Source organism: Pituophis catenifer, unplaced genomic scaffold (assembly GCF_029215685.1).
Source record: "Pituophis catenifer annectens isolate HBS135680 unplaced genomic scaffold, rPitCat1.0.hap2 SCAF_2, whole genome shotgun sequence".
NCBI lineage: Eukaryota > Metazoa > Chordata > Lepidosauria > Squamata > Colubridae > Pituophis > Pituophis catenifer.
In genome coordinates this window covers 150316475-150438370 of record NW_027256882.1, presented here as the reverse complement: position 1 = coordinate 150438370, position 121896 = coordinate 150316475, and the positions used below count along the sequence as shown (strand labels likewise).

Here is a 121896-nt window from a genome sequence, read left to right as displayed (position 1 = left end):
GTCAGAAGTGAAGAACCTTCAGCCAGAACTGAAGAGGCTTCTTTGGATGAGAAGCGAAACAGTCTTCAAAGAAAAACAAGAAAGTCCAGTTGCCTCTTGAAAAAGTGCCTTTGGGTTTCCTTGAAGACATTTCGCTTCTCATCCAGGAAGGTTCTTCTGTTCTGAACTCAAAACTGAAGAGGCTTCTTGGATGAGAAGTGAAACTGTCTTCAAAGAAAAACAAGAAAGTCAAGTTGCTTCTTGAAAAAGCAACTTTGGGACACCTTGAGTTACTTATAAAAATAAAGGAATAAAAATAAAACAGATAGAAAAGGAGCTGCTTCAGTCTCTTAAGGTAGTACGAAAATCTTATTCATAAAAATGTGTCACTTGAGGTTAGGCTTTTCTCCTGGGTTTCGATATAGTCATTAAGAGTTGGAGGTTTCAAAATAAAGCAATGACTTGCTTCTTTCAGTTTTATTGTGGAAGTGAGAGGACTCTGGGAAAAGAGGTCAAAAATTGTCAGTGGAAAAATCAACTTTAATTGGCAGTGTTTTCTATTAGAATGATACTCCTTAATGATGTGTGTCTTATTGCAGTTACAAAGGAGACTTAATATTAAAGAGAAGGGGGAATACCTATGAATAAGAGCAGTGCAATAAATTGCAAAGGAAGGGAATGGACATCCTTTCAGGGGAATCAGAAAAGTCAAGATGGTGAGCACCCTGCAGTCAAAGCCTTGCCCTTTTACATGCATCACAACTTTGATCATATGATTGGGGCCTACATTATGACACACCAGATAGATTTGTTCAAGAGCATGGTGAACAGCCATATTTCGGGATACTTTCATTTGGATTTCTATCCTTGGCCATATTGGCAACATTTTGCTTTAATTTTCTCATATTATGAAAGGAGATATTATATTTCCTGGCATATTCCTTTGCTTCTGTATTGGGCATGGAGGCCTAGATTTGCAATGTTTATAATATATGTTTTTGTAAAGAAGGAATCTCCCAACCAGCATTTATGGCCTTAAGGGGTAGAGTGATCTCCAGAATTGGCCATTTTCAAAGCCCTACTACTGTGCCGTCTTCATTAGGCCAATTCAGAACAGAAAAGAATAACAGACTTGGAAGGGACTTTGGAGGTCTTTTAGTCCAATCGCCTGCTCAAGCAGGAGACTCTATACCAGGGGTGAAATGCTCCCGGTTTGGACTGGATCGCCCGATCCGGTAGCGATGGCGGTGGGTGGTTCAGAGAACTGGTAGCAAAAATTCCTGTCCCCCCCCCCCACACATGCCCAGCTGAGCCGTGCAATCATCAGAGGCTTTTTTTAAAAAAAAATTTAAAAGCATTTTTTCTACAACCTCTTCGGCCGAAAAAATGCTTTTAAAAGTAAAAAAAAAAAAAAAAAAGCCTCTGATGATCGTGCGGCTCAGCTGGGATTGTCAGAGGCTTTTAAAAGCATTTTTTTAAACAACCTCTTTGGCCGAAGAAGTAGAAAAAATGGTTTTAAAAGTGGAAAAAAAAAAAAAGTTGGCCACGCCCATCCAGTCACATTACCTCTCACCAAGCTACGCCCACAGAACTGGTAGTAACAAATTTTACATTTCACCACTGCTCTATACCCGTGATGGCAAACCTATGGCACACATGCCAGAGGTGGCATGTAGTGCCCTCAATGGGCGCACAAGCCGTTGCTCCAGCTCAGCTCTGCCGTGTATGCGTTCATGCATCCCGCTGGCCAGCTAGTCTTCAGGTCTCTACTGTGCATGCGGTGGGGCGGGGCGCATGTAGGGTGTGCACGCACATTGCATTTTGGTGGTTCACACACACTCTTTGGGCACTCCGTCTGGAAAAGGTTAGCCATCATTGCTTTATACCATTCCAGACAAGTGGCTGTCCAAATCTTTTTGTCTGGAATGGTACAGAGTCAAGTTCACAAAATCCTACGCAAACTTTGGAGCTCCCCAGAGATTTTCCTCAGGCAAAATAGTAAACAAGACAAACACAGTGGAACTGTCACTCACAGACTTCAGGTTACATTTGAGATAGGGGACAATTAGAAAATCCATAACCTGCAAGTCAGCTGGGGACTTTGTAATCTGGAGATGTCTCTGGATGTGTGTGTGTGTGTAAAATTTCAGTTCTTGTGTTCTGTTTTCTTTGAAGGGAGGGGTTAAATGTGGACATGGAGGAAGAGACTCACATAGTCCTTAAGAAGTCCCTCAAATGCTCAAAGATTGCCATTGAAAGTTTCTCATTATGCCACTGAATTGGTGTGATGGATTATAAAAGAGGTCTCTTGGGGTTCATCTTAATATAATAGAAAAGAGGGGAGTAGAGGTTAGAATGATGCAGAAGGGTGATACCCCACCCCAGGTTAGTAACCTGTTTTTTTTAATCAACTGAAGACTCTTTTATTCTGATATAGTAAAGGCCAGTGGTGAAATCCAATTTTTTTTATTACTGGTTCTGTGGGCGTGGCTTGGTGGGCATGGTATAGCTTGGTGGGCATGGCAGGGGAAGGATACTGCAATATCTCCATTCCCACCCCACTCCTGGGGGAAGGATACTGCAAAATCCCCATTCCCACCCCACTCTAGGGCCAGCCAGAGGTGGTATTTGCTGGTTCTCTGAACTACTCAAAATTTCCACTACCGGTTCTCCAGAACCAGTCAGAACCTGCTGGATTTCACCCCTGGTAAAGACTGAATAATGGGGGAAAGGCCAAAGAGATAGTGGGGTGCCCTGGTCCCTGTGCTCTGCAGCCCAACCTTGTTCTGAGCGGGTGACTCAGCAGACCGAGATCAATCTACAAACACTGGCAAGGCAGAGAATCTGGAAAGCAGACTACAACTTGCCTGTGGTTTCCAATCCAGTGATCTGGGCCATCCCCCTTCCTCTTCTTTGCCCCATCACCGATTAATAAAGAGCAGTCTTGTCTGCCCAGTAGCAACCAAACTGCAGCCCTCACAATGAAGCAAAAGGAGAAGATATAAAAAGCCCTGGGATTATGATTTAAACTGCTCAAGGGCTTAAAAGTGTTTCAGAAACAGAAATTCACTCTTTTTAAAACAAATGTGTTACTTTTTTATTCAATCTCAAGAAAGCTCAGGCTCTTCCCCCCCACCCCCAAAATACTATTTATATAACCGCTCTGTTAAATTTGATTGAGAAACTGTTGGGATGTTATAACATACAGAAGTGTAGAGTCATGCAAATACATGCTTATGGCTACTTCTTTGTTAAAATATAGATGACAGCAGAATCTGTAAGCATGACTTATTACTGTTCCTTGTTGAATTAATTTTTTTATACTGAATTCCCACATGAACAGCACATGGCAGTACAGGGAAAAAAAGTTGAAAGAAGAAAAATGTTTAAATATAATCAACAAAAATATAGTTGTGATCATATTCATTATTTTAGTTATATTTATAAATAAGCATGTACAGTACAGTATGCATCTATCTAAATGACGAAGGGAGAAAAAATCTTAGCATTTATTCATAGAAGTCTGAGTGAAATGATAGGCCTTCAGTGGAGCCCAGAAAAGCATCCCCAAATATGAGCAAGGGATGCGGAGTGGGCTGGCTGAGACTGCTGAAGGCTCTGGGCCTCTACTTTAGTGGTTAGTGATGCCACTGCCACAGAGGAGTGCCACTGTGCAGCGTGGCCAAACTGTCAGAAATTGGGAGGGGAGTTCAAGAGGAGGCAGTTCCTTGTCTTATCAAGGATTGAGGCTGGGAGGGACAAGGCAGGAATGACTTGGATCTGGGAGGATCTTCATCCAAACACTGTTGGGATTCAGTTAACAATAGCAACAAGGACTGCTGTGATTGCCATTGCTAAGCAATGTGGTCATATGTTGCTGTGGTTTACAAACACATCATGTAGTGACAGAAATTTTTGTCATTTTAAAGATTAATCATAAGTGAAAAGCTTTATATACCTGTTGCATAGAAACATGCTTGAGCAGAAATTCTATTTCCACTTATCCAGAGGACTTTCTTCAAGGTAAATTGCCTTTGGGCTAAGCTCAGGTCTTAATGGACAGTAGAAGCTGCCAAGGCAGTTGGGAACCTGTGATTCTTGATGTTGTAGCCCAGTTTCTACTGGCTGGAACTTCTGGGAATTCAAATTAGGAGGGGGACAAATTCCCTTCTCTTGTATACCTCTGTGGGGTATAGTTTGAATAGAAGTTACATGATAACTTATATTAATAGAAGTTATCATATATCATATATTACATGATAACTTCTATTAATGCGGTAAGATCCCACAGAGTTGGCCTTCTCCAGGTCCCATCAGCTAAACAATGTCACCTGGCAGGTCCGCGGGGGAGGACCTTCTCTGTGGCTGCCCCGATTCTCTGGAATCAGCTACCTCCTGAGGCCAGGACCGCTCCCACCCTACTGGCCTTCCGGAAAATGGTGAAAACCTGGCTTTTCCAGCAGGCTTGGGGCCGTTGATCTCACCACTACGATCTTGCGAGATCCGGCCATGAGCGGTGTATATGGGTTTTTAACATCTCTTATTGTATATTGTTTATACTGTCTTTCTACCTCCCAGAGTCCTCGGAGAGTTGGGCGGCATAGAAATACGAAAAATGAATGAATGAATGAATGAATGAATGAATGAATGAATGAATGAATGAATGAATGATGTGGCCCAAACCTTTAGTGGAAAAATATCCACTTAGTCAAATGTATTAAGCATTTTCTAGCTGCCATGTCTATCTTCATTATACAAATGTGGAAAAACATTGGCTTGTGTGAAAGAAGAGTTAAAGGGATAAAAAATAAAGAACCTGATTCCTAGTGATGATGCCCATATAGGGGTTTGGGACTGTTAATATTTTCTTCAGAGCCATTGCTGAAGTGATCCTTATTTTCTTCTTCCAGGATTTTATAAAAATTTCCAGTCTAGCCAACAGCTGGATGGTACTCAAAGTATAACCCAGGATTGTAACTATTTCTTTTCCAAGATCAGCCACAGTTGGCCACAGCCTTGGAAGTACATATAATACAGTAACTTAAAACAAACAAACAAAAAAATTGGGAAGGATGAAATTGGTAATTCTTCCAAGTCTAGAAAAGCTGTTTTATTTACCCCAATTGCTCAGATAAGGGTTTTTGTGGGTTTACAATGGCTATATTCAATCAACTTTCATAAAGAAATATTGTGAGGGACATTACCCTGTTAATCTTCCATATGTATTGTTGTTTCTAAACCTGCCTCCTTGTGGCGAAATCAAGATACAACCCTGGAAAAACTCACAAGCTTTGCAAACACAAGTAATCTTGGAAAAATGACCAGGATAGGAGAAATCACTTGAGGGACATTTTTTTACGTTGGCCGACGTGTCAAAGAGGCTTCTACTTGAGCAGCTTGGAAGCAGGGACTTTCTCCTCCTGCTAGAAGGGTAAAGAAGTCTTTCTTTGTATGCCTGTTACAGAAACACAAATGGAAGGATAGAGAAAAGATCTTTCTATGGTGACAGAGAGAAGGGACATTTTGTATACATTTCTATCACCTTGCAGGTGGCTACGTTTACATGGATAGTGCCAGAAAAAAAAAATAAGTCGGCAATCTTCCTTTCAGTTTGAGGTTTATTTAGTAATATTTTATTGAGTGTCTGCATATATAAAACTGGTACCATTAAAATGGATGGTTGGGAATAAATTAATAATATAGTTAAAGAAGCAAAGAAAAAGAAGTGAAGCTTGTCTCCAGCCTTCCATTTTAGGGCAAGATTGTTGAAAAGGTGGTCAGACTGCAGTTTCAGAGGGCCTGGAAAAAATGGATTATTTGGATCAATTTCATTTGAGTTTCAAGCCAGGGCATAGTACCAAAAGGGCATTGATTGCGCTTGTGGATGACTTCTGGTGGGGCCAGGATGGGGCTGGTATAACTGCTCTTGTTTTTCTTGATTTCTCAGTGACCTTTGATACTATTGACCATAACCAGCTACAGAGCTTGGAACGAGAGGCCCAGCATTGTGGTGGTTCTCTTTTCATTACGGCCGATTCCAGTCAATGTTGACAGTAGAGAGCTGCTGGAGTCTGCGATCCCTAACCTGCAGGGTGCCACAAGGCTCAACTCTCCTGATTTATTGATTTATTTTTTTTAAAAAAATAATTTTTATTGAATGTATCTTTTTCCAAAGTTAAAAGATAAACATGAAAAATATAGAAGTAAGAAATACAAAGTGTTGAGAAAAAGAGAAATAAGCTACTTCCAATCTTCTCTACAGCAGCTATCTACCTAATACTGTACCACTCTTTCAATTCATCCCATACACAACCCTTTTTAATTAATACAGATAAGTATAGAAATCACTTTTTAAATAAAATCATTTTTATCAATTTTCAGCAAAAAAAAGTCCATAGTACTTTAAAAAAAAGTTGTTGCTCCCACTCCAATCAATTTAGCCATTTCTGCAAATTCCACCATCTTCACAGTCTATTCTGTTGTGGCTATTTTTGTATTCTTCCATTTTTGTGCCTATAATAATCTCACTGTCAATACATATATAAAATCAACTGTTCATGAGTTTTTTTCTAATTGACTATCCGTAAATCCTAGGAATACAAATTATAATAATTTTGACTTTCTTGTTTAACACTCATATGAAACCTCTGAGCAAGATCATCCATTGGGGCCAGGTTTGGTCAGTATGATAATGATATTCAGCTGTATTTCTCAGCCCTTGGTGTTGCAGTCAAGACCTTTTCCTAGTGATTGGAAACTGTTGGGTCTGAAGCAGGGGGAGAGGGTAGGAACCTTGACAAAGCTTTTGCACAGATTATGTTACATATAAATGGAACCCTTTCCGGGAATGACAGCTTCTCATAGTTACTTATGTCACGGTCACCTTGTGCATAGAATATTGCAATGGGCTCTACATGTGGGTCTGCTCTCAAAAACCACTTGGAAGCTGTGGCCAGTCCAGAATGCAGTGGGGTGAGCAATTATGAGCCCATCACAGTGTGCCCGTGTATTGCTTCTGATATTTGAAGTATTCTGAATGCAGTTCAAGGTGCTGGTTACCACCTATAAAACCCTTCATGGCACAGGACCTGGATATTTGGCAAGAAAGGTATGTTGTGGGCCTTGTCAGCCACAGAATTCAGATTGCCAGGTATAGAGCCTTCTCTACCGTTGCCTCCACTTTGTGGAACATTCATTGCCTGGAGTGAGGGTGGCCTTCAGGAAAGGCATTAAAATATGACTCTGCCATCTTGCTTGGGGTGCAGAGAAGCATGTGTCTGTAGGGTTGATTAGCACCTGAAAGCCTTCCACCTTTAATTTTAACATTGTTTGCATCTTTTTAAATTCTATATGCAGTTTTTATATTTTTAATATTTTGTTTGTACACCACCCAGAGTCCCTCTGTGAGGAAGATGGGCAGTTTTAAAAATTTGATAAATAAATAAAAATATTTGTAGGACTTCTCTCCCATCATTTCTCCTTGTCGCATAAGTTTCAACAGAGCAGGCATGCTTTGTGTTCTGTGCATTAAATAGTGTTACCTGATGTGTAGTGTTCCTAGTGACATGTCTGGCATTACACATTCCAGTACTTGTTTGTTAGTTACCTTTGCGGTCGAAGGAATAGACCCTAGGGTGCCACTGCAGATTAAAGATTTTAATAAGATTTGTTAGCTACTTTCAGTGCTATTTGTAGAAAGGCAGGATAGAAATATTTTGAATAATTAAGGAAGTACTGAACACCAAATTGAAGTTGCAGTCTTAATTTCTAGACCATTCTGTATCACTCTGGGATTAGGAAAGAAAACAAATGCCCTTTGTAGTCAAGATGTCATATTCTTGATGAAACTGCAAATCAGAATGATAGTGGGAAGAGTACAAATAGGCTTGCCTTTTTTACTTGGTGAGGAGCTGGGTTTTACCACTAGACCATGGTGGCGCAGTGGTTAGAATGCAGTATTGCAAGCTAATTCTGCCGACTGCCAGCAGTTCGATCCTGACTAGGTCAAGGTTGACTCAGCCTTCCATCCTTCCTAGGTCGGTAAAATGAGGACCCAGGTTGTTGGGGGCAATATGCTGACTCTGTAAACTGTTTGGAGAGGGCGGTAAAGCACTGTGAAGCAATATACATGTCTTTTTGCTATTGCTATTTGGCTATCTCAAATCTACCAAATTCCTAACAACCAAAGCAAATGCTGGAGAGGGTAAAATAAGCCCTCTACTCTTGCACAAGATTTCTTGGACTTTTGCAAGAACTCCTGGAATTTGATCTCATTGGTTTTGTTCAAGATTGGATAAGAAGCACCTTCTCTATGGTAATGCTATATGGTACCGGTTGACTCAAACAGGGCAACAGCTGGTGCTCTACTGGTAGTATCAAAACTTTTAATTTCAAGGATATCCTTAGGGTTTTCTCCTTTGCCTATTACTCTGCTATCTCTCAAAGGGAATCCTATTCCCAATTCTGCTAATACATATAAATCTGCATCTACAAGAAAAGAGTGGACAGTCTCTTACAGCCGAGTCCCATAGCAGTGGTGAAATCTGCGTGTGCGACCAATTTGAGTGCTGCGTGTGCATGCATGTGCGCCAAACACGTGCATGTGCAGTGCGCACCAAACATGCGCGCACATGCATGTGCAGTACATGCCAAAAGGAGGCTTGGGAAGGTAAGTAGGGGGGCGGATCAGCTGTGCCGCACGATTTAGATTCACTAGAAAGCAGGATTTCCTGCTTTCTAGCGATTTTAAATTGCACAGCACAGCTGATTGTCGGAAATACAGGTTTGGAGGACCAGGTAGCTTTTTTTTACTACTGGTTTGCCTGAACTGGTAGTTTTTATCACTACTGTCCCATAGTATAGATCAACTGCATACTTTCTTGTTTGATCTTGTGGCCAAACCTGGAGTGAGAACTGAGTTTCATTTATTTTATTTTTATCCCACTCTTATTATTGTTTATAAATAACTCAAAGCTGTGAACATATCTAATCCTCCTTCCTCTTCCTATTTTCCCCACAACCACCACCCTGTGAGATGGGTTTGGCTGAGAGAATCACTGGCCCAAAATCCCCCAGCCAGTTTTTCATGCTTAAGGCCAGGACTAGAACTCATGGTCTCCTAGTTTCTAGCCTGATGCCTTAACCATTAGACCAAATTGTGCCATTGTTGAATATGAAGAAAATGAACAGAGTTACTTTTTTAAAATTCAGCTGAATGGGAAGAAATTTAAAGACACACTATACCTCTTGGGCGGAATCCAGCCTGCCAAATTTCAGTGAAATTGATGAAGGACGTTTCCAGTTACTCTTCCTTAAAACCTGGCTTTTTGTGTGTGAGGGGGATGTGCCTATAGCTCTGTTATTTGGGGATATAATTTGTTTTTAAAATGTAGCAAATGCAGTCTTTCCTGTGGGGAACCACTGCCAAATTTCAGACAGATGGATTTTGGTGCAAATGGAAATGATTATATCAATGTTTATTAATGACTCATCACTTGTGTAATAGAAGGACTTGTACTGAAAGATGTTCTCTTTCATTACATCCTTATCCATCCCTGCAAGCAACAGATAACCAGAGGGGCTGGACTTTTACTGCCACAGATTTTCAATCTTGTAGTCAGGTTAGAAGTAAAAAATCTTATGCCTGGATACCATGAAAAGGAAAATACAGTCTGAATTATTTGAATGTTTATTCCAATCCACATGAAGCTGTAAGGTAAAACTCTTCCTGGGAGATTAAACACCAACATAAACACGATGGCGATGGTTTTCACAGAAATATATAAGACAACACAGAAAAGGGATTGTATGGATGAAATTATCAATAAATCTAAACAATTAAGTCAAAAGGAGGGTTGCCAATAGTAGCAAAACAAGAAGTTGGCTAAGGAAGGCTGAAATGTCCAATATAAGTAGGTCTTCCATGAAAAAAGAATCAAGTGAATTAGGGGAGATTTTCTGGAGAAAGTAGCAATCAATTCGATAACATTTAAAAAGCCACTGAACTCTGAGCCAAAAGAGGCCATAACCTGAACAAACTGCAGAAGGAAGGAACCACTGCAGCCCATATCATGCAAGTTCCCAGTGGCCCTGCAAGGAATACTGAAATGCTTCCAGCCCCTGAAATCTGATCAATTACTCCTGTCTCCTTCTGTACCATCAGTTTTGAGAAAGCAATTTTTCTTATTTTTTTTTTCTTAAGTTTACAAAAATAGAGGAAAGGACCAGATTGTCAAGGAATGTCCAAATCTGGATTGAAGCTGAATCGACTGGGCCCACTTCCTCCAAGGTTTCCAAAAGATCTTACCAAAGTACCCCGTTCTTCTGACTCCTATGCACAACACTTGTGGGTCTCCAAGCAGATTCTTGGATGTTAAACTTTAACAGATCAGATCTGATTACATGAGGAAGGAATAAAATAACAGCCTATCCTCCATGGAGGGGAAGCCAGTTTACAATGTTTTAAAACATTTATTTGTCATATAAATACACAAAACAGAAAGTTGTAGAATATTGCAATGATAAATATTGAGGACTCCTAATTTCCAAGTGAAGCCAGTCTCACAAGGGCAAATACTTAACAAAAAAATGCTCGAAGTGTTTCTCTGCTACCTTCCTCCAGGAAGCCTTCCACCAGCATCAGAATGGATTGGCAAGGACAGGTGAGGGATCAGAGTAGGCTCAAATTGCTGTCACTCTTAGACTGCAAGAGTCAAGTTTGGGTAAAGGCTTTAAATGTGCTTCATAATCAGGCCTGCAAATTGTAATTGATTTAAGAAGGACAACTATTCATTTAAAAGTCTCATTAACAATTTAAAAAAAAACTCCAGTTAATCAGTAAGGCTAACCACAAGCCAAGAATGGGCACTTTGGAAAGGTCAGCCTTTTTATTTTTCAGTTTTAATTATTATGACTTTAAAATGTTTATATAGTTCTTGAATAAATGTTATATAAAAAAGAAAAATTAGGTCAGACACATTTCTGTGTCTTGGGGAAACTGATGGTTTTTGAGATAACTTGGTTCCAGGCTGGGGCACTAGAGCAGACAGATGCAACCAAAATTTTGCTGGGTCAAAAACAGCCACTCGGTTGTAACTTTTAATGTGACTGAAGGGGAATATTATGAAATACATGTGGAGTAATCATTGCTTTCATTCCATTTTATTAAAGCTTGAATGAAACGAATGCTAGTTTTAAACCTCTTCCTTTTTTATTCTAGCTTCACCCACTTTTACAATCTCTCTCTCTCTCAAACACACACACAAACTCTTCACACACCATGCAGATACTTGGCTGGCCCTGCAGCTCTATATGATAGGGACCCTGGGGTTTTCCCAATTCCAATTAAGCTTGGAGAGAAATGAGGGAAATTGCTTTCCTCGAAGTTCTGCTTCAGCTCAGCAGCTGTGGGAGATGAAGTTGTTTGGAACCTTCATCTCATCCAAGCTCTCTACCCATCTCAAAAATTAATCCCACTGAAATTAAGGAACCCAGTCCCACAATGATGTGAGATTTGCAGCCTGAAAATAATATGGATGGGGATAGACTGGTTTGGAGTAATTTAAGGGAAATCTGAAATCAAAATTCTTTGATCGTATCCTGTTCCTATTAGGGTGCTTATTCTGATTTTAACTCTGACCTCAATGTACATTTCAATTGGAAATTAAAAGATCTGCATGAGTTTTTTTTATCCTCATCCACCAGTTTAACTTGGATAAATCACTAACATGTTAAAAGTCTCCCCCAGAAATATAGACATGAAAGGGAAGCTTTTACACAGTTGTATAAATACTTAATGCCACTAGTCTTTTGTAGATGTCAACCAAGATGTGTTATGCTGACTTTTGGGGAAATGCATTCCAATTTTCACTACTTTTGTGTCTGAATACTTAAAAGAAACAACGTCATAGAACCAAATCCCCAGCAGAGAAAATCTCAGTGTGAATACCTCTTCATGTTATGTTGCTTTCCAGGATGTTGGGATTATTATAGGATAATGGCCTTCCCCTGTAACAGGTGTTCTTGTCTGTGCATATTATTTATATATGCAAGTTGTTAATCCTGTTGTAATATTTCAAAAGCACTTGGTCACTGTGCCAATTGTAATTACATCTGAAGCTACAAGGTGATCCCTATAAGCAATTTGCCATTAATAGCCATAACCTGCAATAAACGTTTCACAACAGGGCAACATCATGTGATTGTGTACTTCTGTTGCTCTTTGCTCTCTGGTAGTGTTAAAAACAAGGGGAGGTCAGCTTTAGTCCATTTGGTCAGTTCTCCTTCAGATACAACTCTGTCTTTTGAGGGGGAAAACTGTTAGGTCCAGTTTGGGCCCTTCCTGATTCCTTTGACATCATCACAGGGAACCAAACACTTAGAATGAGCGGGGAGAGCTTGCTCTGCCCTGTTTTAGGAAGACAGTGAATCTTATCTATTGGACTCCAGCCCTGGCCCTACTTGCTACAACTCCATGACAGGGACCCTAACAGATATGTCCTAGGCCTAGGGAAACACAACCCTTCATAAAATACTGTCTGCCTACTTTGGATTTTAAATCTTAGAACTGGTTGGCAGACGAAAAACAATTTGGATAGAAGAAAGGAGGCTGCCTAATTAAGCAAATTCTACTTTGCAATTCAGGACAACCAGCCTTAGCCCCCAGTTATCCCACTGCCAGTCAGAACCCTCCTTCCAGGGCAGACCCCGATTCCTGGGGTGGGGCTGCCCAGGGCCGTGGATCACTGTCCAGAGTGGCACTCCCCACTACTGGGCAATCAGTCATCCCAATCTAGTCAACAATTTCTTCCCATCCTATTTCCTGCCTGCTATATCTGAAAAGCAGCAGGGGAGAATGGGATCAGGCATATGGCTAGAGTTGAACCCATTGAGACTGAGTAATTAGGGCTTTCCAAAAGCTTTTTTGACAAAGTCCCTCATTTTGACAATGGCATTCTTGAGTTCGCTGAGGAATTGTCAGTTTCAAAGACAAACTCTCTTGCCATCCATAGACAACTAGCTGAAGGATAGGAAAGATGGTAAGAATCAATGGGCAGTAAGCTATTACTTTGAGAAGTAAAAGGACTCTCATGGGTGACTGATTTTTAATGTTTTCTTTTTGTCACTGAAACAGGCAGTGCCTACAGCAGTTCTACAAATGCTGCATATCGCACAAAATAAGAAAAACAGCACTTCAAAAATAACTTTCTCCAATAAAAAAGATATCTCTCCTTCTAAAGAATTTGAAAACTCTGAAAAGTAATAGTTTAGGTTTTGTATCCAATATGTGTATTTTGGATTAAATCTTTAATTTTTTTTAGTTCAGATTCTGTCGATGTTCCATTTGGAAAACATTGATTTTACCTCAGTTTGCAAGAATCGACCTGCAATATTAATCTAGAGATGTGTGTACACTAGGTATATAACCTAGTGTTGCATGAGGTCTCTTAATTCCTTTAATACAGTGGTCCCCAACCCCCGGTCCGCGGACCGGTGCTGGGCCGTGGAGTACCTGGCACCGGGCCGCGCAGCGGCCGGGGGACATGAACGCTGCAGCGCAAAGGCTCCTGGGCCGTGCGCAAAAGCTCCTGGACCGTGCGCAAAAGCTCCTGGGCCGTGCGCAAAGGCTCCAGGGAAGAGAGCCCCGCGCAAGTACGCACGTGTGGCCCAAAGCCTCCACCCCTGCGCGCGCTCAGCGGGCCACGGTAAAATTATCAAAGGCTGATTGGTCCGCGGCGATAAAAAGGTTGGGGACCACTGCTTTAATACACTTGATGCTGTAATAATTAGCACAAACTGGACTCTGCATACCTCTTATCAATCCAAATGCTGCTTCTCACATCATTTGCAGCTTGACTATTTGGGTACCCATTGGTGATAATGCACGGAACATTGGGCCTCAAGACTAGCCTTAGCTGAAACACTTTTTTTTAAAAAAGATTTGTATAAAAGGAGTTGAAATTATGTCTAATAACAACACAATACATCAACTCTGAAAAGAATCGATTGTCCAGTTGCAACAGAACAGGTTTGTGCAGCTTGATCATCAAGTTAAAGGTCACCTTTTGCTGTCACTAAAAATAAGCTACAATGAAAGTTTCAGGGGAAGGGGTATTCTCACCACAGGGTGGTGTCACAACGAAGCCTATTTGGTTACAAGCTTCTTAAAATCTTAGCTCTGTCTTTTTAGATTGGATAGAGAGGGTCAACCTCATAGCAGAGCTTAACAACCCACCCCTTTTGTGTGAATTCTGGCTTTCTGAAAGTATCTTGAAGGAGTGAAACATATTTGCCCTGAAGATGTGGTTCTGTCAGCGGGCCTGGGAAAACAAGCGGGAGGGAGCCCATTAAATGGTTAGTATGAATGTGTGTTGTCACCAGGGTGGTGGAGGGTTATTTTATTATTTTTCTTTTTATTATTTTTTATTTCTTTTATATGGTGTTTTTATATCTTTGTAAGCTGCCTTGAATCGCCATGTGCGAGTAGGCGCAAAATAAGTTTTCTAAATATATTTGATTAAATGGCAGGGATTAGTTTATAGAGAAAGGATATAGATTGTAGTTATATATGGACTTCAAGTCTTTTTTCAGACTCTCAGAAGACAGGGCTGTTTTAAAGCGGTGCTGTGCTTGTAAATCATTACATTTTAAATCATCTCTTCCCAATCATTTTGAAAATATGCACAGCCCTAAAAGTTATCCCAGAAGTCCCCAAGTGAACAAATGTATATCCTTATCTACTCTTGACTTATTTTGTGAACCCAGAGGATAAAGCCTTCAATGTTACTTTCCTTCACACATACAGATCAAAGGAAGAAATGTAGTGAAGTTGTCACATCATGTCCTGGGATTTAGGTGCATTTCCCTCAAATTGTTATTTTCAGTAGCAGGTTAATGCATTGTTCCAGGTCCTTCAGTCTTAAACAAACCATACTTGCATAGCCTTCTGATTGCCAAACTAGTCTGAATAGAATCTTTTACATTTATTTTTAGAAATGTGACAGTAAGGATGTGCCACAACCTGCTGGGTATGTGATTACATCTGAATTGAATGTTGCAATTAATCCTTTCTATCTATTCTATCACCTCCTCCTCTACACTCCCCTCGTTCTAGCACACATGCACTGACATACAAGCCAAGAAGCCAGAGAGGAATATTCACATAGTCCCAAAGTATTAGCTTCCAGATGCTTGGAGAAGTTCCACATATCTCCATATCCATATACTTAGCTTAATCCTGAGTCTGGGCCACCACCTGGCATTTGGAAATCTCTAGTACAGGTCCTGTGTGGGGGTGAAAGGACAATATGCAACAGAAGGCTCCAGCCAGAGAAATGTCCTCTATCTTTCTATCCATTATGTTAACATTCATGGCTACTGTCTTTACCATATTGATTAATATTAAAATATGGTTGACTCACTTTTAAAGGATCTCAGTCTTTAGGGATTAGCAGACTGAGTACTAAGTCCTAGTCCTTTGGAGGTTGAAGGCCTTCAGTTCATTTCATATGCATCAGGTTTCCGAACCTTGGCAACTTTAAAATCTGTGGACTTCAATTCCCAGAATTCCAAGGTACTATGCTGGCTAGGGAATTCTGGAAGTTGAAATGCATACATCTTAAAGTTACCAAGGTTGGGAAACCTGATGTACTTGTTTACATGTTCTCTACATTCAAATGTTTATAACTTTGGCTCTCTACTTCAGATCCTGAGCTTGGAACTCTGCTTCTTTTAAGAACTGGATTTGTTTAAACAACAAACACATGCTAATTGAGCAAGTAACATTTCCTCCCTGTTTTTACTTTCTTCAAATGGCTGCTGCTTAAGCCCTGTTCCTGTACCACACCCTATTTCTAAACAATTTCACTTATCAGATTCCAAGGACCCCAGGCATTTAAATATACATAAAAGAAAGTCTCTCACATAGCTTTGAAATATGTATGAAAAAACCCTCAATAAAAAACCCTTCAATCATTGTCAGCCTCTCCCATATAATATGCACAATAACAGCAGCTTCAGTGATCATGTATACATGCATGTTAATGAGATATCACAGATCAAACTCCCACAGTAAATAGCAAGATTCATCTTCTTGTAAAGCTTAAATGGCAAGATTTTCTCCTCATGGTTAAGATTGCCAGGCAGAAAAAAGCATGCAATTTTGTTAAATTGGTCGCACACTGGTCAGCTTGGACATGTTGTGAAAGAACATGTGTGATCAGCACTCAAGAGTATTATTATGTGGCTGACATTCTATTTTGGATGAAAAAGTGTGATGCTGGTGTACAGAACCCATCTGTTCTAGGACAGAGGGTTTGCTTTAACTCAGATTGTCTACCTTTTTAGCTTGGATTGTCTAGTGATCAATAAAAACAAGCCAGCTCTCAAGCAGAAAACTTCCCTCCAGCAATCCAATTTTTCTAGCTGCAGATGCCAGAAACTGAATCTGCCCCTTCCGCCTGGAAAACTTGCTCAGAAGCACCTGTGATTTAATTTGTACATGACGTGCCCTTGGAACAAGTGCAGGGGATAAGCTTTCTTGCAAGTTGATTATTCATGTTCAGAATGACAGGCTAATTTCTATTCAGTTGCATTTCATTTTTACTCCTGGCTTTCCATTTTAAAAAAAATATATAAAGGATTGCAACTGGATCTCCGAATATCAAGACTGGGCAAGAACATTGCCAGAAAGAGATTAACTGGTATGACTCAAACACTCTGCAGGTATAACGGGCACAACAGGGTTGGGGGATTTGGGTGTGTAAACGTGCCCCACCCTAATTTTCCCATGCACAGTTTCTGTGCTGATCTTTGCACAGATCCTCACTCTGAGTCAGGAAAGCCTGCTTATCTGGTTCTCCAGTCATCAGTCAGGGCTGTAATTCAAGTATGTGTGATCGTATCTCCCAAATCTATTAAATACTAAATGTTTGCAGGTGGATGCTTTTAGGCACATTTTGATGAAAATTAGAAGAGCTCAAAATGTTTGCATGTTCAGTATTTAATAAATTGAGTACTTGGAAGGCTGGGGGCCTTCAGTACTAGAGCTGCAAGGAATGGCCTGTGCAAGTTGGCCACTAAAGTTCAAGCAGCATCACTCAAATGTGATCATATTAAGAGAAGGATCTGTATGGTAAACTTAGATAGAAAGATCAAGTGACATACAGTGACATCTTGTTGATGCTTGTTGATTTTTGGAGTGCATAGATGGGTTTACTTCTTCAGATACGTTGAGATTGTAGCTCCTCAATTCCCAATCAACATTCTGGCTGGAAAGTTAGAAACAGCTGTTCCAATGCATTTGCAGGATGCCAAGAGGGGAACGCTAATCTCCATAGTTCTAAAAGCCATCTGATACCAATAAGTCTTCAGTTTACAGATTCACTTTATGCTATACATTCAGGATACCTCCATTAGCCATCCTCAGTTAGAATCCAACTTATATTTAAGTGACATTTATGCACAATAAAAAAGCCAATCTTAACAGGTTAATCTCTTGGATCAAAACAGAAAAATAACCAAGACTAAATTAAAGGCAGATGTCTTGTCTGTAGGTTTTCACAGTCTGCTGTCTCAGGTGGGTGAAGTTTTGCCCTCTTTTGTCTAATCATACCTTGGATACAGAGAAACCAATTAGAGACATAAGATCAAATGCCCACAAAAAGCATGAGACATAGTTAATAATATTTCAGTGTAAAACTTAATTGAGTACAGAGGTAATTATGGCAGTGATGCTGACTGATGTCTATAGCAAGTGGTGGAAAAGACTGGTAGAGGTTGGATAGTATTTATGAGAGGAAACCACCAGAAATCTCAGGGCTTTAATTTTAACTAGGAAGTAAAAAGATATTCTGGAAAAATGTAATGCCACACCACTTTCGCATTGTTACCAAGAAAACTATATAGATGCAACTCCTTAATCCCCAGGAATCAAGGGCAGCTAAACAGACCCGTTACCTTCAATTGGTGACAAATTACATCTTAGTAAAATGCTAGGAAGGAAAAAAAATAAGAATAGACAAATTACATTTTAGTAATTTGTTCATTCTTATTTTTTTTCCTTCCTAGCATTTTGGCACAAGTTCAAGGTTTCCCCTTCTTCAACAACCTGGTGTTGATCTATCGATTGCGAAAGGAATTGCCTGACCGGCTTGTCACCAGAGCCTGAGGTCATGGGCTAGGAGAGAGTGACTGGCCTAGTCACCCAGCCAGCTTTTATGCCTGAAGTGGAACAGTCTCCTGGTTTCTAGACTACCGTCTTAAAAGCTCTCATTCCATAGACATTCTTATATGGGAGGAGAAATTATAGTCAAAGAATTGAATCAGATTTGATACTGGATTCTTACATAAAGGATTGCTCTTCTGAAATATCTATTTTGTACAGGTACTGCTCTGGTGAAACCTCTGAGATGGAAAGGAACATCCCTACTCCTTTTTGTTAGGTTAGGCAATCACACTGCAATCGGGGCATGCATATTCATGAGCATTGGCATTCCTTGACTGGTTCAAGCAGCAACTGATTTTATGTTTAGATAAAATTTAAAGTTTATGTGGAGATATCAATGTGGAGATATCCCCCTATCTAAGGGGGATGGTGGAAAAATGTATGGCAATGTACAATAAACTCAACACTTAAAATACTCAATCAGCAGCAATGAGAAAAGGCTAACAATAAAATGATCAAAATGTTATTTGCTAAAAAATGAAGAGAAAAAAGCAATGCAGTGAAGTAGAAGGAAATCTAGTTGCATAACTAGCAAATGTTTCTTGAGAACATGTATAGATATTTAGATGCCTTTACCTAGTTACAGGTAATTTACTTTAGATGTCTTGTGCTGGTTACAATAGAGTTAGCTTGAATGTAATATAAGCAATAATTCTGGTTACATGAGCATAAAGGACAGACCCATTGGCCTTCACATACAGATAGTCCTCAAATTACAATCATTTGTTTAGCAATTGTTCGAAGTTACAACAGCACTGAAAAAAATGACAATTAGTTCTTGCATTTATGACTATTGCATCCACCCCAAGGTTACATGATCAAAATTCAGGCACTTGACAACTGGCATGATTTATGATGGTTACAGCATCCTAAAGTCATGTGAACAACATTTGATACCTTCCCGACTGGCTTCCGACAAGCAAAGTCAGCGGGGGAAGCTTAATAGCACTTATATATCACTTCATAGTGCTTTCCAGCCCTGTCTAAGCGGTTTACAGAGTCAGCATATTGCCCCCAACAATCTGGCTCCTCATTTTACTGACCTTGGAAGGTTGGATGGCTGAGTCAACCTTGAGCTGTTCAGAGTGATTCGCTTAACAAGTATGATAAAAAAAAAAAACCTTTGTAAACTCAGGCACAACTCACTTAACAGCTGCCTTGTTTAGCAACAGAAATTCTCGTCGCAACTGTGGTCATAAATCAAGGACTATCTGTACCATATTGTAGAATGTATCAGCAACCATCCTCAGTCACGCGCAGGGCCATTGGGAGCGGGAATTCAGTGACTTCTGAAGAACGGCCAATTTTCCAGGTGAAAATCAGCTGCTGGAAAATGCAACACAATTCACTGTTCTTATTACTATTATTGTTACTACTCTTACTATTCATACTTACAGTCTTCCAACCGTTTATATCAGTATTTAAAACACTCTCTCAATTCCATGTTCCCCCTCCCCCAACAATCACCCTGTGAGAAAGGGCAAAGTGAGCTTCCCTGCCTTTCCCATTTTATTCCAACAGCTGAACCACCATATCATTTTATCGAGTTTTAGTAGGGAGTAAACATATTTAACAAATTGGCCTCCTAAGCAAAGGGGCATTTGCCAAACTGACCTCTATGGCTATGTTGTACTACAACTCCCAGCCGACTAGGAGATCTAATCCAAAGGCACCCAAAAGGTGCCCTAAAGAAGCTGAAGGCCAAAGAGCCGGCGGCATTACTTGTCTGGGCCTCACAGGGTGGATTATGGGAGCTGTTGTCTAGCTAATTTAGCTTGGGGGAGTGGGGGGGGGAGAGAACCATTGCTCATGCCCTGCATTTTGCGTGTGCTGACAAGGAAACGATCGGGCGAACTCCTGGGAGCCCGACCGCTGCGTCTTTGGGGTTTGCCTTCTGATCCAAGTCATTCTTGGCTCGGGCCTCTCTTTGGAAAAGCCGCGAAGCTGCCGGAAATTCGCTACCTGTCACGGTCCCCACGTTCGAAGCAGCGCGGGTCTGACTCAGCAGAAGGCAACCGCGAGGCTCCCTTGCAAGGCGCAGAAGGAACGGCGGGGAACCATCGGGACAATCGCCCAAGAGACGATCGCGCCCGGAGGGGAGACCCGACGGTAAACTTGCACGTCGCAGGTCGTCGCCACGCAGGCTTCTCTTTACAGCAACTGAGCATAAACGGCGCCCGCCGCGTTGCTGGGTTTTGCCGCGGGGAGAAGACCGAAGGAGGAGTGGGGGGGAGGCGGTGAGACATTGAATCGTCTGGCTCTTTATGGAAACCGGTTATAACCACTAGGGGTCCGTCTTCCTCCTCGCTTGCTCCTGCAAGGTAAGGAAGAAAGAAAACAGAGCCCTGATCTGAATGCTCAGCTGGTAGCGGAGGGAGAGGGGCGGAATATGGGCGGCGGGACGCGGGGTGGGGAGAGACCATCGGGAAACCCATCGGCCGTGTCAAGATCGGCCCGAAATTCCAAAGCGGAGGTTTGCGAGCGGCTCGAGCCTTTCCTTTCCTAGCTGGGATATGTATATATTTTGGGGCGGCGGGGGGGGGGGGAAGAGGCGGTCCATTATTTTGGATGGTGGCGCTCACCCTGTAAATCTGCCAAGCGAAATTGCACCATCGGAGCGGTCTAACTTTAGTGGGTGGGGACGAGGGTGCTTCCTTAAACAGCCCGGAGAAGGAGAAGAGCGGAGGGAACCGGGTAGGGGCGCGCTTCTTCTTCCTGGGCGGCGGCTGCTGCTGCTGGTGCTCGTGGTGTCGCCGTCGCCGCTACTCCTCTTGCCCAGCCCAGCCCAGCCCAGCCCAGCGCTTCTGGATCTATCGCCCTAACACGTGAGGGCCCCCCCCTTTTTTTTCTTTCTTCTTTTTTTTTTTTTTTTTGCGCGGCGGAAACTTTCGAGGGATACTTGCTGCCAACTTAAGACACACGCGCTCGGTGACAGCGGCGTGGGACTCTCGCCGTGGCTTTGCGGGTGGTGGAATCGCAGCTCCACGCGGATCCAGGCGCTCCTTTTCGGCCAGGGTGCGTGTGCCTCTCTGCCTTTTCCTGCGATTGGAATTCCGCCCCTTCGTTGCTGACTCTCCGGGGGGGGGGGGGCTCCGGCCGGTCGCCCCCCGCCGCCTCTCCCTTTTTTTCCTAAGCACTGAAAAAATGTGGCCGGCGAGCCTTTTCCACGAAGCCGCTCTAGTTTTCCCGAGGGGCGGGAGCCTGCCCCCCACCCCCCCCGGTACCTCCTCGTTTTTGTGCCTCCAGTGTAACTCAAGAAGATCTGGCCAGGACGAGGGAGGACGAGCAAGTTAAATCCACAGGAACGCGCCAGGGTTGCTGGCTGTCCCCCCTTGACAGAAGGTAAGCAGGGAAGGGAAAGGACCGACTGGCCGACTACGCACGCGTGTGTGCTCGGAGCTCCTTTGCCAGGGTTCGGCTCTTGTCAGTTTCATCGTGCTCACGGGCTGGCGTGAATCGGGGATCCTTTAAATCCCCGGGGTTTTTTTTGTGGGGTGGGGGAATCAATCTCGGGCGGGTTCGATCGAGCTCTCCACGCGGACATCTTTTCCCGGGGAGCCGTTCGATTGTCGTGTGATGGGCAGGGCGATCTGTTTTGCAAGCGGACGGGTGGCGTGCGGAGGTTCCCCGGGCAGACCCGAAGCTGCTTTTCCACACGTTCCTGCAGATCCTCCCCTCCCTTCCCCGTTGGGAGAACTACCCGGGTCAGCATAATTCTTATCTTTTCTCTCTCCCCCCCCCCAAGGCGTGTTTCCTAAAGGGCAAGAAGCTAGTTGGGAGTTTAAGGTGCACTTGGGCTTTTAAAACCCGCCGGCGAACCCAAAACGGGGCTAAAAATGGAACGACGTTCTTAAGGTGCTGCTGAAACGGATAGGTGGCTCCCCGATTGTATGGGTGTGTCTCCCCCTCCCCCTTACAACTCTCTTCCCCCGATCATTGTAAGAAGCAACGGTTTCTATTGAAGCCCCGGCGAGGCTTTCTCCGGACGAGCAGCTGGGAGTTTGGGGCTGGGTCTTTGCGGGCGAGATGAGAAGTTTCTGCCTTCAACTGGCCTACAAAGTCCCAGTTCTCGGCTCTTAACTTTGCGGTGCGGCTGGGCGCTACCCTGAGGGGAGAGGACAGACGCGGGCGATGCAGCAGCCGAAAATGAGTTTCTATTGTCAGGGTGCGGGGAAGGGTCACAAGGGTCTGGGGTCGGTGAAATAATTCCTCCTATCTCGGAATATAAGCTTTAAGGAAGGCTGTTCTCCTTCCACACGTCGCCCTTCCTCACCCGCGAACACACCCACTGCGATTGAGATTTTCCCCTACGAAATGAAGCACCAAGGCGGTATCGATCCCTCGATCCAGCCCAAATGGAGCCCTGGAAGGTCGCGTCCCTAATAGAGGAAGCACGTGCTTAACTTTTCCTGGCGAACAGTCCCGGGTTCCTAGCAGAAATTAATTTTTCTCCGGGTTGTTAAATTGCGATAGGCCTTCATAACCATTTCAAAGGTACAGAATGTTACTGACATTTTTTTTAAAAAAACAAAAAATAAACATGAATAAGTACGGATTCCAATATTGATTTTAAAATTTAGATAGATCTGTTGGCAATACATCAAATGCAACCGAATAATATTGGCGAATTACTGATTTGAATGCGCTTGAATTGAAGTTTTCCAGCCTTTCCTTTTCCCATGTTCACATGAAATGTGTTTTTATGTCTCCCAAATTTGCAAGTCATTGTAACCATGTCTGGTTTCGGGGGCCTTAAGTCAAAGAGTGCCAGTATTTATTTTCCCTTTTTTCTCCTTTATGTTCTTTACTTTAGAAAGAAAATGCAGTTTCTTTCTAAAGAAAAAAATGATAATCATAACTGGAAATAGTATGAGTATTAGTGATTGTCATATTGTTTGTAGGAATGCTTTTTTAAAAGCTATTTATCAAGCAAGGAGGCAGCTTTTGAAAATAAAGGGTCAGTATTCCTAACAGCTGTGATTGTTTGGTTTTATAGAAATGACACAGTTCTGGGGGGGGAACTAAATATATTATATTCAGAATAATAGAAGGTATTTGATTTTACATACATGTCACACTGCAGAAAGCCTTTAAATAAAAAAAGCTTTATAAGCAAAATTCTTAGTAAAGAAGGAAAAATAATGGCTGTATAATTTCAGCGTACACATATTCAGTAATAAATCTAGTGACTTTAGTGGAAATTATTTCTAAGTAATTGTGTGTAAGACTCTGGCTTTTAAAAGTTTATCCAAATGTTAATACCTGGGGGGGGGGGAGTTATAAATAAACACATTAATGATTCTTTCCATAAATAATGTGAGCCTTATGGTATAAATGTCCTATATCCCCATAAGAATTAAACCACATTATGGTATGTTCGCCAGTGTGTAAATCTTTCTGGTGATGGATTTTAAAACGGTCTGACAATTTTCAATTTTAAAATTTCTTTACAGAGAATGAAAAGCACAGCTTTGTACACTTCGTTCAGACTATATAACAATCACAATCTATTTGCCTATTGATACAGGCATATTCCATTTGCAGCCTACACCCCATTTCATTAATAAAACAAACTCTCTCTCCATCCACTAAAACATAAGCATTTATTTACCATGATCATACATATTGGTAAACATCAATTAAAACTATTATTAAAAGAGGGCCTAGTTCAACACAGGTTTAAAGAGGCATTTAGTATTAACTGGGAATACAAATATAATTAAAAATATATACAGTAATTAGTGCACAAAAACTTTGAAAGCCAGCTGGGAGGTGGGGAATATTTTACCTTTTATGGTCCAAAGATGTCAACCAAGATCTCATTTAAGACTGAGATGAAGAGGCAACTGTGCTTTCATTATATATGTCTATATCTTCTGAATGAACAAATCATTCATGTAGTTCTAAATATATGCGTTTGGGGAAAAATGCCATTGAACTCTCTAAACATTTTACATTTTGAAGTGATCGTTCAGTTAGTACCATGGTGCTAAATTTTAATCTATAGTTTGGAATTTAACATTTGGGGAATAGAAACATATCAAAAGTGTAAAGGCCAAATAAATATGAACAATTTTAATACCGTTTGTTATTTTTCAAAAGGCTTCAGTTTTGGTATTTTGCATTGCTAGTATTTTTCAAAATGATTTCTACAAAGGAACGGAACTATTGGTATTTCTATTGTAAAAATTTTCATGCACAAAAATTCAAATGGATTTTAGGCAGTGTTACTAGCTTACCTGCAACTGTGACTGTACATTCCAGCAAACTGAAAATCCAAGTGTATTCTGTGAGACTTGATCCATTTGCTAGTGAATGCATTAAGAATTTCTGGTGTCCATTTGGGCTTTGTTCTATTTTCTTAGGAATACTCTTAATAACTTTGTCAGATCAGCCTTTTCTGGAAAGAAGCATGCATGGTGCAATCCTATGTCGGTTTATTGGGGAATGAATTCCCCTCTACAAATTTAAGATCTAATTTAAATTTCACGGGCATAGGATCAGACTTTGTGGTGTAGTCCTGAGAAAGAAACTCTAATCCGATTCTACCCATGAGACTTACTGCTAGAATAAGTGTTCAGACTTAAGTCAATGTCACTCTTTTTTCAGTAAAAAAAAACCACCCACCTTTAGTGGGATTGCTTTGCTACCTTTTTTCTGTTCTAATATATTATATATATTTATAATATATATAATATATAATATATTATATATTATATATATTATAATATATTTAATATATTAAAAACATATATATTACTATTTTATTTATTGTTTAAAATTCCATATTAGCTTATTAATTGCCCATGGTAGCTAATAAACAGTAGTTATGTTTATTTAAATAAAAATCCTACTTTTCCAGGTCTATGTAAGCCAGATCAGCGCCAGAGCAAGAAATATGCTTTATATTTTTGTGTGTTTGTGTGTGTATTCAAATTCTATATAATCTCCCAAACCTTAATTATTTAATAATAATTAAAATTAAATAAATAAATAAATAAATAAAAAATAATTATTATTTATTTATTTTCCATAGTGGCAAACATACCTTATTTTCAAACCTAAATATTTTCCATCATACAGTAAATCTGAGGAAAGGAAAATCTGTTTGCCTTGAGAAACAAATCAAACATTTTTTTTTATGTGTTGCTGTTTATTATCCTCCCCTGTGACCTGCAACACAAGGATGCATCTCATTGTGTAGGAAACTCAATTTCCATCTCTGTTCTCCAGCCTTTGCATTTTATGTACTTAGTAAGAAAATTACATTTCCCATTACCTTTTTCTGGGTTAGTTTTGTCACTTAACCCTAACATGAAGTAGATGTGTGAGTTCACTGGCAAAAGAGAGGAAATGCCATCCTTTGGGGGCACTTATGTCCAGTTATCACTGAATTTTCTACTCTAAATTCTCTTAGGAGTAGCATTTCTTGAGTAAAGGCCCTTAGCACAGGAATGGAAGGAAGAGGATCTTGAAAGTCTTCCTCCTACCAGGCCAACGCCCGTCAAAAGTATGATGGCATGATCCAGCACACAGTGACGTGTCCTGGAGTATTTATTAAAATTAAATGTAAATTTGTACTGGATTGGATTCCAAACATTTTGTAAGGTGTTCCCTCATGCTGAAATTGATTTGTTTCGAGAAAGTGTGTGTGAGATCGATCGAAAGCGATGTGAATGCAAAGTCCTTGGTTAAGAACGCGTTCCTAAAATGTCTACACATGGGAAGGGTGGAAAGACTTTAGAAGGACTCATAGATAATTCTCTGGGCTAAGGTCCTATGACTGCAATCCTTTGTGTGCTTCTCTGAAGCCCATAGGCTGCATTTACACTGCAGCATTTCCATAAGAAATGGTGAATAGAGTTGCGCTGTAAATCCCCTGAATATTAATATTGATAAAACACTGTGATAGCCTCAAAGTAGTTTGGGGAAAAGGGCAAATGTTTTTCAACAATTGTATGAGCTCAATTCACATATTAGCTGGAACTCTGGAAGATTAATAATGATGTATAAAGTATTTCATTTGGATGCTTCAGTCTTTGGTTTATAATATTCCCTGATCTCAGACCTTTGGATTTTAATAGGAAAGTTTTAAAGTAAGCCTGCTTTTAGTTATCTTTCAATAGGCTTTTGTTATATTGCAGTTGCACTTGTATTCTTTTCTTTGAAGAAACTTCAGAGATACTGGCCACAGAGTAGTCCACTTCTTCCTTGCGCCATGTCACTTAAATTATTCTTTAACCTTTTTTTTTTCTCTACAATAAATGAAGCTGCTAGTAGCCCTGCAGCAAAAGGGAAGAAAACATAAAAGGGGCGGGAGACACCCGATTCATTTGGAGTGAGAAAACTTTGTGTATGTTCATGTGTTTCTCTTATTAGATCAGGAAATTGCATCCCATTAAAACCATGGAATCGCCTGCGCCCGATTAAAACCATGAAATGCTATTTTACAATTAATAAAGTCTCCTGGTGAATTTATTCATACATCTGTACTTTTTCTCGCAAGAACACGAACGATTCATAAAATCTCATTCCAGTGAATTCATTCAGGCATCGCATCTGTGTAGTTCTCTTAGCAAGAATATGGAAGGGATTTGCCACCACTTTTTTCTGGGAAGCTTTATGACGTAACAGTGTGGCCTATAGCCCAGGGATTTCCCTGTGGCCTCCCATCCAAACACAAAAGAGGTCCAAGCGTGTCTTGCCTCCAAGCCCAACTCAATAATGTAAAAAGTCAACACAGGATCGTCATGTTCTTTAGTTTAATGATTGCTTCTTAGTTGAAATCATGTTCCTTATTTTAGCAGCTTATCCATCATTTTCCAGCTTTTAGTCAATTAGAACAGTGGGGGCACCTATTATTTAAGGTCTTTTTTTTTTTTCAGCAAAAGGGGAGTTTAGCTCGGGGGGTTTCATGGGGTCTGTAAGAAAAAGGAACTCCGCCAAGAATCTGGTTTCTGCTCTGCTCTGCCTGTGCCTCCTGGAATTCTAGTCTTGCAATTCCCATTTTTTCCTTAAGGCTCTTCCCAGGTTCGGATGGGAGGGGGCGAGAGATTGCTTAAAGCAGACAAACACAATAACTTTAGGAGAGAAACACAGTTCTGTTTGGAAAGAGCAGGCATCTGCTTTTGAGTACAGATTTCATTGCTTGTCTCCTCCATTTTCAATGAATACTTCAGGGGGGTTTGCTGTCCTTTAAATAGACACGTCATTCTGTTTGAAGATTCACCCTGATATTTTGCCTTGTGCAGATTTCCTAGGAATGGTTTAAATATTTGTACTCGAAACGTAACATAATAATAATCTATCCTTTTCTTTGGTATATTGGGAAATTGCCCAATGGGAGTTCCAGTATTTGCACAGTTCTTCTGCAGGCACTTTCAAATTTTGACGCGTGCGAGGCTATCTGTTCCTGTTCTACAGTATGTATTCTTACCGGCAGTGTTTGAGTGTGCATCCTTCCTGTAAATGTTTGGGCAAAAACAGAAAGAAAGAAAAAAAAAAGATTGATGTGACTTCTCTTTTTTAGGCTAGCAAGCTGACATAGGAGGAACGTGCCAAAGCAAACTTTTCGACGTACTCCAGGCCCTGTTCCATGTTTTAGCTGACAGTCATGTTTGCTGTGGCTGAACAAGTGTTCAACCAGTGTTTTTCTGCAGGAATCCTACCAATGTGTGAATGGGAGAATTGTGCTTCCCCGTGTGGACACCAGGGCACACACGTTTGCAAACTGCTTGGGGACGTGAGAAGGATCCTTCCAGGAAGGTATTATGGGCTGGCCAGCCATTTGGCAGGGGCTTCTGGATTCATTCTCTGGCATCTGAACTCCATTCATTTTTATTAGAAGGCGTCTTGCAGACTGAACAAGAATGACTGAAGGAGTTTGGACTTTCTGTCCTAATACATTGCCCGGTAATTAAGAAAATGAAATTCTGTCTTTGAGCAAGAGGAATCTGTTCAGTTTGGGAACCCCCAAAGATTGGCCTTTGGGGTATCAAGACAGTGGCTTTTGGCAGTGCACAGAAGCAGAAGGGCCCCCCAGTTTATAAGGCCATAAAACGACCCATAAAACAATGGCAATGAAGTCATTGCTGCATAGAATCTCTCTGACCTCTGGGTCAGGCTGACTATCCTGGCCTAGCCCAGAAGGAGATTGCCCCAGGGCCTAGCTGCCTTGTTCACAAACATATTGTTGTTGTTCAACTTGTTAAATCAATGCTCAAGTTAAGCTCTTGTTTTCTCTATCACAAATTAAGGATCCTGTCTATCTTGGAACAACAAAGGATTCCTTCTTTGGGGGAGATAAGGCAGTATTGTTGCTCTAACCCCTCCCTCTCCCCCCCTCCCCCCAGTCCTTGGGATGGCATTGGAATGAAAATCTAGATAAATAAATAACCTTGTGATCCTTGTTATCTCCCTCACCGACCCCCAATTTTAGAGTCTTTGAGTAATTTGGTTGGAAGGCTTCTGCTTGGCTATGTCCATCAATTACTAGAGACTGACTAATGGAAGGCATAAGCTGAATTTCTTTGCAGAATTGCAAAACTTGTTTGCACTCAGGAAAAAAGTTCCACATTTTTACTTGGGAGTAATACGCAATGGAACTGTGGGGAGACTTTAGCCTTTAGGGTGTGACTTCTTACATGCCAGCAAAAGGTACTAATGAGTTAGACATTAAAAAGCCATTTTTTAAAAAATATAGCCTTTTTTGGAAGTATTGAAAGTATTCATTTATACAGATATAGGAGGGCTGTGCAGGGCTTGTCCAACTAATTTTCTTATCCTCGGAAGTAGCGCGAACCATCTTGGCTCACGCTACTTTCCCAGGATCCTGGAGAAGGTTTCTCCCTGGTTCTTGAACATTATTTGGGAAATCAAGGTTTAATCTAGGAAGACAAAAAAAAGTAGAGAGACATTTTCTTTTCTTTCTTACGGTCAGAATGACATTGTTAAGAAGCCCAGAATATTGCAGGTACAGGTAGTCCTCGAATTACAACCACTGTTGACTCCAAAATTTCTGTTGCTAAGTGAGACAGTTTTTAAGTGAGCATTGCCCCATTTTGCAATTTTTCTTGGCCACAGTTATTAAGTGAATCACTGCAGTTGTTAAACTAGTAACAGGTTTGTTAAATGAATCTGGCTTCTCCATTGACTTTGCTTGTCAGAAGGTCGCAAAATGATCCCGGGATATTGCAACCGTCATAAAAATAAGGCAATTGCCAAGCCTCCTGATTTTAATCACGTGACCATGGAAATGCTATAATGATTGTGAGTGTGAAAAATGGTCATAAGTTATTTTTTTCAGAGCCGTTGTAACCTTGAACTGTCACTAAATGAATGGTTGTAACTCGAGGACTACCTGTACAAATCATATTTCAATCAATTGATACAGGGATGTGTTAATTAAACAACCAAAGGTTCTTTCAATTTGGACTTGATTCCTGATGATTCTTCCAGAACGTTTTTTTTTAGTTCAGTTGCTTGCCTTTAGCATTTTTTAAGTGCCTCTTTGTGTGTGTGAGTGTGTTTGTGTGCATACAGATATGTTTTGTTTTCACCCAACATATTGAGATTGTTGTTATTCTGTGTTCTAGGAAAGCTTCTCTGTTTCAAATGAACCCTTGTACCACTTTTAATGTAGTGCTGGTCTTTCCACCCTGTGAGACATGCGTAATGGATGGTATCTGAATCGGAGCTCTATGGAAGGTTTTGAATCAGGGGCAGAGCAAGTTAAATATTTCTGTCCTCCTTGGAATGAATTAGAAACTGCCTTTAGCTGCCCCATTCCATTTGATTTTGAATTCAGAGTTTGCATTGAGTTGAAGCATAGCCTTCTCCCCCAAACATACGAGCGATTGTACATGTGCATGTAAAACTAAATTAGAGCATTTAAGTCCTAAAGGTGCTTTTTTTTCAGGAGGCAACTGGACTTTCTTGTTTTTTCTTTTGAAGACATTTCGCGTCTCATCCAAGAAGCTTTTTCAGTTCTGACTGGATGGTGGGAAGGATTTATACTCCTTGCAGACAGCTGGTCATTTGCATCCTTTTAGAGGGTCCTTGAAGCCCTTGGAGGTTTATCTGTGTCCTCAGGGTCTCCTGTAGTCTGCAGTTTTTTCCCCTGGAAATCCCAAATTGTATAGCTAAAAGTCTGTAGAGATTCTCAGTCATCCAATCATCCAGTTGCCTCCTGAAAAAAAGCACCTTTAGGACAACCATGACCTGGATGACTTGAGAATCTCTGCAGACTTTTAGAGCATTTACGGTATTTTAGGGCGGTTGCTAGTGTGGAAAAATAGAAATGAGTCTTATGTGAATCATGCATTTTAGTACATTAGGTGAATTTTTGTATTTATTTATTGGTGTCTTCGAATCCATGTTGATGCTTGGCAACTGCCTTGACATGTCCCTGCAATTTTTACAGCAAGATTTTTTGGAAGTGGTTTGCCCATGCCTGCTTTCTAAGACTGAGAGAAAGTGTCTGGCCTAGAATCACCCAGCTGGCCTTGTGCCTAAGGCAAGACTAGAACTCACACTCTCCCAGTTTCTAGACAAGGGCCTTAACTGGTTGTAACGAGGTGTAAAAAGTGGGATTACAGATCTGGGAAACTTTAAAAATGGTAAGAAAGGTTGCTTGTGAACTGTCCTCCTGTGGTGTTTTTTTTTTTTTTAATTTTGATTTATATGCCGCCCTTCTCCGGAGACTCAGGGCGGCTTACAATGGGTTAAGCAATAGCCTTCATACTTTTGTATATTTAAACAAAGTCAGCTTATTGCCCCCACAATCTGGGTCCTCATTTTACCTACCTTAGAAAGGATGGAAGGCTGAGTCAACCTTGAGCCTGGCGAGATTCGAACTTACAGTAATTGCAGACAGCTGGTGTTAATCACAATGCTATCAGTCTGCTGAGCTACCAGGCCCTTGTTTTAAGGCGCCTAACCCAGCACCCTCAGTATTAATGATTCATCAGAGCAATTGCTAAGTCTGTTCTTTCATGTTGGTGGAGAACTGCCCCCCCCCAAAAAAAAATTTACCTGCATGCATCACATTTTACTTTGTTATTTATTTAAAACATTTATTAAGCTTGCCGATCTTATAACCAAATCTGGGCGGCTCCCAATCAAAAGTTAAAAGAGCATCAAAGCCATATTAAAGCTATAAAAACTAAACACATTTTTTTAAAAAACTGGCGCTTAGTCAAATTTGTAATGTGCAATTATCCAATCTTATCCCAGGGCTTGGGGGAAGTGCCAGATCTTTAAAACTTTACGGAGGGCTAGAAGGGCAAACTTCAGGGGGAAGAGGATGCCAGGCTTGCCCTGGAAAAGGCCTGCTTCCTAGCTCCCATCAGAAGGCAATATTTAGGGGAGGGAACTAAGAGGGTGCCCATCCTATCTCACCAGGTAGGATGGGTAGATGTCCTTACGGAAAGATGGTCCTGCAGTTAGCCTGGCCCTCTGCCTTATAAGGCTTTAGAAGTGACAACCAGCACTTCGAATTGCACCTGAAAAGAAACTGGAAGCCAGTGCAGCTCGCACAACAGAAGTTTTACATGGGCAAACCTGGGGGCCTCTATTACAGGTAGTGCTGAACTTACAACTATAATCGAGCCTAGAAAATACAGTCGTAAGTCATGCTGCTTGTTAAACAGGTCATTAAGTGAATCACCACAGTTGTTAAATGAATTCATTGTCCACTGTGGGAGGGTTGTTGTTTTTTTTTTTTGCCAAAAACTGGAAATAAACACCAGTTTCCTGCACAAAGAACGTTAAAACACGGTCCCATGATTGAAGGACTCTGCACACGGCTGCAAATGTGAACTGGTTGCCGAGTCCCCAAATGCAGTCATGTGACCACAGGAGGGAGCGGCTGTCAGAATTTTGATTCTGTGTTGTAAGTAGCCTTGGGGAGGTCCGTCGTAACTTTGAACGGTTGCTAAGTGACTGTCGTAAGTGGAGGATTACCAATACTGTGTGTGCTGTTGCATTCTGGGCCAGATTGAAGTTTCCGGGTGGTCGTCAAGGGCAGCCCCATGCATTTTCTTGTGTTTGTGCCAAAATATAGTATCGTTATAGAAATGAGTCTCAAGAGCAGTATTTTTTTCTGGCAGTTGATGGGATGAAAGATGCCTTTGTGTTTAAGGGGGGGGTTCCTTGCTGATGCTCAGGGACTTCCTGGTTTTTTTTGCAAGATAACAGCGCTTTTCTCAACTGCGCTCACGGGTTATGGTATGAATTGCCATCCCTAATCCAGTGCTTCAAGATCAGTGTACAAAGTCTTAAATAAATCAATATTTCTCTTGTATGGTTGAAAATAGGCTTTGGGCATGACAGGGTTATGTCCTGTTTGTTTGTCCCAGCAGCGTGGTTACTTGAAATAAAAACTTCCTAAGGATGGCTCCCTAATTATAGAATTTCCCTCCATCATGGTTAAATTTTGGGCAACAACAACTCAGTTGTTTGGTATGTCGTGTAACCTTAGAATTATAATCCTCTTTAACTTAATATTTGCAATGTTAAAGCTACTGGTTTATGATGTTTCTGTTTTAGTTTAATTTTTTTTTAATATATTTTAATATTATACAGAATGCAGGACTATTTTTTTTTGTTGTGCAATGCTTGCGGCCCCTCAAGAAAGGATGGTGAATGAACAGTAATGATAATAAACGAAAGTTGGCATTCATTGATTATTGCTGTAAGTTATACAAATGGTCTAGTAAAGGAGTTAATTATTATAACACTTCTCTCAGCCTGTAATTTTTTCATCATTTATAGAATATTGGTGATGTGATATCTCTAGAGCCCAGTTTATTTTAGGAAGCTGGTTCCTGGGCAGGGTAATATATTTATTTTATTTATTCATTGAATTTATTTATCACCTCTCTGGTAACAAAATGATTCAATTGGGTGATATCCCAAAGGAGAAATTTATTATGAATTAGTCTGGTTTAAATTCCATTTTCGCTACATCTCTTTGATACAGGTATTCCTTGATTTATCATCATTCTTTTAGCAACGGTTCAAATTTACAATGATAAAAAGTGACTCATGACCGTTTTTCATGCTTATGACCGTTGCTTCATCCCCATGGTCATGTGATCAAAATTTGGGTGCTTGGGAACTCGCATGTATTTATGACAGTTACAGTGTCCTGGGGTGTGTGTGTGTGTCATGTGATCACCTGTGATAAAAGTCAGTGAGAAAGTGAGGTTCACATAACTGGTGATTCACTTAACGACTGTGGCAAAAAAAATCATAAAATGAGGCAAAAATCTGTCTTGCTTAACAACACAAATATTGGGCTCAATTGTGGTCATAACCTGTACTAGACGACACTTGGTTGCTGTCGATTGCTGTTTGATAGCATGTTGTTGTGGCTAAGTTTATGTTGGGTTGATAATGCCACCACACTTTTTTTTTACTTGCTTCCATGAGGATGGATCCATCTCTCTGGTCACCCACTTGGCCAAGCAGGTCAACAATGTTCACCATTGTTCCTTCTCACATCTAAGCAAATGTTTCATATCCAAGTATTTTGGCTGCCTAAAGATTGTCTTGAGATTTAAATTCACTCCCTTTCTCTATCCCTTGCACGCACATATGTTGATCTCATAGGGGCAAACCACAATATATTAATTAGGCTGCATTTGGCTTGACAATTCACAGCCAGCACAAGCTTGATTAAATGCTGCCTGGCAGGACCCCCTTTTCCCTTTCACTGTTCCTCCTGGTTTATCTTGAGGTAGTAGCATTGTAGTTGTTCCCAAAGTGACTGTCGCTTCAGAAGTTTTCGCGCCATTCATCAAGGGGGTTTTCTTTTACTTTGTCTTGTACATTTTATCCTATTTTTGTTACTCTTTATCGCCCACCCACCCCTCCAATAAAGAGCTGTGGTTGAGGGAAGTCAATAGCCAGGAAAGACAACTGATTCCCCCTCAAGAATTGGCCTTTTACAGGGTGGGCTAATTTGTTCCCTTTTCCTGTCCCGCTGCCTCCTGCCAATTAGTCTCTGAAATTTCATTGTGCGGTAAAGGTGACATTTTCAGCATTCTGCAAGAAGGGGTAAATATTTGGCCAGCCAACATAGCAGGCAGAATCTTTTTACCTGTGATAAGGCCTAAAACAAGTAAAGCCTTTCACTCGGTGGGGGAGAGGGCAAATGAATGACTCTCTCAACTTATCCTGGTTAAATAGGCAAAACTTTATATAAGCAGGTGCCACCACAAGGGGGCTATTTAGAAGGGAGGGTGGTGCCTTGAATATTCATGAAAGATTGTCACAGTCATTTCAAGTGGATCTTAAATTATTCCTGGATTGTTCTGTGACCCTTCCTCAGCAAATGTAGGCCTGTGATTTGTCGTTGCCTTCTTCTGGGATGTGGCTTTAACTTCCCCCAGCTGTGAGATATCCTGGTACTAACAAGGTCCCCGAGAAAGATCCTTTTGTCAGAACGACTAGTTAATGAAGTGTTTCATGCCACCCCGACTGGGCCTTTCTGGATGTTCCCTATATAATCCTATTTATCTTGGTTAGGTTTGATTTTCTGGCCTTGGGATGGGACTTTATTAAATTCGCATATACTTCTCAGGTTTTTTTTTCTTGGAGGCTGTCAGTGCTTGCCTGGGAATTCTGGGAGTTGAAATCCAGAAGTCTTAAAAGTTGCCAAGCTTGGACTCCCCTGCTCTGCAGAGTAGAAGTGCTGAAGCAGTATTTATTGGCACAAGCCTTTGCTTTAGAAATTTTAGATCTCTTCCTTACTTGTGTCTCACCGTGGCATGAACACACCCTGATAACCATCTCCTCCTTCCATATTCTCTTGACATTATCTTTGCCTTTTCCCTAGTCTGGCAAAGGGAGCTTCAAATGTTCCAGATTGAAAGTAGTATTTTCCCTGTTTTCCCAGCCCAATTTTGCCTGTGGTTACAGTCTGGTCTGCTTGTGGGTGGTACTTTCTTGCTGTGTTAGAAAGCTCCAAAGCAATTTGATATCTTTAATCCAAAGTTTTGGCAGTTTGTAATCTGGCTGGAGCCTACCAAAACTGAGTGGCATAAAAGCCCAAGGAAGGAAGGAAGAAGTCAAAGAATAAATTTGGTGGTTGATAGCAGGGCCCAACTCCTCTTGACTATTTTAATCTAGCGTGGAGTCACGTCCTCCCCTCTCGCCACTCACCACTGTCATCTGACGGCTTGGTCTTTGTATAATCTGTGGGTGAAGCCAAATGCAGGTTTGGCCCACTTTAAGAAAGAGCACTAGATCTGGGTTTAAACCTCAGACTCCTACTCCTACAGGTAGAGTGTTATATAAGTCTTGAAAGCGTCCTGTGCTCATTGCTCAGAATACCCATTTAAACTGGGAAAGAGACTTGCTGCCAGAATGCATGTTGCTAATTCTGTCACTCCGCAGAATAGTTCCTGGTCTCTGCTGCTTTAGCTGACAAAGGACGGGGAAGAGGAATTGGCATGTTTTTACAGGTAGTCCTCGACTTAGAACAATTTGTTTAATGATAGTTTGAAGTTACAATGGTATTGAAAAAGGTGATTTAGGACTATTTTTCACACTTAATGACCGTTGTAGTATCCCCATGGTCACGTGTTGTGGCCCATCAGCGGCCTGTGCAGCTAGTAGCTGATTCTGACAGCAAAGAGATTGGTGTGGTGCTGCGCCAGCAGCCTGTGCAGCTGGCACTGGAGTCGGACAATGAGGATGCTGGAGAAAATGTGGTGCCAGAAGCGGGGATTCAGCCAGGGCCTTCAGAACCTCCAGAAGCTTCCATGGGGGAAGAGGAAGAAGAGGAAGAGCCTCTTCTCAATGCATGGGTGCGCAGAGCTGCCAAAAGGCAGGAGTGGCTCCTCAGGAGGAGGCCTTGGGGCTAATTGGCCACTCCCTTAGCCTATTTAAGGATGACTGAGGCAATTTGCAGGGAACAACTTAGTTCACTCTTCTTCGCGTCTGGATCTTAGTTCTTTTATCAGTGTCCTGCAAATTGCTTCTGGGCTTTCTGCCAATCCTAGTAAGATTACAATTATTTATTCTTTGGATTCTTGTAGGCTGTTAAGAAAGTTAATTAACAGCCTTTGTTTGAAAAAGACTGATTTAATTTAGTAAACTAAGGTTTGTACAGACTTTGTGTGTGCTGCGTTCTTTGGGTCCGTAGCTGGGGCAGAACGTCACGTGATTTACATTTGGATGCTTGACAGCTGACTCATATTTATGAACTTTGCACTGTCCCGGGGTCACGTGATCCCCTTTTGCGACCTTCTAACAAGCAAAGCCAATGGGGAAGACAGATTCACTTAACAACCGTATTACTAATTTAACAACTGCAGTGATTCACTTAACAAATGTGGCATGAAAGGTTGCAAAATGGAGCAAAACTCACTTAACAAATTTCTCACTGAACAATCTAAATTTTGGGTTCAATTGTGGTTGCAACTTGAGGATTACCTGTACTTGTTCTGCTTTTTTTAAAAAAATTATTTTTATTAACTTTTGTGGATTTGCACAAAAGGGCTAACAACTATTGTACTGACCTGGGAATAGCATAGTAGCTGCACTTTAAATGGTTGTTTATACAGTGCACTGTAATTATTTATGATCCCTTTGACTAGGGGGAATTGGGATTTTGTCCACTTCATTTTGGCTTTGGCAGCACTAGGTGCCGTGGGGATGGCTGTTACTGAATGTAGGTTAGTCACAATTGCATCCATCGTCCTGTTCATTTTAACCCAGTGATGGCTAACCTTTTTGCCATCGTGTGCCAAAAGCAGGGGGAGTGCAGGGGGGTCACATGCGTGCGTGCCCACAGCCATAATTCTATGTGCGGGGGGGTGTCTGTCACAAATTGCTAAGTGACTGTCGTAACTTGAGCACCACCTGTATTAAAAAGAATGTTTTTTAACCGATAGGTATGGTTGGTGGGAGGGAAACCAAGTAAGGGGAATCCACCAGTCCTTTTCTTAGCTTCACCCCTTTACCCAAGGACAGCACCGTTCACCAGCATCTTTAATATGGTAGAATAAGGGAATTAGGGGCACCCAATTTTAAGGTGGCATATTTTTCCCCCACTAAATTGTGCACGGAGAGGTAGGATTTGAACTTAAAAGTGAGGAAGAGAAGACTGCTAGACAAGACATGTCCTCAGTCTTCTACTTGCTCAGGTATAATTCTTTCGTTAGGTCAGAAAGTACAAGTTTCCGATCACATTTTTAAACATAATACTTCAAATGATCCAAAGGAATCATTGAAACTCTAACTCATCATCCTCTCCGAGTGCGCTTGGATCATCTTAGAAGAATGTTGGCTTTTGCGGATTTGCGGCCACCTTCCTTTGTTTTTAAGTGCCTCCAGAGATGATTCCAGCCTTGCCAATTTTCTCCTAATGTCTGGAGGCTTACGGGAAATCTTGGAGGCAATGAAAAAATCTCCTATTGCTATGACTAAATGCTTCCAGAGCCAGATGATAAGATGCAGCCCTTGCATCCATCCCTGCACAGTTTATATTCTCCTGAAAATGAGGAGCGCCAAGGTTAGCTTAAGCTGCTCCAGTGCCTGTTTTCATAATTAGGAGAGTATGAGACCTAGAAGAGGATAGATTGGAAGGATCGTATCTGCTTCTGAAATCCAGCTCTCTACTATTTTTGGATTCTTATTGCTCTCTTTAAGATTGTTAGGTCACAGTGCTCCAGTGGCCATAAAAGCCGCTATTGCTACAATTATGCGGGATTGTTATGAACACAGCTGCGCTATATTTACCAAGCTTTGGCCTCCTGGTCTACATTTCCAAACTCTTTGAACTTTTGTTCTTTATCTGATTCATTCTCTACTCAGTGGGTCATTCTTTCCATCATTTACCATCTCTTCTGCACTCTAATCTCAAACTCTCTTTTCATTTATCTTTCTTTGATTGGGAAACCCGATTTGGGTTGCAACCATTCAAAATCTGCACAGCCCACTAGATGGCAGTATTGAGCTTTTTGTACCTCTTTGCTGTCCTCTAGTGGCTGGACAGATTTTGGCAGCCCAAATTGTGACTATTCTTTCTGTCTGTGTTCGGATCTAGCCACCTGATTACATTAATGTGCTGTCTGGCTGTCCTGTAGCCAATAGAAAAGTAAGCTGATTTGCTTCCCAATCACCAATCGTTATTCTGCCATACTAATGATGCCAGCAACTGGTGCTACTTTTTTATTAGGAATAAATTAAGGATTCCCCCAGCTTTGCTTCCCCTCTTGCCACCAATCACTCTCCTTAAGATGGCATGAGGCTGCTAGTTGGAATAGTGTTTAGTTGCCCAACTAGAGGTTGCTGGCATACCTGTGATATGCCAGTCACAATTTTTCTGAGCAGATATCTAGTGATCTTGTGCATTAAATCCATGCCCCAAAGTAATCCAACAGATGGATTACGGGGTTGGGGGGGGTGGAGAGGAAGGAAGGAAGCAAGCAAATGATAACCAGCCAACTCTATCCTCAGCATAGCTGGCTGAGTAATTCTTGGAGTTGACGTCCACAAGTCTTAAAGTTTTGAGGCCTCCTGCTGTAAGGGAATAGGGCTGTTAGTAGCAAATCCAGGCCTGACCTTATGGATCATAGCAGCCCATGGATCACCAAGAAGTTGTAATGAAGCAGGCCAGATACAGCTGGTACCCTCAACATAATCAAATAGGATTGAAGAGGGGAAACCTCTTGCTAACTGAAATAACATAATTTTCGCAGGTAAAAACTGATTCCAGTTTCTAGCTTAAATTGGCTTTCTGTGCTGCAAAGAACTACCTTTCTCTCAGGATCCATGTTCTGGAGATGCCAGCCCCATGTTTAAAAAGCAGATCTAGCATTGTTGCAAAAGAGCATTTCACTCTCAACAAGGCTCCACAAGAGTTCAGAAATCGCTAGGCAGACATTATGGGTCGCTGTCTCCTTCAGCCCCCCCCTCCCCCCGGTCAAAATGGAAAGCATTTCCCAGCAACAGGAAAGGCAGGCCTATGTCCGCAGCAGCTGGACAGACCCTGTTCCTGACCACATCAGCAGCCGCATCATCAATGAAGCATGCTAAATTGCACCCGCAGCCAAAATTGTGTTATAGGAGGAAAGAAAAAAAAATACTACTTTGGAAACGGAACAGCTTAAGACAGCCTTAAATTGCCTTGCTGGAGGCTGGGGTGAGAGGAAAGCAATGTGGAGAGGACGTGATATGAAAAGAAATAGTTATCAGGGCACGTTCGTTCTGCGGTTAGAGGTAGGCAAGGAAGGGCCCTGCTCTTGGCTCATTCTCTATCAGCTCTTCCTCCTCTTGGCTCCCTGCTCCTTTCCCTACGGCTTTGAAGCAGTCCTCGGCCTATCCATCAAATTGCACTATTCCCAAGCCTCGCGTGAGGCTTTCATCTCCACTAAATGAGCAACTTTCCTATCCTCTCAAAAACTCCCTCCCGCTTTCCGTAACATTATCGAGGCAGCTTTGGCGGCATGATTGGGAACTCGGCCCTCCAAGCCTCTTTCGAAGCTGTCTGCCTTCCTCTGCCCCTTTCTCCAACAACCCCAAAGTGAAGTCTGGAATTTTTGCAGAGGTTGATCAGGCCGGGGAAGTGAATTCTCCCTGCTTCCCTTCCTCCCCCCCCCCCCGTTTCCCCTCAAGTCATGTTCTTCTCATAATCAGATGGGCTCTGAAAGGAGGGTTGACTCAGATGGCAGATGAACAGTTTTGGGAAGGGGTTGCCATTTTCAGTGGGAGATCGATGAGCCGTGAAGGAAAGATGCTTTCTCCTTCCTGTAATGTGTCTTGTTCACCTGTTTTCCCCTTTGTGGGGAGAGACAGAAAGGACTGTCAGAATGCACAGAGGAAGAAAATTGAACTTTCGTTAGATTTGGGTTTATTAAATCTGAATACGCCTAATCTGCATGTAGCGTCTAATAGTTGGGGGAAGAGGGTTGCAGTATTTTGGAACTTTTAGAATCTTGAGAACTTCCTTCCTTCCTTCCTTCCTTCCTTCCTTCCTTCCTTCCTTCCCTCCCTCCCTCCCTTTGCATTTATTTCTCTTTTCCTCTTTTCCCCCTCCTCTTTTTCTTCTGTTTTTTTTTTAAAGCCTTTGGGCTACCCCTGAGTATTCCTGTGCAAAGTTCAGATTTTTAGAAAAATGAAAACAGTGCAGTTATTTGAAAGAAAAAAAAAGTCACAAGGCTCGAAATGGCTCCCTCGAGAGGGAGGGGAGTTTAGGCCTCCCTTGGAATCTTGACAATATGCGGAGATCTTAAACAAGTCACAGCTCCTGGCTCCAGAACTGCAATAAAAATGGCTTTTGCATGGAAAGAGCTTCAAAAATTATTATCTCGTTGGCTTTTACAATAGTTAGATTTGGCAGACATTTTAAAGAGAACGTCTTTATTCCAGGACTTCAGATCTCTGTTGGACATATGATAAAAGATGTTTCTTATTTCAGTGGAACCCAGTTCCATTGTGTCCGTTACTTTATGAAACTTTGCTTTGGCAACCTTAATGGTATAATTCTGTAACGAACTGGCTGCAAAATATACGCTTCTACTTAGAGAAAAATTGGGGCAAGGAAAGAATTGGCTTAGCTCATGAGAAGGCTAACGCTTACCTGTTTTTAAAACCAGACCTTTATATTGTAAGTTACATTGATTGGTTAACGAACAAGAAGAAGTATACATTGGATTTTAAAATACAGATTAAGGAGTATGTTCCAGCCAAAGGTAAGGTGCAATGAAATTAATAATAGGCTAAATTGTGTGTATTTTAGGTTCCTTCAACACTCCTCCTCCCCCTCCTCCCCTTTCATTAGATTTATAATAGCCACCCAGTTATTAGGAAAATTTATTTACTTGTCAAATTTATAAGGCATATAAACTCTGGGCCACTTACAATCTTAAAACAACCTGAAGCAATCTATAACACAAGAGGGGAGGGGGAGAGAGAGAGAGAGAAAAGAAAAGAGCAGTGTCTATCTTGAATAGATAAACTTTCAGATTAACATGTAAAATAATGAAAGAGTAATATCATCACCTACCCAAGATCAAGGATTGGGGGAAAACTTGATTATTAGAGTTTTGAAATATCCTACGGCTACACTATATCAAACCATATCATATCATGTATCATCATATCATATACTGGATCATATGGAATTCTAGGTGGATGCTTTTCCATAAATTCCCTTTTAAATTCCAAAGAATTTTAGAAAATTTACTCTTAGTGAGCTACATATCTTTCCTATTGAAGCCAGGTTTACTTAACAACCGTGTTACTAATGTGATTTGCTTAACAACTGTGGCAAGAAAGCAGTGGTGAAATCCAAATTTTTGTACTAGCGGTTCTGTGGGCGTGGCTTGGTGGGCAAGGCAGGGGAAGGATACTGCAAAATCTCCATTCCCATCCCACTCGGGGGCCAGCCAGAGGTGGTATTTGCCGGTTCTGCGAACTACTCAAAATTTCCGCTACCACTTCTCCAGAACCTGCTGGATTTCACCCCCCCCCTGCAAGAAAGGTTGTAAAATGGGACAAAAATCACTTAACAAATGTCTCAGCAATGGAGGTTGTAGGTAGAGGACTATGTTTAATCTAAAAAAAAAAAAATCCTTGAAACTGTAGCCCTTTACCCAAATGCTTGTTTTAGATAAGATTCTCCCTTGAAAGCTGCACTTTGAAATGAGAGGTTGAAACGCTGTCTTTCAGCCGACCTTTGGAATCACTAGAGCAGTGTTTCTCAACCTTAGCCACTTTTAAGAGGTCTGGACTTCAACTCCCAGAATTCCCCAGCCACCTCTAGACTTCAGCTCTAGGAAACTCAATATTAGAACCCAATCTGTGAAAAAGCTTTGTCCAGTCTTGTAGATGCAATGGGATTTAGCCTGGCCATATTAGCTAAGATTTGGGGGAGCTGAAATCCAACATAGCTGGAAGGCATGAAATTGGTAAAAACGAGCAACAGCCATAAATTTTAGCAATAAGTTTCATTCTCTTTATATAGCCATTATAACAAACACTATTTAAATTCAGAGTTATCAATTCTGTGTGCAAACAAAAATTGTCCTCATTAAATTTGCAGTTAACTATAGGGTTAAGTTCAAATATGCAAGCACAGTAATGAAAGGAACAAATTCCAGAAGCAGCTAAGGCTGTGGCATTGTTGCAGAACTGTGATGGGTTTGCCTTGTGCTAGGACATCTGGAATCATACTGAATTTCTACTAGAAGGAATTTTCTTCAAAAAGAAGGACGATGGGCTCACTAAGGGACAAGGCTTTGATATATTCTCCATTTAATCTAAATAGTTTGATTTAATCAGATTAAGGATGTCTGTGTGTAGACACATATATCCACCCAAAGTCTGGAAAAGAAGTGGGCAACTATGGCGACTTTATGACCTGTGGACTTCAACTCCCAGAATTCCTGAGCCAGCCATTGTTCATACACAGGTCATAAAGTTGCCGTAGTTGCCCACCTCTGCTCTGGCCCATCCCATCTGCATCAGTTTCAGCTTAGTGTACCATATTTTTTAGAGTATAAGACACTCCGGACTATAAGACACACTTAACCTTTTTGGGGGAGGAAAACAAGAAAAAAAAATCTGCCTCTGCCTCGTAGCAATTTGCCTCCTTGCAGCAAACAGCCTGTTTCTGCTTCAGCACAGCCTGATTAGCACAAGCAGCTGATTGTTGGTTGGATCAGCCTCCCAAAGATCAGCTCTTTCAGGCTGCAGGGATTGCCATAGCCTACTGCCACCTCTGTATTCCCCATTTTCTGGGGGCTGGCGGGTGGGCGGGGCTACATTCAGTGCAGGGTGGATTTGATTTAAATCGAGTTGATTTAAATCACTAGTAAAAAGGCTTGATTTAAATCAACTCGATTTAAATCATAATTTTTAAAGAGCAACTGTCATCTGCTACTCCTTTGACCCGCTGTTGACTCACCGATAGTCCCAGTGTTGCAGAATATACAGCCTCATGCTACATAACTAAGCTCCATTTCATGCTGAATAAACTAAATTATTTATGTATCTTAAATAGAAAGCTATCTTACAATAGATTTTTACCCCAAAAGTTTTTTATTAAAATAAATTCGATTTAAATCAAAAAAATCCGATTTAAATCAAAAAAATCCATTTTTTTTTATTTTTTTTAAAAAATCATTGATTTTTATCCACCCTGATTCAGTGTATAAGACACACCCAAATTTTCACCCTCTTTTATGGGGAGGGGGAAAGTGCGCCTTATACTGTGAAAAATATGGTATTTTAATCATCCTTTTGTATTAGCAAGCATGAAACTGAAATCGTGTGGGAAGAGTGGCTTTTCCCCACTTCGACTTTTCAGTGTGCAAGCGTGGTTTTCTTGTGACCATGTGTGTTGTGCAAAGCGTGATCATTCCAGATGATGGAGAGTAGAAGCATGGTGTGATGTCAGATGGCTTAGTGGTGCATGGTTTGTGTACAGAAGATTCGATTGTCAATCTGTGGCACCTCTTAAATTGGGCTGGAAAATCTGCCAAAGAATAGTATGGACTTGTGATCAGACTTTATACTCTGTAACTCACATCTGAATATACAGATGCATATCTACAAATGTATTGAATGAATTCTGAAATATGGCCAAAGGCCGGCTGCTTCAAATAGTCAACAAACACTAACAAAACAAAAAAAAGCAATGGGAAATCAAATCCAACAGCAGAGATTCATGGATTGCCAATAGTGCCGGTGATTGCCTTTTGTCTGTTGCCACGTTTGACATGCATTGTGCCAGATTTTGCTACCTTGCAAGCTGCCATACCCAAGTAAAAGGATCAGCAGGACTTCATCTGGGTGATACGGAAAGTTTTCTCGAGTTCTCTCTTTTTGCTCTTATAAGAGAGCAAAAAGAGAGCCTGATAGTGTTTTTTATTGAAGTTGTGAGATGATCTGGGCACTTGGGACATATTATGAGGCCTGACCCTCCCACGTGACAGGGTAACGTTGCAACCTGAAAATGTTTTGGTATATCATTTGCTACCAGTATATGCTGCTTGAGAAAGATTACAATTCCCGCTTGTCAAAATGAAAGTGAAATGAATTTATGTACAGCAACTCTAGGAACTGATTCTGAAGCTAATCCCAGAGGGTGTTCCTGTTTGTCACCCAAGAGGCAGAAAGTGCTGTGACTCTATAATGTCTGGGAAACAGGATTATTTGGTTCCAGAACCTCCAATGATCTCTTGAAAACCCAGCTGCAGGCAGGACAGAGGGGATTCCCAAGGATATCTACCATAAGGGAAATGTCCCCATTACTTTTTCAGGAGAGAAGGAACATCAAGTTGCACAGAGCTTGGTGGGTATATTAGAGTCTCTGCTGCATTGGGTTCAGAGCATTTGGCATTGACTTCCAAGGATGAATGAACCTGATGTGCATCAGGATTTGACCATTGGCTACTTCATCCATTACAACAGACCAGAAAAAGAAACTGTGGACTGTTCATAATCCACAAAGCTGAAACTTCCCTTAGCATGTAATTTCAGTATAAAGCAGTGGTGAAATCCAAATCGTTTTACTACTGGTTCTGTGGGCGTGGCTTGGTGGGCGTGGCAGGGGAAGGATACTGCAAAATCTCCATTCCCACCCCACTCCAGGGGAAGGATATTGTAAAATCTCCATTCCCACCCCACTCTGGGGCCAGCCAGAGGTGGTATTTGCCGGTTCTCCGAACTACTCAAAATTTCTGCTACCGGTTCTCCAGAACCTGTCAGAATCTGCTGGATTTCATCCCTGGTATAAAGGCGGTTTCAGGATGGCTAATTTTTACAGCGGCTCTACTACTCTTTCTGCCCCAACGCTTCCAGAGAGTTAGTGGTGTGGTCTTTAAGAAGAAGGAAGGGCACTGGGGAAACCCAGCTTCTAATCTAGTCCATCCTCTGCCCAGAAGTTCACTAGGGGATTTGGGGCCACTTGCTGTCTCCCAGCCCAACCAAATTCATAGAGGAGTTCTTTTGTATATTTACCTTTTGCATTTGAATGAAAGACAGGCTATAAATAAACAATCAATCAAACAAACAAACAATTGGGAGATCTTAGACTCAACACAAGGCTTCTTTTTGGAACCAGACAACAACAAAGCTAAAGGGAGTTTGTTGTCTTCTCCTTGCCTTGAATCCAAGAGTAGGGCTAGTGTAGTTTGGCTACTGTTGGTGCAACCAGCAGCCACATCCCATTTGGCATGTGCATAGTTCCACTTGTGGATCTGTGGATGGCAGGAGGCTCCGATGAGAGCTGGTACAAGAGCTGGACCAAGGTGTTACCTTACTTTATATTATTTAGGCATTCTTTTTGTATGTGTGAAATCCTTAATTAATTTTCCTATTATTGATGTGAAGCTTGAGACTACAAGTGAAAATCCAATCTTTTGTCTCAGGAGCCTTTGGTAACTGGCAGCATAACAATTTTAACAAATAAATTACATACTCACAGTGTATAATTGCACAGCCATGCCTTAAAGAAAAAGCCTAGCCTAGACTCTAATATGATAATTTTGAACACAAGACTTCTGATCGTTTGGTTGTAAGAGAAGTTCTTGTACACGTGCACAATTCTTCACTTATAATCGGTCATTGTTTAATAACTGTTCAAAGTTACAGTGGCCTTGGAAAGGATGCTTATTAGCCTGTAAAGCACTTCTAGATGTCGTAAAACGTTGAGCTGCCTGCCTGCAGATATATGACCACATTTCAGAGGCCTGGCAACCAGCTTGCATTTACGACCAACTGCCAAGCATTCTGTGACCATATGACTGCTATTTGCAATCTTCTCTGCCAGCTTCCCCAGAAAGTCAGTGGGGAAGCTGGCAGGGAAGGTTGCAAGCAAAGGGAGGCTGAAATCCTTCAGCTGGCTGCAAGAATGGAGGTAAAATCTTCAGGATTTCAGGTCAGTTCCTGCAGCCCCCAAAGGATTTCCTCTCTGTGCATGTGCACTCCATGAATAAATCCTTCAGCATGCTGTAGGGATGTTTGAGAGCAAAAACGGCTGCCTGCTAGGAAGATCTCAGTTTTACATTCCCAAAGATCTGCCATCCTCCACTTACTTTCAGACAGTACTCTTTTTTCTGTTGATAGCCCTGCAACATACCTCAGGCTGCTTTAAGTTGCACGAGGCCTTCGTTCTTGAACTAGTTTGCAAAAATGCTCTTCTGCGGCCTTTGCAGCCTCTGAAAATTGCAGAAAAGCACGTCCTGTTCTTACAAAATTTTCAGAGGTTCTAGAGGCCACGTGAAAGCACAGCCCTCTTGCACGACTTCCGAAGGCTGCACAAGAGACACACCATTCTTGCATGGCTTCAGTAGCCTCCAAAAATTGTGCCAGCATGGGGCATGCTTTCAAGGATAATTGTTGTTGGCATGACACTTTGACCCACATGTCATAGGTTCACTATCACTGGTCTAGGGCAATGAAATGACATTCAAACCTTTCTCAGGCAGTTGCCTTCCTAACTCACTGAACTGTAAGTAGAAGGAGAAGATACAGGATAATCAGACTTGCAAGATTATGTTATTATAGCTTATCTCAGTAACAGTAGTTTTAGTCTTCCTTTGGAGTTGATTTCTATCTAGTCTGGAATCTGGTCTACCTAGTGAGCTGAAAGGTACTTAGCATGGTAAATATTTCTGGCATTGAATAGAAATTAAAGCACTGAAATGCTAGAAACAAAGGATGCCAAGACAGTGACCTAGAGTGGGAGTTGAATAGAATCTGAAAGAGACGATCTGTATCCAGTGTCTGCATCCAGTATCTTCCAGTTGCTGATTAACAGTGCCTGAACCAAATCAGATCTATCCTGCATGTTCAGCTTTTACCCAGCTATGTGATGTTACCATTACAATCCTGTTGCCAGAGCAAATAACCACACTACTAGGGCATTGTTGTATAGCAAAAAGGAGTTGCTGAATTGGTGGCATAGGTGTGTGTGTGTGTGTGTGTGTGTGTGTGTGTGTGTGTGCGCGCGCGCGCCAGGAGCAGAGTGAGAAGGAGCTTTGCTAAGAGAGCCTGTAATCTTGAACCTGTCCTGGCCTTGCTTGATCTCAGAGGTTAATATGAAAGAGCCCTGTTCTCACAGCATTGTACAAACACAAGTGGACAAGATTAGGGAAAGGAGTGCCGTCTACATTGCCTTAAAAAAATCTAACAAAAAAGAAAATAAAGCCACACGTGATGAATTGGAAGCTAAATGAGGCATATTGCAACTGTCGCAATTGTTCATGCTTTTGTTGCCCTCGCATTTAATTGAGGCACTTTGGAAGGGGAGCTGAATCCTTTTCCCATTCATCTCCCCATGTTCAAAAGAGCTTTAGGCTTTACTTACTTTAATGAAATCTTTAATCAATTATATCAAGCTCAAAACAAATTCCAAAGTGGGGATTTTTTTTTCTCTCAACTCGGTTTCAAGTTATATGGACTGAAAGAAGAGGGAGAGCACAGATTCATGGATATAGGAAACTGATTTTACCTCATCTGTCTCCTGTTTACACACACACATGCACACTTGCATTGTCTGTGTGGTAATTCTGAAGGGGGATTACGCTCTGTAGTAAACAAATCACCGCACAATGAGATAGTAACCTCTAGCAGGAGATGTTTTAGAACCAGCAGGGGATGACAAGGAGATGTTGGGAAGATAGATCTGTGGGCACCACCCAACTGATCCTGAACCTCTTGAGGTTGTCCTCTCCTCACCAAGGTTGGGATAAGATTTTGGTTCAGGATGAAAGAGTTTTGCAGCAATGGTCATAATCCCAGAAGCAGGATTAGTAGCATCCTCTTCCAATGCAGCAGCTCCTAAGGAAACATTTTATTTTCATATGATCCCCCTGAACTTCTCAGGATTTGTCTGGAGGCATGGATGTTGTCCATTAACTACAACAGCAATCCAAACAATAGTTCTCTGTATTACGCTCTTAGCAAACCAAATGGTAAGACTGGGGCAACGGATTATATCCTAGCTTGTGCTGAAAGTATTCTATTCTGGCTGCTTGTTTTAAAACTACCGAATTGTCTGTTTCATACTGTGCAAGCAGCATACCCGTTCAGAAGGTCTGGGGGAAACTGTGACATGCCAAATATATAGGAGATCACGGGTATTGTACTGTTTCCACTGTACTGCATATAAAACCAAAGCGAAAAGTTTGCAGGAAAACAAAGGTGCCCGAAGAAGCCTGTTTGGCGCTACTTGGAATGGGCCTTGCAGAGTAATTTACTTCGGTATGTTCCCATTGACCACAAAGGGGGTGTGAGTGCCACGCAGATTAATTTCCTATTAATTGGTGAAATGAATATTTACAACATGTATATACTGTTCTTTGTAAGAAAGACATCTACCGTATTTTATTAAAAGAAGAAAGAAACACGAGAGGAGAGAGACTAAAATCCTATTTTCTAAAAGAGGAAGGTCTGAGTGAAAAAAATCTCACACGTTACTAATTTAGGTCTGTTCATATTTTTGCCTTAAAATATGCACTTTGCCTCCCCCTCCTTTGAGAATTCTCACAAGGACAGGTCAGGCAGCAAACAAAGCCAGATTAAAACATATCAGAGAGGAAATCTCAAGCCAAACAACCTAACTTGAATATAGCACTCCCAACCCCCCACCCACCCCCACCCCCGTTGCATTTTTAAAAAATAGTCCCAGTCAGATGTTCTAACTGCGGCAGGGAGATGGGGGAAAAGGAAACCTGGGAAGGAGCAAATTTGCAAGCTGCTATATAAATTGTTGATCTAAATTGGTCATTGCTCTCGATAGCCACGCCATCCAAATGAACAGGGAGATAAAGTGGTAAAGTGAAAGTCATCCAAATGCCTTCCCTTGCCTTGTAATTAGTTATTAATGTTGAATTTTAACTCTCCTTGCCTCTTTTTAAAATTTTTTAATTTAATACTCATTTTTTTATGTTTTAACGTTTTATATGTACATTTGCCCAGAGTCTCTCAGTGATGAAAGTGGGCAGTTTCTAAATGTGAGATAGATAGATGGATGGATAAAAGAAGAAAGAGAGAGAGAGAGAGAGAGAGAAAGAAAGAAAGAAAGAAAGAAAGAAAGAAAGAAAGAAAGAAAGAAAGAAAGAAAGAAAGAAAGATCATGACAATGATAGATAGGTAGGCAGACAGTTGATCTTAAGTGGATGAAAAGGGTCTAACTTTTTCAAAGGGAGGCATCAGAGTCAAATTGCAAGGGCGAAATCCCATATCTGAACTTCAGAACTATCCAACTAAGTAAAACAATTTGTCTTCTATTCAGTAGACCTTGCAGAGTCTAGTGAAAACTTGACAATTGCTTTGTTTGGATGTATGAGCAGGCAGGTATTTTAAATGCTGCGAGTACTTCAAAGACCAAATCATAAGTTAGAGCCGTGGTGGCGCAATGGTTAAAATGCAGTACTGCAGGGCTAACTCACTGCTCACTCCAGAACTTCGATTCTGAGAAGCTCAAGGTTGACTCAGCCTTCCATCCTTCCGAAGTCAGTAAAATGAGGACCCAGATTGTTGGGCGGCTGTATGCTGACTCTGTAAACTGCTTAAGAGGGGGCTGTAAAGCAATGTGAAGCGGTATATAAGTCTAAGTGCTATTGCTATTGCTAGAGACCAAAACTCAATATTTATTTGACATATGTGATATGATATCGCACACATTGAATGTGTTGGAACTGATAGTTATGTTTGGTCTCATCTGGAACAACTCTAAAGAAAATATTATGCTACAACTGTGAAAGGATGAGTCATCCTTTGTGGAATTCAAATAGACTCTTCAAAAATAGGAAAGTAATTAAATTCATTAAAATGTCTTTGCAAGGCCAGCTTTTAGACAGGAACAACTCCTGGATTATGCTAGAGTAAGTGGTGGGGGTGATATTGCATTGCTGGATGTGCCAAACTTTTCCTCCAAATGGAAAAACTGTGTGCAATCCTATATATTATATAATGCAGTATAAATAACATAGCATAGGAAAAATTGTGTTGTGTGGTTCTACTGAATGTATAGGTGGACCTTGCTAGGAAGAGAAGGTAAAGTTGCCAAATTTCAACCCTACCCCCAAATTTAGAGAAGTACCTGGTTGGTTACACATACGCCTCATGATTTGTGCTGTCAGTCTTGTGAGTCAAAGGAGCAGCATACTATTTCCTATCATTGTTTTGCTTCCCTGGGAATGTCATGCCCCTTTCCACTTCTTCAGGCGTTCCTGTGCCAGAATGAGGAGCTAAAATGTCCCACTGCCACAGGATCTCGTCACACATTCTGGCTGGTTGCTCATGCTGATGGAGACTTATGAAGATGCTCTTGGATTCAAATTTAGTGCATGGCCCCTTTATGATTTGTGGACTTCAACTCCCAGAATTCCTGAGCCAGCATAGAAGTCCAAAAGTCTTGAAAGGACCATACTTCCCCACCCCTGGAGTAGGGACTGGTGTCCACAGGAATCCAATGATAGCAAAATCCTGTAGGGAGCTTTGGAATAGAAGGAAATAATGGGATATCTTCCTAGAAAGAAACAATTCAAACAATATACGAATGCTAGCGAGTAAGAGAAAAGTCCTTCGTGACCCAAATTAGCATAATCCACTAATTAATTTGTTTGTTTGTTTGTTTGTTAGTCTGTTTGCTTGTCATCAAGTACAAAGAAATAACAGTATAGACATAGACATGGACACATGAAAAAAAATTGGCACAAATAAAAGGAAATAAATAAGCAAAACTTAGCCATAAACACATAAAATGAGTATATATAAATGGGAACAGTAGTATTTTATAACAATATATAAAAACAGTATTTTGAATGAGCAGGTTAGACTGCAAATAAACCTCACTGAAATGTTGACTGCAACCAAGCCCTAAATACGATCCACTAATTTCCATATATCAGCATTCATGAGAATGTAGTTTATGTTATATTAAAATATCTTAAAAAATCTGAGTTTATAATCTAAGCAACTGGCAGCTTCTGGCCTGATAGTTTCTGCTAGGAAACTCACAACCACAGACAGACAGACAGACAGTCACCTATTTATTGACTTTCCATCGGGTTGGTGGGACTATCTAGAAACTTAAACTGAAATGTTTTGGGTAAATGATAGTGTTCATTGTTTCCATCCTGTAAAACTGAAGTGCCCTGCCTGAAATATAATTGGGGAGGGGGTCGTAGGGAAAAGAATTTGGGGGAGCCATATGTTTGGATCGCAGTCACTCCTATTTGCACTGCTATTTGCAGATTGGTGATAGCAACTAAGAAAGTCGGGAGACCCCTTTGGAAGGAAGGTTTATTGTGTGCGTGACTGAGCAAGCTTTTTGTATCCAGTGCCCACTTGTCCTCACCCCTCTGAAAGGTTGGTATCATATGACTCCAGCAGGCACAGCAATGATATAGTTGTGTGATTAAAAGAGACAAGGTTAAAATTAATGGTTTTTGGAGGAGGGTGCAAAGACAAAAAAAAAAAAAGAGAGAGTTTTCAGCCTTTCAAAAAAGAAACAAAAAAAAAAAAAATGAACTGCCCCAAATCGATCATTTGCCAGCTGGTGTTCATGGTGCAACTTAGAGGGCTCTTGGAATTGAAAGGGGAAAAATGATGAAGGGTGGCTGCAGTTTGCCCAGCCCTGCTTCAAAGCAAGAGGGCAACCACATTTGCTAAGGAAAAGAGGAGCTGAGGCGCCTGCCATGAGATTGTCCTGCTTTATGAAAAAAATTATTGAATCAGTTGTGAAGACATGAGGGGGGAAAAATCCAGACTGCAGTATAATTCCCCCTTTTTTCTCTGCCTCCCCCGCCCCCCGCATGACTAAAATGTGCCCTTTCATAGATTTCTTGAAAAGAAAACATGTGATCGAAGAGGGAAGTGTATGTTTGAATACCAACCACAATTTAATTTCTTTTTTAATCTTTCAGAAGAGGCATTCTGGTTTTGTCAACCTTTACCCACATGATTAGGTCGGCCTTTATCTTCTATCCAACTCTACTATTCTATGTTCTATCTTCCCATCTTATACTTTTCCAGAGTTGGGCATTGAAAACGGAGTTTGATCCAGAGTAATTGAGATCTTATGGCATGGTGGGTCTGCAAGTGGTTTTTTTCCTCTTACAGTTCTTGCTTCAGCAAGCCACAACTTAGGTGTCATGTAGATTTCTTGAAGGTTCATTGTTTATTGACCATCTATTATTGGGGCTGAAGAAAGCTTTTGGAGATAATTTAAGGACTGCAGCATATTGTTAAAATCTTGTATCTGCACAGCTGTGAAAAACTATGGAATGTGGTTTCGGCTGATTTGCCATAACTGTAAAAGGAGCCTTGGTGGTGCAGCAGACTAAAGTGCTGTAAAGTTAGCACTTAGCTGCCAGCTGCCTGCAATTACTGCGAGTTCAAATCTCACCAGGCTCAAGGTTAACTCAGCCTTCCATCCTTCCGAGGTAGGTAAAATGAGGACCCGGATTGTGGGGGCAATAAGCTGACTTTGTATAAAAAAGAACACCGCTTAGGGCCCCCCAAAAGCCCTACAAAGCAGGTATATACAAAAGTATGAAGGCTATTGCTTAACGCATTGTAAACCGCCCTGAGTCCCTGGAGAAGGGTGGCATATAAATCGAACCAATAAATAAATTTAAACAATAATGTCAGGAGATAAGAAAAAATATCAACTTGTGCTCTATTTTTGTTACTTATACAATTGGTTGCCTTTGATCCACAATTGATGTCCAGGTTCTCTGAATATCCTGGTTTTCTACTTACCTTTTCACAAAGACTTCCATTCTACAAATGGGAGTTGCAGGTGTTCACTTTTGGATTGTTGGCTTGCTGTAATCGCAGGAGGCATAAGTTGTCAAAATGTATGTTAGAAAAATGTGTGGTTGTTTCCTTTTGGGTGTCCATAGGCTTTCTCCTTGCCCTCATTCATTCACTCAGGGTAAGGAAATCATTCATTGCTGAGAAGGTAGAAAGTGACAAGCCCATCCATAAATCCTAGTAGTTGAAATGTAACATGACACAAATAAGGACAACTGACCCATAATCTATTTATTACACTCTGTCACATGGTGGACTCCCTCTCCTAATAAGAACGCTTGGAATTTTTTTTTTCTTTTTTTCTTCCACCTTTTCATAGATGCCAGGTAACATACTTTCCAGCTGATTTTTCCTTCTTTATCTCTGAAGATTATGTGGCTCAGCTTTTAGACAAGGCACTTTAAAAATAAATAAAGGGGTCCTTGGTGCTGTCTGAGTTTGGTTGTTTTCTTGCAGTTGTTTCATCCAGTCCAGGGAACATCATCAGTGCTCTGATCAACACATCAGCACTGATGATGTTATCTAGTTGGGTAATGAAATGTCTGAAGAAAACACAAGCCCAAATCGCACCAAGCACCTGTCATTTCAATCTTGCACTACAAATATTCTCCTCTAAAAATAAATAAAATTGTATCTAAAAAACATTGACAAAGCAAAAAAGAAAGACAGGCCTCTTAAACTTGTTTCCAAAAGTATGTATTTGCATGATCTAAAATTCCAATGTCTCACAATAAAAAAAGATTAATAGCTTTTTCTGGGATATGAATGCTTGCATCCATATATGTCTTTTCCTTACTTTAAATCTTTACACTGGAGTAAACCTATCTCCATTTCACCCCTCCCCTTCGATACACTCCAAACTTTCACAAGAATGCAGCCCAGAACTTTCTCCAATGTATTTAATTACAGTGGAAATCTGAATGCATTTTTTCCCCAGCTTTGGTTTAATGGCGTCAGATATCTATTAATTGCGGGGTTATTTTTGGCAAGCTTTAATAATGCAGCGCCTCCTTGTTCATCAACCAATGTGATTTGTTCGTCAGGGCAAACAAATGTTTGATAATGCCTGTGCAGTGATGCTCCTCACACTTAATGATATTACATCAACTTCCATTAGATGGTACTGGGGGAAAAATACTTTCTATTTATTTATTCCACTTATGACCCAGACAGTGCTCTTGCTAAATTTAAATAAACTGTCTAGACTTTCAGGGTATTAATCAAGTAATAAAATAATGTGCCCTGCATGTATAGTCAGCCAGCCTAAAATTACAGAATGTCAGGATTTTGCAAATGCAAACTAGGAAGGCCGTTTAATCCTTGTTAATTTGGAAATAAATCACAGCCACACTTTTAGCACAGTGGCTGTGCCAGTAACTATGGGATGGGATCCTGCTTTGTTTTTCTAGTGGTGTTTCTCAACCTTGGGAACTTTAAGTCATGCGGGCTTCAACTCCCAGAATTCCTTAGCTAGCATGGCTGGCTGGGGAATTCTGGGAGTTAAAGTCCATATCAGTGGGTTGCTCCCGGTTCTGTCCAGTTCTTGCGAACCGGTAGTAAAAGCGGTGGGAGGCTGCGCCCAGATGTCATAATGGACGAACTGCGCATGCTCCCGTTGCGAACCGGTAGTAAAGGTAACGAGAACCCACCCCTGGTTCATATGCCTTAAAAGTTCCCAAGATTGAGAAACACTGTTTTAAAGGGTAGCTAGGAGGGAAAAAGGAAATTACAGTAGTTTATTCTCAAACTTGAAGCAGAAGCCAAGGCTGGAATTCCATCAGAGGTGAGAGGTGGCATTTTTTTCATCTTCACTGGTTGCAATTGCAGTTGCTCATGTTCACTGGTTACACGAGCATGAATCTAGCACTCTCCGCTACGTCAATGGCAAGAACCCAAACCACATGCTCCTGCAGCCACGCTAAATCTTGGAAATGCAGGAGAAATAAAAGTCTGGGAAAGGTCATTTGTTCTGTGCTACTTATACCGCCACCCTCCACCCCCCCAAGCCCCAGTGGCTGTGGTTTCACTTTGCTTTTTGAAAAAAGAAGAAAAACATACACACACACTCACACAAATCCAGGCATATCTTTATCTAGCATCGCTTTGTGATTGATCGCAGCTTTGCACCTCTTAGATGCACAATTGGACAAATAGCCCCAAATAAATAAATAAGAACCCCTGGTTTCCTGCCCACAAATCCTTTCTCCCAAAGGACAAGTGAGAGCAGGTTTTCTTGGCTTTCTAACAATGCTTATTTTAGACATTAACCCTTTGCTGGGTCCAGTCCTGCCAGAGGAGGAGATTCCTTTGCTTTTCCTTTCCCGTGCCCTCTCTTCCTTGCAACCTTATGTTCCTCTCTGGCCCTCGCAAGAGTTACAGCAGCCCGAATCTCCCTCTTGCGCACTCGTGTTTCCCCGTCCAGCCTCAGTATTGGATGTTGAAACCCTGTAGAGGTAATCCTCGACTTACAACAGTTCATTTAGTAACCATTCAAACTTACAGCAGCACTGAAAAAAGTGACAGGACCGTTTTTCAGAGTTACGACTTTTGAAGCATCCCTACAATCACGTGATCAAAATTCAGAGACTTGGCAACTGGTTCATATTTATGACCGTTGTACTGTCCCAAGGTCCTGGGATCACTTTTTGCAACCTTCTGACAAGTCAAGTGGGGCAGCCAGTTTCGCTTAACAACCGGGTTAGTAACTTATCAGCTGCAGTGATTCACTTAACAACTTGGCAAGAAAGGTCGTAAAATGAGGCAAAACTCACTTAACAATGTCTCACTGAACAACAGAAATGTTGGGCTCAGTTGTGGTCATACATCGAGGACTACCAGTATTTGTGAAATATATAAAATTGGTTCAAGCTGGACTCATCCCAAGGAAGCTCAGGTTGAGGAAAGTTTGAAGGAAAATAGTGGCTAGAGAAGATTTAAGGAGTCCATCCTACGCTTCAAGAGTGACTAAAAATTTCTAAGCCCAAAAGAAAGGCTCATGGAGTTGGATGCCAGAGACACAGATGTCAGCGTGAAGATGTCAGAGCAGTGCTATTTCAGCTCATTTCCCCACTCCTGGGGGAGTCGTAAACTCTTGAGAGAATCCTAGGTGGCTGGAGAGGTTTGAATGGCCCTACCACATGGATCAAATCAATCAAGAGGATCTTTCCCATAGGATTAGCCACCTTCTGAGGACTCTGATGTAATGGGAAGCCTTTACCTCCTGCTTTCCTCAGCTTAGTGCCCTGTAAATGTGTGAGAACTCCCAGTGACCAAGCCAGCTTGTATTTCTGCAGTTGGGAGGCACCAGCTTAAGGAAAGCTAAGCTGCTCGCTCGGTTCAGCCTTCTTCCTTTCTCATACAAGCAGCTGACACTCAGAAATGAGAAGAGGCTGCTCTGTTATTTGCTAGGGCCTGCAGACCAAGTTGTCATCTGTCTTCCACATGAACAGGGCCTCTGGCATCTCTTAGGCGAGAGACATAAGAGTGATGGCAGGGACTTTCCTCCAAAGCAGAGTGGACTCACGGACTTCAATTGTCAGAATTTCTGAATTCTGGGAATTGAAGTCCACAAGTCATAAAGGGGCCATCATTCGCCATCCCTACTCTTAAAGGAGACGTTGTTTTTGGAGACTTTGCTGTTGTCAGACCCATCTGGTGCTGCCCTCAATGGAGAGTTGAATCTGTTTTTATTCGCTCAGGTCTTCACTTTCTTCTATTGTTTGGTGGCAAACCGGTGTTTTTAAACGATTCAGTTCCATTCAGGTTTTTTTAGCATTTTCTTATTCTCATTTTGTTGTTCTATGTTTGTATTGATTTGTCTGGTGTTCAGAAATATGAACAAGTGATTTAAGTTATAATCTCAGGCACATTTAGCTAAGCATAAATCTCCATTATACTCAGTGGCAGTTCTTTTTCTATAAGCATATTATTGCTGTATATTTTAAAAATAAAATTTAGGGCAGCACAATCAAGGACACTCTAAGCATCGGTTGGGATTCAGATTAGCCTTCTGTACAGGTTTTCATTGTTTAAACTGATGCATTTTTTCCTACAAATATCTTTCCAATCAGTCAGACTAAGTGCATATGAATCAGAACAAAAGAAAGTTAACAGTCCACATTTATATATGTATGTGCAGACACAAAGTAATCCTCGACTTATGACCACAATGGAGTCCAACATTTCCATTGCTAAGCAAAACAATTGTTAAGTGAGTTTTGCCCCATTTCACGAGCTTTCTTACCTCAGTTGTTAAGTGAATCACTGCAGTTGATAAATCAGTAACACGGTTGTTAAGTGAATCTGGCTTCCCCATTGACTTTGCTTGTCAGAAGGTCGCAAAAATGATCACATGACCCCAGGACACCGCAACTATCATAAATATGACGTTGAACGGTCACTGAGGAAATGATTGTAGAGGACTACCTGTGGATGCATTCCAGCTAAATCAAAATCTGGGAGTGAAGAAATTTTCTATTTTTCACTTAATTAACTCTTTAAAAAGCCTCTCTTCATGGGTCTTGTTTTGATTCAACTATTGGTTAGAAAAGAGATAAAAGGAAAAAATGAGAAAGTCTATATTGGGTATCCTCATATAGGGGAAGCAAGTGTTATTCACACCTCTCAACCATCCTTAAACTAGGATCCTTCAGATGTGGGACTGCAGGTCATTCCAACCTACTGCAAAGGAAGTTCTTGCGTTGCTCCAGAGCCTACCAGATGAAGAAACAATACAGCCATTGTTTGTATATGGTATGAAAGGGTAATTTAGTCACTGGCAATAGGATGATATGTCTCATATAGGTAGGTTCGTCTATCATAAGAGATGAGAAGAGTAAGGAAATCATAAGCTAAGACAAGTCCCAAAGGTGCTTTTTCCTTGGTTTTTTTCCTTGAAAACATTTCACTTCTCATCCAAGAAGCTTCTTTGGTTGTTCTGAAGAAGCTTCTTGGATGAGAAGCAAAACATTTTCAATGAAAAAAAAAACACAAGAAAGTCCAATTGCTTTTTGGAAAAGCACTTTTGGGACAACCATCACCTGGTTAATTGAAAATCTCCATAGAGAGAAACTAAGACAAGGTATTGTACCTGCTTGGTGAATTTGGTTACTTGCATTTGAAGTTCCTAATGTTTTCTATGAGCTATAGCATGGCTAGGGCTTTCTACAGAGAACTGGATGTCTGGGTGTCAAAATGACAAATGGGGAGGGGGGGGGGCGGGAATAAATGGCAAAATGCCAAATTGAGTTGGAAGTCAACAAGTGCAAAGAGATGACCATTAGCCCTTCCAGCATTCATATTAATGGAATCTGAGCTGGCACTGAGCAATCAGGAGAGCGATCTTGACGTCATGGTGGACAGCTCAATGAAAATGTCAAACACAGAGTGCAGTTGCAATCAGTAAGACAAATCCCATGCTTGGCATCTTAGAATAGGATGAAAATAGAACAGCCAATAGAGTAATGCCTTTTATATACATCTGTGGTGAGACTGCACTTGGAGCCAGGGTACGGTTTTAGTCACCACATCTGAAAAGGGATACTGCACAGCTGGAAAAGCTGTAAGAAGTGACGGCGAAAGCAAGAGAAGCTTCCCTACAAGGAAAGACTCCTGGGTCTGAGGGTTTTTTAGCCTGGACCAAGATGGGTCAGAGGAGATGGTAATACTTGAGATCATTCATAGCATGGAACCTGTGGATGAAGATAAGGTTTTCACCACTGTCTCACAATGTTAAGACTTGGACTAGTATCGGAGGCAAATTCCTAGTGTACCAAATCCAATTATTCCTATTCCTATTCCTACCCTACCCTACCCTATTCCACCCACTGAATCTAGATCCAGGAAAATCTAGGATCAGCAGAACAATGTATTTCTTTACAAAGCACAAAGCTGACCTGGAATTTTATCCCATGAGGCCACTAAGGAGGTTGGATAAATTCCTGGAGGATCCGGTAATCAATAGCTATTAGTTGGTTGGCTCTTTACTACTTCCAGCATTACAGACAACATACATTAAATCTCAGCTGTCAGGGAGCCAAAGCGGAAGAATGTTCTTGCCTTGATATTTCTGAGCTTCCTGGATGTATCTGATTGGCCACTTAGTTGGACTGGGTGGGCCATTGGCCTCATCCACCAGGCTTTTCTCACGTTCATTGTTGCCAACTTACTGGGTGGTTCAGGGACAATATGTACTTGTGATTTTGCTTCCAAGTAACTATCTTACTTAGAGATGGATCACACTAAGGTTGGAGGAAGACAACAAAACCTTATTTACCTTCATTAGTTGTGATAGCTAATAGGTTAGGTGCTTGATGAGATTACACCAGAGCAGAAGGTTTATTCTTAGGTAAATAGGACTAGCTGAATTATTTGAAGTATATTAACAAAGTAGTAGATGATAAAAGCCTTGTCTATAGTCCAGTCAAACCAGATGTGCTTAAATCTACAATGAATTTAAGAAGGCTTGCCTGGCTTGTTTCTGTCAGTGTCTGCTGTCGACAAACAAAGAATTTAGGTGGTAGTTAAAAGGCTCTTTGACCCAAAGATGGGATCAAAAAGACAGAGAGGTGTGGGAAAGAAGAGAAACGGGCTATTCCATTGCCTCAGGTCCTCTTCATTTCCATCTAAGGGGGGATTCGTTCTGTCACAATGATTAAACTACTGATCCCCGTGTTTTTGCCTGGGATTGCTCCTAATTTGGACAATTAAGTGGATATTAGTTTTGCAGGTGATACAACTACGTGCACAAGAATAGAAAGGGGCATACACGGGTTGGTAATCATACTCGATCTGGCAGTCAAAGAGGATCACAAGCTGAGTCTGTGTCAATTGTGCAACATGGCTGTCAGAAACGCAGGTGTGATTTTAGGCTTTAAGTGGTATAAGGAAGAGTCTGAAAATTCTGAAGTTGATTTAGCAATGTGCAGCGAATATAATCATGGGGTTGGCAGCTAAATTCCATGAGGAGATGGAGGGAACTCCATTTAGCCTTGGCAAGAGAAGACAGTGGGATTATGATGGCAGTCTTCAAGAACCTCAAAGGAGCTGTAGAAAAGAACACAAAAGGCATTTCTCGTATTGTCTCAAAAGTGCTGGATGTGAAATAATGATCTTAGGTCACAGCAAGGCAGGCTCTGAGGGAATGTTACCAACGCTTGTTCATGGCACTTTGACCATAGAGCCAATCTCCTAGGGACAAAGGTTTCCCTTCCTTGGAGCTGATCATACAGAGGCTACAAAGACATTGGTTGGGGATGTATTAATCTAAACAGAGATTGGATCAGTGGGAAGGTTAAGCTTTTGAAACTGTTTCAAAGAAATGATTTGCATGTTTTAAAAAAATAATTTATAAACAAAAATAGCCCTTTTCTTTAACAAGTTCTATATTTTAATACTTATTACCCTTTCCCCCCTCAAAAAATAAGACATTCCCTGATAATAAGCCCAATTGGGCTTTTATGCGCATGGCAATAAGACCAAGCGCTTATTTCAGAGTTCAAAAAACTATAAGACAGGGTCTTATTTTCAGGGAAACACGGTAGTAGAAACCCTTGAGTGATGATGCTGTTTCAATTTCTAATTCCTTTTGCAATTGCTCGATACCTGTAATCAAAGGTATTAGGGGGTTTTTCTCTCTCTTACTAAAATATTTTAGAGCTCAAGTCCCAAAGCTACCAAATAAAATCTTTCCAAACAGTTTGCCTTAAGACTGTCCTGTTTAATGCCCTGTAGTCCCTCTTTGAATGCGTTTGGACAGTCCTGTTTTTAAACATTGAGATTATTATCCCCATCCTTAAACACTCTGGATTTTGGACAGTTTATTGGTAGCTTGATCTTTGAGAAGAACTGCAGCTCCAAAATAACTTTGAGAACAAAAGTTGGAAGAGTTTTGTTTGGTATATTCTGAATCACGCAGGTAAATCAGACTCTCCTTGGTCTCTGAATTGCCCCGGACATAAATAACAGTGAGATAATCACAGCAAGGCTGAACAAATTAGACAAGTTGCTATTTGAATGTTTGGCTCCAGCATTGTTTTTTCAGCCACATGGAAAATCTGTCTAATGTATGAGACAGAGGAGACCCTAAAAATAAGTTGATTTTTCCTTAAAAAAAAAACAACAAAGTTTTTTTAAAAGCAAAAACAAAATATAACTTGGACTTCCTGGCTTTATCACATTTGGGGAGTAGTGCAATAAAACTATGAAAATGTAAATTTTGAAATTGTTTCAGAGGAATAAGACATGTTTGTTTTAAAATATTTTAAAGCAAAAATATATCCTTTGTCTTTAACCAGTCTACCATTTTATTACTTATTTCATATAGTCCTCAACCTACAACCACAATTGAGCCCCAAATTGCCATTGTTAAGCAAGACATTGCTAAGTGAATTGTGTCCCATTTTACCTTTTTTTACCACTGTTGTTAAATGAATCATGCAGTTGTTACGTGAATCTGGCTACCTGCATTGATTTTGCTTGTCAGAAAATGGCTGGGAAGGTCGCAAAAGATGATCACAGGACCCAGGGTCACCGCAACTGTCATAATTACATGCCAGTGACCAAGCACCTAAATTTTGATCACACAATCATGGAGATGCTGGAGCAGTTGTTAAGTGTGAAAAGCGGTCATAAATCATTTTTTTCAGTGCCTTTGTAACTCCAAATGGTCATTAGAATCTTTAAATCGAGGAGTAACTATAGTTGAAATTCTTAGATGATGACACTTTCATTTTCTAAAATCACCTATTGGTAGTTGGCCCTTTAATCAAATGTATCAGGGCATTTTTTCCCTCTCCTCTTAAAATATTTTAGCGCTAATGTCCCAAAGACTCTTTATTATAATCACAGACCAGCACAACCACAGATATCAAATAAAATTTTTAAACAATGTTCACTAAGAATACGCGCACACACACACACAGCGTGACTTAAGTTCAGATCCAGCAAAGCCACTCAGTATTTAATTTATGGAGAAAGACCAAAAAAAAAAAAAAACCATAAAAAATTGTGAGGGAATGTAAAAAGTGTTGGCCAATTTGTGAGGAATCTACTTGAGCCATGAGAATTTCACTGCTGTGGCAGCCTTTCTAATGCTGGCACCATCCTGCAATGACAGCAGTGGTGGGTTTCAAATTTTTTTACTACCGGTTCTGTGAGTGTGGCTTGGTGGGCGTGGCAGGGGAAGGATATTGTAAAATCTTCATTCCCTCCCCAATCTAGGGGAAGGTTAAATCCCCATTTCCTCCCGATCATCTGGGACCCGGGAGGTAGAGAATAGACGGGGGTGGGGCCAGTCAGAATTTTTACTACCGGTTCTCCAAACTACTCAAAATATCTGCTACCGGTTCTCCAGAACTGGTCAGAACCTGCTGAAACCCACCTCTGAATGACAGCATGTTCTTTCAGACATGAATCCTCATTGATCCCATTTTAGCTCCCATAATCTCTGTTATTTCTATATTAATCACTGTGATTTATAGAAATTCTACTATATGTGGCACAGTTATGTAGGAAAATATATTAGAATGAAATCAGTTGATATACTTTTGTGGTTTACAGCATGGAAGCTACCATTTTGGAATGAAGCAGGTCACTGCAAAAATTTGTGCTAGCGTGTGGGGATGGTGTTACAGAAGAAGTCCATGCCTGTATTCTGAAGTCTATGCGTAGCATGTGGTATCTTGTACATGTGGTCCCCAGCTTGAAACCATTCACTTAGTGATCATTCAAAGTTTAAAATGGCACTAAAAAAGTGATCTATGACCATTTTTCACAGTTATGACTGTTGCAGCATCCTCAAGGTCCCATGAACAAAATCCAGATGTTTGGCAACTGGCATGTACTTACGACGGTTGCAGTCTCCCTGGGTCATGTGCGACTTTCTGACAAGCAAAGTCAGTGAGGGAGCCAGAGTCACTTAACAATCCTGTTACTTAACTTTAGTGATTCACGTAACTGTGGCAAAAAAGTTTGTAAACTGAGGCAGAATTTACTTAACCACTATCTTGTTGTTGGCAATGGAAATTTGGGGCTCAACTGTGGTTGCAAATCCTGGAGTACCTGTACTGGTTTTGAGCCTGGCAATCTAGACGTGGACCATGCCAGTAGAGAAGATATGTGGAGAGGAAATGAATCGATAAATTTACTTTGAAATTCTAATATCCAAACGAAACCAAACATCTGGTCTGCTGCTAGGCCAACTGGCAACTCATTACTCCGTTGCTTCATATGAAATAAAATTTCCATTTCTATTTGTACAAGTGCCACAGCCACTCTCTCCTGCTCCCTCCCCCCCACCCCCCAAAAAAAATATATATCAGCCAAAGGATTGGGCCCTTCGCCTTTCACAGTGCATCTGATGCAGCTCTCCCCATGTCTCCATAGATGTGATCAATGCAGACTAGAGATCAGCCAAGAAGTTCATGCTCTTCCTGGAAGGAATGCTGACTTGACGTTTCCTTTGAGATAATTTTGAAGAGAATGATCAGCTTGGTTGTGTTTTTTTAAGTGTAAACATGACACAAGGCTCTCTTCATAAAAGGCCGTTTGTTCTTCCTCAGGAGAATTCACATAGCTAACGGATAGTCTGCCTCTCCAGGACCCTTCAGAAGCTGTCTTAAGATGTCTCGGCAGGAGGAATGTCTTCCTTGCCTATGGATACAGTACATGCATATTTGTGTGCACACACTTTTCTCTGCTCCTCAGACATCTGCTTTATAATTGGATCAGTCTGTTGCTGAGTGTAAATTGTTGGTTTACACTCATGGATGCTAATTTTCTATGGTAATTTGGAGATGCTCCAATGCAATACTAGGGAAAGAAGGGTTTTTCCCCCCCAGATACATAAGTTCAAGGATGGCCCAAGACATTTTCTGCCTGAGGTAAAGAACAATAAGATGTAAATGCAGTTGCATTTTCTTTTCACTGTTGGTGACCAAATGTTGTTTTCTGGTACATTTGAGGCATCAGATTATTTTAGGAGTCGCATAGTAACACAGAGCTCTGTCTGCCAAGAAATAGAAAGCTGCCACTACTCTTAATGGTACTTGCTTTCTAAAGTAATCACTAGATTTTGCCTAAAGATTAGGCTGGACCTTCCTGCATCCTTCCTGTGAGTCCAAGATGCTGATAGTTGTCTGTGACTAAGTACAATATCGGTTAAGAAGCAGATCTTGATGCTGGAATTATCCTGAAGCTACTGGTAATTTTACAAGGTCTAATGGATCTCCAAATCCATGGGGCATGGATTTGGATAGCCTGACCAGTGAGTGACTTTGGGGAATTTCGATTTCAGTTGATTATTGAGAAGCCATCTATTTAAGAGGGTTGCTTGGAAGGTTAATGTCCCAGACTAATGTTGTGTTTGCTCAGGCTTTTGTTACACAGGACATATACACCCTCTTGCTAAATTCAAATAAATATTATATAAAATCAAGTGCATGTTGATCAAGTTCATAATTCTAATGAGTGGTTTGATATAGAATACTGAAAGAAGTCAAGGGGTATCGGAGGTGTGGGCAGTGAAGATGAAAAAACTTATTTTTACATGATGACCTGATGTGGTGTTATTCAGAATTATAGTATTGGTCCAATTGTTCTTGTTTTCTTGGGCTGTAGGTCTTCAAGAAAGCAGAATGTCCAAATTCCTTGGATCAGAGATAGGGAATATATGACTCTTCAGACATTGCTCAATAACCATTCCCAGCATCCTTCATATGATTGAGTCTGCTCTGAATGTATCAGTTAGCAGCATCTGGGGAGCCATTTGTTTCTCCGTCTTATATTAAATGGAGGGGTGGGAAAGTGACTCAGAGTCCTTCTATTATTTCTCCAAATGTAGCATCCTACAGATGTGTTGAACTTTCAAAATTTCCGTCTAATAAAACAAAGAGGCTGCCAATGGGAGAGCACACAATTCTACATAAGAAGCATCCATTTTGTTATGGAGATTCTGGCTTTTTTCTTTCCAGCACTGTAGTCCATGTAAGGGTCAAATCTGGAGGCAAATCATCCCTTCTGATTCTCACTGAAACTGCAAACTGAAATACAGGTAATCCTCGACTTACAACCACAGTTGAGCCCAACATTTCCATTGCTAAGCAAGACAGTTGTTAAGTGACTTTTGCTCCATTTTACGACCTTTCTTGCCACAGTTGTTAAATGAATCACTGCAATTGTTAAGTTAGTAACATCGTTATCATCACTTAACATTATCATTGTTAAGTGAATCTGCCTCCCCCATTGACTTTGCTTGTCAGAAGGTCACAAAAAGTGATCACACGACCCCAGGACACCTCAACCATCATAAATACAATTTTGATCATGTGACCATGGGGATGTTGCAACAGTCATAAATATGCCAAACAATCCTAAATCCCTTTTTCAGTGCTGTTGTAACTTCAAATGATCACTAAACAAATGGATGTAAGTGAAGGACTACCCATATATATGTCAGTGGCTAAAACGCTGAGCTTGTCGATTGAAAAGTTGGTGGTTCAGCGGTTCGAATCCCTAGTGCCACGTAACAGGGTGAGCTCCCATTACTTGTCCCAGCTTCTGCCAACCTAGCAATTCAAAAGCATATAAAAATTCAAGTAGAAAAATAGGGACCACCTTTGGTGGGAAGGTAACAGTGTTCCGTGCACCTTTGGCGTTTAGTCATGCCGGCCATATGACCACGGAGACATCTTCAGACAGCGCTGGCTTTGAAACAGAGATGAGCACTGCCCCACAGAGTCGGGAATGACTAACACATATGTGCGAGGGGAATCTTTACCTTCATACACATAATCCCAACCTTATCCATATGCTTTCTTGTTGTGCCTATTCAGCAAAGATGGACTCAAAAGAAGATTAACTAAAAACATCACTCTGGACCAATCTGACCCAAATTATCTCGTCAATATGCCATCTAAGCACACGACACAATTTTATCCTTTTCTCCTGAATCTTGTTTATGATTAATATTCCATTTTTTCTGCACATTCAGGTTTTGAAGTTTCTCTCGAGTGATTGTGGCTTCGCTTTTCCATGATCATAATGTTTCTTGGTGGGTGTGGTTTTAAAATCTGGTCTCATACCAAAGATTGGGATAGAGCCTGCCAGTTACAGGGGAATATACACTGTTGGCGGAGCCAGCAAACAGTTAATCTTTAAAAGAAGAACTGGCGCTTTGCTCCAAATTCTTAAAAGAAGAACTGGCACTTTGCTTTAAATTCTCCTGGGAGGAAGGAATTTGCAGGCAGGAAATTTATTTATTTTTTAAAAAAAAATTCTAATCACATCAAGACATTTGAGTGATTCTCCAAAAAGAAGGAAAAGAGTTTGAGAAGGTTTAAAGGGGGGAAAAAAACATATATACAACATTTTATACGATGTACTAAACTTGATTTATGGCTTACTGTGAATGTTCATGATGTTGCCAGCTGCCTCCTTTCTGGTTGATGCAGCTGGAAAACCACCAGTGCTGGATTGCTCAGTACTTGTAGTCATCTGTCCAAGTCTTTCACCTGTCTTAAGAGAATCAAACTTAAGCATCCAGTTAGCAAAGATGGAAATTGGAGACTAATTTCACTGTAAGTCCTGAAGAAACCAATGGTAGATCCACCAGTGTGGATAAGGAGGATAGGTGGTTTCACTTAACCATATAACCTTATTCCTTGCCCTCCCTTTAATCAGTTCCTCAATTTCCTTGATATGTTACCTATCCTGAACACAATCATAATCAGGGTACATCAGGGGTGAAATGTAAAATTTGTTACTACCGGTTCTGTGGGTGTGGTTTGGTTGGGGGGAGGGTAATGTGACTGGGTGGGCGTGGCCAACTTTTTTTTTTAACTTTTCAAAGCATTTTTTCTAATGCTTTGAAAAGCCTCTGCCGATCAGGCAACTCAGCTGAGATCGTCAGAGACTTTTCAAAGCAATTTTTTTACCACCTCTTCAGCCAAGAGGTTGCAGAAAAAAATGCTTTGAAAAGCCTCTGATGATCCCAGCTGAGCCCTGTGATCATCAGAGGCTTTTTTTTTTAACTTTTAAAAGCATTTTTTCATCGGAAGAGGTTGTAGAAAAAATGTTTTTAAAAGTAAAAAAAAAAAGCCTCTGATGATTGTGCTGCTCAGCTGGGCATTGTGGGGGGGGGGCGCAGGGATGTTTGCTACTGGTTCTCCGTACCACCCGCCGTCATCGTTACCAGATCAGGTGATCTGGTCCGAACCGGGAGCATTTCACCCCTGGAGTACATATTGGATGTACCATACTTTTTTGTATTTACTTGTTACAGGTAGTCCTCAACATACACCCATCTGTAAGTTTTGTCTGTCAACAGTTTTGAAAAAAGTGACTTATGAGGATTCTTTGCACTTACCCATGGTCACGTAATCAAAATTCGGGTGCTTGGCAACCAGTATGTATTTATGACAGTTGCAGCGTCCCAAGGTTCTCTGATTGCTATTTGTGACTTTCCCAGCTGGCTTCTGACAAGCAAAGTCAATGGGAGAAGTCAGATTCACTTAATAACCATGTGATTGACTTAATAAATGCAGTGATTCCTTTAACAACCGTGGCAAAAACTTTTGTAAAATTGGGTGTAATTTATTTAACAACCACCTTGCTAAGCAATGGAAATTAAACTCTGGTCATAAGTCAGGACTACCTGTATTTGTCTTATATCTGGCCTTTCTTCATTGGCAAATAAATGCTCATGATACTTACATAGCTAAACTTAGGAGATATGTAGGAGAAAGAACCAAACAAATACTCGCCAGTCCAACTTAATTAGATTTTCCAGTCTGGTGGAATTCTCACATTATCTCTGGCAGAAGAAAAAGAACACTGGGAATTTATATTCATAGAAAATGTGTGTAAGGAAACTTGGAATCACTTGCTATAACCTAAAACTATTTCGAGAGGACTGTAAAGAACTATGAAACGGTATATAAGTCTAAGTCAGGGGTGTCATACTCATGTCATCACGTAATGTATCACAACCAGTGGTGGGTTCCTCCTGGTTCGGCCGAGCCGGTACCGGTGATGATATGACGTCACCAAACCAGTTCTCTTCGTTCGGGAGCTGGGCCCCCCCACCCCCCTACGTTATTCTTACCTTTTATTTGGCCCCGCCCCCAATCTATTCGCTGACTCCCAAGTCCCAGCTGATTGGCTAGAAGGAAAAAACTCTTAAACTCTTGCCGCAGGGCTTCAAAGAGCCGCCCTACAGCTGATCAGTGTTAAAAGGCAGTGTGGTGGTAGACCAGTGCGCTCGAAAAACAAATGGGTAGACCAGTGCCTCCAAAAACAAATGGGTAGACTCTGCAAGCAGTTAAAAGCCTGGTAGACCAGTACCTTTGCTAAATCCTAAAGAATTGTCACATGACCATCAAACCACACACAAAAAATAAGCCACGCCCACAAAACCAGTAGTAAAAATTTTTAGAACCCACCCCTGATCACAACCTTCGTTAAACCGGGCATGGGCATGGCCAGCGCGTGATACATCCAGCCTGTGGGCCGTGAGTTTGACATCTGTGGTCTAAGTGCTGTTCTATTTCATCAGTGTGGGAACTGCCCCCAGGTGAGTAAAACTCATCTCTTCTCTCGTTCTTCCAATAATAAAAACGGAGCAGTTTCAAGTCCCTCTTAGACCCCCTCCCTCTTATTCTGAAACTAGATCTAAAGGGATCAACGTGCCTAGCCCTCTGAACAATTTCCCCCCCCCCCCTCCCATCCAATCATTCTGTCCCAGAAAGTTGCTTTAAAAAAAAACAAAACCAGCTAATACATCCCTCTTCCATCTGTGGCAGCTATAACAAAAGGAGGGGAAAAAAGACAATACCGCCCAACTTAACATTAAAACATGAACACCATAGAAGCAGTGTAATCAAAATTGAGGAGTGTGAATATCCACTTCACATTCATTACATCGAGATGGATGCTTCCTTTTTTTTTTTTTTTTTAATGAATGAAACAGCTGTCGGGGCTAACCGTAGTTGAAATCTCTTGTTGCTTTGTCTTGAACGTTGTGTTTCAATGGGGAGGCCAGAACAGTAGTTTTTAAAAGAATCAGCCTCCCAGAGATAATCACAGGCGATTTCCCCCCCCTCCCTCTTGAGAAAAGCATGTCTTCCCATTATTTTTTTTTTATAAGTGTGGCTCAGCTGCTTGCCTTGCTATGAATTTATGGATGGTGTTTTTTAACATACCTTTTTTTTTTTTTGCAACTGCTCCTTGACAGTCATGAATCATATTATTGTTCTATTTGTACCCTGTGTTTTTTCCCCCTTCCGAGTAATTCAGAGCCATTTGCAGATGGCTTCCTGGCAGCTTCCCATTAAGGAAACTTTAGACAGGTGTCCCATTTAGCTTGTGAACCATCCATTAAGGAATGGTAGTCATCAGGGCAAGATGATGGTGGGGGGGGGGGGGAGAGCAAAGTTGTGGACAAGAAAAATTGGTCCTCTATTGAAATTCTTACATTTATTAAAATTAGGACCACAGACCAGTTCAAGGCCTTGAGTCAGAGGTCTTCAAACTTGGCAGCTTTAAGACTTGTGGACTTCAACTCCCAGAATTCTCCAGCCAGCACAGCACAGCATAGCATAGCTGACTGGAGAATTCTGGGAGGTGAAGTCCACAAGTCTTAAAGCTGCCAAGTTTGAAGACCTCTGCTTTGAGTGGATTGGTGCCTGTAGGTTTTAGGCTGCAATTCTAATCTCAAGGTCTAAAGAGTGGATGATCCTTTTGATCAGAGATCAAGCAGGAAGGACTGCTCTTCAAGGAAGGTAATACATTATGAAAGGTTTTTTTTCCCCAAAGGGATGACTTTGTTTTCAAAGTCACAGAGCTCAACTACAGTTCCTCTATCACTCCAGGCAGTAGAGACAGGACAGCAAAAAAAATTGGAATTTGTCATTCAACAGGTATTAGAATTAGCGGGAGGAGAAGTCGTGAAGAAACCAACGAGGGAATGAGAAGGTTAAATAAATCTCAAGCCTTCCTCTGGTTTATCTGCCGTAGATCCTTCCTCCAGGAAGTAGATGTCTCTGCTTTTTGATGGAGTATGAGTCATACAGTATCTGCAGAGAGGTAAAAACCTGCATTGGTGAGCCAGCAAAGGTAATTCTTGTCATTTAAAATAAATCACTTTAGAAGACACACACACACACACACACACACACACACACACACACACACACACACTGTGAAAGAGAAGAGGGAATAACTTCTAAGATGGCGAAAACCATTTGGAATTCTTTATAAATATTTGTGTAAAAATGTTTAATACGGTGTCTAATGAACAGTAGACTTTGTTGTCTTAAATCATCTTTAATATGCACTCCAGAAGTTGAGAAGCTTGTGGAACAGTTTCCCTTAAATCTATCAGTGGCCGTTTTAGCAAGCAGAACACATGGCTTTCTCTCAAAGTCCTTCTTAATTTCTCTCTCCCTCCCCACCCATTCCTCTTGGCCTTGCTGAAGATCTGTGGTTTCAGTGGCACCCTTGGGGAAGTCGGAGGATCACAAGTTGTCTATCAGCTGAGCATTGTCCTGCTCTGGCCTTGTCTTTCCTGGACGGAGTTCTTAGATAGTCTCTTTCTTCTTCTAATAGATGATTAGCAAAGCATCTATTATCCTTTCATGCTTTTGTTGAGCAGTGGTCATAGAGTTTCTGAGGATGCTGAGTCAGCCTGGTGTATCTAATGTAAAACGAAACAGGAGGAAAACAGAGAGCAACCCATAGACTAGCCCTGAACCGAATACATATAGTCCTTGACTTACGACCACAATTGAGCCCAAAGATTCTGTTGCTAAATGAAACATTTGTTAAGTGAATTTTGCCCCATTTTACGACCTGTCTTGTCACGTTTGTTAAGTGAATCACTGCAGTTGTCGAGTTAGTAACATGGTTGTAAAACGAATCTGGCCTCCCCATTGACTTTGCCAAAGGGTTGGAAAAAGTGCTTGCGTGACATGGCAATCATCAACAAATATGAAGCATTTGCCAAGTGTCTGAATTTTGATCACATGACCATAGGGATGCCGTAACGATCATGTGTGAAAAACATAAGTCACTTTTTCCAGTATCATTGTAATTTCGAACAATCACTAACTGAACTGTTGTAAATCAAGAACTACTTGTATGCAGCACCCCTCCCCCTTGACTATGAAAGATGATTTAAAGGAATGGAAAGCTTAGGATCTGAAATATTTGGAAAGTTAAGGCACTTGTTATGCCTTCCTTTTCTTCCTCCTTATGCTCTTCTTTTCTTTTGACAGCAGCAGGAGCAACCTGCTCCCTTCCACAAATGACCTTGCCATGAAGCTAGCAACCATCTCTCATGGCTGGAGTCAATTTGAGTGGCTCTTCTTCTTATTACTGAAGTTACTTCCACTTTTTAGAAGGGGATTGAGGTCGACTCATTTTACCCATGAGTGGACCTTCCTTCCATAATTCTCTGAAGCATTATAGTCCCCATGTTTTTCCGTTGAGCCCTGACTTGGGGATAGGGGTAGAATGACTCCCGGAAATATAATGAGCAGAGCAACCCCACCAAGTTGGTATTACTCGCATGTTTCTTTCTCTGTCAAGGCATTTAAAAAGATAGAACCAGTTTTGGTGTAGTGATTGAAAAAGCAGGAGACAGGGAGTTCTAGTCATCTGTTAGGCATGAAAGCCAGCTAGATGACTTTGGGCCAGTCACTCTCTCTCAGCCCAAGTCACTTCACAGAGTTGTTCTTGTGAGGAAAATAGGAGGAAGAAGAAATATTACCTATATTTGCTACCTTGAGTTATTTATAAAAATAGTGAAGCCAGTGGAATGGAATGGAATGGAATGGAATGGAATGGAATGGAATGGAAGACAGACAGACAGACAGACAGACAGACAGACAGACAGACAGACAGATACCATGTTTCCCCCAAAATAAGACTGGGTCTTATATTAATTTTTGCTCCAAAAGATGCATTATGGCTGATTTTCTGATTAGGTCTTGTTTTGGGGGAAATACAGTACTAAACACCTCCGTCTGGTTGACCATCTTAACGGGGGCTTATTTTTGGAGTAGGGCTTATATTACGAGCATCCTGAAAAATCATGCTAGGGCTTATTTTCCGGTTGGGTCTTATTTTGGGGGAAACAGTAGATGGATGGATGGATGGATGGATGGATGAATGGATGGATGGATGAATGGATGGATGGATGATAGATGGATGGATGGATGGATGGATGGATGGATAGATAGATAGATAGATAGATAGATAGATAGATAGGAGAGAGAGAGATGGAGGGAGAGAGAGAGATACCAGTAGTGGTGAAGGAAAATCACATGGATAAGTGCTACTATACTGTATGTCAGGGGTCATGGCAGTCCATGGCTTGTTAGAGATCAATCCACAAAGCTAGAGATGAACGGTGGGCAAGTGAGCAAAACCGAAACCTTCCCCTCTTCCCCCTCCCACGTCCATGGAAAAATTGTCTTCGATGAAACCGGTCCCTAATGCCAAAAAGCTCATATAGTGAAATGGAAGTATTGGATATAAAGGATTATTGTTTTGCAACGAGGTTTGAACGCTCAGCATGTCTTCTTCAATCAAGCCAAACTCATGTCCTTCCTGGCCAGTGTGGCCCATAATTGAAGGGCACCAGGTTTTAGAAAGCTGGTTTAGTGGCGCTAGTCTGAGCTTGAAGAATGTTAAATTGGCTTCAATTGTTCCAGAGCAATTGACAGTCAGTCCCCTAAGAGCTTCTATATGCTGCAGAATGCAACAGTCTCTGATATTATCTGTGGTTGTTTGCTCACTCAGTAGAACAAAAATGACACATGTGGATTTCCTTCGGTGGGATCTAAAAGGGCAAATAAAAACCTCTCTACGCTTGTCTGCTTTTGCCATGTTGCAGCTGATTGTTCAACAGTGATAGAGGGGTGGTTAAAAAGAGAGAGAGAGAGGTCTGTCTGTTGATTTTTGTCAAGCATGCCGATCTGTGCAAATCGGAGTTAACCACTCTTGTTTCCGGGGACCCAAAGGAAGACGGTGTGAGACAGCAAGAAAAATGAGGGACTTTCAGGGGCAGCTGTGTTTTACTAACCCAGTCATAATGCCCCTAAAAATCCTTATTGTTCCTTGCAATGTTCAACTATGCTCCGCAGTCAAGAAAGATTTTCAAAGGTGAGTTTCCATTGGGTTTCCAAAGGTTTGGTTTCCATCCGACGGTATAAGGATCCTCAGTTGGGGTCAAAAAAGAGTTGCAAACTCTTCCAATCTTTAATAGCATCAAACAGATGAAATGTTTTTTTTTTTGTTTTTTTTTTTGCTTTTCTGTGTTGTTGTTCGTGACAGGCCCTTCCTCCCCACAACACTCTTCTATTGAACAGACAGATACAATATTTATTAAAGAGTGTTGTAAGTTTTTCCCTGCGCTGAATGTAAATATGCACGCATACCGATCGTGCTGTTCCCGTTTGTAGTCAGCGGCGCTAGGCAAAGTGCAGAAAAGAAGCAAGGCACAGTAAGCAAAAGAAATGAAGGACGTGCGATAAGGAAAAAGAAGAAGAAAGACATATTGCAACATTAAGTATTTATACCAACATTACGGGTATATTGTAGATACAGAGCAGGCCAGATCTCTTAGGTAACTACCATATTGGGCTCGCTCAAACTTTGGCAGCCTTCTTGAGAGTACATTGTGGAATTCTGAAACTTTTATGCTATAGACTCAGAAGTTTGCCAGGAGCCCTGCTGAACAAATGTCTTTTCCATGCACACGGGGTTTTGATGCACACATGGTGTTCCCAGAAGAGGTTAGCCAGTGTTGGAGACAACCCCACGGAGTTCTTTGACCTGATTCCATCAAGTCCAACATACACACCAGAAGGCCTTTTCTGCCTGAGAGCTACTGTACAACAGTTTATATCTCAGCTGGTTTCATTTTTATGAGCTCGGAGCTGAGGTATGTTTCTCTGAACAAGGTTGTGCAAATATTCTCTGCCAAGACTATTAAGACTCTGCCAAGAAAAAGCTGCATTTCACTCTGTCTCTCCCTCTCCCTCTCTCAAAGACTGAAAAATTTTGCATATGCACTTCTGATGTAAAAGAAAAACAATTATTTTTGCTTGCTAGCTAACTCTTGGCTTCAGCTAGTCTTATAAGGCAGGACAACATGAAGTAGTCAAGTCTTTCTCCTAACCGCTAAGAACCACACTCTGTTGAAAGTGCTTTAAATTTCTTTAGTCTGCAAAGGGATCGTAACATTTGTGCTTGAAGATGTGAATTTTCCTATCCTAGATTTCTTCTGGCAACTAATCTATTTTATCCTCTCTTTTTTTGGTCCATAGGGTTCTGCTTCCAAGAAGCATTTCTTGAGTGACAACTATACAGAACATTGCAACTTGTATCCGTGCTGCAAAGTTTCAATTGCACACACAGGGCAATCTTTTATACTAAATTTCTCAACTGCTTTCGAGACTTGATGCAATTCCCAATCTGGTACAAAAATGGGGAATTTCTCACTCTTCTAGATTTTGCAGAGTTATTATTCCTTTCATCCCAAATAGCATGGATATGGAGAGGAAAACCAGGAGTTGTAATTCAAGAAGTTCTGTGAAAGCTGAAATTCCGCACTCCTGATCTAGGGCTTTTTTTTTTTTTTGGTTAATTTGGCTGAGTCTTATCTAAGGCTATGGTTTTCCTGTTGTCACAGGTAGTCCTTGATTTTCAACCATTCATTTACAACAGCACTGAAAAAAGTTACTTATGACCGCTTCTAGCACTTCGGGTTGTTGCAGCATCCTCACAGTCTGTGACCAAAATGTGGACACTAGGCAACTGGCATGTACTTAAAACTGTTGCAGCAACCTGGGATCAAGTGACCCATCATTTGCAACATTCCCAGCCAGCTTCTGACAAGAAAATTCAATTGGTGGAGCTAGAATTTGCTTAACAACTGCAGTGGTTTACTTAACCCTGTGGTAAAAAAAAAAAAAGGTTGTAAAATGGGCACAATTCACTTAACAACCACCTTCCTTAGCGATGGAAATTCTCTTCCCAATTGTGGTTGTAAGGCAAAGACTACCTGTATTAGGTGGACAAGGTTGGAAGATTTGCCTCCTTCGATTAGCTGAAAATTATCTAGATCAGGGGTCTCCAACCTTGGCAACTTTAAGACTTGTGGACTTCAACTCCCAAAATTCCTCAGCCAGCTTTGGGAATTGAAGTCCACAAGTCTTAAAGTTGCCAAGATTGGAGACCCCTGCCCTAGATGACATGAACTGTAGTGTACCTCATCTCTGACTTGCAATTGGGAATGGTGGGACTTGTAGTCCTGCGCATTTGGAAAGCATCAACTAGGACAAGGTTTCCTACAAAAATGAACTCACCCTGAAGAGCTTTATAGGAGCTGGTCTCTATCCCAATATGAATGGATGTACTCTCAACAGCTAACTCCATCTTTATCAACATCTTAAAACAGGTAAGCAGAAAAACAGCTGTTCAACTGTTGACTAAGGAAAAGATGCTCAAAAGACCACTTGGCATAAGGATGCCCATCTAGCCAATTGGTTAAGCTATTCCTGTGCAGCTCTAGATGCTGCATCAATCACCTACTTTAAGGAAGGACATATTGATGCAAATAATCTTTTTTAAATTTTATTTTACATGAGGAGCGCAATGGCTCAGGGGTTAAGATGCTGGACTTGCCAGCTGTAAAGTCAACAGCCCAGGTTCGAGATCCGAGTGCCACATGGCGGGGTGAGCTCCTGTTACTTGCCCCAGCTCCTGCCCACCTAGCATTTTGAAAGCATACACATACAAGTAAATAGGTACCACTTCGGTGGGAAGGTAACAGCGTTTCGTGAGCCTTGGCGTATAGCCACATGGTCATATGACCATGGAAATGTCCTTGAACAACGTGGGCTCCCTCGACTAAGAAACGGAGATGAGCACCCCTCCTTAGAGTCGGACATGACTGGTCTGGGGAAGCCTTTACCTTTCTTTAAGGATGCATGCTTTTCCAAATTATATCAAGGCAATTGCTGCTGGCTATTCTAATGTGCAAAATGCTGTATTATATATCAAATGCTGTGAAAATAAACAGAACTTACAAATAAATGCTTGGGATTCCTTAGTTCATTGTGTTTGCACTCTACTACTGTTCTGCAGGAAACTCACTGAAGCCAATAAGAGACTGTTTCATTTTGCCCTCATAAAGCAGGCTATTTTTTTGAGCAGTGAGAATTAGAGCTGAACCAAGATTTGGATCCAAGCTTCCAGATGAAATCTAACAACACATGAAGAATAAAAAAAAGGGTTTATTTCAATGTTTCTTTCTTTCTGACTAGATAGATTGTTGAGGATGGAATAGAGAAAGGAAAAGATATTTGGTTATTAATGACAGATGCTTATTCTCAGTCCTCTGAAAAGATCTGGTGAAGATTAAATTGGTTGTTTCCAAGTTATTCAGTCTTGGATGTTACTAATTGCTTTCTGCTTGGCTACATGCTAAATATTAAGTGTCATGACAAGGAGAGTAATCACACCTAACTCCAATGATGTCTTCAGGTAATCAATATTTTGGTAAGCAAAGGTAAAAAGCATTGCTGGGGTTTTTGTTCCTTTTATGGGGGGGTTGTGTGGTGTTTTTTGGGTTTTTTTGCTTTTGCAATTTTAGCGGGGATCCACTGAGCAGAATATATAAAGTTTCTAAATAGTGGATGGAGGGGAAGCTGTAATCCTGTTAATAATATTCAGACATACCCCAAGAGATGGAATTGCAATAAATTCATGGTAGACTGAGGAAACTCATTGATGCAATGCATAATTAAGCTGATATTTTTTAATAAAAAGGCTTGTTATATCAATATGTATATAACGTTTTAGACAGCTGTTTCAGTAGAGAATGACAATATTTCATTGTAATCCATATATAATCTACAGCTGTAACCAATTTATTAATCACAAATAACATCAGGTTTTCAAGATTCCATATATTATCATTCCATATATTATTCTTTCCGGTGTTGAAGAACCAATATACAGTAAAATATAATGTCTTTTGCCCCTCTGGGTAGGATGAGAGGTTTAGTCCAACATGTCTGAAGAACATCTACTTGCGGAAGGCTGGTTTAGAGGTTTTAAAGAGTGAAGTTACAAATGAAGATAAGATCCTAGTCAGTACTTGTAAAGAAAGAAAAGTCTTTCAAGTTAACTTCATTTCCTGATAATGTCCATCGAGTTTCCTTGGCAATATAATTTGCTAGTGATGCCTTTTGGGACTTATTTAATTTTTTAAAATTCCAATTATGTCACTGGCCCAAGATATCCTGCTTGGTCTCTCATCCTAAGACTAACGGATTAGCTTTTGGAGATCTACCCTGGCTGGTTAGATCTCAAATTTATAAACTATAATTTTAAATATGCCTCTGAAGAAAAGTATGAGTCTCTGGTTGATTGAATAACTTTTTTTCCCAAATACTCTGGTTAACCAGATACTTGGTTGAGAATTTTCCCCAGTTATTTGGTAGAACCAGACATTTTGAAACAAATTGTTGGATCTGATGGGCTTTCCAAATTAGCTCTGTCCCAAGAAAATCACAATTTGAATTTTGACAAGGAAGGAATGAGCAGTGAATTAAAGCAAAATGGAAGCATAAACAGGGTGGAAAAAAACATCTCAGAAATATCTATTTGTACCTTTAAGTTATTGTCCACCAGAAAACCTCTGGAGTTTCATAGCTGTTAGCCCATGCAGACATGTATAAGTTTGCAAACCTCAATAGTTGTTGAATGCTTCTAGAGCAGAGTCTTCAAGGCAATGTTTTCTTCTTCATTCTCTGCAGCTAAGGGTCCATGTCAGGTTGCAGTTGCTCTGAGTTGAGACATTCTGGAGTGGCAGCTAAGCCTAGACAAATAAAATCTGCATCTTCAAATTTTGGGGTGCCTCTCCCAACCCCGCCACCTCACCTGACAACAGATTGCCTCTTTAGCAAACGTTCCCACTAGAGTTTTTTCCCACCTACAGTCTGGAAAACGTGTCCTATTGGTACAGAAGTGAGAAGGAAGGGTCAGTCTGTTTTTCTTGGCACAGCCTGTGGATGTGATTAGCTTTATCTGTGTTTAAGTTGTGTTGAACACAGCAGAGGGAGCATTACCTCACTGCGCATCAGGCGGCAGACCAGAAAGCCATTACTCTCACATATTTTTAGCACTCCAAACAGGAAAAGGCCTGCCGTGGCTATGGATGTTTGGGGATGCTTTCCTTTCTGCCCTTTGCTTTCTCTTTGCCATATCATATTTATCCTCTCGTTGCAAGGCACCGTAAAGCCAATGATGACCCTTTGTCTGGAAAAGGAAATGATCGCTTGTTGTTCCTTATGTGGGAATAATTTTCTTCAGCTTCCTTTGGATCATAAATCACGGGTGGCTGTTATGATGAGGAGGAACGCCGGTGGCCTCTCCTCCACATCTAGACAACACCAGCATAATCTCTATTATCAATTGCAAGGGGAAAATATCTTATTTTTCCCCACACCTGGATTTTTTAAAGTGCTTTGGGAGGGGATGATTGTATTTTGCTGTACAGATTTTTTTTTCAGTGCATTAAATGAGGGTGTTTTTCTGTACCTGGCCCACTTAGTTTAGTTGATTAGTTGAGAGGTCTGAGATTTCCAACTTTTTTTTTTTTTTTTTTTTTTTTGGAGGGGGGTGGCTGATAGACCCACTTGGAATATTGAGAGCGCATTTTGGGCTGTCTCTTAAAATGGCGCTTGTGAAGGGACTGGCCAGGCACCAAACATCTATTACCAAACATTTTATTGTACACCGCCCAGAGTCCCTCTGGGAGGAGGATGGGAGGTTCAGAAATGTGATAGATAAAAGACAGACAGGCAGATATAGAGATAGATGATAGATAATCTATTTACCAGACAGCAAAATGAGAAAAGCTTTTCCTTCACCAGCCTCTAGACTCCTGAGATGCTCTTTACCATGTTAATGAACCTTGGTTTAAATCGGGGGTCTCCAAACTTGGCAACTTTAAGAAGATTTGTGGACTTCAACTCCCAGAATTCTCTAACCATCATGGCTGGCTGAGGAATTTTAGGAGTTGAAGTCCACAAGTCTTAAAGTTGACAAGGTTGGTCACCCCTGGTTTAGATTTTCTGGACAGGTGGGCACATTCTCTAAGCTGTCTCTAGCACCCCCTTTTTTATGAAATCACCTCCATTGTTCAATAGGTGGGTGTCAAGGCAAGGGTTGATAGGCCTCTGGTATCCACCAACTCACCCTGGGAACAAGTCTGCCTCCTGTGTATATGCCAACCTTTGTCTCCAAGATTGAAGATTATTCTGGATCAGCATCAAGCATCAAGCAAAGCTCTGGAAGCAGATCCTTTACACAAGTACGGTAGACACCTCATACTGAATACGTAGACAGTTCACGACAATACAACCAACTCTGATCAGAGGCTGGGTTGAGCTACATATTACTGCAGGTCTGAAATAACCTTATTCACCGGTTAGTCTTTCATGTGACTGTTATATGAATAGGCTATTATTTTTTCATACAATAACTGGGTTCTCCCATCTTACTAACCTGTGGTTTGCTTTAGTCATAGTTGATCGAAGAAGCCATGGAGGCCTGGTTGACCCATAAAGCATGCAAACTGCAACCACTTCATTCATACAGTATATAATCCCAAGCAAAAGGCCCTTTCCCATAAATGGAAGGTCCCAATTCTTTTGACAATCAAAGGAGATCCCAGAGCAGAGGGAATTGGGGTTGATGCAAAAGACATTCCTTAGACACCACTAGATTAAGTCATTTTTAAAAAATTATCCCAGATAGTTTAATCATTTCCGTTGAAAAATCCCTTCAGGTAAGTATTTTTCCTTGCAGTGATTTCACTGATAGCTAGAACAGGAAGTGGTGAAAATGTTGTTGCACATTCCACACATTTCCAATGTGGTGCTTGGGTAAAGCTACCAAATGATTAGAGAACATTCAGCAGATTAATCATCAGCTTGTTGACAGATTGATCAATTCATTCATTGGTTGGGTGTTAATCTGTTATAGCAGAACATCAATAAAGTTGCCATTCAGAAATAATCAAGGAAATCTACGATACAATTCAATCAAGACAAATTCATTTCCTGTTGGGTTTTTCTCTCCCTTTTTTTCTTTTGCTTTCCTCTTTAAATTTAAATTTAATAAATACCTTAATTAATTAATTTCCTCTGCTATACTGCAAGGTAACTGAAGTGAAGCAGACATTCCCCCAGCAATATCTGTAATTTTCAGATCTGCTGAAAGTTTAAATTAAATGTTATTGATTTATTAACTTAAAGCTTTAATTTACTAATTGATGCTTAACTTTTTTTTAAAAAAAATGGATTTATTGCTTCATTGTTCATTAAAATATTCTTACAATTTTTTTTTTTACTGGAAGCAGCTGTCCTAACTCATGTTCTAAGGGAGTTGCTGTAAGGAAAAGTTGGAGGCTCCTGTCAATATGTTTCCTCTTATTAATGTAAAAAGCAGCCGCTGCTGTTAATTTGGCAATTTATTCACAAGAAATCACTAGACCAGCACAGAACATTGTTTTTTTGGTGGTAATTTATTTACTTATTAAAAGAGTTTAGATTGTCATCTGTCTACCAGAAGGAACTTGGGAGGAGGGGAATAAAATAAAACCACAATACAATACAGTAACCATTTAAAGAAATAAATGTTGGGGTCCCCACCAATCACCCCATATCAGCTATATTAATATGCTGGCCTCAGTACCTGGAGGTGGGTGGGAAATCCAGGTCTTTATTGCTTTAATAGATGGACAAATGACTAGAATATGTTAATGGTGGGATGAATTACAGTAGGAATAGTAAACCTTGAATTTAGCCACACCTCTGAAGTATGTATGTTTAGGATTGGTATGAACGATAGCGAATGGTGGACGTGTGCATGCTTGTGCTTTTGAAATCCCTTGTGTAGAACTAGTTGAAACACAACCCCTTGGTGATAAGAAAGTTGCAGCCTGTAATAAATCATAATTTGCAACAGGCGGCTCTTAATATTAAGCAGCATTTGTATAAGCTTGTCTATAGGTTGCACACAGCTTTTGATCATCAGTGTTGATTTAATAGTGCAGGGTGTGTGTCATAAACATGTGAAATGAGGGAGTGTATGAACGTGTATGCAGATATTTCTAAAGCTGAGTACTGATTTAATCATTTCTGGGTTTGTTTTTTTCTCTCTTTCTGTTCATGGTTGAAAAGTAAATGCAGTGATCTGAGTGTTGAAATACTTGCGTTAGACTCATCCACCACCTGCTCCCAGTCTGAAAACTTCCACCCTCACATATTGAGACTATAATTTCCTTAATTTAATTTAACAATTTCTGGGCATTCAAGTTCTAAAATCTCTGGAGGGCATCAAGCTGCAACAAATTGGTTTAAGGCAGGGGTCACTAACCCCCAAGCTGCATACCGGTTACCGGTTTGTGGCCTGTTAGGAACTGAAATGCACAAGCGGCAAGCGAGCGAGCAAAGCTTCATCTGCACATGCAAGGAAACTTAAGTTGCACATGAAACTATTCCCCTCCACCTCCCTTTGTACGGAAGATGATTTTTTTTCTGATACCAGTCCTGGGTGCCAGAAAGGTTGGGGACCGCTGGTTTAAGAGGTATGAAACACCACATTCTGCCTTGGTATAGCTGCCTCCAAAAATGGTATTTTCTTCTTCTGATGATGACTTGCAAAGTTGTTTACTGGTCCATGCCAATCAGGATCTCCTCTAGCTATTCCAGCCAAATGTGCCTCAGGTTCTGGTGTTATATTGGTACTGATAAGACACTCAATGTTTTCTGCCATGGCTCAAGCTTGAGAAGGATCATGCAATGAAAGCTCTGAGACCATACTTCTACCAAGCATATCCCCACAACCATCGCCCCATATTAGAAAGCCATGGCAAATCTCGGTTCCTAGTTGCCCATTCTATGCACAGATACTCACCTATTCTAAACCATCCTTTACTTGAAGGAAGAAGGTTACCTAAAACAGGGCCACTAGACCCTAGTGCAGTAGGACCAGGGGTGAAATCCAGCAGGTTCTGACAGGTTCTGGAGAACTGGTAGTGGAAATTTTGAGTAGTTTGGAGAACCGGCAAATGCCACCTCTGGCTGGCCCCAGAGTGGGGTGGGAATGGAGATTTTGCAATATCCTTCCCCCAGAAGTGGGGAGGGAATGGGGATTTTGCAGTATCCTTCCCCTGGAGTGGGGTGGGAATGGGGATTTTGCAATATCCTTCCCCTGGAGTGGAGTGAGAATCGAGATTTTGCAGTATCCTCCCCCTGGAATGGGGTGGGAATGGGGATTTTGCAGTATCCTTCCCCTGCCACACCCACCAAGCCACGCCCACAGAACCAGTAGTAAAAAAAATTGGATTTCACCACTGAGCAGGGCCATAAATATATCTTGGCATTGCTGTTCCTACTGCCATGATATAATCCTTAATACAAGCCAGTTAATCATGCCTAGTCAGACTCACTCTTCAGCTTCCTCCAGAGACACACTAGATATTGCTTCTTTTTCATTTGTTAGAGTTCCTCGGGAATCCAGGAGACTGTGTGAGATCTGTGTGTAGAGACACACCACATAGACACAATGATCCAAGGCCACAGCCACCGTTTCATTCCAATAGGAGACTAATATTTCAGTCAAACCACCAAATCCTCAGGAACTTCCCCAAATGACCTTAGAAGTCCAATAAGGTCTATCAGGCAAGTGAGGTAAACCAACTGAATGGGTCCTATCTCTCTGAGGCAGGAAGCTAGTGTCATAAATGTATGATACCACCATTAATCCAATCCCAGCATCAAGCACCTTGAGAGGGAAGTCATCATGCTGCAGAATGTTGGCAAAATGGCAGCGCTCACATCTGTTCCTTAGAGCAGTGGTCCCCAACCCACCGGCTATGGCCTACTACCTGGCCATGGCCTGTTTGGAACCAGGCTGCGAAAGTGGTGGGTGAGCCCCTACGCTCTCATGCAAAGTTCCCCTCGCGCGAGTGGCAGCCGCTTGTGGTCGCGCGTGAAGCTCCCCTCGTGCGAGTGGCAGCTGCTTGGCCTCACACACGCACACTTGTCACTAGGGAACTAGTGGGAACTATTCCTTCTCCCACCACCCCCGCTGGGCCATCTAGCCAGAAAGGGTGGGGACCGCTGCCCGACTTCACAAACAGGATCTCATATTCAATTATGTGCAGAACAATGTCACTGAAACCCACAAAAGAGCTCCATCCACTCTCCAAAACTGTGCTGTGTCCAAGTGAACACATTTCCAAGACGGAAACCTCTTTCAAAGTGCCCACCCAGATCTTGATAATGCATGTCAGGTCAGTCCTCACATCCATAGTAACTTGAATGAAGTAATGTGATGGAATATCCACCAGGCCTGGAGAACATGAAAGAGGGAGCAAGGTATTATAGGAGGAAAACAATTGTCACAGAAAAATTCCTTATTTTAGAAGAAGTCAGACGTGAGAAAGACACATAGAGTAGCTCTACCTTAATTATGCTAGATATAGGTTGATCTGGAAAATAGCTTTAACAGGCTATCAAGATTCTGTTACCATAAATGGGTTTTTTTTTTTTTTCAAAAAATCTGAATGGTTCACATTCCTGAGTTTTCTAGCCTTGTTTTAGGCCTATCTGACATTGAACAGCAACAACAGAATACAAGATCTCTGAGAATCTGAGGATCAGACTTTGGGGTTGAGCTCAGAAGGCCAGAAGACAGAATCTATACCAGATTCCAAATACAGGTAGATTTATCACCACAATTGAGCCCAAAATTTCCATTGCTAAGCAAGACAGTCATTAAGTGTGTTTGCCCATTTTACAACCTTTTTGCCACAGTTGTTAAGTGGATCACTGCAGTTGTTAAATTAATAACACAGTTGCGAAGTGAACGTAGCTTCCTCTTTGACTTTACTTGTCGGAAAGTCACAGAAAGTGATCGCGTGACTCTGGGATACTGCAACCGTCATAAATATGAGTCAGTTACCAAGCGTGTTGAATTTTGATTACATGACCATGGGAATACTGCAGCAGTCATGTGAAAAATGGTCATAAGTCACCTTGCCAGTGCCTTTGTAACTTCAAACACTCACTAAATGAACTGTTGTAAGTCAGGGACTACCTGTATACTTTCCCTGAGATCAGCCTACCCCTACTATCCCTCCACCCTTTCTTCTGCTCATCACCACAGAAATATCACAGTACTGCCTGCCATTTCCTGGAACTGAACCCAACCTGCTATTTATGCCCCTAGCTCCATGGATTTCATCCAACATCCAGGTATCACCAAGTACTTCCAGACTAGATGACTTGTCAGAACCTTAAGTCTCCTTCTACTGTGTCTGCTTGTGCACACAGTAGATATCAGGTCTAGACAAGCCAGCTGTCCCCCCACCACACGCCCTTCGTGCCCAGACTTCAATCCTGTGACTGCTTTGACCATGACTAATCAGGGCATGAAAACAACCCACTCTAACCCAATTACAGCCTGGTGTTATCTGAGAAGGATATGTTGCCCTTCACAGTCTCACACCCAGAAGGAAAATAAACAAACTTCTGATCAGTTGTCCCCAGTCCAAGAGAACCATCCATTACAACCTTTCAAAACTGGAAAACACATATCTCAGGCCTATCGCACTTTTGGCTAACACCGTCATTGTGGAAGGCACAAAGAGCAGTGGGAGCAGACAGCTTTCTTGTGGTTCCAGTGACACAACCCAGTCACTACGGCACAGCAGCACCTTGCATACTCAGGATCCCATAACCAGTACCATTGAATTGACCAGAGAAGCAATTGCGGCTGATCACAAAGAGACACTCACCATCACTGCTGCCACTCTACAATCTTAACATCAAGCAGGTAATTGGTGGCACGTCTGAGTAAACTCATATTAACCTCTGGAAGCACCTGTCATTACGATCTCAACAAAATTCTCAAATCCAAACAATCCCCAAAGCATTAAAAGATGTTGGCCCCTTTCACAGCCATTCCCTCTGTCCACCAACCCTCTATAACTCCCAACGGGCCTACGTGTTTTCCGACATACCTCTAAAACGTATCACCAGAAACATTGGAAATTCTAAGAACTTTCCAGTGACCATCAACCTTCCATTATTTTATTTAAAGGAAAGGAGGTAATGGAACGGGGATGGGAGGAGAACGCAGCGAGCCATTCATCCATGAATTATTTTAAGAAAGGAAAGCGCACATTTATTTATTTATTTACTTACTTACTTACTTACTTACTTACTTACTTACTTACTTATTTACTAAATTTATTTGCCACCCATCTCAAGTCCCAGTGGTGCTTTTTTCAAGAAGCAACTGGACTTTCCTGTTTTTTCTTTGAAGACATTTCGCTTCTCATCCAAGAACCGTTTCAGCTCTGAGCTGAAAAAACTTCTTGGATGAGAAGTAAAACGTTCTCAAAGAAAAACCAGAAAGTCCAGTTGCCTCTTGAAAAAAGCACTACTGGGACAACCATGACCTGGAGGACTGGCAGTCTCCATCGACACCCAACTCAAGGTGGTTCATGACCTGAAGGGCTTAACAACAGTACGTTGATTTGAATGGCCCATTCCCTGCTGTGTGTAAAATGAATCCTTCAGGAGCTTGACCCTCAACAGATGCAGTGAAAATCCTTCTGCTATTCTATTAGCAAGAGCAATCTTCCTTCTTTGATATTTAAATATTATTTACCCAGGAGTGGAAAATGTTCCCCATGACACATGATGTTTAATTAATCCAATGACTTGACAGGAAATATTCAAATTTCACAATAATAGCTACTTTTTCAATGAGGCTTTTTGTGAAAAAGCAAGCAATCACATGAGAGAAAGTTATTAGCAGTTAAACACTTTATCTCCACGTTGGAAAAGGGATGAAATCCCAGCTGCTTGATGGTGTTATTGAAATTGGACTTCTTCACGCTGCCCCTTTTCAAATCAAAATGGAGCCCTGACTGCTCCAGAAAGCAAATTGGCCAAACTGACTTTACTGTCTGAGAAAATTGAAGCGGTTGTTTTGAGGAGTGGGTGAAGGCAATGAAAATACAAGAATACATAGGACCATTTGTTTAACAACCATTCAAAGATACAGTGCACTGAAAAAAGTGACTTATGACCAATCCTCACACTTATGTCCACTGCAATATCCCCACAGTCACATGATCAAACTTTGGGCCCTTGGCTGTCAGTATGTATTTACAACAGATGCAGCATCCTGGTGGGAGGCGGCACACGATTGCCATTTATGACCTTCACAGTTGGCTCCTGACCAAGAAAGTCTATGGATAAAGCTGGATTCACTTAACAACTGTATGATTGACTTAACAATTGCAGTGATTCACTTAACAACTGTGGCAAAAGAGGTCATAAAATCAGGCATGACTCATTTAAGCGCCTTGCTTAGCAACAGAAATTCCAGTACCAATTCCAGTGGTCGTAATCTGAGGGCTACTTGTATATCCACAGGCATCCACCGAGTTATAGTGTCAAAAGAGTCCATGGCCATATGACTGAAGCTCTGTCCCTTTTGATATGTAATATACATTAATTTAATTTAATTTAATTAATTAAATTTATATGCCACCCCTCTCGAAAGACTCAGGGCGGCTCACAATACATTTTAAAAAATCATTATAAAAAAACATTGAAAAATTAAAAACATTAAAAACTCATTCACGCCATTCATGGCTGGATCTCACCAGATCACAAGAGCGAGATCAACGGCCCCAGGTCTGCCGGAAAAGCCAGGTCTTCACCGCTTTTCGGAAGGCCAATAGGGTGGGGATGGTCCGGACCTCAGGAGGTAACTGGTTCCAGAGAGCTGGGGCAGCCACAGAGAAGGCCCTCCCCTGCGGGCCCGCCAGCTGGCATTGTTTAGCTGACGGGACCCGGAGGAGACCAACTCTGTGGGATCTTACCGGTCACTGGGAGCTATGCGGCATAAAAAAGAGGCAGAGCTTCTACCATACAGTTGAATCCACCATCTTGATATTTTTTTACCCTATCCTTCCATAGATGCCTCTGGATACCTCACTTCTACTCATAATACTAAGGTGACATGATAGCAGTATTCCAATATGTAAGGGGTTGCCTCAAAGAAGAGCGAATCAACCTATTCTCCAAAGCACCTGAAGGCAAAACAAGAAGCACTGAATGGAAATTAGTCAAGGAGAAATCCTGTCTAGAACTAAGGAGAAATTTCCTGACAGTTAGGACAATTAATCAGTGAAACAACTTCGTCCCCAGAAGTTGTGAATGCTCCAAGACTGGACATTTTTAAGAAGAGATTGGACAACTATTCATCTGAACTAGTATAGGGTTTCCTGCCTGAACGGGTTGGACTAGAAGACCTCCAAGGTCCCTTTAATCTCTTGTTATTCTGTTATTCCCTTTAAACTGAATGCAGAGAAAGTTTTTTTTTTAAATTGGCCAATTAACTAATACTTCTCCAGTTGCTGTGATGTTTTAACAATGCCTAAAAATGAAACACAGGCAGTTGAAAGTTTTCTTGTTGTCACTTGTAAACATTATGGATGACAATTTGTCATATCGTTACTTAACTGCGATTTGGCTCCTATTTGTAAAGAACATTTCACCCACTTAGTATTAAGATGTTCTTGTAAAGTTAGAGTGAAATTCCTATGTGAAAGTTCATTGTATAAAGGGCATGTGGCACTATAGATAGACTTATGGGAGAGAAAGAATGTCTGTGAAACTTTCTCGGGAGCACAATTAAAATCCAGTTTTGCCAACCCAACCCCTGGGATGCGAGAATGGCAGCATGATGGCATGGCTCTGCCCAGTTTCTCCCTTGTGCAATTTGCCACACGATTAGACATCTCTTCCTCCTTCGCACCTTTCCTAGGATAGTTTATTAACTCGTGTCAAAGACCTGGAAGCACCATCATTCTAAAACGAGTGATTATCATTAAATAACTTTCTCTTATAGGAGTGGGCAACCAGTTTCTGCTGGACATTAGTTCCCAGGAGCTCTGCTAACCATGGACAATGATAAGAGATGCTGGGAACTGAAGTTTAGTATCTGATTACTGTTCTCGGGTGTTCAAGTAGTATTGTATAATGTGAAGAACACAATCATATTCAGCATTCTAATCTTAGACTTGGAGAAATTATCCAAGTTTGGGGCAGGACCTGTAAGAAGATCTTTTTAACTGAACTCTTTGGTTGGGAAAGCAGAAGCTCAGCCTCTAAATTGCAGCCAGAATCTGTATGCCATTCCCGAGATGGAATCACAAATATGAAAATGTATGTATGCCTTATTTCGTGGTAAAGTAAAAGTTTTAGAAATGGAAATTATACCATTTGACTAGGGAAGAGTCGATCCCCAAATGCTAAGCAGAGCTTAGGGTTGGCAGCATGCAAGTCACTTACTTTAAAACAGCACAATTGACAAATGCTAACACGACGCCATTGGAACAAGTGAATTGAGCATTTTAGGCTATAACCGACTTCAGTTTTATTATCATCCTAATCCTTTTGTAATCCTAATCCATCTGACCCCAGTTCCCTCTGGACTAAAGAAGAGGGGATGAAGAAACAAGGATTCAGTTCTGCAGGATTGGGAACTTCTTTTCAAAAAGCGACCCACCACATTCAAATTCTGTCATACGATAGGCACACTTTTAAAGCACTTTTATGGTAGGGGCCTGTCTAGAAATGCAAATAATGAGAGAAGAGTTGCTATGAGAGCACAGAGATCTCCAGCTCTGAATTATGGTGATTCCCTGGCCTGTCTCCAGCCATGCCTTTGCCTTCCCAGATCTGTTATACTTCAGGAATGTGTGACACAGAGTTACAATGGGAGGATATTGTTTCCTGCTTGCTAACAATCCCTAAATATACACGGAGGTGCTGACAATCGATCTCCATGCTCATTTGTCACTGAACTAAAGTCCTCGTCTTGCAAATATGACATTCTGAAGGCCACCAAGGATGCCCGGTTACTGAAAACAGACACTAATGTCTGAGTGTGAACTTATGCCCGAAAAGGCCAGCCACTTTTCCTATAGCTCTCACTCTGAGAATCTCTTGCAATGGCCTCGATGTGGCATTTCGCACCAGCTCAGTTTGCCTTCTTTTCCATGGGCGATTGCCAGTGGGTGGCTGTACACTTCAAAATGTATTCAGTCAAACAGCGCTAGAAATATGAAGGCTCATCTGTAGCAAGCAAGAAGGCAACCTTTAAAGGGTGGTGGGAATTTGAGAATTAAAAAGGTAAGCCTCTCCCAAAATGGCTGCCCCAGTGGGAGCAACTAGGCCCAAAATGGTTGCCATATATCAAGCTCCTCAAAAACAAAAAGAATAACAGAACCGAATAACAGAGTTGGAAGGAACTTTGAAGGTCTTTTAGTCCAATCCACTGCTCAGGCAGGAAACCCTGTACCATTTCAGACAAATGATTGTCCAATCTCTTCTTAAAAACTTTTTTAAAAAAGAAATGGATGGAAAAGCAAACTGGTATCATTCTTCCTAGTATTCTCCTGTTGATCCCTGCTTACCTTTTTCTAAGCAGGTAAGCATCCCAAACCAAGCAAACAAACTCCTTTCGCCCATCCTTTTAATTTTTCTAAGGACGCCGTTGGAGCCCGATGCATTCTGGTCAATAAAAATGATTCCATAGGCTTGGGTTTTGCTTTGTGGCATTTTAACTGAATATAGTTTTAATTATAAGTCCTTTAAAACATGAAATGAAGTGGGACAGAGGACGATGAGAAGAGCTTGCCAACACATGTTTGCTTACAGGCACCCTGTGGCCTATTTATTGTCTTTTTTATTATACAAAAGCCTGATGTTATTTATCAGAAATTTGGTAGAGTCCACTCTATGAATTTTTTTTTTACAAAACCGTCCCGTTCTGCAGAAATGGACATACAGAAATGGACATTTATTGATTGCAACCTGAGGTGAAAGTTACCTAAGCCTTTAGAAAAACAAGGGAAAGTGTGGCATTAATCCTATAAAAGCCCTTGGACTGAGCTGACATGCTGTTCAAGCCAGCAGAGTATGTTCTGGATTGCAGAGAAGCCACAGAAACTCCTGTTCAGGGCACAACTCAACTAGTACTGTCAAAGCCATCCGATCTTTGTGAGTTCCTGTATTACATTGGTCTGCTCTCTTCTTATGTTCCTGTACTGACTGAAGATTCGTTATCCATCAGATTTCACTTTCCCCTAAAAATTGTGATGCAATTCTTGGCAACTGAAAGACATCAACATGCTCTACACAGTCCAAATATATATTGGAAGGGATTTTTTTACAAGAATAAATAACAGAGAAAAAGAGGTCGAAGGGACCCTGGAGGTCTTCTAGTCCAACCCCCTCCTTTGGCAGGAAACCCTATACGATTTCAGGCAAATGGTTGTCCAATCTCTTCTTAAAAGCCTTCAGTGTTAAAAGACCCAGAAGTTCTGGAGGCAAGTTGTTCCACCGATTAATTGTTCTGTCCAGAAATTTCTCCTTAGTTCTAGGTTGCTTCTCTCCTTGATTAGTTTCCATGCATTGCTTCTTGTCCTGCCTTCAGGTGCTTTGGAAAATAGGTTGATACCCCCACCCCTCTTCATCAGGGATATTTTGGAGAGAATTTTTAAAAATCTCATAAGACAGTCAGGAGAAGGAACCTCTGAAAGCCATGTAGTTCTCAAGTGAACAGATGTATTCATTCCTAAACTGAATTGCCTCATGAGTTTTCCACTTCTCTGATTCTTGGTAGAGAATTTCCCTCTATCTTCTTAGGGCTTTCAAGTAAAACAAAAGCATTTTGATAACAAGCACCGAGGCATCTCTGAGTTGAATTTTGACATTTGGGAAAGCTTAGCTATCTCACACAATAATGTACTCAGCCAGGCAATAACATTTCAGCATGAAGGAAATTGCCAATGCTGGGTCCGGCCCACTGTGTGCTGTGGTATTTCTTTCAAATGTGTCATTTTTTTTATCTGGGGAGGGAGAAAAAGAATGTGAAAAAGAAAACAAAGAAAAGAAAAATGTGACTTTTATAAAGAAAAGAAAAGACAACCTTGGAGTAGGTCAATCTGGCAAGGAAAGGCTAGTAAAAAAGGATGATGATCATAATTATAATGATGATATCATAAAAGTGGGGGGGGGGGGAACCAGTGGAACACTGTGACTTGAAGCATTTTTTTCTTCACCATCCGATAATATCTCAAAGGCCCTTTTCTCTACAGCATTTAGCTGCTACCTATGTCCATAAGCTAATTTTTCTACTAATTTTTTTTTAAAAAATGGGCTGGCAATGTAGCTACAGCAAAAGGAAATGCCAATAGCCTTATTTGCAGTCTTAGCTTTTAAATTGAGTTTTGGGACACAGAGAATACACAGATATGCCAGGGACACTCAGTGTTACCTACTGATGGAGAAGATGGGGCTGACATTTCTACCCTTCTTTATTTAGTGCAGTTGATTAAAATCGCTAGCTTAGTTCTATCAGAAAAAAATCCAGCCCGAAAGAAGGTAAACGGTGGACTGGCCTTAGCAGAGGACATTGCCTTAAAACCTGTCAAGCAAATCAAGTATAGGTAGGCCTTGACTTACAATCACAACTGAGCCCCAAATTTCCATTGCTAAGACAGACAGTTATGTAAGTTTTGCCCCATTTTATGCCCTTTCTTGCCACTGTTGTTAAGTGAATCACTACGGTTGTTAAGTTAGTAACACAGTTGTTAATTGAATCTGGCTTCCCTGTTAACTCTGCTTATCAGAAGGATGCAAAAAGTGATCACATGATCCCGGGACACTGCAACTGTCATAAATACATGCCAGTTGCCAAGCCTCCGAATGTTGATCACATCACCATGGGGATGCTGCAACGGTGGTGTGAAAAATGGTTGTCAGTCACTTTTTTCAGTGCCATTGTAACTTCAAACCGTCACTAAACAAATGGCTATAAGTTGAGAACTACCTGCAATGAGTATTATCTGCCTCTCACTTTTCAATCAATACCAGCTGAAGCTTCAGCCTGCAACTGCTCTCATCCCTGTCTGTGGCCTTTCCAAATAGGTCCTTGCTGATGTGTTGGATCACAGCATCCATCATTCAGCATACATTGAATGGCAAAGGAGTAAACCTGGTGTCCAGATGCATAGGATCAGGCCGGAAATTTACTGAAGATCTGATTTAACAGCATTCATCACAGAACTAGCATTGTTAAGGACAAGAGCCACTGGAAAATAATGCTGCGTCCAGCTTTGAATCCAAGACCATTCAGGTTTCTTCTTATATTGTAACCAGATCAATTGCTAGAATTCCTTTCTTCGTTAGTGAATTAATTAGGACTGCTTGAATATTTTTGACACATTGTTAGTAGTTAAGCAATGTTGAATATTTACAATTTATTATTTTTTTTGGTATTGCCTAATGCTATTTGTTCTGAAATATTTATGTCCTGCTTTGTTTTGTCTTGGCTGACTTGACTTTAATAAATCTACTGAAAGTTCTTCATTGCTTAATTCATCATGAGCTGAACTCAGAGATGCATGAATCAGTATTCCAGAACTGAACAAAACTTAAAAAAAATAATAATAACCTGGTGTACCTAATTACACTTAGTTGTACTTAGTCCTGTTTAAGTTGCGATTTTACATGCTAGCGCTGTGTATATTTGGTTGATCGATACATTTGATCTCCTGCTGTTTTGTTTTGTTTTGTTTTGTTTTGTTTTATTTGTACAGGGCTACAAGTGCTTGTGGGATATGGCACGATAAAATATATTAAATAAACAAACGAATTTTTAAAAAGTTTAACTTGCTGAAACTGCACATTTTTCTCTTCCTCAAAAAGCAGATCCTGGAATTCTATCATTTTTTTTAAGTCCTTGGGAAATGGAGGCATTGCAAAGATCAACTTTATCTCTGAAACTGGGCAGACAAGCCAACATTTCTAGTCAGCATGCTGAGCCAGGACCCCTCCTTATGTATATTTTGGCTATCCAGCCAAGGCCCCACGGCTTTATTAAGTCCTGCGGGAATCTTTCTCTTACACACACATAGTGGCCGTCTGAGAAGCTGGATCATGCCCATTCCACTTCGTTTCCAAAGCCATTTGAAATTTCCTGAGGAAATAACACAGTTGTCAAACTTGTGGTGTCACGAGAAGGGAATTTGCAGTGTTGGACGACTCTCTCTCTCTCTCTCTCTCTCTCTCTCTCTCTCTCTCTCTCTCTCTCTCTCTCTCTCTCTGTGTGTGTGTGTGTGTGTGTTTGTGTGTGTGTGTGCGCGCCTTGGCATGGGGAATATTATTCACTCCATCGAACGGTGTCAGATTCGGGCAGCTTTTCCTCTTGCCAGCCAGGAAGAAGAAGGGGGAGGAGAGGATGGAAGAGAAAGCCCATTCTGAATCAAAGTGTGTGTGTGTGTGTGTGTGTGTGTGTGTGTGTGTGTGTGAGAGAGAGAGAGAGAGAGAGAGAGAGACAGAGAGAGACAGAGAGAGACAGAGAGAGACAGAGACACACATACAGAGAGAGAGAGAGATTAAAAGGGAGAGTGACATGCATTTTTGCTCACCTTCAGGAAAGGGAGGAAGGCAAATGGGTCAGCTCTTCAGCTTCCACCACTTTGGCCAGTCCTTGAGAGTTGGAACTTTTCTTCAAATGAGAACTGGTGATGTAAATGACCAGTCTCCACTGCTGTAGGAAGCACAAAGCAGCTCTGTGTTGCTTTTAGGCTTGCATGCTGACTTCCAAATTTTGGTCTTATCCTTGGCTTTTAAAACAAGGCACCAAACCAACTATATGCGAGCTGCTTCTCAGCTCATGGGCTTCTGCCAATCTGGGTGAACTGCAGAGTCCCAATTTGTTGGTCTGTCTTAAGAAGAATGAGCCAGATGTGGCCACCTTGAAGCTGCCAACTCCAGCTTATTTATCCAGGCAGGCAATGATGAAGGCCTCCCTCTTCTCAAAAGGTGACTCAGGTTGGCACACATTTAAAACCACAAAATGAGAAACAGCAATCATAAAATACAATAAAACCCCAAATAAAATATTTCCCAACGACCATCGACTTGAGGCTGATGGAGTGGACTTTAACAAGCCTAACCCTGTTATAGGGTTTGGTCCCTGTGGTTTTAAACTACTGTAGGTCCAGATGCTCTTCTGCATGTCATAATCCACTCAGCACTTGTATGATAAAGAAGAATCCAGAGCATTGCTTCACCGCATCTATTTATTTTCATTTATTTATTTATTAAATATGTGCATTGTCTACCTCGTCCAGACGCGACTATTGGTAGTTTACAAGCATTAAAAACGGGTAAACATTACAACGTAATAAAACAATAAATAGCAGTAATAATTTACCATTAAAAATAGGTGGGAGCATAAAATACAGAGATGTATTTCCTTAATCCAATAGACACCTCTGGAATGGTGCACACCCGTTGGGATCAGTGGTGGGTTGCCCCTGGTTTGCACCGGTTCTATAGAACCGGTAGTAAAACTGGCGGGAGGCTCCACCCACCAACCCTGATGTCACCAAAACGCTTCTGCGCATGCACAGAAAAGCGTGTGCATGCACAGAAGAGCGTGCGCACGGGCGGCCCCTCTAAGAACCGGTAGTAAAGGTAAGTAGAACCCACTCCTGGTTGGGATCCTAGGCCAACTGGCAGAGTCAGATCTTCAGGCCCTACAGAAGGTCAGGAGGGTGAGTGAGAATCTCACCTTGGGGGAATACAATGTTCCAAAGGGCAGGAGTCACAGCAGAAAAGGGAGAGACCCCTGTACCCAAGGACTATTTCTCCTCACTATGCAAAACAATTAAGAAAACTAAGTTCATGGCATCCAGCCCTCTCAATAGATGGGGAAGAAATGGAGGAAGTGACAGATTTTATTTTCCTGGGCTCCAAGATCACCGCAGATGGGGACTGCAGCCAAGAAATTAAAAGACGCTTGCTCCTGGGGAGGAAAGCTATGGCAAAGTTAGACAGCATACTAAAAAGAAGAGACATCACCCTGCCAACAAGAGTGCATATAGTCAAGGCTATGGTTTTTCCAGTTGCAATGTATGGTTGTGAAAGTTGGACCATAAGGAAGGCTGAGCATCAAAGAATTGAGGCCTTTGAATTATGGTGCTGGAGAAGACTCCTGCGAGTCCTTTGGACTGCAAGGCGATCAAACTGGTCAGTCCTAGAGGAGATCAACCTTGACTGCTCCTTAGAAGGCCAGATCCTGAAGATGAAACACAAATACTTTGGCCACCTAATGAGAAGGAAGGACTCTCTGGAGAAGAGCCTAATGCTGGGAACAATTGAGGGCAAAAGAAGAAGGGGTGGCAGAGAATGAGGTGGCTGGATGGAGTCACTAAAGCAGTCAGCATGAGCTTAAATGGTCTCCGGGGAATGGTAGAGGACAGGAAGGCCTGGAGGAAAGTTGTCCATGGGGTCGCGATGGTTCGGGCACATCTTCACAACTAACAACAACAATGCAAAAGGAGCCACCACAGAAACATTATTTGGAGGCAATATTGTCCTAAATATGTGATCAGGGCCAATAAAACCTCAGACCAATATAGAGCTGATGTTACTTAGTTGTAATTTACACCGGACTCCTTTGGAGACCTGTACTTTCTCATTTATCTCCCCAGGAAGCACCGTGGAGGGGTTGGGGGAGAAGAGATCACTACAAAAGCTCGTTTGACAAGATTTAGAGCTGTAATCAAGCTGGGGCTCATGACATCCCAGCTAATAAGTAGTTGCTAATACTTGCTAAATTCAGAGCAAGCCACCTTGAAAGCTGCAGCCCTCTGGCCTTTGCTCCTGTGTTCCAGGAGCCGAAGAGCTGAGTATTGACCTTGAAAAGAAAGACACATACTATATAAGAGAAAAATTTCATGTGCTTTTGGATTTTCATTCAAACCAGGAAAGTCATGGTAATTTAGGGTGTGCTGGCAGGCAGCGATGGAAGTCTAGAGAGCACCTCACAGATGATTTAATTCATTACTGGTGACCGAGCAATGTGGATGCTTAACTGCGGGGGCTATCGGAGGAGACTGTTCCAGTCAGGAGGTGGGGTCAAGTGGAGAATTAACCTGGAATCATTACATAGACACAAGAGGGAAAGGTTTGAACCCCCTTGAATGCTGTTGAACCTTATCTAGTTTTACCTAGGAGCAAACTGCCAGTCTGGGAAGATTCCTAGCTAGTTTAAACTCTTCACGTGTGGATCTGCTTGTTCACACCTGACAGGAGCAAAGTCATTACACAGTTCTCTCCCTTTTCTGCTAGAATTACTCTGCTTAAGGATTACATATCAATATGAACCAGTGGTGCTATTCAGCTGGTTCTATCTGGTTCGGGCAAAGTGGTAGCAGCGGCTGTGGGAGGCTCCGCCCACCCACCCGGACATCATCACGTCCCGTTTTTGATGCTCTGCCCATGTTCAAATTTGCGAACCGGTAGCGAAGGTAGGTGAATACCACCCGATATGAACCCTGCTCTGGACTAACCAGAATAAAAAGGAATGTCCCTTAGTAGATGGTCCATTCAGATCCATTGGCAAGTAGTAGCCCAAAGGGTTTGATTTGGTTTTTTAATGCATTGCCAAATCTAAACCCCGTTACAATATTCCTGATTTTTCCTCTACAAAGCTCCATGTTGCTCCAGGATGTTACTCATGGCAGCATCTCTGTTGCTAGAGAGTGCAAGCAACCGTTTGCCAGATTGTCCCAAAATCAAGCAATGCACCACTGAGATGTAGTCATAACCCCGTTTTTTTTTTTTTTTTTATTGAAAAAGTTTTCAAATACAATTTTTCCCCCTTTTCCCCCCCCCTCTCCCTCCCCCTCCCTAACCCCCCCTCCCCACCCATCCCCCCCTGTGACTTCTTCGTAACAAAAAAAAACCCCTAATTCATAACAGAATCATAACCCCGTTTTTAATTTACACCCCCAAAGGCAGTGGAGTCATGGTAATGATAATCTAATGGAGAGCAGTCTATTAGTTGCCTAAAGTAGACAATTCTCATTTCAAGTTTCTGTCAGCATCTTAATCACACTTATCCTCCCCCTCGCCATTATCAAACTGAAAGAAATAGGCATATTTCAACTGCTTTTCATTATACTGGACAATTCTTTCTGTGTGTGTGGTGAAGAGAGAGCTAAGCTCTGGAGTGGCTTTGATTATATGATCATCGTGCCTCAGCCGGGGAAAACCATGGAGAACCAAGAGAAATTAGATACTGGACACCTCCAACCATGGTATGCGTGCATCTCCAGAATCAAATCTGCATCACTTCGAATAGTTCAGCCTCAGTGTATAAGAGGCATTGCAACTCTGGAGCTAGTGGTGAGTAAGCTATTCTCTCCTGGTGACTGCTGGAATGAATCCCTATAGATTTTTTTTTTGTGTGTGTGCAAGATTTCAGAAGTAACTTGCCATTACTGTCCTAGGGCTGGCACAGAATGACTGGTCCTAGCTAGCTTTCTACCTAAGGTAGGATTAGAACTCCTGGCTTTTATCCGGATGCCTTAACCACTATACCAAAGTGGCTCACTATTTTAACAAACTCCTCTTCCTCCATCCCCTTCTTCAACCAAATTGCCAGGTCCTAAAAACCAACAGGAGGCATGATGCTTTTCAGCTTCCCCTCATTAACACCATTGGGATTTTTTCCTCCACCTGGAAAGCCAGAATGCAACACAAAGCACCAACATCAATATGGCATACAAACTGTTTTATTTATTTAATGGAATGGGAACAAGGTGTTGGTTGTTACGTCAGGACGTGGACTAAAATAGGAAAAACCTGATGTGCAGGTAAGAAGGTAAGTGGCAGTAATACTTTTCTGAGGAATCTGGGTGTCTTAGGTGATTTATACATGAGGCAACAGAGTGCTTTAGCTGCCAAAAGAATCAGAATCATCATTGTTGAGGCAATGTTAGGTTGCGTCAACATTGATACAATGTCAAAATCACAAGAAATGAACATTCCCCTTTGCTGAGCTGGTCAGACTGCATCTAGAATAGTACGTCCAGGTTTGGTCGCTTACAGAATCACTTGACAGTGAGATAGAGGGCATATAAATTTAATAAATAAACACATACATGCATGCATACATACAAGAAGGTTGCTGAGAAACTGGAAAGAGTGCAGAGAAGAATAACCAAGGTGATGGGGGCCTGGAAAGCTAAACCATATGAAGAACAGTGAAAAGAACTGCATATGTTTAACTTAAAGAAGAGAAAGCTAAGGGGAAATATGATAGCAGCTTTCCAATACTTTGAACAGCTGTCACAGAGAAAAGGGCATGGATTATTCTCCATAGTGCCTGGGTTTAGGACAAAACCAATGGGCAGAAGCTTTATAGAGAAAGACTCAAACTTGAAATAAAGAGTAATTTCTTGACCTTGACAGCTGTTAAACCAGTGGAAAAGCCCGCTTCCTGGAGTCATGCATGCTCTATTTTTGGAGGTTTTTCAAACAAAGTTTGGACAGCTATTTGTCTGAGATGGTTTGAGAATTCCTCCAAGACCTTCAAGTCCCTTCCAACTCTATGATTCTAAGATTCAACCTGGGGCAGCTCAAGACTGGCCCCGCCTTTTTGCTTCTGATTCTTGTAGTGTCTAAAGAGGCTTCAGTGCAGTCAACAGCAAGCTACCTTCGTGCTGCTTTTAAGGGTTTAAGCAGTGAGTGTGTAGAAGTGCCCTTTCATTTTGAGTTGTGTTTTCTCACTGCCTTTCCTCTCCTCTTTTTTCCAACTATGGAGATTGCACTGGAAGAAGGAGGAAGATATAATTGCACCGTGACTTTTGACTGGTAACACAAAGAATCCTCTGTCCGGATGCCCCTGTCCGAATTCTTGCTAATGCTAACCAGTCACACCCTCTGAATGCAAATGCTCTTGTAGCTCTCTATCCTGGCATTCTCCAGATGCTGGCTGGGAATTCTAGAAGCTGACATTACAATGCAGGGCGAGGGTGCCAGATTCAGGAAGGCTGTTGGCCATTTGCCTGATCCCAATTTCAGCATGAGGAAAAAATCCACAAAATCTGTTGGCCCGAACAGTGAAGGAGGAGGAATTCCATAGCAACAAGTAAAAGTGAAGTGGGATTGTTAACTACCTCCTTCATCTCCCTTTCTCTAGCTCATTACAGGATGAGGATCTGTACGTTAATGATGTCCTTTAAGCCACATTCTAAAAACCAATTAGTAATGAAAGCTTCCAGATGCCTGAGAGGCAATTTGTTAGTGATGAGCTTCGTTAACATGCACAATATAAATATGCTTTCACAGCTATTGATGCGTGCAAAGAAACATTGATGGTATTACATGGGCTCCTTCCTGCAAATTTAATATCGTATTTACCACTTAAAGAAGTATTTCCCAGTGGTACCTAGCCTGATCTCTACACCCTGAATCCAATCTTGTACAAGTGTTTAGCTGGAAAAAGTATAGCAATGTCAGTTTACTTCAGTTGGCTAACTTAAAGTTTAGACTTAAAGTTTAGACTGCATCCACGTACAGGCTGATCTGACTCAGCCTAAGGTTGAATAGGCACACAAAAGATTGCAGTACTTTTTTTTTTCTGGTTTAAAATTGGAGGACCACAGGGCTCCTAATGCTCCAGTGACTTATTTTTAGCGAACAAAGAACAAGACTTACTCACATCCTCAGAGGAGACCACCTGCCTGTATTTCGGCATGCGTCACCATTCTTAGTATGGCTCCTGATCAGAAGGAAGCCAAAATTGACTTATACGGGAATGCCACTGGCAGCCTCGTCCAAGGGTGGGTAATCCTTCTGTGCATCTTGAGTTGGGAGAAACAGGATGACTTCATCAAACTTTGAGCAGAGGTGCAAAGCAAATACTTCTACCCGGCAGAGCCTGAAACAAGAGCCTTGATTCATATAGCAAAGCAGCTGGCACTTTCCTCCAGATGGACATCTCCTTTGGGTTCAAAGTAGTCTTCAGCCAATGCATTTGTTTATTACTAGCAGTCACCATCGTGCCTCACTATGAGATGGTGCCAACTCACAGATATCTAAATTACATCAATCAGCTGTGGTGGTCCATCCAGCCCTCAGCAATAGATGACCTTCAGGACTGAACCCACCCACCTGTTGATCATGTTGATCCAAAAGAATAAGTCTACCAAAGACAGGTAAACTGATACCTTGCAATGGCTTAACTCCTGGAAATTCTCGGAAACTGATGCTAAACCTCCAAAACACATTTCCTCAACAGGGCACGGGTGAAAATAAGCCACCATTCCTAATCAAATGGTTCTCTCTGCATTACAATTGCCCCACAAGCTCCAAAGCAATGCACTATGTTACAGGAGCCAAACAGTTTTGATGACCTGAGTTTTCTTGGAAGAAAGGAAATTCAGCTATTAAGAGCTTTGAAGGAGGGAAGTAACAAAACATGTTATACAAATGCAAGGAAGAGAAGACTGCCCATCCCATTTATTGGGAGATGTGAGGGCTGAGCCAATCCTAAAAAATGGTTTGCAAAGATTTTCCTTTTTTTCTGCCCATATCGGGGTGCAAGCAAAGAATATCTCAGCAGTTATTTTAGCAATAAAAGAAGAGAAAAGGGCGGTGTTTCTCTCCCAAGAGATTTCCCCCTGATTTCCCATTTAGAACAAAAACCAAGCAAAGCAAAAATGCTCTGAACATCCAGGAAAAAAAAAAAAGCCTGAATAGCAATTAAACAACCTTCCAAGCAGGGAAATAATAATAAAAAAATATCCATCAGTGAAATGTACTGAGCTAAAAGTTCTTTCAAAGGAACGTTTGGCTTCCAAAGGGCAGATGGGTGGGGCGAGGGGAAAAAGGAAGAAAAGAAATGTGAAGGGCAACGTTTTACAGCCTCTTTTTCCTTAGCAATTGTTTATTTGTTGTGCCTCTTCCAAGGTAGAGTACACACACTCAAACACACACACACACACACAGAAATACAGACAAACACACACATATACATTCTTTTTAAAAATGTTTCTGGCACTGCCAAGGGCAAAACTGTGGAATCTTTTGATAGCCCTTCCAAGAAATAGCTCCATGTGCTGAAAGTATTATGACTGGATTACGCTCCATCCCAATCCTTTAAAAGAGCTGCTGTTTTTAACCAGCTTCATGCAATCATTAAGTCGAGATCATTGCTGTTTTCATTTCAGAATGGGGATGGAACCTAGCATAATAAATGACACTTTTACTAGATGTACATTTGTTATGTATATATACCTAGGCATGCCAAGAATTGGTTTCATTTAAAAATAAAGCAGAATCCCAGTGTTGAAATGGCTAAAGGATAATGAACAAAGTACTGTGCAGGTAGACATTGTGCACTTACAGTAGCTACAGTTTGTAGAAAGTTAGCACCCATCCCTCTCCTAGGATGAAATATTTTGAGAAATATTTAAAAAGGCAGAATATTATATTTCCCTGGATGAGAAATTGAGAAACATGTTTTTTTTAGAGGGAGAAAGCAGCTCCCACCTTTCTTAATTGCCCTCAGCAGATGTCAGCACTTAAGAGATAAAGAGATAGCCAGCTCTATTCATAAGCACATAGCCTCACCCAACATCCAACAAAGGTAGGATTAGCCCTCAGCCACAATAGGAATTGCCCAACGCCCCTTCATTGCATCACCCTCAGAAACTTCAACCAAACTTAGCTCAGACAAACTCCTAGGATTTGTACATGGTCTCATGGGAGTTTGATAGTGTCAGATGTAAATGCCTTATTCTCTAATGTGTAAATAGTATATGAATGGGGTATCAGGGGTTAACTTATTCTTCACTTCTTAATGTATTCATAATTCACCACTCCCACTTATAGCTCCACCCATTGTATATATAAGGAGCCACCTACACCCTTTTCCTTGCTTCTATCTGCGAATATTCAGTGAATATAGAATGCCTATTGTAAATAAAAGGAAGTATATTTAAACCTTTAACTCTCACTAATATTATTGAGTCTGATCCTGAAAATATTGCAACAAGCTGGTAGCAGAGGATGGTTAATTGACTCAATAAAAACTTAAAAATGTCTAAGAAAGATAGGCCCAACACCAGGGCCTACAGCAAAGAAATGGAAACAGAACAAGAAATAATCAACGAATCCACAAACGCAATTTCGAGAGAATCTGAAGAATACACCACTGAAGACGAAGAAATAATAGACGAAAATGATGACCAGGAGGAAATCGAAATAGAGAATAACGAACTCAGGTCAGAGATATTAAAACTATTAAAAAGCCAGAAGAATGATGAAAGCCTCATCGCGAACCTCCAAGAAATGCTAAAGAACAGCGGAGCAGCGAGAGAGAAAAACATCACTAATGAGAAGTCTAAAGACCCAAAAATAGTGAGTGATATGACTGCAGAGAAAGTCATTACGAAGAAGAAAAACAGTGATCCCGCGCAAAATTTTGAATGGCAGCCATCTTGGTTTCAACAGGCCTCCAAGGTGAGCGAAGCAGAGCCAATCAAAATGCTCAATTCAAAATTTCTGGCGCGAAAAACGTTATCAGACAACGAAAATGAAAAAGAAGATTCGAACTCCTCAGAAGAATCAGAATCAGAAAGTGAAGATGACTCAACAAAATCCCAAATAAAATCAGCAATGAAAACACTTTTTGCTGCATTTGGGCCAAAACTAAAAATTACCAAAGAGCCGCCGAAGAAGCGAGCGAGCAAGCCGATACCTCAAGACCTGCCCGCTCCCATCCTGACTTCGAAAGCGACGACGCCCGAACTCAGAGAGCCTTGTCGATTCCGCCCTACACCACAGACCGAAGCAAGTGCCAACGCCCCCAAAAGAAAAAGAAGAGCAGCCGCCGTCGTCAGAACCCCCAAGGTCGAACCAGAGACCGACTCGTCTGAAGCAGAGCAGAGCGAGCGAGCCGCAATGGAGAGAACCTTCCACGACGACTCCAAAGAAGAAATGGACAACGCGCATGCGCGAAACTACGCAGACGGTCCGGGAAGACATGAACTGGCGAGAGAACCACGCAGACTCGTTGCGAGCATCCCCATGCCGTTTTGCAATTTTCTACACTTGCGAGACCACGGACTACCTCAGGTCGTAAGTAATGAACAAAATAATGTCGGAAATTTACCCAGTGACTTCCCAAAACTAAGGGTTGATGGCATTAACTTGCAAGAATGGTATCAACAGCTACAGGTTGTCTTTATGAAGGAAAATTTACTATTTTTTATCACTAGTCCCCCAAAAAGACCTTGGACTTTAAAAATAGATTGTTTACACCATAGAGCATTTTTCTTAATAATATCTAGTGTGTCTCCTGCAATGTATCATAGCATCAAACCTAATCTGACTGTTTCAGAAATTATTCAATGCATGTTTAATTTGTTTCACAGCGATAGTGTGGCTACCACCACAAGAATGTCTAAGGATTTCTTTTCATCTAGAGTGAAACCAGGGGTTTCCATAAGTGAGCATTTAATATCTTTAAACAAAATAAGAGCTGAGCTGCATTTGAGGGGGGAAGTGATTTCAGACCAAACAATGAAAAGTGTTATTATCAACTCACTTGATTCATCATGGGACAGTTTTATGTCACATTTAGACACTATCAATCTAGGATATTTATCCATAGAAAGTCTATCCAATAAATTGATAGCAGAAGACAATTCAAGAAGAAATCGTTCTAGCAATCACACAGAACACAAACCTTATAGGAAAGTAGCTTTCCAAGAAAAATATAATGAAACATTTAAATGTCACAATTGTGGATCCAGGGAACACAATAGAAGAGATTGTCCCAAAATTTCAAAGGAAAGACATAGGTCAGAATATAGGAACAAATACAATTATAGACAGTCTTCCATAGATAGACATAGATATAGAAGCCCACCAAATTACAAAGAGAATAGAGGGGGCAGAGATAATTCAAAGGATAGAAAATCTGGTTCACTGAATGGATTAAATAAACAAGACAACACTAAAGTACAGCAAAATGAGAACAATAATTGGCTTATTGATTCTGGAGCAACTAATCACACCACTAATAACAAAAATATATTGTCTTCATTTACAGAAGATAAATTTGTAATAAAGGTAGCTAACCAAGAAAAGGTTCAAGTATTAGGCAGAGGAAATGTAACCTTGCCTGGTCTAGGAAAAATAGAGGGGGTATTGTTAATACCTGAAATACCTCATAACATACTAAGTGCCATAAAACTAAGTAGAGATTCTGACATTAATATAGTTTTCTCAAAGGGAAAAGCGACTTTGGAGAAGAATAAAATAAATATAGGCACTGTGATGATTAAAGGAGGCCTACCTTATCTGATAACAAAGGAAAAATGGTTGCATAACATTGATTCAAATATGGAAGATTGTATTGAAGCAGATGATGAAAATATTAGCAACAGTGACAATGATGAATGTAAAATATCTCATGATCACGCAGATGCACACAATGAAAAAAAACCAAAAATAGGTAAACCAATTCATGATGAGTGTGCTCACATCTTACATAGGAAGTTAGGACATGCCAGTTTTCCTGTAGTACAAAAAATGACTGAACACGCAGAAGGTGTCAAAATAAAAAATTGTGAAAACTATTTAGAATGCTCTGTATGTAAATCTACAAAACTAAAAACTAGTCCCAGGCCAAGAAAATCTACTAGATCAACTAACAAAATTTTTGACTTAGTACACATGGACTTAGTTGGCCCATTAACTCCATCAATCACCTATAGAAAACGTTACTTCCTGACAATAGTAGACGATTATAGCCGTTATGGGTTTGTTTACACATTAAAACACAAAGATGAAACCTTTCAAAAATTTAAGGAATTTTACAAACGCATAGAAACACAACACAATATCAGAATAAAACAAATTATGACAGATAGGGGATGTGAATTCATGTCTAAAGAATTCTCCCAATGGTTAAAGGATAGAGGAATGCTACATTACACGTCTAGTCCATTTTCTGCGTTTCAGAACGGGATTGCAGAGAGAAAGAATTCCACATTACAAACCATGATTAGATGCACATTGGAGGATGCTGGCTTAAGCAAACAATTTTGGTCAGAAGCCTTACATTATTCAAATTACACACAAAATAGAACCTGGTCCAGTATTGTAAATAAGACACCATATGAAGTAATGTATAATAGGAAACCAAAATTAGCACACATGCACATATTTGGAGTCACTGCAGACATACACATACCTAAGCAGTTGAGAAGAAAGGGAGAAAACGTATCCAGAAGACTCAGATTTATGGGATATGAAACTGGCACCAAAGGGTACAGATTCATTGATAATAATAACAAATTTATAGTTTCCAGAACAGCTGTGTTCCATGAACAGGCCAACTGGTCTAAATTACATCTTAATGAAATATTTCCAAATAAATGTAAAGATACAAAATCTCATGAGAAAGGTACCATAGAAAAGCAGAATATCAACAAATATAAAAGCAAAACCAAAACTTGGACAAATAGCCAACACAAAATAAAGACAGACACACTAACAAAAAAAGAAGCAAGATATTTGCATGATAACAATAGCAAACCTGAAAGAGTCATTAGAAACAACAGAAATCAAATGCCAAATAAATACAGAGATTACATAATGCATATGGATGGTGAGCCAATAACACCTAATACTTATGAGGAAGTGTTAAAACTCCCTCGTGAAGAAAAAGAAAAATGGGAATTAGCTATGAAAAAAGAGATGGAAAGTTTACAAGGATTAAATGTATTTACACCTGCAATTGCACCTAAAGATAAAACAATTATTGGTACCAGGTGGATATATAAAATTAAGAACTTAGAAGGAGGCAATACTCTATATAAAGCTAGATTAGTTGCACAAGGTTATGCACAGAAATATCCGGAGGACTATACTGACACGTATTCCCCCACTGTAAGAACAGAGAGTGTCAAAACAGCTCTAGTGGTAGCATCAGCACTCAATCTTGATGTATTTCAATATGACATACAGACTGCGTACCTACACGCAAAACTAGATAAGGAAATATACGTAAGAGCACCTCACAGTCAATGCACCAACAAAAATGAAATTTGGCTGTTGAACAAGAGTTTATACGGATTAAAACAATCTGGTAAAAGATGGTATGATTGTTTAGTAAAAGTACTTAAGACCATGGATTTCAACGCTACCACTGCTGATAACTGTTTCTTTGTCAAAAGGGGTGATGATTACATTGAATTTGTGTTGATTTATGTAGATGACATTTTGTATATAGGAAAACACAAAGAGAGAAGAGAAACTTTTGTAAATAAGTTAAATGAACATTTCTCGTTGAAATCTCTAGGTAAAGTGAACAAATATCTTGGTGTTCAAATTAATAAGACTAGAAGGGGATTCAAACTTACTCAGAGAGATAAGATTATAGAACTTTTAAATAAATGCAATTTAAACAATGCCAAACCCTGTGATACTCCTATGCAAACTGATTTTCTTAGAAATACTGATGAATCTTCCCCTGAATTCAAGGATAACACGTTTTATAGATCAATCATAGGTTCACTTCTTTATATATCTAATTGGACTAGACCAGATATCGCCTTACCACTCAATTTATTATCCAGACACGTCAGCAAACCAACAATGTATCACTGGGAAGCTGTTAAAAGAATTTTAAGATATCTGAAAAGTACATTAGATTTTTGCTTAGTATTAGAACCTAGTGATAATAAAGAACCAAAGCTTGCATGTTATGCAGATGCGGACTGGGCTGGAGACACATCATGCAGAAAAAGTACATCTGGTTATATTTTTCTCTTAAATGACTGTCCAGTTTACTGGTATACTGGAAAACAAGAACTAGTAGCCACTTCAACGACAGAAGCGGAATATGTTTGTTTATCCAAAGCTGCAAATAATCTTGTATGGTTTAATGATTTAATTTCAGATGTTTGGAAAAAACCTGCTTTGCCTTTTGTCATGCATGAAGACAATAAAGCGGCCATTGAAATATCTAGATCTGATGCCATTGGACAAAGGTCCAGGCATATAGATATAAAATTTAAACATGTGAGGCAATTATCTCAGGATGGATTTATTAAAGCAGTGCATTGTGATACTTCAGAACAATTAGCTGACATATTGACAAAGCCTTTACCTTCTAAGCAACACAAATATTTAACATCTAAATTGTATGTTTTGTATTGTCCTGAATCTGAATGTAATTGGTGTTGTATAACGAATCGGCATTTAGAGGGGGATTTGTCAGATGTAAATGCCTTATTCTCTAATGTGTAGATAGTATATGAATGGGGTATCAGGGGTTAACTTATTCTTCACTTCTTAATGTATTCATAATTCACCACTCCCACTTATAGCTCCACCCATTGTATATATAAGGAGCCACCTACACCCTTTTCCTTGCTTCTATCTGCGAATATTCAGTGAATATAGAATGCCTATTGTAAATAAAAGGAAGTATATTTAAACCTTTAACTCTCACTAATATTATTGAGTCTGATCCTGAAAATATTGCAACAGATAGAATACATGTTTTTGCACAGGAACAGGAAGTTCAAGTGCAAAGCCCAAGAGAAGGCATAAATACTCCCCACTCTCAACTCCATGTGTTCAGCTGCCCAGAACCACCCATGTGCTTCTGCTTCATCAATAAATGGACCCTCTTTCCAATCAGCCTCCAGCCTCCATTTTGTCTCCAGTCCCTTTTTCCCGGCTTGGAACTGAACCAGATGGATATTTCTTCCCATAAGCTCAAAGCTACAGCAGCAAAGATTACTTACAACCAGTACTTGCCTTTACAATCACTGCAGCCTCCCAGGATCAAATTTTTGATGCTCGGCAACCAGCATGTATTTTCGATGTTTGCAGTATCCTGGGGCCATGTGATCACCATTTTCAACCTTCGCAGCTGATCTCTAATAAGCAAAGTCATTGGGGAAGCTAGACTCACTTAACGACCATGTGATTCATTTATCAACTGCAATGATTCACTTAACAGCAGTGAGGGGAAAGGGTAGAAAATCAAGCACCGCTTGCTTAACCACTGCCTTGCTTAGCAATGGAAATTCTGCTCTCAACTGTAGTTGTAAATCAAGGACTATTTGTATCTCTATCATAAAAGCCGTGGTGGCACAGTGGTTAGAATGCAGTACTGCAGGTTACTTTTGCTGACTGCCGCCTGCTTGCAATTTGGCAGTTCGAATTTCATCAGGCTCAAGGTTGACTCAGCCTTCCATCCTTCCGAGGTCGAAAAAATGAGGACCCAGATTGTTGGGGGCCATATGGTGACTCTGTAAACCGCTTAGAGAGGGCTATAAAGCACTGTGAAGTGGTATATAAGTCTTAAGTGCTATTGCTATCTCACTTTGGTGGCATTATTTGAAAGAAAAGGGGGAAATGGCCTGAGCTCATACTCCTCTCCCAGTGACTGCATTCCTATAATCTTATTTTTTCCAGTTACCACTTTGGATTATAGCCCTGTAATTCTCATATAGTCCTCCAATCCTCCGTAGCTCCTAAGAATCAGCTGGATGTTTCAACCATGTAGCCAGCCTTAAACTAGAGAACCAACATGGTGTAACATTTAAAGTGTCAAACTAAGGACTTAGGAGATTCCCCCGAGTCGTGGAAACCACAATCATCATTCACTCTTTCCCTCTTACCTCCTAAACTTGTTTGTTGGAGGAATAAGACTGGAGGACAGAATCCTCTGCAAAGGAAAGGGGAGGTGTAAATGCAATAAACAAACAAACTGCAAGGAATATTATCCTGCTAAATTTTAGCTCAAGCATAATAACAGCTTCCTCATCCCAATCAAACACAAGAGAAATGAAGTAGGTGTGGTAATGAAAAGAATCCAGACATCTCCTGTTTGGGCAAATATCTGTCTTCCTGAAACCATCCGTCTTGGCGATCATTCCTGTCTTCCTCAAGGATTCTTCCTGCTCCTACTTGCAGCCTGTGCCCTGGGGTTGCTACCGTGGCACCCCTTTGGAATGGGGGGGGGGTTTAAACCTAAACTCAACAGAGACTGGCTGCAATTATTTGGCAGACCCAGAAACGTTAAAAGATCTTCTCCCGAGGAGCATCAGCAGAGATGAAAAAGATACCTTTGATCAAAATGGCAGATTTCCACATGCTTTAGACCATACTTCCTGGGAGTGGAATTTCTTTCCCAGTGCTACTTACACAAGTATGTCATTTTCTTGCTTTTTTTTCTCATACTGACGATATACAGAAGGAGCAAGAATACCAGTAGTAGAAGAAGGCTACTACTAGAATACCAGTAGGCTTCAAGAAGATGCCAGCCAGTAGTATTGTGGGTGATGATGACTACCGTATATCTAGTTCTCCATCTGAAATCTTTTGTATGACTTTCTGTTCCATATTTAGGCGCTGGAATGGGAAGACTGGTGGAGGGCCACACCCGTTCCTTCACAAAGATTTAATCTTCCCTAAAAGAAGAAGGCCAAGAGGGAAACTGCAATGAGAAGAACGCCTAGAGCCTTCTCTAATCTGGAGTTCTCACAGAGTTGATGAAACTACAGTTCTAAAATTCCTAGCCAGCACGGCCTAAGAATTTTCAGAATTGCAAGCCAATCGCTCAAGACCGAATCAGGATAGAGAAGACTGGAATGCAACTTTTTCTTTGTCTCTTAAGATCTCAGCTAGGGGGAAGGTTCAAGTTTCATCCACTCAAAACATAAATGCACATAACCTTGTTTGTTTTGTTTGTTTTGTTTTATTAGATTTATATACCGCCCTACTCCCGAAGGACTCAGGGCGGTGAACAGGCACAGAATAAAATACATAGATATAAAAGTTAAAAGACATAATTAAAACCAGATTAAATAATTTAGCTCGAGACAATTAAAAAATCCCAATAATTTAAAACAGATTAAAATTTCGATTTAAAAGAATTTTAAAACGGGAGAAAATTAGGCCAGGCCGGCTTGCTGGAATAGGAGAATCTTAAGAGCATGGCAGAAAGTGTGTAGATCCGGGATCCTCCATATCTCTGGGGGGAGCTCGTTCCAGATAGTGGGTGCCCCCACAGAGAAGGCCCTCCCCCTGGGGGCCGCCAGTCGACATTGTTTAGCTGACGGCACCCGGAGGAGCCCCTCTCTATGAGAGCGTACCGGCCGGTGGGAGGCTGCTTGTGGTAGTAGGCAGTCCCATAAATAACCAGGTCCTAAGCCATGGACACTCTAAAGGTGGTAACCAAAACCTTGAAGCGTACCCGGAAGACCACCGGGAGCCAGTGCAGCTCGCGCAGGAGAGGTGTCACACGGGAGCGCCATGTTGCTCCCATAACCACCCGTGCGGCCGCACTCTGCGCCAGTTGGAGCCTCCGGGTGCTCGAGCCCCATGTAGAGAACATATCCTACATGGGGCTCCCACTTTGAACATATCCTACAAAATATTATAGAGGGTATGTGCAATGCCAACTTACTCCACTTTTATCTGTTACACAAGAATAAAATGGGCCCATACTTCTACAATCACCTTAATTATAAAATATTTAGGGAGGTCCAAAGTATCATGACTTGCCAATCATCTACTGTCTCTCCCCCACTCTTCTGTCTTTTCTTTCCAAAATCCACTCAGCAGTAGGATTACTTAATACCTTTTGACTGATTTTGCTTGGAGGTCTAACAGAGGCCAATGGGTAAATGCAATAAAAGGGAAACTCCCAAACAGAACTCAAGGCTTTCCTCTTGTATCAGGACAGCCATACCTGTTTCTTCACCAACAAGGTAAGTTATACAGTGTGTATATCAGAGGTGGGTTTCAGCAGGTTCTGACCAGTTCTGGAGAACCGGTAGCAGAAATTTTGAGTAGTTCAGAGAACCGGTAAATACCACCTCTGACTGGCCCCTCCCCCATCTATTCTCTGCCTCCCGAGTCCCAGCTCCCAGCTCCCAGCTCCCAGGGAGGAAATGGGGATTTTGCAGTATCCTTCCCCTGGAGTGGGGAGGGAATGGAGATTTTACAGTATCCTTCCCCTGTCACGCCCACCAAGCCATGCCCACCAAGCCATACCATGCCTACCAAGCCACGCCCACAGAACTGATAGTAAAAAGTTTTGAATCCCACCACTGGTGTATATATCCAAATGTTTAATATATTTTCCAGTTGTTTGAGCAAAATATCTCACTTTTTTCTCTTCCTTCGTTTCCAGAAAAGTAGCAATAATCAAGCATGCTGAACATCAAGCATGTTGAAATCAAGACCAGATTAGAAATCTGTATAGAAGTGAGAGTGAAAAGGATGTTAAAGCCTAAACTCAGTGAAGGAAATACCACCAAAGGAATTAACAGCTAGGCAATTCCAGTTAGATACACAGCTGGAATAGTGGACTGGTCTCAAGCAGAACTAAAAACTCTGGATATAGAAAGATCAGAAAAATAATGACGATGAATCATGCCCTTCATCCATTCAACAACTTTGACAGACTACTCATCAAATAAAATAGGTGGGAGTGAAATATTGCAAGTACATCAGACAGTTGAAGAAGAAAAAAAGGACATTGGAAAAATACCTGGAGGACAGTGAAGAAGATGCACTGAAGCCAGTATACCATGTCACTGATATACAGAGAAAACAAATGAAGTATAGAAAAGAGACATAGCAAGGTAAAGTTTTACATGGCCAATACATTAAAAAATGAAAGACCAAGCAGACAACAAAAAGACATTGCAATGGCAAAGAGAAGAAAAATTAAAAGAATGAGACAGAGGATCTAATTCTGGCTGTACAAGATCAAGATAGCAACAGACAGCAAATACCACCTCTGCAAAGAAGCTGAAGAAACAGTGGACCACCTGGTTACCAAGAAGAATTACAAGAAGATTACACACAGACTGACTACAAACAGCGGCATAACAAAGTAACAACAATGGTGCATTGGAATCTTTGCAAGAAATACCATTTTCCTGCAAGCAAGAACTGGTGGGACCACAAGATAGGCAAAATAATAGAAAATGCAGAAGCTAAACTGCTCTGGGATTTTAGAATTCAAGCAAACAAGCACCTGCCATATAACATCCAGACAAAACAATTGTTAGTAAATAAGATAAAAAAAAAAAAGATAGCGGATGTTGCAGTGTATGGAAACAGCGGAACAGAAAAGAAGAAACTGGAGAAAATCACAAAGTACAAAGACCTGCCAATAAAAATTGAAGAACTGTGACAAAAAAGAAAGCAAAGATACTGTAGAACCAATAGTAATAAGCTCCTGGGCTGCAATCACAAAACATCTGGAGCAGTGGTGGGTTGCTCCCGGTTCTGTCCAGTTCTTGAGAACCGATAGAAAAGTGGCGGGAGGCTCCGCCCACCCACCCTGATGTCATATTTGGTGATCTGTGCATGCGCAGAAGTGTGCTCGCGCTCCCGTTGCAAACCGGTAGTAAAGGTACAACCCACCCCTGATCTGGAGCAACCTTTGAACACCGTCAAAATCACCATCAATCAAAAGACACCTTAACTTGGAATAGCTTACTTCCTGTAACAATGCCTTTAACAACATCAACCAACAAGATCTGCCCCTCCTAGGTCTTTGGGAAGGACTTGATAGGTGGATAAAAATGTTAAATCCAGTCTAAATATCTGGCTGACTCTGCTGCAACCAACCATTACAATAATAATTCCCAGGGCCACAGGATACCTTGAGTTGTCCCTCTGGATTGGAGATTGGACTTCAACCATGAAGGGGGGAAGAGAGGAAGATCACATACCAAATTCTCCCTCTCTCTTCTCCTTGCTAGCTCTCCTGACTACAGCTTTTGGAAGACGGACAGCCTCAATGGCGATGGCAAATAAATAAATAACTTTATATTGCCATTGTAGGTGTATACACAGTATACCCATACAATGAAATTCACTAGCTGGGATAGGAGGAGGTTCGTATCCAGAAAATCCAAAGCCCACCTAGCACTCTACCCTGTTGTAATTGAAGGGAATCTTTAGCTGCAAACACTTATCCTTAAGTATCCTTAAAATGAAGGACTTCTTTCTTTCTTTCCTTCCTTCCCCCTCTCACTGATGAGACCCTGGATTCATTCTAGTCCTCCCAGCTGAATGATTAGCTCTCTCAAGGTGGTCCTGCTACATAACAACATACTCAACCCTCAAGGATTTTCAAGTGGGTCATAAACACGCACATTAAAAGTTGAAAACAGCTTCTTTGGTTGGAGAAACACGAGTCCTTCTCGAGAGGCTTCCATTTGGGTGCCGCCCCCTTTGTTCGCCCCCCAATTGCCGCCAAATTGTATAGATTAAGGCCACGCAAACCCATTCCGCACTTTTGTTGCCAAATCTAGCTGAACTGCCCTTGAAATCCTCAGCAGCTGAGCTTGCCTGGAAGGCAACTTTACATTTTAATTTTTAGCATAAACAAAACTACACTTCTGTAGGCTGGTTGATGAGGTGTGGATGACCCGTGCTGGGAAGAGTTGTCTGCTGGACTTCATCCTCTGACTTTGCTCAAGTGCAACCAGGAGAGTATCTTTTGCTTCGTTTTTGCAACCAACTTTTAAACCCGTCCGTCAAGCTGGTAGTCCTCAAGGATTTAAGGCACTGCTTGTTTTGCTGTCTCTTAAGGAGATGCCAGGTCCTTTCAATTTAAGCGCTCAAGTGGGACTTTTAAAAGTGTGTGGGGTGGGGAGTCCTTGTTTCCAACAGGAGCAGTGTGTTCGGTTTTAAGCTTTTTCAAGCCTGTTTGTTTAGCTTGGCTCTGCAGATCAAACTGTTATTGCTGTGAGAGGAAAAAATAAAAATAGAGGAAATCAAGTAAGTACATTAGAACTGCAAGGATGACAGCCCAGTTCTGCTCCCAGCTCCCTTTGAAAACACAGCCAAACGGTGGAGTAAACAGACTGTCCATCCATCAAGATTTAGTTCCTAGGCCAGACTGGAATGCTACTGTCTCAGCCTATTCCAGGAACTGCACAGGTGCACCTGCATAACTTCCCTTTGAACGTTAAACATTTCCAATTTTTTAGGGAAATCGTTGCTGTTTTCTAGTGCCAGAAATGCCCATTTGAAAAGTATTTTCTATTGACTTTTCTTCAAAGAGCTTTCTGGAAAGACCTGGACAGCAGAGCAAGGAAGCACTCAATCCCCTTGTTTTATCTTGTAGTTTTGGCAGTTTTGTACGACTCCACATGGCAATCTTTCTTTCCGAACAAGAGCTGTGGTGGCGCAGTGGTTAGAATGCAGTACTGCAGGCTAATTCTGCTAACTGCCGATAGCCAGCAGTTCAGCAGTTCGATCCTGACCGGTTCAAGACTGACTCATCCTTCCATCCTTCTGAGGTTGGAATAATGAGGACCCAGATTGTTGGGGGACAATCGGTTGACTCTGAAAACTGCTTAGAGAGGGCTGTAAAGCACTGTGAAGCAGTATATAAGTCTAAGTGCTATTGCTATCTTCAGCACGCAAACCCAATTTATTTTTGATTTCTATAGGTAGTCCTCAATTTACAAAAATTCCTTTAATGACCATTCAGAGTTACAATGGCACTGAAAAAAGGACTTACCACCAGTCCTTGCACTTACAACCATCACGGAGTCCCTGTGGTCATTTGATCACCCTTTGCATGTATTTACAACTGTTGCAGTGTCCTTGGAGTCATACGATAGCCATTTGCAACTTACCCAGTGGGTTCCAACAAGCAAAGCCAATGGGGGAAGCCAGATTCTCTCAATGACTGTGTGAGCCACTTAGCAGCTACAGCAAATAAGTTTTAAAATTGGGTGTGACTCATTTAATGACTGCATCGCTTAGCAAGAGAAGTTCTGTTTCAAACTATGGTCGTAAGCTGATGACTACCTGTACAGCTCTTTTCACCTTTGGAATGAATGCATCTGTTCACTTTGGATTCTCTTTGGGTTTTCCTTCCAATGTTTCTATTTTTAAATGTGGTTTTATCCCACACAGTTGAGATGCTTTCATGAAAATGTACAGTAAAATATGTCGGTATTTCTGTGCACGTTCCTCTAAGCATACATATTTTTGTTTGCAGTTTTATTTAATGCACCTGGTTTTTGCAAATGCAATGGATTTCTGCAGATATTTTTCATAAATATGTGTGGGCAGCCTTTCTTTATACTGCTGTTTTCTTATTGCAAGGTGCTTGCACAATTTGGAAACAAGTGGCTGTCTTGACTTTCAAATGGGAATTAAAGAAATTTCTTCCCATTCCATCCCTTCCATCCCATTCCATCCCTTCATATATCTGTGAAACTACTTTCCAGTCTTTCCAGTCATACGTACAAAGAATGGTTGCTGGAATCAGGTATGTCTAATCTAGTGAAAAGAAGGACTAGGGGTGACATGATAGCAGTGTTCCAATATCTAAGGGGTTGCCACAAAGAAGAGGGGATCAACTATTCTCCAAAGCACCAGAAGGCAGGACAAGAAGCAACGGATGGAAATTAATCAAGGAGAGAAGCAACCTAGAACTAAGGAAAAATTTCCTGACAGTGAGAACAATTAATCAGTGGAACAACTTGCCTGCAGAAGTTGTGGATGCTCCAACACTGGAAGTTTTTATGAAGAGCCATTTATCTGGATTGGTATAAGGTCTCCTGCATGAGCAGGGGGTTGGGCTAGAAGACCTCCAAGGTCCCATCCAACTCTGTTATTCTTGTATCTGCTTTTCCAAGGTGAACATTCTCATATAGCAGAGGTTCTCAAATTTTCTAATATACAGTGACTCCTAAAATAATGAACGCTTTTATGTGACTTCTCAGTAATAAAACAAATGTGTTTAGGCAGATTTGGATTGGGCAATGTAAAAATATATATATATCCAATGTTAATATTTAAATTTTATGTTAATATTTAAATTTTAATCCACAGGATATATCACAGCTCTCAAACTCTGGGTTGGCACAACTGCCCTCTGGAGCCCATTTTAGCCATCTCCCTCCTGGGCTAGTGAAAGTGGAATCAGGTTGAAAGAAAAAAATCAAATCATTGCCTCCCATGTTGCTAGTGACCCCCTGGAAGAACCTGACCCAAAGTTTGAGGATTCCTATCAAAGTGCCCTTTTGCCCTACAGAAGAAAACGTATCGATGACTCTGCAGTGTTGTTTGTCAGAATGGAGGAATTTCGTTCACGGCTTTTTCAAAGAGTGTCCATGAGTACAAACTGGCCGGCGATACAACTCCAGCTGGTTGGTGTTTCCCAGAAAATACGTACCGGTTTCCCATTCCACAATTATGTTCTCTGCATGCTTTCCTCCGTGGAGAAAGAAAAAAAAAAAAAAACCAACATTCCATCAAACTGACCTAAATATCTCAATTAACAATCTGGCTTCACATGTTTAGTTATTGCATTCTGATATGTCATTTTAGGAAATGAGGCAAACAGGGTCTGTCAATAAAAGATGATGTCAAAAAAAAGTCAGCTTGCGCCTTTTTTACTCCTTTCTCAATCTCTCTCTCTCTTCCTCTCTCTCTCTCTTTCTCCCTCTCTCTCTCTCTCCCTCTCTCTCTCCCTCACTCATCACAAAATCAGAGTTGTTGGCAGACCACACACAGAGGTGCATATTTATGAATTCATGACCTCCAATAAACACAGCTATTGTTTACCATCCTGCGAGAGAGCCAGAAAAAGTTATAATGAGATAATAATAGTGAAAGGCTCCTAACACATTTATTTCTGATGTGTCAGCAAAAAAATTTTTTTTATCACGGGCTCTCCAGCTGGCACCGCCAGCACATAAGCAGCTGCAAAAGAAGGTTACAGGCACAGCAGCTCCAGGGCAGAGACCTCAACAAGGAAAAAAAAGGGGGTGGGGCTTAAAACTGGGAAGGTGCGGAAACAGGCAAGTGGAGGCAGAAGAAGCAGATGTCTGCATAGAGCATAGCTCGGAAGAAGAGGACAACCAGCAGCAAGGTGGATTGACTCAGTTACAAAGGCGATGGGTGCACAATTGGAAGATCTGAAAGATCAGCTTAGGGGCAGATTGCCTTGGAGAAGATCTATGTATGGGATCTTTTAAGAGTTGACAATGACTTGATGGCACACAATCAATCAATCATGTAATCCAGAAGCTCTACCTGTTAATTGAATGATGCGTAAGATATCCACACAAAGACACACAGAGATAAACTTTCCCCAGTTCGTGGAGTGCTTTCAAAAGACGTCTGGTGTTTCTAAATGTTGAAAATACCCACCAGACTTAAAATGTTCCTTTGCATTTAGACATGCAAACATGGAAACCATCTCAAGGGTCAAGAAAGAAATGAGAAAGAAACCAGGACTATTTAACCCATTTCTTCTCCTCACAAAATGGAGGAAAGAATTAAAAACAACCCCACAGAATGGGCTGGAAGCTTCTTACTCTTTCTCAGCAATTGTAATTTCCAGTAGCTGAGTTTCATTAAAGAGAGGGAATTGGGAATATGTTGATATGCCTGCTGTTTAAAGCCTACTTTAGCTCTAAAACGAGGAGGAAATCTATCCAAGCTTAAGTATTCTGAAGCCAATACGGCAACAATCCCAAAAACACCTATTAGCGGCCGCATAGTATACAAGGTTAAAATGAGGTTAGCAATTTAGGGGCTTTGTGAATGGTGTGGACCCAGACGACTGGATGAAATGAGTAAACCATCAGTTAGTGTGTTGCAAGAATATCAAAACTACGAGAGGAAGCTAATCTGAATAGCAATAGAATAGCAACAGCAGCAATAACACTTATATACTTCTTCACAATGTTTCCCTTTCTAAATGGTTTAGAGTCAGCGTATGGCCCCCAACAATCTGGGTCCTCGTTTTACCCACCTCGGAAGGATGGAAGGCTGAGTCTGCCTTGAACAGTGAGAATTGAACTGCCGAACTGCAGCCAGCAGTCAGCGGAAGTAACTTGCAGCACTGCAGTCTAACCACTGCGCCACATGAATAGGATGATGTTACTAAGAGACATTTTGCTTATGCACGTAGCCTAGAACAGTGATGGTGAACCTTTTAGGCACAGAGTGCCGAAACCGGAAGGCGCGTGTGCACCAGAGCGCCGGAAACCCAACGACCAGCTGGCTGGCGCACATGCGCACTTCAGAAACCCAACGACCAGATGGTCAGCACACATGCGCACCTTGGAAACCTGATGACCAGCTGGCTGAGCTGGGATGACGGTGCGTGTGCCCACAGAAAGGGCTCTGCGTGCCACCTCTGGCACGCATGCCATAGGTTCGCCATCATGGGCCTAGAATAAATCCTGTTTAGTTAAGAGAAGAACTGGATACTTTAAGACATCCCAGTGACTGATAAGGCTTTTAGTATTCAGAGGCCCCTAAGCATCAGTTAAACGGACCCCAAGCTAATAGATTTGAATAAATGGGAGTCTGCTTTGGCTTCTCCCCAGCTCCTAATAAAAGAGGCCTCTTTGGTGCAATCCCTTATACCACCCCATTTCACAACACATTTTATAATTCCTCCAAGTGGGAAGCTGAGTTTTAGGTGTTAGCTAAGTTCAGGATATCAGAGCATTTTGCTAAATGAGTCAAAGCAATGGTCGGTTCCTGAGTTCCATTTGTCCTCTGCATTCTTGAGGATGGTACTGGGAGAAAAAGAGGAAGAAAGGAGAATGGAGGATTGCCTAACAACATCCATAAAGGAGACCGAGATATTCTCTCTTCAACCATCATCTCTGGAATGAACCCTGAACATGTTGAAATCTAAAGTACAGGCAAAGAGATAATAAATAACTAGTTTAACCATGTTGAGTATTGTTTTTACTTTGAATTCTTTGTGTGGGGTTTTATTTTTTATTTTATGTGTTATTAAATTTATTTGCCGCCCATCTCGCCACAAGACAACTCTTGTGATTGTTGTTTCCCTTATTTTCTGGTATTCCCAATAAATTCCTTTATAGATCTCAGATGAAACATTGTTAAGGAAGTTGGAGTAGGATTGAGATCAAAATACAAATCCATCTTGAAGTAAGCTTTGGCCCAGTTACCCTCGCTCCGCATAATTAACTCACAAGGTTTTGGTGGGGGTAAATTGGAGAAGGCCTACTTCTGCTTCTGGAGACAAAATATATAACTATTAACTATTCTACGTTTTAATGGATTTATATATATAGACACATCTAGAGGGATGTCTTCCGTAGTTTAACCCTTTCTCATTTTCCCCACAAGCAAGACTGCTGTACTGCTACTTCTTGTGTTTCAGATTTCATACAAAATTTTGTTTGGTCTGTATTTCTCAGCTCTGGATGGGAGAATCCAAAGTTCCTTTCTGTTTTCCCTCAGCTGAACTGAAAGGAAATGTTGTAGGTAGAAGAGCTGTGAATTCCCAAACTGGACAGCCTGACTAACAACAGATTATGAAATTTTCAGGGGAAAGGCCTTGGAGGAAGGAGGTTTCCAGGGAAATTTTATTTCATTTCGTGATCATGAGCCACTAGCAAAACCGACCAGAAGAACTGAGCTTGGCTGGCTGAAGAATTCTGGGAACTGAAGTCCTTAGGTCTTAAAGGTGCCAATATTGGACATCCTGGCATACAGTATTGTTGAAACTGACATGAACTTCATTGTTGTTTTGTTCTGCCTCTCCACTCACCTTTGAGGCCAGTCCGTACTGTATTATTAAGTACCGTATTTTTCGGAGTATAAGATGCTCCAGACTATAAGACACACCTACTTTTTTTAGTGAGGAAAACAAGACAAAGAAATCTGCCTCTGCCTCCCAGCAATTTTGCCTCGTTGCAGCAAACAGCAAATAACCTGCTTTACTTTCATTTTTGTTTTCAGCACAGTTGATTAGCACAAGACAAAAAAAAACTGCTCCTAGCAATTTACCTCCTTGCAGCAAGCAGCAGAGGCCCACACAAAACAGCTGAGAGCAAAACAGCTGAGAGTCGGGAGGCCAGTCCAACAGACAATCAACTTGTGCTAATTAGGTGTGCTGAAGCTTCTTTCTTCTTGCTGCTTGCTGCAAGGAGGTAAACTGCTGGGAGGCAGAGGCCAAAGGGTGGGGGCCAGTGGGGGAGCGGGGCTACATTCGGTGTATAAGATGCACCTAAATTTTCACCCCCTTTTGCGGGGGGGAAGGTGCGTCTTATATTCCGAAAAATACAGGTAAGTAAGCAGTGGGGTACCACAAGGTTCTGTCTTAGGCCCAGTACTCTTCAATATCTTTATAAGCAACTTAGATGAGGGAATAGAAGGAGAACTTACCAAATTTGTGGATGATAATAAGCTGACAGGAATAGCTAACACCCTACAGACCCAAGATCCAGATGGATCTTGACAGACTTGGGCCCTATCTAATAAAATGAAGACACTAGGCCCTATGTAACAAAATGAAATTCAATGTAGAGAAAAGTAAAGGCTTACACTTAGGCAAAAGTACACATAGAGATTGGGTGAAACCAGACTTAATAGCAGTAATTGTGAAGGAATCTTGGAGTCTTAGTGGACAATCAGTTAAATATGAGCTAGCTGTGTGTGGCGGCAGCCAAAAAAGCCAATGCAATCCTAAATTGTATTAACAGAGGGATACAATTAAGATTAAGTGAGGTACTAAGACCACTCTATAAAGCCTTAGTAAGACCACACCTACAATACTGCATCCAGTTTTGGTCACCACACTATAAAAAAGATGTTGAGACTCTAGAAAAAGTGCAGAGAAGAGCAACCAAGATGATTAGGGGACTAAAACGTATGAAGTACGGTTACAGGAACTGGGTGTGGCTAGTCTAGTGAAGAGAAGGACCAGGGGAGACATGATAGCAGTGTTCCAATATTTGTGGGGCTGCCACAGAGAGGAAGAGGTCAAGCTATTTTCCAAGGCACCTGAAGGCCAGACAAGGAATAATGGGTGGAAATTGATCAAGGAGAGATTCAACCTAGAAATAAGGAGAAATTTTCTAACAATGAGAACAATCAACCAATGGAACAGCTTGCCTTCGGAAGTTGTGGGAGCTTCATCACTGGAGGCTTTCAAGAAGAAATTGGACTGCCATTTGTCAGAAATACTGTAGGGTTGGGCAGGGGGTTGGACTGGGTGACCTACAAGGTCCCTTCCAACTCTGTTAATGTTATTATTCCTTGTGTTCATGTTGCAATGAAGAAATGCTTAGAAACCTAAGTTCTGGAAAGTTGGCATAAACAGCTGAAAAAAACCATGCACTGACAAAAAAAAGAAAAAGTTGTCAACAAAATGCCAAAGGGATGAGATAATCTTGGGCTTGGAAACTTTCCCTGTGTGCACTTAACCCTGGTACAAACATGCCATGGCAGCCTCTTTCCTGCGTGATGCCCTCATGACGTCTCATTCAGCTCAGTAGACTGGCCATCTTAAGTCGTCTTCATTCTCCAAATGCCAACCCAGGATTCCCACAGATCAAACACCAGTCAGCCTCTCTACTGAACCCCAAATCAATGTGCTGGTCACTTCTTAGACATGCAGAGAACACCCAGGATGCACATCAGTCTTAACCATGGTTTGATGAACATATCATGATTATCCAAAACAAACCAAGTTATCAGAGCGGAAGTGGGCAACTTTTCAGTGGCCAAGGCTGCCCTTAACATTTTGAAGGGGGGGGGGGGGTTGAGGGTTGCCAAATGTATGAAGTCATACAAGTAGTCCTTGAGTTACAACTATTTGTTTAATGATTGTTCAAAGGTGCAACAGCACTGAAAAAAAGTGACTTATGATCTTTTTTGACACTTATAGTTGTTGCAGCATCCCTATGGTCACATGATCAAAATTCAGATGCTTGGCAACTGGTATGAATTTATTTATTTTTTAAATTTTTTATTGAAAATTATTAAAAAGTACAGAAAAAAAATATAGCAATATGGATAGAGTTGCAGAGAGTAATATAATACATATAGAGTTTTAAAGCATCAATTTTCGCCTAGAAA

The 121896-nt window shown here is 41.2% G+C and overlaps 2 long non-coding RNA genes across 2 annotated transcripts; one reads left to right on the top strand and one right to left on the bottom strand.

Annotated features, from left to right (window-relative positions):
- Window positions 1–16104: 16104 nt before the first annotated feature.
- LOC139312743 (uncharacterized) lies at window positions 16105–20590 on the bottom strand. Its single transcript, XR_011600027.1, has 3 exons — window positions 20165–20590; window positions 19246–19528; window positions 16105–17590 (listed from the first exon to the last, which is right to left on the bottom strand). It is a non-coding gene; the product is annotated as an uncharacterized lncRNA (long non-coding RNA).
- Window positions 20591–21049: 459 nt separating this feature from the next.
- On the top strand, window positions 21050–76084 carry LOC139312744 (uncharacterized). Its single transcript, XR_011600028.1, has 2 exons — window positions 21050–21544; window positions 74314–76084. It is a non-coding gene; the product is annotated as an uncharacterized lncRNA (long non-coding RNA).
- Window positions 76085–121896: the final 45812 nt, after the last annotated feature.